At 47.0% G+C, this 144,179-nt stretch overlaps 4 protein-coding genes, 1 long non-coding RNA gene and 2 pseudogenes across 5 annotated transcripts; 5 read left to right on the forward strand and 2 right to left on the reverse strand.

Moving 5' to 3' along the window:
- Nucleotides 1-2,210: 2,210 nt before the first annotated feature.
- Nucleotides 2,211-4,583, forward strand: LOC142563149 (uncharacterized). Its single transcript, XM_075673695.1, has 2 exons — nucleotides 2,211-2,424; nucleotides 3,131-4,583. Exons 1-2 carry the CDS (start codon nucleotides 2,245-2,247, stop codon nucleotides 3,854-3,856), a joined length of 906 nt encoding a protein of 301 aa, XP_075529810.1. The 5' UTR covers nucleotides 2,211-2,244; the 3' UTR covers nucleotides 3,857-4,583.
- Nucleotides 4,584-6,159: 1,576 nt separating this feature from the next.
- Nucleotides 6,160-13,906, forward strand: LOC142563066 (uncharacterized). The gene is made up of 2 exons (XM_075673578.1): nucleotides 6,160-6,556; nucleotides 10,484-13,906. Exons 1-2 carry the CDS (start codon nucleotides 6,251-6,253, stop codon nucleotides 11,597-11,599), a joined length of 1,422 nt encoding a protein of 473 aa, XP_075529693.1. The 5' UTR covers nucleotides 6,160-6,250; the 3' UTR covers nucleotides 11,600-13,906.
- A 6,145-nt stretch (nucleotides 13,907-20,051) lies between these two features.
- LOC142563115 (uncharacterized) lies at nucleotides 20,052-27,583 on the reverse strand. Its single transcript, XM_075673650.1, has 3 exons — nucleotides 27,356-27,583; nucleotides 25,723-25,887; nucleotides 20,052-21,653 (listed from the first exon to the last, which is right to left on the reverse strand). Exons 1-3 carry the CDS (start codon nucleotides 27,438-27,440, stop codon nucleotides 20,359-20,361), a joined length of 1,545 nt encoding a protein of 514 aa, XP_075529765.1. The 5' UTR covers nucleotides 27,441-27,583; the 3' UTR covers nucleotides 20,052-20,358.
- A 10,005-nt stretch (nucleotides 27,584-37,588) lies between these two features.
- Nucleotides 37,589-105,979, forward strand: LOC142564503 (anoctamin-4-like). The gene is made up of 31 exons (XM_075675522.1): nucleotides 37,589-38,010; nucleotides 56,488-56,711; nucleotides 57,917-58,408; nucleotides 61,502-61,600; nucleotides 62,777-62,914; nucleotides 65,017-65,103; nucleotides 66,685-66,897; nucleotides 68,473-68,571; nucleotides 68,678-68,755; nucleotides 69,691-69,845; nucleotides 70,507-70,613; nucleotides 80,008-80,063; nucleotides 80,882-80,938; nucleotides 81,868-81,932; nucleotides 83,579-83,713; nucleotides 85,071-85,176; nucleotides 86,311-86,371; nucleotides 87,566-87,648; nucleotides 88,934-88,996; nucleotides 89,806-89,880; nucleotides 90,279-90,434; nucleotides 92,990-93,026; nucleotides 93,569-93,680; nucleotides 94,977-95,031; nucleotides 96,759-96,853; nucleotides 98,082-98,227; nucleotides 99,077-99,229; nucleotides 100,159-100,211; nucleotides 102,311-102,495; nucleotides 103,911-104,016; nucleotides 104,848-105,979. Exons 1-31 carry the CDS (start codon nucleotides 37,650-37,652, stop codon nucleotides 105,025-105,027), a joined length of 4,032 nt encoding a protein of 1,343 aa, XP_075531637.1. The 5' UTR covers nucleotides 37,589-37,649; the 3' UTR covers nucleotides 105,028-105,979.
- A 17,411-nt stretch (nucleotides 105,980-123,390) lies between these two features.
- LOC142564965 (uncharacterized) lies at nucleotides 123,391-127,062 on the forward strand (annotated as a pseudogene).
- LOC142564966 (uncharacterized) lies at nucleotides 126,773-128,532 on the reverse strand. The gene is made up of 2 exons (XR_012824719.1): nucleotides 128,376-128,532; nucleotides 126,773-127,879 (listed from the first exon to the last, which is right to left on the reverse strand). It is a non-coding gene; the product is annotated as an uncharacterized LOC142564966 (long non-coding RNA).
- Nucleotides 128,533-135,739: 7,207 nt separating this feature from the next.
- LOC142565058 (U2 spliceosomal RNA) lies at nucleotides 135,740-135,917 on the forward strand (annotated as a pseudogene).
- Nucleotides 135,918-144,179: the final 8,262 nt, after the last annotated feature.

Raw genomic sequence — 144,179 nt, forward strand, 5'->3', positions numbered from 1 at the left:
TCTTGTAGGGAAGCGGTTACATTATACACTTTCTAGCATACGCACTTATTACCATAGATATCGGTGTTGTACGAATGGTTATTGTTCATATCGCGTGACCTCGAACCCGAAATTCAGCCATTAAATGTATCCTCCAAAACGTCAAAGTTATGGCAATACCTAGGTCTCGTGGCTCAGCCGATATATATACATTGCGGAGTTTTCGATCTGCGCCTCTCGAACGTATGGGGCCAGGAACTCGGAAATACACATAGGGTGGAACTTTAAGGTAAGGTATGCGTCAAAGTACGAGAAATTACAGGTAAAGGGTTGCCTTTCATCCTGTCTCTTAATGCCCTGACTTTAAGATACGGACATACATCAGTGCGGATTAGCAATAATCTGCGCATGCGCGATGTTGTTGTTGAAAATATAGCATGGCTAACACAAGAACACCATGAAAGGTGCTCGGCCCCCCCCCCCCCCCCCCACTGGGGCTGAAAAAACACTAACAGCCTTTCTTGCGATATCATTCACATTGTCACTTGAGGAGCGTTCGCGCGGTCGTGCATGTCGTATTAGATTTGTAGCTCAGCGGTTTTGCGGGCCAGAGGGCCCAGAGGAAGAGCGGAGACGTGCATGCGCATGCGTGGTACGCTGGGGCGGCCAGCGTTCTTACGGAGCGGGCCGCTCGCTCGCTGATATCGTCCTCGGCGGAACGCGCGCAGCGGACCAGTGATTTTGCGAAACGAACATGGCGACCGCCCGCACACACAGCAGCATGTCGTCGACGTCATCTTCAAGCGCGGCGCTGGCTCGCATGCAGGCTAAAAAACCTCGGAGCTGTTTGCCCACTGAAGAGGACCACTGTATCCTGCTAGAGGGTTCAGCAGCGAGGCCGTTTGGCGACGATTTCGAGTGGATGAGCGCGATCGAGACCCTGAAGCGAGCGTAGTAATCTCGTCACAGTAACTCCAGCCTTGTCCAAAAGGTGGCGCAGCGAGGCTCTCTGCCTTAAAGCCCCTTGATAATTATCAAGGGACTTTACTCTGCCTCGACCGAGCGAGGGATCGCTGAGCTAAAGCTCTTCGTGCGGCACACCGCTGCCGTCTCCGCTCGCCCGCTGGCCCGTAGACCTGCTCAGCGATAACTCTTCAGTATCGACAGCACGTACGCGGACGGCGCGTGTAAGCTTAGAAGACTTCGAGAGTTGCGCTGTTCATTTGGCCATGATTTGGCTGCGGAAGCTACGAAGCCATGTAGACGCACCTTCACGCTGCACTCAGTCAGCTCTGACGGAACCAGGTCAGCGTTCTGGCTTCAGCTGCTGGCACGAGCGTTTTGCGAACGCGCGATAGCGTTCCTGCCGAGTAGCTTTGCACATGTCACACCATGGTGCACACACTGGTCTTAGTTGAAGGGATAGGAATCGTCAAACGCATTGGCAGGGCGCTGAGAAGCGTCGGTGGTTTTCCGTCGGTCTCGTCTAGTGCATGTACCATCGATGTGCGGCACCTGTAACACCGCTGGATGCTTCTCATACAACGGGCATATGGTAAGGCCGGGTATCAGCCAGAGCACTGGTCCTGTTTTCTTTTTTCGTGAAAAACTTGTCGTCAGTGCTATGCATTTGCGTGGACGTAATGACAACAAAGCTGAAAAAAATACAACGAGAAAATCGAAAAATAAGTTGCGCAAAGAACAGTTGCAGACACTCCATGTAGTTGAATATTTCGCCGTTTCTGTGCTTTGTTACCATTTCGTTTTGCCTTTTGGCTTTGTAATTACTTGAAGGCGCATGCTCACTGGTGTCGCATATTTAACCTTCTTCCTCTATTAAAGCCTCAGTCGGCGCCCTCTAATCTTGTTTGTATGTTAGCCGTGCTGAATATTATGTCATTTATCCGTACTAGGTAGGTCAATATACGGTATGACTTAAAGCCTGTCGCGATTTAAGTGTGGGAGGTGCAGTTCGAACACAGGTGACGCATCACGTAAGGAAGGTGCTTGGTATTCTGTTGCAGTAACAGGATGAGTGACATTGCAACAAAAGACATTCGACAGCGGTAGCTGATTAGCAGCAACGATTCGATTAGAAAGAGGCATGGGCTTAGCATGGGCTGGGAAGACGCCCGTTCACGGACGTCTGAAAATCTTCAGTGATAGACTGGAATAGGTAATGACGATGATGATGATTACGATCGTGTTGGTCTTATCTCTCTTTAGTTGCGTCGCATCGACTCCTTGTGGGTCGCAAAATGCTACATGGTTCCGTATGGCTTGGCCATCTCGTCGGAACATCGAAGAGCAAGGAGTTTAACCCATCTCTGGCTCGGCTTGCTTGACAACATGTCAGGTGGACAGGCAAAGGATCCAACGAGCCCGTTCATAGGAGTCGACGTTACGCTTGCTGCAAGAAAATTTTCGTTCGTCCAAACTTTGCAGGTAAGTGAGTATCTTTGGGAATATATATTGTTAACAATAAAGAAGCGCACGAGGTGTCCTACGTATTCAAGCCGCTGTGCCACCTTCGCGCTGTCTTCGCTATGACGTTCTGCGAACTACCTCTTTTAAGCATGCTAGGAAGTGAATTTGCACAAGTGCTATTTAATATTCGCACTGTCAGGTTAAGAGCGCTTGGGGGCGTCTGCGTGGCAGTCAATTCATGACTGAATCTGGCACATAAGTTTATCCCTGTGGCCACAGTATCAATTTCGTTCCAGTAGATATCGTCTCCATGCAATTCAAACAGCGTTAATGACAGTTCACTTAATCGCATGGTGAAACGTATATAAGAAGCTTCCTTCGATACTGGTAATATTATGAGTAAGGATTCCTAGAGAACTTGAAACATAACGTTCACTTTTCAATCGATCAGCAGCTTAAGATTCTGGTTAACATGATTTAAGCTGGCCAGGAAGGATTTCCTCAGGCTCTTCACATCATTGCTGAGGCAGTGTTACGAGTCTGCTAGAGAAGAATCCAATGGCAATGGCAACAATCTTCGTCCTTTTTGTAAACTTGGGACCTACCATTTTGTCCTTACTTAGACGATTAGTTACCTAATGCAAACAGTCATATACGGATAGAATCGTGTTGAATAGCCGCAGTGTAACACGAAAAATATAATGACACCCGGCCAATATTGCAGGTGGTTGTGCACTCTCTGGACGCGCTTGCCAAGATATCGGCGTTCCGTAACCTCAGCAGCCTCGCGGTGGAACTCAGTGCCGGCATAGCGTATAGTGACGTGGATTCGCAACTGCGGAATATGCTCGCAAGACTGCCGGGTCTCGAAGAGCTGGCTCTCGAAAGTTGCGGCGGTCTCCGACTCTCCACAATCTCGAGGCTGTGTCCCAAGCTCAAACTCATGAGTCTGGAAAGGTGCGTGGGATCGGCGGAAGACGATCCTGTCGACGGCGCCGCCTTCCCTAATCTCGGGCACGTCAATATGAGTATGAGCATCTTGAAGGTCGCATCGAGAGCATTCTTGTCTGCCACTCACGACACTCTGCGCACCGCGCGCTTCGGCCACGACGGCATGTGTTTGGAGTTCCTGCAATACTGCGTCCGCTACGGTCGGCACCAGCCATTTACGCTTCTCGAACACCTGACCTTGAACACGGAACTGTCGCTACGGGAGTTGGAAGTCTATCCGGAAGACTTGCACGATGTAATGAAGGCCCTGCCCGCTCTTCGACACCTAGAAACGGACAGCTACGACTTGCGACTGTTCACAGAGAACTACGGCGTTCCACGTGGTCGGGTGTCCCTGTCCTGGATTGGATGCGTTCACTGTGCCGTCCACAGACCATATTTAGCGTTCTCCGAGAAAATTGCGGCATTCGTCAAGGACAGTATGCTCCCTCGCGCATAGGGAATACTCCACAGTTGTGCGGCGGGCTGTTTTTGGTGTGTGAGCTTTTCGCAAACGGGTAAAGGACAGCGACAAGCTTCGAACGGCGCGATTCGGTGGTGACTCTATGTGTTAAGAGTTCCTGCAGTATTGTACGCAGCACGGCAGGCGCCTATCATTCCCTCGTCCCGAAGGACTGATCTTCGACCCAAAACCGTCTGCGTGCGTTGCAACTCAAGCCCCGGGGACCTGCACCACGTGCTAAAGGCATTGATCCTGCTTCGCTACCTGGAGACGGAGAGCTATGAGCCGCGGCTGTTCGTCGAGTACTGCGGTGCTCCTCGTGGTTGGCTTTCTTTGTCGTGGTGGGATGCGTCTACTCTGTGGTGCAGAAGCCACATCTTAGAAATATTCTCTAAATTGTTGGCATATTGGCGTCTGAGGACGATCACAGGAAGCAATGCTCCGTATTCGCCTGGTACTCAGTCTTCTGCGCGCGAGTTCTTTGCAAGCAAGCGTAGGACGAGCGTCGGCGGATGCAACTCTGGTGACGGGTCTCGTAAGCTTACCCGTTGAGGCTGAATGCCAAAGGGACGGCTCTCATAAAGCCCGTGCGTCCACGTTTCATCGTGCAGTAGCGTTCCTTTTCAGATAGTTATGTGTGACTGGCACAAACTGGACGTGCCTGCCCAACAAGTGGGTTCTGTTACGGTTCCCGCTAGTTTTAGCTCCAGAAACGTGTTTAACCGTGAAACAAGCGCCAGAGTTCCCTTCAGTAATTAATGTGCGCAACTCTGTCATCACCGCTATTTTGTTAGCGCCGCAACTACGTCACGCCACGAGGAAAATGGCGGAACGTCCATAACAGAGCGCAGTATTACAAGAATACTAGGCGTTAACTGCCCGTACGACGCGTAGCTCTTACACACTTTCTGGACCATGCGCAACACTTGAATGACGCGGTACACTTGTTTGATCGATGCTGCACGGCAAGAAGCCTAAGAATGTACGTCAGGGCGACCTCTCTGCATTTCTTATCATTAACATTTTCACGCTCTCTTGAGACGCCACAAAGTTGTCGCGTGAGTGACAGCACCTGAGTGGGTGCTCTTCGAAGAAAGCGGCGAGATAGTTCGCGCGGTCGCGTTCTGCGCTTTCTCTCGCGAAGACATCCGGACAGCCCTCGTGCAAATACCATACAACTCTCATATCATGCAAGTCTCTTGCATGATATGCAACTTTTTTGCAACTATTTCGCATATCATGCAACTTTTTCTGCATTACCGTCAAGCCTTACGTGCATTGGAAGCTAGCTTGTCTGAAACATCGGTTACCTAATTGTAAATGGTTGATGATTTCCAGGTGAGTGTAAGTGGTGCGTGTAGTCAATTACAGTTTATGTTACCCGCCGTGGTTGCTCAGGGGCTATGCTGTCGGGCTGCGAAGCACGAGGTCGCGGAAGCGAATCCAGGCCACGGCGGCCGCATGTCGATGGGGACGAAATGCGAAAACACCCGTGTACTTAGATTTAGGTGCACGTTAAACAACCCCAGGTGGTCCAAATTGCCGGAATCCCCCACTACGGCGTGCCTCATAATCAAATCATGGTTTTGGCACGTCAAACCACGTTAATTCAATAGCAGTTGATGCGTTCTAACTGTAATTCGCAATTTTTTTTATTAGATACCATAATATGAGGAATAGTTTTCGATTCTGTACGTGCTCGTGTGTGCGCGTACGTTCGTACACCTTCGCAAAATGCGCTGTTCCTCAACTACGTCTATTTTGCCGTTACCTCTTCATAGCTGCCGGAGATAGGGGAGAGGAACACCTTCATTTTTTCCTCATACAAGATGTTTGTTCAAACCTAACGAAGACTGCATCCTTTCATCACGCCTGAAGGGCGTCGAAAGGTTCGTTATTTCTGTTTTATCTAGAAGACCGGAACATACAAATGCATGCCTTAGTAGCCATATCTGCCCATCCGCCGCGCACTGCGCATTATGTTTGCTTTTCTCTAGGAAGCAAACACAGTATTATCGGGCGTCCTGATTAGCACTAGTGGCGAAGTTCTCCGCAGCAAACCTCATCTCGCTTCAAAGGGGGACCCTCTGATAAGGTAAGTTTACCACAGCGCAGATTGTAGCGCCATCACTGAATTGAATGAAGAACTATAATGCGCCACAGTCCGAGAAGACATCCTTCGCGTGCAGATACAAGTATTTTCCTGCTATAGAGGGCGCGAACATTGCTATTCCTTGAAAGTGAACTTCGAGCAATGCCAGCCTCCTAGTTGAAACAGGTGTTCGTGGCTGATGCGCTTAAGCAGACGACTGGACAGCCGTGGGCAGCTCGCGTACGAACGGCACTGCGGAGCCTGTGTTTAAAGCGCAGCGTGAAAAATCTTCGCGGAACATGGCGTCCACGTCTGGCTGTAGCGCCGGCCGCTACACGTACACGCTAAACGGCTTCGGCCGCGACTTGGACCGGCGTCCCATTGTCTTCCTCGAGCCGTTCTCGGCGTCGCGCGTGTGCAGCCTGTGTGCCGTGGTGCCGGAGCAGACGGCGCTGCTGCCGTGTCGGGACGTCGTCTGCCGAACGTGCTACGATAGATGCCGCGAGATGGACGTCGGCGCCTGCCCGCTCCACACTTCCATGCGGATCAACCCCGACGACATCGAGTGGAGGGTCCTCCCGCTTTCCGACGTGTCCAAGCGAAAGGTAGACCGTCAATCACGTTCAGACGTAAACTAACATAAATACCGAGTTGAATTTTTTCTGTGTAAACGAGGAGGCCTTGTACAACGGCTTGCGTTTTGGTCGTAGAAAGTATTATGAAAAAAAGTTTTCTTACCGCTGTGCTGTGCTTGCTCGTTTGCATTTTGTGGGCCTTATTGTTCAGTTTAAAGTTTGACACTGTTACGTGCCTGTTTTACAAAGAAAAAAAAAGCGAATCTGGATCGTCCTAGTGTGTGTGTTGCACCCTTGGGAAGTCGCAAAGTGTGTCTCAGCCACATTGTTTTGCACATCATTCAGCGCAGCGGGAGCATACAAATGCAATTTCTCTTTCTCTGTTTCTTTCATGCCAAATTCTAGTAACATTTGTGGACTACGCACGGTTACTGTTGTGCTGGAAGGACAGCCGCGCCAGATTTTCATCTGCCGGTGATAGTATCAGATTCGACGGTTGGAAAGATCTGGATTTACTTGGTTTCCGTACACAAGAACGTAACATTGCGTGGTGACTGGAAAAAAGAAGAAAAATCTTGGTTCTTCAAAATTCTGACTAAAGAACGACTTGGCTATGACATGTTCTCTTCTCTCTTCTACGCCGGGACCGTGAAGTGCGTGCACTTTTGGCCTCTTTAGTCCATTTTAGTTGACACCTTTCAGACTTTTTATGTTTAAATAATGTTTGTCATAAGACATGTAAGAGAGAGTTCATGCATGGTAACACAAACCGGCGCGATCATTATAAGCAGACGTTCTCATTGGGAGTGACGTCGCGCCCTAATATTGTGTGAATTTTGCACGAAGACCTTTATGCAAGGTGTCTCGAAAAGCAGGGTTAACATTTTATCTAATTATGAGAAGAAAAAGGATCACAGGGAGTCTTGAATTGATCAACTGTGGGCGAACAAGAGCAGCCGCAAACTGAGGCCAAAGGGACTTGGGAAAGCGTTGCCACGTCATCTGTGGTGTTGTCCCCGAGCATGCGTCTGCCAACTTAAAGGAAGTCACTCAGACTTGCTCACAAAATATATATTGAGTTAAGGCTCTGTCCGCCTCAGACTGGACCAAATTTTACCCAGTCCCACTCAGACTGCCGAGTTGATCCAAGTCTGAGTAAGTATGAGGTATTCAATTCATTAGGAAGTGTGTCGACCTATGTCCTCCAGAATTGTAGAATGCTTGAGCTGATATTCTAAACCATTCATTTTCTCTGCAATGTTGTCAAAATCATGGAATTGTATCAACTAGCGTCCAAATCATACAATTGTTTACATGTGATTCATTTTCGAAAGCAAGCTAAGCTGAATATGATAAGGCATAAGGACACTGAAAATAAAAGCAGGAAGTTTACCGAGAAATTCATTTACTATGCTGTCCGCAGTAATAATAGTTGATTTCTACTCTGGTGATCCAATTGGGAATTTATATTAAGGCTGCATGTTTGTAAACCGAGAGGGCAGAGAGCAGAAAAAACAGAATAGTTAGATACTACGTTACAAAAGTGTAAAAAAATCAAATTGCAAAAGTGAATGAAAACCAGCTCCGGAAGCAACGAAACGTGAGCAAAACGAAAAAAAAAAGTTAGGTGAACCGGAGAATCACACATATGCAGGCAACTGTTCCTGTAACTTCTGAAAGCTTTACCACGTCTATCTATCTCGCATCTGTCTACTCCCCGTCTATCACGCTTCTACACCGACTGAATTCAGGCCAAAAAGAGTCCGCTGCAGTTTTCTTTGCGAATCGCAGCGCAAGGGCTAAGGCACCGCACGCATGCTCCTGACTGCCGGCTCAACGTCTTTGTAAATATTTGCAGGACAGCGCGCGGGGGCATTGTGCGGCTCCGCCACTTTTCCTGCACTTCAAGTGCGCCCATCGGTCGAAGCCGCTGTGGCTCAAAACAAGATAAGGTCGGTGTCTATTCCTGAAAAGTGGAGACTTATGTGCAAAAGTCTCGTGTAGAAAGCACGCTATCGCGTAGAGAGCTCGCAGTGGTGCCTGATAAGCCCCCCCCCCCCCCCTTTCCGTTAAATCTTATTCTGACGATTCACCGCGGCGGATGTGCAAATATCAGTGTTCGGTATTTACAGCTTGAACCCTCCGCACTAGCTCAGTGCTTATGGCGTACTGCTGCCGAGCACGAGATAGCGGTTTGGACTCTAGACCGTAGTGGCCGCATTCCCAAAAGAGCAAGGGAGGGGGGGGGGTGAAATGCTCGCACCCTGTGCTATGGGTGCTCGTAAATTAACCTCTAGGTGATCAAAATGATCCTGGAACTCTCAGCACGTCGTGTTTCATAACGCTGAGAAGTTGTGGAAAAATTAGGTACCGTATTTTAAATTAATAATTTGCAAACCCAGCTGTGAGAGATGCTACAGCTGAACCGGTACCATGCTATGATACTTCTTCTGCTCGATTCTGTACCATTCTCATCATCCGCCATTCACGGCCGCCTGATACGGTGAAAACGTTGGTGAACCGCAGCTCAGCTCGCCGGCGAAGCGTGAGAAGGAAAGGCTTCGGAAGAGAATCGCTGCATTATTCCGGCCGGGAGTAGCTTTTTGTGATCGGACGAGAACGGCTTCATTCCGCATAGCATAGCCGATGGCGACAGGAACGGGGTGGCGCCTGCCAAATGATTCATGCGGTTTAACAAGCGCATACAAGTATAAGCATATAGCATACATATAGGCATACGAGTACAAAGTTCTCTTTCGAGGGTCAAGTACAATATGCACTGTCACAACTCCGCACAAGCGATTCATAGTAATCACCCTCATATTGTCCTACTCTACTCATAGTAAAGACAGTGTGCATGGGCGTGACTTGTATCACCGAACACTCGAACAAATAAACACAAGTGCAACAACCACACAGATAACTTTGAACAAGTGCACCACAGATGTTACCGAAGAATAAAACGGTGCGAAGCTGGGCACCGATAATAATCACAGGTTCGTTGTCGCAGCCTCTATGAGAAATGTTTAAGGATACATGATAATTAAGATTTTCTTACGCGGCGATCCCAGTGGGGCTTTCTGCGATCTCCAGTTGGCTTTGTCCTGCAGCAGCAGCAAAATAATATCTTATGCCGACACATTTCCTCTCGTCAGTTCATGAAATGCTCTGCACTCATCGACTTCGTTTCCGTTCCCGCAGCTCCCAACTCGTTAATCTAATGCGTGCATTCCGCTACCTTATCTGGCCAATCGGACTTCCTCTTATCAGCCAGCCGCGCTCGATCTCCATTTCGCAGTACACTTCGTTTTTCTTACTGGCACGCCTATCATTTTTTTCTTTCTGCCATCGTTGAACGGTCCTCGGTCCTCAGCTCGCCATCTAACACTTATCTTTGCTACCCGCGTAAGTCTGGTCCTATATTGGTGAGTTGTCGCAAAAGAATGGGGCACTGTTCTTTTCAATGTTTGCGAAGCAATTTTAAGGTCCTTTCATTTCGCTCTAATGTGGTGTCGAGGTGCCGGACCTGACTTCGTCATTTAAGCGCGACGCCACGACACAGCAAGATTGTTCTGACATCAATTAGCAATGAGGCTAAGTACGACGACGTTCAATACAGAAAGTAAACGCGTGCGGAGCGCCTTTCTTCTGCCTACTCTCGCGTGTGGCTGATGCAGCAACCGCAAGAATGAAGACAACCATATTGACGTATCATGAAGTATCCATCTCTGGGCACCGAAAAGAACTCTAATTCTTAAAAGCAAGTATTTCAAAAAATCAGTTAGGCTGCTGCATGACTTTCCAGAGTTTTATGTAATGCCCGTAGAGCTTTGTTTGATGAACAGTGGAGGGGGGCAATCAATTGAGTCAGATGTCCAGTGTAAGTACTCCTTTATTGTGCGGATAAGCAAACGAGGATTCCGGTATACATTCCTACCGTCAATTTCGTTCTTGCAGGCCTGGTGCTGGAACGCCAAGAACGGCTGCCCCGTGGTGACCGAGGCATGGGACATGGCCGAGCATTGCTACGGCGCCTGCCAGTACTACAACGTCGCCTGCACGCGGTGCCAGAAGAAAGTACTGCAGAAGGACGTCGTGCAACACTTGAGGGACGGCTGCAGTTCCAACATACTCCGGCAGACTCTGGACACCGCGCCAGAGGACGAGCCACACGACGACAGCTTCGAAGAAGCCCGTGGTGCATGGCTAAACGGGCACTGTGATGACGTCACTTCCGCCATGCCTGAGCTGCTGCAGACGCTCCGAAGGCTACTCAACGAGAACGCCTCGCTGCGAGACGAGATCCGCTCCGTTCAGGAACACGTGACTCACGAGCGCAAGCACTGCCAAGCGGTGCTCACGCAGTGCCTGGAAGGCGTGAAGCTGGAAACTCTGAGTGCCATGAAGGACCACGGGACCGAAGCGAACAATTGGCACAACGGCACCTACTGCCGCATCAGAGAGGACATGGCCAAAATGTCGCTGGACCTGGGGCAGCAGTTGGACTTAATTGCAAAAGAGAACGTTGAGTACCATGACCGGCTTCAAGAGCACGTGGCCATGGAGTCTGCGAGTTTATTGAAGGTTGCCACGAAGACTTTGGAATTCGCGTCGAGCGTTCCCAACATCCAGGAGTGGGTGGTGCGCGGATGGACCGCTCTTAAGGGCATGGCGACGGCGCATGGTAAGGCCTGGTGCTACAGCGAACCGCGGTACTTTCTGGGCTACCACCTGTTACCGGCACTCCTTGTCAGAAGAGACGGTGAGGACAAGGGGTTCAAAGTTCACGCGGGTCTTGAACTCGAGAAAGGAACCAACGACGCTCATCTCGAGTGGCCGTTTCTCAGGAGTTGCAGGATCACTTTTATCCATCCACGGGAAAAACTCCGTGCGCGTTACTTGACGCTGACGCCCGATCTGGAAGCGTTCGCCTCGAAGCTCGCCAGGCCTGACGCCGAGGAGCCCGCGGGACCGCTCTACTCGCTGGGGAACTTTTGCCGCGCGGATGATGTCGAAAACGAGGGCTATGTCAACGCAGACGAAATGCGCGTCCGGTTCGAGGTTATGTTCTGAGCGAAGGCGACTACGGACGGTCAGGAGAATGCAGTGCCACGAACGCATGCACGGCCCTGGGGCCGAACCTCGAAACATTTCAGGAACTGATTGTTTGTGTGCCGATGTGCGTAGTTGTCTGCAAGTGATAGCTCTTGAATCACTCGCTCGGTAATCTGCGGCTTGTATCAACTTGCGAAGGACAACTGGTGTAACCGTTCCGAACTTGTGACTGGTACTGGGACTCTTCATTGCGAGCGCTTAAGTCCGCTTCGACGAGAGAAGCGCGATTACTGGAGCGACGTTGCGCAATGATTTAAAATGGCCACGGGTTAAATCGTTTATCATTAATTCTGCAGTGCGCGTCGCTTCCCCACAAGGCTTGAGCTGTTACTAAAGCAAGCGCTTTGCAATTCGCAGACAAATTTTCTGATGATTAACTTGAATAACATTTTGCGCTTTGTCTAACGGTCCAACCATGACATAAAAAAACAAAAAAACGTTGTGGAGCCATTGTACCCTGTGAAGGTGGCTGACCAGCGAAGCTGCTTTGGTGGCATAAATTATGTTGCTATAGAGTTTTGTTGGTATGTAAATAGACATATAATTATGTATACGTAATTTTTCCGAAAAACAAGGAAATGTACAATCCTTTGTTTTCTCTTCTCTCTTTATTTTCTCGTGATATTGTCACGCAAATACATGCTGCTGGGCTAGTCGGTTCATATTGCTGAGTAGACCATACATATGATAGCTGTGCCGGAAACGAGGAAGTACGGAAGGGCACAAGGGGAGCGCCAACTTCCGACTGTTTAATCTATATTGCATAACATGCAATGTATACACGCAGGCGAATGTGCGACATGCAAAAACAGCTCAAGTCGCGAAACACACTAATCACATCCAGCCATCGAAAAAACCTTCGTTCTGCGTGCAAAAGTAAAACTGATGCGTCGCTAATACAAGACGAACCTCGCTCTTTAATATTAAACGCCTCTAACAGTTCACGTGCCGTGGTGTCCCTGCGTCTTTCAAGAATTCGTATCTGGTCCAGTCGTGGCTCACACTGATGTGAATTGCAATGCTTAGGCAAATGTGGTTCGTCTTTATCTTTCAGTGTCAGCTCATGTTCCCGCGCCCCCGGATTTACGCATCGCCCAGTTTGGCGGACATATGTCTTAACGCAAGACTGTGGAAACTCGTACTCCACTCTAGTAGCACATTTTGTGTACGGCTTGGCGTGTACTTTAAAACAGCTACGTTTCTTGCTCCCATTTCTATGTACATCCGCGTTTTGATTAAGGCACCACTGCGTAGCTTGAAGAGAAAGGTCTTTAGCCCAGTAGGCATTGGCATTATCTCTTGTTCAGAAAAAGTTTATTTCAACAAGGGATGATACGAACACTGACTCACAATCACATCACAATTCTACCAGGATGATAACATGCACAAAGTACGATACATTGTATACACGGTACTTTTTCAAAGTAGTGTTCGCTCCAAAGCAAGCAAGCACTTTAAAACGCTCGGTGCATGCAAGCCACCTCGTTTCTTTGTCTTCCTTCTCTGGGACAGTTCGTGCTCTGAGGCGCCGTGTTAGAGCGCACTATGTCCGGGACCGGAACCACTTTCCTCGGCATTTTCCTCGTAGCGCGGAACGTAGAAATCGCGCGATTTCGTAGCGACTTCTCTAGCATTTACTGGCCAGCGCACAAACGTGATCGTCGTTTTACATAGGCCGCACAAAATAACCGGACATACGTACTATGGCATAACAAGTAGTCGCTGATGTCACCATCTGTGTTTCTCTCGTCACTTCTGCATGAACCAACAATTGCCATGGCGTACGTTCGCGTCGAACGGCCGGCGTAGAAACCACGTCATTGTCTCCACGCAGTCATCATCAATGCGGTCGTCGTCGTCGTGCTGATGTCGTCACAGACAGGCACGCTCGCGAACCACGCACACAACTGCTCAATTTATACAGGCAGGTTGGTGAACCTGCTATCGCTTTGTGGAACCAGAAAAAAAAAATGCTAGACAGCCAAGTACCTCCAAAATGCTTCGCTTAATCTTGATTGCCACAGTGCTTGGGATGTGCTAAATGTCTGTGTTTTGTTGCGTTCGTTATTACGTTTTGTGCGGCTAGCTCCAGTCAGCGGCTGCGTGCAAGAAGTAAGATTGCAAGAAGACACTTTGGGACCTGAACTGTTACAAATTATCGGCTGTTGGCAATAAAAGTATCCTCTTGTTTCAAAGAAGCACTGTGTGTACTCTTCAGCTCAGTCTCTCGGTAAATGGAACTGGTGATAAACTGAACTTCCTTACTTGGTCACTTGAGTTCCGTTTAACGAAAGTCCGCTGTATCTTTTATATTATTTACTGTTTATGTGTCCTTATCACTGAGAAATTCTCCGTCTGACAGCTTCAAGCTTACCTTGCTTGATAGACTTTTCGCGCATTTATCTTGAGATAGTTCGAACATACCTTTTTACGTTATCTTATATTGGTCGATACACCGCAGTGGGTATGCGTCATTGTTTCTCAGGCCATCATCATCAGCAGCAGCGGCAATCCCCGACGAAGATCTGACAGTCTGTGAAACCAACCAACCTGTGATCTCAGCTTCTGGATCGAGGGATGCAGTTACGATCAACATTGTGAGAGTTTTGTACATGATATCGAAGCTCCTTTTGCGACGAGTGTCTTCAACATCATGGTTCCAACGGAATGGGTTGTAACATTTCTTCACCGTATTAAAAGCGAGCCTGTTGTGGTGCCGTAGCCGTCGAATTACCGCTGTCGTTGTGTGTGTTTGCGTTTTTTTTTGTCGTCACACGGAGGCTCGCGTAAGCCAAGCGATTTCTTGACTTTCACAGATACGTTTGTAGACCTTTAAGTCTCTGAAGAACGTTAACCGCTGTCGCATAGCCAGCTGCCTGCAAAACCCTTTGCATATCATTGATTTATGCATTGCATGGCTTCCGCATACCTATTGCTCTTCTTTTGCTTAAGGTATGCTTCCGAATGGCATCCTCTGAGCAACTCCTTGCACGTGTTGTCCCTATAGTCGCTTCGCCCTTGTTAGATTTTGGAGGACCTGAAAGAAATTCTGTGTGTTTGTGCACGATCACATCACTGTTAGAAGACGGCTTAAGTGAAACCAGTTTTTCTAAATAGTTAGCACATGTTCCCTTTGCATTTTCATTTCTGCGATTACAACAATTTGAACCTGTTCACTACGGAATTACTTATACGGCGTTTCATGGTGCAGAATTCTATTGGAATTCTCCACCATGAATTTACAAAGAAGAAAATTATTTTGAATGTCTACGGCGCGCCTCGGCCAATATTTCTCGCGGGCGCATGCCATACTTTAAAGGTAACCGCTACAGGTGCGCTTAACCTTGCGAAGAAATATTTCGCGCGAGTACCATCTTTTAAAGTTTTTAAGCTATCTATCGTCACACATGCCACCGCAATAGAAGAGTCATAGCTTGACAATTTTGAATCAAAAAAGAAACATGGACTGGATGTACAATTGACAGGCCCTCCAGAACCAGCAGCTTTGTGTAGTTCAGGAAAAGTAGGAATTAGGTGCGTTGTAGTAGCCTTCGATGAGAACAAATAAACTTGCATTCGAGCAATGAGACCTGTAACGAGCAACGAAATGGCAAATGACAAAAAGATGCCAACCTGCATTATGGAGCAACATACCATGAGTAGTTGACTTTGTAGTTGAAAATGAGGAGAAAGGATGGAGTTGGCCAGTCTGGCAACGCTGCTGATCAGATGATGTTAACGCTACCTATTTATTCCTGACCTCTGTCCTTTGTCCAATTCTTTCTCCATGTGCTACAGGCATTGACAGCAGGTTCAACAATTGTTGGTAGGCGTCTACAGCGCCTACTGCGTCCCTCAAGAACAATCCTTATTTTGGAGCGCCCCAAGAGATTTCCTTTTAGTTTCGCGTTCCCGCACCCAACATTAAGCAGGGAGCACGCGATGGTCTGACAGAGAGCAAGCACGGACTGTACCTGGCCATCCGCCTGGGCCGCGTTCGAGCATCTGAGCCTGAGTGCCTGCCATGAAAATGAAATCCAGAACCTTGCGACAACTTGAAGACTGGGCTGTATGGAGCGTAATTTCACGGTGAACTTCGCCCGGCAGGAATAGCCGCGCCGGCACGAAGCCGATTGTTCGCTGGCTTGGCTGCATGGAACGAAAGAAACGGGTTCACCGCTCCGCGTTCGCCTTCTCGCTGTTAGTGTTGCCAGACTTCGATTACTGCGGTTTTCGAACGCAATATATATATATATATATATATATATATATATATATATATATATATATATATATATATATATATATATATATATAATTTATTTATTAATAGATACTGTGATATTCAACAAGATCTTAGAGGCGTGGTACACGAGTAAGTTTACAAAACAAAATAAACACAAAAATAGGGAACTGCACTAAAAAATTTCTTCACACAAGCGCAAAAAACAGGTGCAAAAACAAGTGCTTCCACGTTACTTCAGCGATCTTTCCCAATCATACAGTCAAACAGTCATATTACTAACAATCTCAGCAAGTGCAAAAATTCTTTTTTTTTATTCAGGATATGTCTCGAAAAGTGATAATGAGTCCTGTGTTACAGTTTTATCGGCGAGATTATTCCAACCTACTAAAGTTCTAGGATAAAATTTATATTTGAAGCAGTTGACACGTGTTGTTGCCGCTCATCATTCTAGCGTTGAATTTCATTTCTCCTCTAGCGTCGTAATGGAGAGACCGCGTTGACAGGGGTATGAGCATTTGCTTAAGGGGGTATGAGCCATTCATTGTCCTACGTGACGGAGGCATTTAATAAGAGAAGTGATACGCGAATGTGTGTGCCTAAGTGCCTATATCGTCACGATGACCACATATCAGGAGAAGAAGTATGTCAGTACCTTCGTTCAAATATCTGGGTCACATTTCTGCCCTGCGCTAAATAGCTTCGCTGGTCATCCATTTTCACGGAATGCAATGGCTCATGAATTGCAGCGCACGAGGGACCGGCAGACGAAAGAGAACTACGCTCTCTAATCGGTTTAAATAATACGCTTCTTAAAAACAAGAAGCGTATTTTTACTCCTCCTCCTCTTCCCTCACGTGAAGGTTGATGCAACAGAATGCCGTGTGCAGTGACTGACACCCTCACATCCCTCCGGGACCTCGCGCGCGACGGAAGATGGCGCGCTTCCTACCCGCGCCTTCCCTCCTTTGCGCTCGCGAGACTGAGCCGTCATAGTCGGCTCACCCTCGCACGCTTTCACTTGCAGATACAGCATACGGTGCGCGATGACGATGCCATCGCCCTTGAAACATCCCGGCTATGACAGGAATGCGCCTGGAGTGTCCATATGATCGCGATCGCAATTAAAAGGGTAATTTCATCCGCAGCATTCAAGAGGATTCTAAGGTCCAGTGTTGGAGAGAAGCTCCTCCAACGGTGTTCAATTACATCTTGCGGGCAGCATGTTGGTCTGACTGACGCAGCACGTAAGGTAAAGGCTGCTACGCAGAAGAAACAGCACCACGTCAACTAACTGGCATCTCACGACAGGGGCGCAATGACGCCCGCCGCCAGCGGTGCTGCAGGTGCAAAGCCTCTATTTCGGACAAGAATACATGGAAGGAAGTCCGTCAGCTTTCATAGTTCCGTGCACGCTGTTGTCCGTTCCACCCGGACAGCCGCGTGCACCAGGTTTTGTGTGCACGCAGCTGTCGAGCGGTCCGTACCGCACGTAGGCGTTTATATAGAGTCTTTCGGCGGGCCAATCTCGAATGCTGGCTAATAATGTGGGCCGATCCCGAAGGTATCAATGTCATAACGCGGGCCGTTCCCGTGGCTGCGTGCATTCTAAAGATCTGGGCCACTCCCGAAAGTTGTGGAGTCTAAAAACGGGTCCTTTCCGTGGGCACGCGCAGTCGTCACGCGTCGGCGCTGCTTAGCGCCGTGGTGCGCATGACTCGAAGTCCGCCGTCAAGCGCTTTTAGCCGCCGTCGCAAAGCGGGATCTATCTTTGCGTCAGGAACACTTCCGATCCGCGTCGGAACCATAGAAAAGTACACTGAGTTTCCTGCAAGTCATATTTGGCGTCTTTTAATGCCGCAACTATAGTGCACGCCGGTGTAGCGCGGAAACAAGAATGCAAGTAGAGGCACAACCTCCTTGTTTGGCGTGTCGTAGGTGCGGAAACCGGAAGCAGCGGTCATCCACGTCAATATCTAATCAAAATTTTATACGGCGCACCGTGGTGGCATTCAGTGGCCGGAGCTCTGTGGGCACTGCTCCGCTGTAGCGTCCGCAACGAAAGCCGTTGGAGAAGGATCGGAAGCACTCAAGAGGAGATAAGGTGCGATCTCTGATTGCCGAAAACTCCGGTGTCACTGAGCGCATTGAAATACTCTTCGCTTCACATGTTTTCAAAAATAGTGTACTTTATTGCGAAACGCATTTCACGACTTCTATAAGAAGAGGCAGTTTCACTCGAAAGGCGAAGCATCGCTCGCAGTCGCAAATCAGTAGAGGGATATGCGAAGCAAGGTTAGTAGCTTTATCGGCCGGATAAACTTGGAAACAATCGCTTACTAACTAAACGAACAATCATGGTGGCAGCACACACAGACAAACATGAAAGCATTACACTCGATCAGCGCGGGCTATCTCTGCCGAAACGCTGGGGTCACGAAGCGCGGCGGAAGCAACGAGGGAGATGACCTTCGTGCATCTGTCGCTCCAACGCAAACTGAGCGGCGAGAACGCAGCACGACAATGTGTCAGGTCGACTTTAGCTAGAGGTTGAATCGCCTTTCTTTTTCAGTTGGCGCTGTGGTATCTTTCTTGAAAATTAGGACATTCGGGAAGTAAAGAGCGCCAGCTTGTATGGAATCAGCGAAATAAGTTCTCGCTATAATGAGCAGCTTGCGCATAAATTAGATAGATATGGGAAATTATTATAACGAGAGAATTAATCCATATTTCCGCGTAGTGTGTACCGTAGCCTGTACGCATCAATACACTGACAGCAGCAGGAGGAGGAAGGAATAAACTTTTATTGTACAACCAGCACTTTATGATGGCCGGGCCTAAGCCTCCCATGAAGGGACGACGAGGGCTTGCCTCGCCGCCGCCTCGCGGGCGTGCTGGGCCGCCCAGGTTTGGTGGTCGAGGGCGGAGCTCCGCAGAGCCTCATACAACCTCGACGAGAGAGTCGTGGTGTTATTCTGTGTGTACTGCGCTGGGCACTCCCACAGCATATGCGGAAGCGTAGCCGGGTGAATGCCACAGCACCGGCAGTTGGAGGTAGTGTAGGCGTCTGGAAATATAAGGTGGAGGCGGGCGGGTGAAGGGTACGTGTTTGTAGCAGACGCAGGGTGGTAGCCTGCGCCCGGCTGAACTTGGGGTGAGGCGGGGGAAGGTACGGCGACTGAAGTAAAATACCTTAACGAGATCGTTATAAGTTGTCAGATTGTCCCTGGTGTCCAACTCATCTGCAGTGACTCCGGCGCGGTTGACTAGGCCTCGCGTAATGGAGTGGGCGACCTCGTTGAGATTGGGGAGGTTTGGGTGGACGGGGCCCGCATGGGCCGGGATCCATGTTAGGGAGATTATGCTGTCTTTAAAGTGTGGTGCCTGGCAGAGGATGCGAAGAGCTTGGGGAGAAATACGGCCTTTGCTGAAGTTAGTGACGGCTGAGTGAGAGTCACACACGATGGTGTGACAGGTGGGATCTAATGTGGCCAGGGCAGCAGCATAGACAGTAGTTTTTTTCTTTGCATCAGGCTATTTACTGCTGTACCGCTGGTGAAATCACAGCAGCACATGTTAATGCTATCCGAGCCGCTGCAAAATAGCGTTGTACTGTAAAAACAACGAAATACCTAAAACAATTTAGAACCATCCTGTCTACCGCAAAGGAAAAGCGAGCATTCCAAGTGCCACTCGCTTTGCAGCCGTTGATATTGAGGTTTAAAAATACGACACGTGCCAAACGCCACGTTAATCTCTGATGTAGTTGCAGCTAGTGCGGATTCTTTCAAGAGCTAAGAGCAGACGCAAATGTTAGAAACACGCCCGCCGTCTTATGTACAAATATACCAGTGTTGTGCTCCCCTTGGAAGCACGAAGCATGCGTTAAACTAGGCCGTTTAGTTCCTCGGTTACTCTGCGCTGACGGCCTGTGGTTTATCCTCTTGGCTTCTCCGTTGTGTAACTTCGAGCGCGCAAACAGAGACGAAAAGAGAAAGCCGGGAGTCGATGCTATAACTATGCTTAGTGCTGGAGTATTCGAAAAACTTCTTGGGCACGAGATTCGTAAGACGGTGCGCTCTGTTTGCGAAGTCATTGTATGATTAATTGGAACACTGTTTGAAGGCCCCTAGACATTGACGTTCATGTGGAATACGTACGTACGTGATATTTATTGCTCCAATCTCATATGAAATGTAGGTGGTTAACTAGAGATCCGAATCACACCTCGTCATGCTTCCGGTCTGCCACGGACGTTTGGGCACCCTTTGTATTTTATTGTCCTATGGGTGATTCGGCGCATGAACTAAATGACTATTAGGCGATGTAACTAACCTATATCAGATTCATTGCATTTAGGTGACCAGAATTTTATGTTGACAAGGTGAAAACAGGAACCTAATCTTGTTTGTTCTATTTGTGTGCTTCTAGCGCGTGGCTGTCGTGTCAATCTCTTCAGCCAGACACTGTTGGTTTAAGCTATCAGCCTTCTTAGCGCCTTCGTTATCGTTTCGTCTTCAATACGCGTTGAAAGCTCCGCAAACGAAGAGTCAGCAGACACCAAAGCAAGAGTCCACAATTTGGAGACATTGGCATGGTGGCTGGAGCGCGCTAAATCGCAGCACTGTCTGTAGTGCTTGATGAAGGCCTGGGAACTGTCCACTAAGTACTGAGTGGCTCGTCCACAGTGTTTTTTCACTTGATGAACAGCCGGCTCACAGACAGTCCTGGAGCGAGCGATGTACTTAGTGACACCCTCGTCGCTCATGTAGACGGTGTGGTAGGCAAACAGCCGCGTCTGAAGGGGCAATAATTTGTAGCTGGAGTAACGCAAGTTTCGAGGATATTCAGCGCAATGAAACCTGCTAGGTAACACGAAGCTTCCAAAAGAAACCTTGCTTTTGCGCTGTGCATTCTGGACAAAGGCCGGGATACTGAAATTCGGCAGTGCAACGATCAGCTCGTCGATATCCACGTGGACGTAGTACTTCATTTTGGGCAGGGACCTGAAAATACAGTCGTACAGGGCGGGCATCTGGCCATGCGCGTGCACGTGTTCGTGTTCGGCAGCGGTGTCGACAATAAGCTTGAAAGGGACTAAAGTCAGGTCGACTCCCATGGATTGCATCCAGGCGACAAGGAGCTTCAAGTTGGAGTTCATATTGAGGTCGTAGAAGTAGAACGTTCTCGCCCCCGCAACCCTGTAATGTACAATGAATTCAACTATCTTCCAGAGGCTTACAGCACCGAAAAGCGGCCTAACACATACGGCGCAACACGTTTCTTTAGATTCCTTCGGTAGATAATGCACCTTCAGCCAGCGGAACGATGCGGCATTTGAAACTCTAGCCGCGATTGCAACCTGGATGTAGTCATCGGCTGGCCTTGTCCCGTTAGGTGGCCGGCACGTGATCAAGGCATTCTTGAAGCTCGGGTTAAAGTAGGTCCACATTATTCTAATGTGGGCTTTGTGTGTGATTGTCTCGTTCGAGGTCCGGATAATGCACTGCAGAGGTGGGTGTTGGATGGGAGTGCCGTTAGATTTCGGCTCATGGCTCCGCACGAGGCTGCTGACTATGATTTTGCGCCTCTTGTCGGTGGCGACGAAGGCGGAGAAGACGTGGATGTGTTCGGTGACGGCGTGCCACGACTCGTTCTCTGTCCTCGGAAGTACTTTTGCCGAAAGGCGGAGCGCATGCGCCAGCTTGTCGTCCCACAGTCTGAAATGGCGCTCCGCTGTAATGTCTTTCCCGGCTGGACAGGCTGTCCCTGCGAGTAATGAACAGCATAAAGTCAATTAGTAAGAATAGTCGTCTGAATCGGTGAGCTGTCATTGCAACTGCGTGCTTGCGATGCCTGTCTTACAAAGCGATATTCGCTGAAGACTACATGTCGCCAGCTTATACGGCGTCCATATGAATATTTAGATGACGCGCAATGATGAAAATGAAAAATTCAGATGTCACGTAATAAAGTTGAAAGTGGGGGAGGGGCTGAGGGTGCAGTCCAAGCAGTTCACTAAGTAAAACTGTGGGATGACTGCCAATAGGTAACTAGGACCATAAATTACTCGAATAGACAGTTTACCAAACTTGACAAATTGTCATTGCCTGCACTGGCTTTGTACTTTCGCTGAGTAGTGCCGAGTATGGATGCTGTTCATGCGATTGAAAAATAGGTGACCCTTGTTGGTCATGTAACTGTATCAATAAACGTTCATGAATAGTTGCAAAATGAACGAGGACATTCTAATGAATGCAGCCCGAGATAAGTCATCACTCATCACTTCATCTAGGAATATCGTGGACGACATAACTGTCAACGAGCAGAAGTAGATGTCATACCAAAAGCGTCAAATCAGCATCCTTTCCGGTGAATGTTGCGGCTGCCGTAGTGAGGTCGCCATTGAATCATTTAACTAGCAAACTGTACTGTGCGCCTCTAATTTTTCGAAGCGGTAAATTTCGTTGGCTCTTTTCCGGCATTTTCGTAAGCGTTGAGCGCAGCTCTTAGCCGCCCGCTCCTGCAGCTAGCGTCGGCGTTGTCCCTCGTAACCGAGCGAACGAACACAGCGAAGGATGAAAGCGAGCGCGGAGTGCGGTGCAAGAATAAATTCCGCAATAACGAAAGGCGCGCGAGGAGAAAATAGGAGGAGGAGGGTGCAGCGGAACGATGAGACGGAAAACAGGGCAGGAGAGTCTGGCGAAAGTGTGAGAAGGAAAGCGCAATGCGGCGCAAGACGGCTTTGCAGCGGCGAGGGCTACGAGATGGCGCCAGAGTAGCGCGCGTCGTCTGTGTGGAAACAAAGCGCTGCATGAGCGGAGGTCTGTCTGCGGCGGCTGCTGCGAATGGCGCCCACACGTCAACCACGCGCTGCCTCTCGTGATCTCCCATTAGCGAGTCCGTCGTGCCACACTTCGCTCCGTTTGGAACGTGCCGCACGAGACAGATTGTCCACGCCAGCCAATAACATCGCGAAATGAAAGCGCGTATACAGCGGCGCTCGACCTACGCATTAGGTAGTATCGTAATCGTCAGATAATTCTTTTAACCCTTTAAACTCCTTTCGCCAGCATCGCGTCACATGCAAGGCGTTGAAGTGGTTGCGCAATGTGAGGAGGGTACCGTGGAGGCGGAAATGAGGCACAGAATACAATGTAGTGGCAAAATAGGAGTAAGGAAAAAGCACAGCCGGAACTTAGAGGCATTACCAAGACAGAGCACGTGTGCGCCGCTGGGCTGGCGTCGACAGGGCGTAGTGCCGCGCACAATTGGCAAGTACAGTACAGGCACGGCTGGGATGGGACGGCAACACAAGCTGCAAGACCCTCACCTCCTTTCATTCACGCGTGCGCGTCCAAGTATGGCGTTTGAAAGATTCAGCTGAGGATCCGCGTCTGTCGCTCGCTAACACGCCGCATGCTTCCCAGATGTGCCGCGCGCTTGCATTTCCTTCGTCCTGATGTCGTCGGTATAAAAATGCGTTCTCAACACCTTTATACCCATGCCTAAATAAAACGAAAGAAAAGGAAGTTCATGCGGAAGCAGATCATCTTACTTATGCTGCCAAGATGGATGAGGCTAAGCACCGTTGGGGCAATCCGACAATGTACGCGTGGAATACCAGCAATATCTACGCCGTCGACATGAACGTCATCTCTGTGGTCACGCACCTTTTATTGAAGAGAATAAGCCTAGCAGGCCATGTCGCGCCAATATATATATATATATATATATATATATATATATATATATATATATATATATATATATATATATAGACGCACGAGCTACGCGGATGTTCGAGTAGCTTAATGAAAAAAGAGAGCGCTACGAAGACAAGGACGAAAGAACAACGAGTACGACAGACAAGCGCCTTGTCTGTCGTACTCGTTGTTCTTTCGTCCTTGTCTTCGTAGCGCTCTCTTTTTTCATTAAGTATGCTCAACCAACTCGCCCACATCAAGCTTCTGCTGGTTCGAGTAGCGCTCATTTTCAACTGACAGCTTCGGCGAGAAACGTGGCACGTATAAATAGAATGAAGCGTGTATGCTCGCCGCATTCACGTATCCTCTCATAAATTCAGTTTTTTTTCGATAGCGCGATTTATTGCTTTTGTACGCAAAGTTCACCAAACCCGGATGTGGGTTCGCCTTTAATAATCTCTGTAGTTAGTTGGTCCGGGCTCTTGTCGACAACCATTGTATTATGAAAAAAAATATATATATATATTTCACAGCCATTCACTTTGCAATGAAGGTCAAGAAACCCTGTATTTTTGATGTCAAAGTTGTAACAAAGTTCCCTGAGTCGGTCGGCAACGCATCTACCCATTTGACCCCAGTCACTTTGTCCGACACATAATGAAGAGTATGCGATAAATAACATGCTCCGCGCAGTCGAAAAAGTTGGTCCCGTGAACTATTTCTCGGAACTATGAATTACTGAAAAAGAGGGCACAGTGAAGGCGACACAGCCCCAGTAGCTCATCATGTGAAGGTCACAGTACCTTCACGTTAGAGCGCATGATTATTCATGGTAGTGTGCATAAGTGCGACTGGACGAGGACGAAGAAAGAAACAGATACACGGAAGCGCTGTGTCTGTGTATCTGTTTCTTTCTTCGTCCTCGTCCAGTCGTGCTTATACACACTACCATGGATTCTAACCAACTAGCGCGCCAACATGTTTTAACCAAGCATGATTATTATTATTTTCAAGTTGTGACAAACTCCGGGGAATCCCAGCATACTTTCGTTTTGCCGTGACAGCGGGTGGAGTGTCACGACGTTGCCCACATCTAACCAAGTTTATGCTCCTGACAGAATTATTGATCATAATTTTTTGTAGAATTGCCCTTTGGAAGCAAAATTCGCGAAACATGTGAGTCACAGCGCATATCTTCTATCCTAAATTTTTTGGCTGTTGTATGCGATTAGCCTTCTTTGGGAACTTCAAGCACTTTTCGGTACGCCCTTCCGTATCTCAGTATCTCCCGCCCGCTTGGGCCACTGCGTGTGGCCAAAAAGTACGTGCAGAGTAGACAACTTGAGCAATCGGGTGCATCAGAATGGAGAACTTGGGCTATTTGTTAGGGGTAACTGGGCGTATGACAACAGGTATGTAACATTCTCAAGAATTGGCATGGGCCGCTATGTAGACGCCCCGACAGACAAGCAGCACAAAATGCAAGAAGTAAAGAAGTCGACAACAGAAAATTGTTGAAGTCAGATGCAGAGAACTTAAAGGTAGGCATAAAAATAGACGAGCGTGCAGCAAGAACTAAAGTGAATCAATATGGAAACAGAGCGTGTATTGTGCGAGAAGCGTTGAACTGTACAGAAGTGAAGAAGCTGTCGGTAAAGCTGTCGGCTACATAGAGGTGAGGAATTTGGCAATACGTTGTGTGACGAAATCGCTTCAACGCTAACTGCATTGAAAAAAGGAAATTAATTTCGACATTAATCATTACATGGGTTCTCTCTAGACATCGGTTATCTCAGGTTCCACATGGGTGTGAAGGCTGCCGCAGAGCGTGTCGGATGACTCTAGGACCCATGTAGTCAACGTGAACATAAATATTCCCGTGGAGATCATTCGCGATAATCGTCTAAGTCAGTGATAGTTTTCTATAATTCCGCTGTAGTATGATGGCATTAAGCATTTAAAGAAACAAACCGCCCCACTAACGAGGCGAACGTTCAGAAACATATCGCTGACTTCGATAGTTATTTCTCAAAATATTTCTACCAGAATATTCTCCCGTTGATTTTTCGTGCTCAGAAATGCGTTTCAGCTGAATATCGATTAGGATTGAAGTTTCGTAGCCCTCCACGTACAGTTCAGGTCCGACAGATCTTCGGCAGGTGGCGTTGCAGGAGCAGATGATTCCGGAAATCCGTTAGGCGTCAGCGGTGTCACGAGGCGCTCCACGTTGTACGTGGTGTGCAACGTGGCTAGCAAGCCCGCAGCGCCAAAGAGGACCACTAGTATCAGCTGTCGCACTGCACCGTGAGTTAACAGAGTATTAGCACAAATTTTATAGATGCACGCACATGAGTCAATATTCATGGAGCATTAAAAAAGATAAGCGTTAAGGAAGGCTATTGAAGTTAAAAAATGCGGAATTCTAAGCTGTAGAAATGAGCAGCTGAGCTGGTGACGATGTCTTGTGACGCTCAGTTAAGTGCAACAATGGCGGAATGCCTTTCGCTAAGCCCATGCCGTGAAGGCGCCAATATTGGCTATTGGGCAGGAGTCGTTCGTATTTTTTATTTTCTTCGGCTGACTCACTCGCGGGACGAAATAAGGTTTCTATGATATTTCCCTTGAACAAAACATCAGAAAATGCCGCTATCAGCGCTCCTGCGCGTGGCTGTACTTTCGGAGTTCAGCTATTTTTGTATACTGCTATTATCGCACCAATTATAAATACAGCATTATAACAGAGCTCATGCATTACCTGAAATGTACAGTGCTCACGATCGAGAGCCTACGAGATTGGGACTGGATTTTTGTTTCTTCATAGTGCACATTCTGGTAAAACTATTACGTTCTTTTGATGCTGCGATCCCCACCGCAGGGGTACACCAGTGCATTTAGGTGTTAAAAAAGACTGTCTATGAAGTGCACTCGCTAGCACTTTTCGTCGGCAGTCATTTATTGAAATGCCAATCAGCTTCTACTTGGCGAGAATCATACCATCTACACATGTTTACACCTTCACGTGCGTGTAAATGGCGCTCGGTTGGCCTATATGGCTAATGTACTCATGTTTAAGGTGAACGATCGAATCGTTGGCGTGTACCAAAGATAGCATCGTGTTTGCCGAATTTTTCTAGCAAATAAAAACGATGATAGCGGCGACAGACGGCACAAAAAATTACAACTAATGATCTTTCGAAGCTGTCGCTGCCAATTCATTTTGTCGGATACTTCTGTGCGTATAAGACCGCCAGAATTATTACGCCGTTTTCAAACAAGTTTTTTCTCGTTGCACGTCTATAGTTAGAGCTCGTTGTCGCGTGTTATAAAATTTTCAAAGCCCTGAGGTTAGGGTTGCTACCCATAGAAGAAGCAAGCACCGTTAAGGGCGTAAGAGATTTTTAGAGTGTACTTATGTACTTAGACAAAACCACAAGTGGGTGGGCAAGGAAAGCTTCCCTTTAAACGAAAGCTTTACCATCTTCATTGCACAGGCCTAATGACATTGATTCTCCACGACAGTACTGCATTATATAAAAGAAGACAAGAAACCTTATCAATTAGTTGCACCACTGCTGACGACAACTTGCACCTACGTATGTCAACGTAACTGCGAACATGGAGAACGCCACTGTGAACGCGTTGCTGCCATCATGCGTTCTGCTTCTGTCGGTGCCTCCTAATACGTTTCCACGAACACGCTAGCCCAAGGGCCGCCCAAAAGGCCTACTTGATTAACCATAGGTTGGAATACGTATGAGCACTTACTATTCGGTAGGCAGATATGTCCGTGTAGCTTAGTAGCTGAGTCGAAGCCGAGGGCCGAGTCGGACGGCTTCCCCCCTGGGGTCATTCTGCGGCTCCGTTGATGTTGAAGACGCTCGTCGCAAAAGCAGCTTCGAAATCATGTGCAGAACGCGTACAATGTTGGTCGTAACTGCATCCCTCGATCCAGAACCAGAGATCACAGGTTGGTTGGTTTCACAGACCGTCAGATCTTCGTCGGGGAATGCCGCTGCTGCTGATGATGATGATGGCCTGATGAACTATGACGCCTACCCACTGCGGTGTATCGACCAATATAAGATCACGTAAAAAAAGTATGTTTGAAGCATCACAAAATAAATGCGCGAAAAGTCTATCAAGCAAGGTAAGACGTAGAATTTCGCGGTGATGAGAACATATAAACAGTAAAGAATAAAAAAGAAATAGCGGACTTTCGTTAAACGGAACTTAAGTGACCAAGTAAAGAAGTTCCGTTTATCGCCAGTTCCATCTACCGAGAGACTGAGCTGAAGAGTACACGCAGCGCTTCTTCGAAAGGGGCGGATACTTTATTGCCAACAGCCGATAATCTGTAACAGTTCAGGTCCCAAAGTGTCTTCTTGCAATCTTACTTATTGCACGCAGCCGCTGACTAGAGCTAGCCGCACAAAAGGTAATTACGAAATAAACAAAACACAGACGTTTAGCACATCCCAAACACTGTGGCAATCAAGGTTACGCGAATCATTTTGCAGGCACTTGGCTAGCTAGCATCTTTTTTTTGTTCCACAAATCGATAGCAGGTGTACCAACCTGTCTGTATAAATCGAGCAGTTGTGTGCGTGGGTCGCGAGCGTGCCTGTCTGTGACGACATCAGCACGACGACAACGATGACGACGACGACGACGACGACCGCGTTGATGATGACTGCGTGGAGACAATGGCATGGTTTCTACGCCGGCCGTTCGACGCGAACGTACGCCATGGCAATTGTTGGTTCATACAGAAGTGGCAGACGCGCTCAAACGAGAGAAACGCAGATGGTGACATCAGCGACTACTTGTTATGCCATAGTACGTATGTCCTGTTATTTTGTGCGGCCTATGTAAAACGGCGATCACGTTTGTGCGCTGGCCAGTAAATGCTAGAGAAGGAGCAACTTGGGTGATCGCTACGACATCGCGCGATTTCTACATTGCGCGCTAGGAGGAAAATGCCGAGGAAAGTGGTTCCGGTCCCGGACATAGTGCGCCCTAACACGCATGCACCGAGCGTTTTAAAGTGTTTGCTTGCTTTGGAGCGACAACTAGTTTGAAAAGTACCGTGTATACAATGCAGCGTACTTTATGCATGTTATCATCCTGGTAGAATTGTGCTGTGATTGTGATTCATTGTTCATATCATCCCTTGTTGAAATAAACTTTTTCTGAACAAGAGATAATGTGTGCGATGCCTATGCCTACTGGCCTAAAGACCTTCGTTTTCAAGCTTCGTAGCGGTACTTTAATCAAAATGCGGATGTACAGAGAGATGGGAGCAAGAAACGTAGCTGTTTTAAAGTACACGCCAAGCCGTACACAAAATGTGCTACTAGAGTGGTGTGTGAGTTTCCACAGTCTTGCGGTAAGACAAATGTCTGGCAAACTGGGCGATGTGTAAATGAGGGAGAGCAGGAACATGAGCTGACACTCAAATATAAAGACGGAGCACATTTGCCTAAGCACTGCATTTCACATCAGTGTGAGCCACGAGTGGACAAGATAAGAATTCTTGAAAGAATCAGGGACTTAACGGCACGTGAACTGTTAGAGGCATTTAATATTAAAGAGCGATGTTTGTTTTGTATTAGCGGCGCATCACTTTTAATTTTGCATGCAAAAAGAATGTTTTTTTTGGTAGCCGGATATGTCGCACATTCGCCTGTGTGCACACATTGCATGTTATACAATATAGATTAAACAGTCGAAAGTTGGCGCTCCCCTTGTTCCCTTCCGTACTTCCTTGTTTCCGCCAAAGTGATCGTACTTATGGTCTACCCAGCGATTTGAACCGTCTAGCCCAGCAACAGGTACTTCCGTGACAACATCACGAGAAGATAAAGAGAGCAGAGACAACAAAGGATTGTCTATTTCTTTGTTTTTCTGATAGATTACATATGCATAATTACATGTCTATTTACATACCAACACAACTCTGTAGCAACATAATTTATGCCACCAAAGCAGCTTCGCTGGTCAGCCACCTTCACAGGGTAGAATGGCTCCACAACTTTCTTTTATTTAATGGTTCCACCCTTAGACAAAGCACAAAATGTGGCTCAAGTTAATCATCAGAAGATTTGTCTGAGAATTGCAAAGCGCTTGCTTTAGTAACAGCTCAAGCCTGGTGAGGATGCAACGCGCGCTGTAGAATTAATGATACACGATTTAACCCATGGCCATATTAAATCGTTGCGCAACGTCGCTCCAATAACCGCGCATCTCTCGAAGCGGAATTAGTCGCTCGCAATTCAGAGTTCCAGGACCACTCACAAGTTCGGAACCACTACGCCATTTGTCCTTCGCGTGTCGATACAAGCCGCAGATTATTGAGCGAGTGATTCCAGAGCGATCACTTGCAGACAACTATTCACAGCGGCGCACAAAAAATCAGTTCCTGAAGCGTTACGAGCTTTGGCCTCAGGGCCGTGCATGGGTTCGTGGCACTGCATTCTCCTGACCGTCCGTAGTCGCCTTCGCTCAGAACATAACCTCCGGACGCGAATTTCGTCCGCTCTGACATAGCCCTCGTTTTCGAGATCATGCGGGCGGCAAAAGTTGCCCAGCGAGTAGACCGGTCCCGCGGTGGCCACCTCGGCGTCAGGCCTGGCGAGATTCGAGGCGAACGCTTCCAGATCGGGCGTCAGCGTCAAGCAACGCGCCCGAGGTTTCACCCGTGGATGGATAAAATTGATCCTTCAATTCCTGCGAAACGGCCTCTCGAGATGCGCGTCCTTCCTCTTGAGTTCTAGATCCGCGTGAACTTTCAACCCCCTGCATTCGCCGTCTTTGCTGAGCAGGAGTGCCGGGAACAGGTGGTAGCCAAGAAAGTACCGCGGTTCGCTGTGGTACCAGGCCTCACCATGCACGGTCGCCATGCCCTTAAGAGCGCCCCATCCGCGCACCACGCACTTCTGGAAGTTTTGAACGCTCGACGCGAATTTCAACGTCTTCGGGGCAACCTTCAATAAACTCGCAGACTCCACGGCCACGTGCACTTGAAGCCGGTCCTGGTACTCAACGTTACCTCTTGCAATGAACTCCTACTGCTGCCCCAGGTCCAGCGACATTTTGGCCATGTCCTCTCTGATGCGGTAGTAGGTGCGGTTGTGCCAATTGTTGGCTTCGGTCCCGTGGTCCTTCATGGCACTCAGAGTTTCCAGCTTCACGCCTTCGAGGCACTGAGTGAGCACCGCTTGGCAGTGCTTGCCCTCGTGACTCACGTGTTCCTGAACGGAGCGGATCTCGTCTCGCAGCGAGGCGGCCTTGTTGAGTAGCCTTCGGAGCATCCGCAGCAGCTCAGGCATGGCGGAAGTGACGTTATCACAGTTGCCGTTTAGCCAGGCACCACGGGCTTCTTCGAAGCTGTCGTCTGCGTCGTTGTGTGGCTCGTCGTCTGGCGCGGTGTCCAGAGTCTGCCGGAGTATGTTGGAACTGCAGCCGTCCCTCAAGTACTGCACGACGTCCTTCTGCAGTACTTTCTTCTGGCACCGCGTGCAGGTCACATTGTCGTACTGGCAGCTGCCGTAGCAGTGCTCGGCCTTGTCCCATGCCTCGGCCACCACGGGGCAGCCGTTCTTGGCGTTCCAGCACCGGGCCTGCAGGAAAGAAATTGACGGTAGGCATGTATACCGGAAGCTGCGTCTGCTTATCCGCACAATAAAGGAGTACTTACACTGGACATCTGACGCAATTTATTGTCCCCCTGCCCTCTTCATCAAACATTCAAGCTCTATGGGCATTGCATAAAACTCTGGAAGGTCATGCAGCAGCCTAACTGATTTTTTGAAATACTTGCTTTTAAGAATTAGAGTTCCTTTCGGTGCCCAGAGATGGATACTTCATGATACGTCAATATGGTTGGCTTCATTCTCGCGGTTACTACGTCAGCCACAAGCGAGAATAGGCAGAAGAAAGGCGCTCAGCACTCGTTTGCTTTATGTCTTCAACGTCGCCCTACTTAGCCTCATTGCTAGTTGACGTCAGAAAAATCTTCCTCTGTGTCGTGCCGTCACGCTTAAATGACGAATCAGGTCCGGCACTTCGATACCACCTTAGAGGGAAATTAAAATATGGTAATATTGCTTCGCAAACTTGGTGTTTTTTGCAAGCCTTCATTCTAAATACGAAGTTAATGTACGTTTCGTGGCTCCAATAGTCTGTACTGGTGCTCCTTCGCAGGTTTTTGTCGAAAGCCTGCAGAAGTACAGAAAAGGGGGCTCCTGTGCACATGGAAGAAACTGCCATGTCATGGATAGCAACTTGTTTTCTTTGAAAAGGGTCCCACTGTTTTGTGGCGACTCACGTATATAGGACCAGAACTACGCGGGTAGGAAGGATAGGTGTCAGATGGCGAGCTAAGGACCGTTCAGCGATGAGAGAAATAAAAAAATAGTAGGTGTGCCAGTAAGAGAAACGAAGTGCATGGCGAAGTGGAGATCGGGCGAGGCTGGCTGATAAGAAGAAGTTCGGTTAGCCAGGTGAGGTAGCGGAATACATGCATTGTAGGAAACGAAGTTCATGAGTGCTAGGCATTTTATGAACTGACGAGATGAAATAAGTGGGCATAAGATTTTATTTTGCTGCTGCAGGACGAACCCAACTTTAGGTTACAGAGAGCCCCGTTGCGGTCGCCGCGTAAGAAAAATCGTAATTATCACGTATCCTTAAACATTTCTCGTAGAGCCTGCGACAACGAACCTATGATTATTATAAGTGCAGAATTTTGCACCTTTTTATTCTTCGGTGACATCTGAGATGCACTCTTTCAAAGCTGTACAGTACACTACAGTACGGTACACTGTACACGCAAGTAGATAAAAAAACTTGGACGAAACCACGGCATGCGACTGGCTTGCACAGCCTTGCAAAGTCTTGCGCCAGTGCCACTGATTGATAGGGGTCGCCAAGGTATAACTAACAAATTGTGAAATAGAAAAAAATTTACATTTGTTCTCTTAGCACAGGAGAAATATTTGAAACTGAAAATTTACTCGTATGCCAGTATTCTGATTAAAAATTTTAGAGAATTTTTTTACACATAGGTTTTCTAGTTTCTGTACGCAATGCCTCATGACCTCGAGCGTACCGGAACCTTGGAGGAACGCTAACATAATCCTAATCCATAAGAAAGGGGACGCCAAAGACATGAAAAATTATAGACCGATCAGCTTACTGTCCGTTGCCTACAAAGTATTTACTAAGGTAATTGCAAATATAATCAGGAACACCTTAGACTTCTGTCAACCAAAGGACCAGGCAGGATTCCGTAAAGGCTACTCAACAATAGGCCATATTCACACTATCAATCAGGTGATAGAGAAATGTGCGGAATATAACCAACCCTTATATATAGCTTTCATTGATTACGAGAAAGCGTTTGATTCAGTCGAAACCTCAGCAGTCATGGAGGCATTGCGGAATCAGGGTGTAGATGAGCCATAGGTAAAAATACTGAAAGATATCTATAGCGGCTCCACAGCCACCGTAGTCCTCCATAAAGAAAGCAACAAAATCGCAATAAAGACAGGCGTCAGACAGGGAGATACGATCTCTCCAATGCTATTCACTGCGTGTTTACAGGAGGTATTCAGAGACCTGGAGTGGGAAGAATTGGGGATAAAAGTTAATGGAGAATACTTTACCAACTTACGATTCGCTGATGATGTTGCCTTGCTTAGTAACTCAGGAGACCAACTGCAATGCATTCTCACTGACCTGGAGAGGCAATGCAGAAGGGTGGGTCTGAAAATTATTCTGCAGAAAACTAAAGCAATGTTTAACAGTCTCGGTACAGAACAGCAGTTTACGATAGATAGCGAGGCACTGGAAGTGGTAAGAGAATAAATCTACTTAGCGCAGGTAGTGACCACGGATCCGGATCGTGAGACTGAAATAATCAGAAGAATAAGAATGGGCTGAAGTGCGTTTGGCAGGCATTCTCAAATAATGCACAGCAGGTTGCTACTATCCCTGAAGAGAAAAGTATATAACAGCTGTATCTTACCAGTGCTCACGTATGGGGCAGAAACCTGGAGGCTTACGAAAAGGGATCTGCTTAAATTGAGAGCGACGCAACGAGCTATGGAAACAAGAATGATGGGCGTAACGTTAACAGATAAGAAAAGAGCAGATTGGGTGAGGGAACAAACGCGGGTAAACGACATCTTAGTTGAAATCAAGAAAAAGAAATGGGCATGGGCCGGACATGTAATGAGGAGGGAAGATAACCGATGGTCATTAAGGGTTACGGACTGGATTCCAAGGGAAGGGAAACGTAGCAGGGGGCGGCAGAAAGTTAGGTGGCCGGATCAGATTAAGATGTTTGCAGGGACGACATGGCCACAATTTGTACATGACCGGGGTAGTTGGAGAAGTATGGGAGAGGCCTTTGCCCTGCAGTGGGCTTAACCAGGTTAGTGGTGATGATTTATAGTTTCAGTGTTCGTCCCCACCTCACCTAGTCGCGCTTCAGTCGTGCACCACAAACTGATATCATTGGCGGTAGGTATTGGCGCGCTTTTCGTTCCAAGCTTCACCACCTATTTAGATGGATCTTGGTCTTTATTTCAAGAATGGTGCATCTATACATGTGTGCTTGTGGTGCCATCTCTTCACGGAAACGTGAAGACACGTGTTGTCGACGTTCGACATCACAGCCATCAAGAAAGACCAGAATACCGCCCTTTCTATAAAAGAGAATACAAAGCAAATTTTGTTTTTCACGAGAAACGAAGCAATGAACAGTTTGTCTACTAAACAAAAGTATCCGTGCACTGAAGACGATAGGCTGTCATTTCAGAAAACTGCTTTCTATCTCAGAGAAAAGCTCATTCATGAAATAATAGATATCTATATAAGTGTATATATGGCCAAAGTTATCAATAAAAGTCAAGTGCACCCGCCTTTGTGGGAAAGACCTTAACTCTTGACTCATTTCCCATGTGCAGATGTGAGCACCCCCTTTTGTGTCTACTGCTGACAGCAGGCCGCAAGCACTCTGTGTTTGTTCTCAAACGTACGCTTGTCGCAAAATTTGAAATCGCGGCAGCTGTGATCACGCATTTTTGTTGCCAGGCGTTCGAATACCGTTTCTACAAACGTACGCGCTTCGCTTCCCGAATATGAAAAGAAAGGCCGCTAAAAATTATCAGAAGCTTCCTTTGTTTTAATACGACGTAACCACATTCCGCAATCTGTTTCTGTGTACCTTTGTAAAGGCAGAATATAGCATAACGCTTTTCTTTCCTTTAGTCGCGAATGTAGGCATCCTGCATACGTGACAAGCTAAGCACCCTACGCCCGCTGCACTTCTCGTCGACAGTGGCGAGACTGAAAATGGCGGCCGCCGTAGCAAGTGGCGCAGTTATCTTCACTTCAAGCGGAGGGTCCATGCATTGAGGCACCCAAAGAGGTTAAAAGAAATTACGGCTAAAACTGACTGCTTTCAATCATCGCTGTCAATGCGAATAGCATTTGCGTCATTCATTTGTAACGCATTCATAGGCATTTTACACATGGTTTACGCAATGGGTTATCACATTTATTTTCACATTATTCCCGTGTATCCTCCGCCGATCTACATATCATCATTCACTTCTTATTTTATTACTGCCTCTTCGATTTCCAACTTTTCCGATTCGGCCGCTACGTTCTCGCTGATGTGGCTGCGGCGGCAGTTGCTTGACTCCCCACCACCCCACTTCCCAACACGGTAAGTAACGGACGGTGCATACTGAAGTACGAAACGTACTTAGACGTTTTAAAGTCCTCAAGACCTCAACCAATGACTTGGCCAATGACGCATTCCTCTTTCTTCGTATGTATGAGGTGAGTGGTACGCATTTTCAAGCCGGTTGACTGTTCCGCGAAATGTGGGAACCACTGGCTTTCCGGTTTAGAGAAGTCAACGTTAATGTCACCCTACACTTAATTTTCATCGACGTCGTCTACTCCAGCGGACACGTCCTTGCGGCCTCGCCCCGGTAAGCGTAACAACGCCTCTGGAACTCTGCACGGTGACTCTTCCCGCTTCTACGCGGCGACAGCATGCTCTTCTGTCCTCGGTACAGAGATACGGCGAACGGCATCATTTTTTTCGAAAACTAGTCGAAAAGCCACCTACGCTGCCACAGAGACAACAAATGTCCGTTTTGTACAGTGATGTTCTCGTAGTGTCACAGCAAACCCAGTTTAAACAATGCCTCCGGTGACAGTAATGTTGATGGATGGTGGTATCAGACATGCCCCGAGCGCACCTGTGCCGACACCTTCTGCACAAACGCCGAGAAAAGGGTAGATAGGGCGTGACGGGGGGTGGCACCATAGGTTAGGTTGTCCACCGATCTGGAATCCGTCTCACCCGTTTTGCTGGCTAAAGATATGATATTCGCATTTAAAAGTGCTGGAGGGGAAATGGCGCCAGGAAACTTAAGCCGTATCGCGTGCCGCGCCACCATCTTGCCAGGGGCAGGAAGCCTCGCTCCCGTCGCAGCGCACTCCTTCTGTACAGGCGCCGACCGGGGGTTTCTTAAATCACATGCACGTCTTTCTCGCGTGAAAAAGAAAAAAAAAGAAACTGAATATGCAATGGCGAGTTCGCACTTTTCATGGAGGTTTCGCATGCTTTGTTTTGCCGGCGTCAAACCACATAGATTTCTTTATTCGCTACCTTTATTTGTTTGTATAGGTTTATGAAGCATACCGGGACACGTTTTTTGGGAGAAACGTGCTGTTCGTCGAAACAAGATGGAAGTAACAAGATGCCCACCGTTTGTCCCTTGCCAACCACGCTGAGACATTTTTTGGATCCCTGAGAGGATGAAGTTCGTTCAATAACCTCTTGGTGCGCTCACAGGAGCCTACTTTACGGCCTCCTACAAGAGTCTCTCTGTGCAGATGGAGGACAAATCCTCAGCATCTGGAAACCACTCGCAAGACTTCGGGTCGGCGATGGGCACTTGTGAAATTGTTCCTAAGGAGAATGGATCTGGAGTGGCCACAGTTACCAGAAAGTCATCAATACTGCAGTCAGAGGACCATCACTCCATTCACAGGGTTAGCTACCCAGAGAGCCTGTGAGATTGGATGGCTCCTTATATTGAAGGCTTCGTTGCCAGGAAAATTACGGTTAGAAACAAATGTGAACAGTCTAAAGCTTCATTATATATATATATATATATATATATATATATATATATATATATATATATATATATATATATATATATATATTCCTTTACCCGTTGGTAATGGCTATGCAGTACAAATATAAGTTTCATAGATGCGTTTACAAGCAATTTTACGCATTCTATCGAGCTGTAAGCATTTAAGCGGGCTCTCATTGCACCGTCTATGTTGTGCTGGGGCGCCAGCTTGGTGCTTACGTGCACAATGTACTGAATGTAGTACGTGTACAGCCTGTATAGTGCGCGTGCGCGGTGTGTGCCTCCTGCACTTCGGCGGTCGCGCAGTGTAGCATACTGCAGCCAGTGACAATGGTATTATCGAAGTCTAGAGTGGAACCGGTCCCCGAAATTAGCCGTGAAACCTTCGTCGACCATGCTGTCTTTTGGGGTGACTTCAGCAGTTTTCAGCCGCAGGGATGCTTTTTTTTTCGCACTTTACAATTTCGTTTGACACACATAAAAAGTACCTTGCTGAATTTCTAAAATTATCGCTTATTTATATTAGTTCACCTCTTTATGTTATATTATTTTATCTCAAAATTCTTAACAGGATTTTCTCCTCATTTGTAAAGTATATTTTTTTTTAAGCCCACGCTCTGCTGTGGAAATTTAGTTCTTGTTTTAATTCTAACAAACGCACTTGAAACAGCCTGGTTCTTGGTCAATCCCCCGTCGTGGATATGAGCCAATATCTGCAGGCGAGACAAGAGAAGAAGAAGAAGGAGAAGAAGAAGAAGCAAAAGGAGAGGTCACAAGCTAAAAGCGCGACGCCAGTGTTTTAGTTTCGCAAGCCTCACAAACGAGCCGACAACCTTGCGTCTACCGTCGCGCCGTCTCGAATAACTTCCGAGATGGCGGACAAACAGCCGCCAGGTCGCAAGGAACTGGAGGAACTTCTAGTCAAGGACCTCGATCGGCTCTCCACGTTGGGCACTCGGCTGGCATACAATGGGCGCGAGCTGGACGAATGGATCAAATGGGAGCAAAAGCGACACAAGCCCAGTGAAGCGCTCCTCACTGAACTCGAAGAGGCCAAGAAACGGGAAGCGGAAGCCGGCAGCAAGGATCCGCAGGCTTCGGGCGCGCACGAGAAACCCAAAGCCTCGCTCGAACCCTCCTTCAAGACAGCCTACAAGCAACTGCCGCTGTCTAAACCGTTGCCGGCGTCAACGAGCAAGAGGAAAGCCGAGAGACCAGCCAATCCACGGACAAGTAAGCCGCAATCTTTTACTGTGATTCTACATCGCGAATTCTTAAGCACCAAGCGCGTCCCCGACAGATCCCTTTAAAAGGCAATGTCGATTTTTTCAGTGTCATCTAGACGAGTAGTTGCCACATAATTCCTTGCTCGCACACCGGCTATTCGAGGACATTGTCGTTACTACGAGTTGGTGCATAAAAGAGTTAGTGCATAAAAAAATTGGTTGGTCCCTCTTTCAGAAGAATTGGTCGTAATTCTAAATGGGAAACCTTTATTCGAAGAAGCAGTGGCAGCTTTCTTGCACATTCACAAATACAAGGGCATAAATGTGCGCAGTTTTTGATGACAATTTTGCTCGAAGGGCGAAGCAATGACTGCATACCAAGCACGCGAGGCCTCTGCTTCCGCGCAGCGCAAACAGCACCCCGGAGGATACCAGGCGCCATAGCCACATCCGACGCGATGGTGATTGCCTATGTGGCGAAACTGCGTCGTTAGAGCTCCGGCAGCGTCGCGCGCTCGGGCCTATAGACGTGTTCAATGGTGAGCAGACGCGTGTTCAGCCAACACCCTCTAGAGAACTTAAGGCCTTCTGGCTGTACCCTCTCCCCTTGAGCTACGTCACGCAAAAGAGGCCCACATAGAAGTTCCGTGCAGCGTGCTACGAAGCTACGAACGGCGCACCTGTGTTGAAAATGAGATGCGGAAGATCGAGTGGGCGACGACGGCGATAACAATTCGATTAGTTCGGGGAACCCTGCCCCTCCTTGGATAGCTTCGCGATTAGAAAAGTCCTGGAATGCTGCGACATGCTTCCGAGCGCACTTTTTTTTCTGGACGTGAACCGTGCATGTAGTCTCATGCGCTTGTTCTGCGATTGAGGTTGCGTGTCCGGCAAGGTTTCATTGCCGCGGAATGTGGATTACGTTCATGCCAGGATATTCCCAAGAAGTGCTGCGTGCCCAATTGCTGGAGCAATTACAAATCGGACTCGAAAAATCATGCGTTCATGTTTCTGTAAGATAAATGACAGGATATTGGGTGCCAATGCTAAGGCAAAGAAGAGAAAAGCTGGAATTCCGCGGAATAAGGTAGCTGTTTCCTTGTAAATATTTGCACGAACGTTTTGTATATCATTAGAGGTGGTGTAAATGTGTGGACTGCGGTACTGTCTGTAATAATGCCTCGAAAGCGAAATTATTCGTTTAGAGCCTAACCTAGACTGGAATAAATACATGTGTCCCGAATGTGAAGAAGGGCACACCAGTGAAGTTGCCATGAAATATGTGTTATGGTGCAGTGCATTTTGTTGAACTTTGTGGTCGCATGAACGTCAAACTCTTTGACGCCGGCGATGAAGGCAAAGAAGCTACTCTGAAGAAGAGGGTGGTGCTGTGGCTTTTCAATACAAGCCATGCTCCATGTCATCATTTACCCGGAATTTGTTCTCAGTCCGAAGGTTGGACCATTTAATTTTTTTATGGGCGGGCTTTTTAATAATGCAGCGCGTAAATAGCTTAGCATAAGTAAGATAATCTTGGAATACCCTCTGTTCTCCGCGGGCCATCTGCTCAACCATACCTTAAAAAGAGCAATAACTGCGCTCTGTTTAACGTTGCCCAGAAGGGTGCGATCCCTTCATTCAACCCGTATCCCCGAGCACGCCGCCGGCCTCTTCTCCGTGACGTCACTGGCCGGGCGCTCAGGCCTTCTCTTGTCTAGGTGGTGTTGGTTCAGCAAGGGACGAGACCTTCTTTCTCGCGTTCTTCCCACCGCTGCGCGCATGCGTGAATTGCTCGACAGGTATCTTGGGACTTTCACTTCCCAAAATCATTTCTCTAGATATTACAGCACTACGGAGGAGATTGGGCTTTGCTCTGTTCGTCCCTAGCCGAGCTACACTATACGACAGCAGATATATATTTAGCAGTAAGCCTCCTGCCCGTTCGTTTATCGTCGTGCCGAGCCAAAGCATTGCTCTCGTGAGCGGGAGGTCCTCTGTTCGAATAGCATGTTCCAATAAACTTTTTTAGAATCTTTTTTGTGTGTTTCCGTATTATTATATCACTTCCCCCTTTGACTTCTGCAGTGTGTGTTCTTTTCCTATGCTTTACTACCGCACCTCACACGGAGGGTTCTTGTCAATGGAAGCGAAGGGTTCGAAGGCAACCGCAGACTAATTAATAATGACACGCTGTTACTTCGAGTTCGTTTTAGCGATAAAAAATAATCTTCAGGTTAAACTGACGTTTTTCTACATGGCTGGATGGTGTGTATACGCAAACCATGCGCACGTGCCTTGTGATCCTCGTGTTGCCGGCTTCAGCACCACTGGAAGAGTGCCGAAGACGCATTGCGACTGCGAAGCGGCAGACCTTATGTTACGTGCGCCGCAATGACTACGGAAAACCACTGACGCATAACCGTAAAGACTGTATCAGCTGGCATGATTTCGTTTTGAGGAAACTTTTGGTGGCCGTTAAACATAGCGAGGGGGGGGGGACGTGCAGCCCTGCGTGTCGTTATACTCGTAGTACTTAGGCAAAAGTACATTTAGAAGGAAGATTCTCCATCAAAAAGACGTTGTAATTCACTCTGGGAACGAGTGCGCGAATGCGTGGCATGGCTCTGCTGAAGGCGACCGTTCGAGTGAAAAGCCAGTGGCATCGGCGGGGCGGGCGCGTCCTTTCGTTCCGCCCTCTTTCTAGCTTCCTCGCCCAATCACCCACCCTTGCTGGGATGACCCCTCGCTCCCCGCTTCCGTGTCGCCGTACTCTGCGCCAACCGCCCAGCTTTCAGCTCCCACCGCCTCACAAAACAAGGTTGCCTCTAAGGAGGTTAAAAAGAAAACATCTGAAGGGGAGGGCCTCTTTGCCTACCGGCAGGGCTGGTGAAGCCGGCGGCTGCTGTCTTGGTTGGCGTAAGAAAAGACCGGCCAAGCACGTGTGCAGCGGCCATCGCCGTTTCTTGCGGTGGTTCCTACGGGCTATCGAGTGTAACGAGCAATTAAAACGAGAGCTGGGCCGGTATTCAAATTTTTTGAGCAATTGTAGAAATTTAGAAGAAAAACACCACATATACATATTGACACGTGTACATGTTTATCTTTCTCGGGTGACAACGTTTCACCGCTTAACAAATGTTATCACGCCGCGCAGGACGCGCCTGCATGTATAGGAAGTTTCTGGAATGTTATCGATGGTTCCATGCGCTGTCTGTCACCGAAACTTGTGTAATCTGATTGCATGTATGCGCGACGCGAACAGTGTAGAACTTTGTGGAAGAAACGCGAGTCCCAGAGATTAGTCTGGAACATTCGACGATTGATGTATAAAAGCCGACGCGCTTGACCCGTTGATCAGATTTTAACGATCGCCGACTGTGTTCGCCGTTGTCGCCGTTCTTTAAGTGTAGCCTGTGTCTGTGGGCACAGGTTCGCCCAATAAAGGTTAGTTTCCTCTTTCACAGTATAGCTACTGGGTTTTTCATACGTAACTCCACGTAACAATATATTCTCTGAGCAATGCTTGTCATTGAGCAATGGCAAAGTGTAAAAATTGCGCGTATTCACAAAAATAAATGCCAATAAAAAGCAATTCCTAAATACACATGCCGCACAACTATCGCATGGATGAGCTTTGCCATCAACCCCGAAACAGCGGTTTTATCGCTGCACAAGCATTTTACTGATTTTTGATGATCATTGTCCTGCAAAACTAAGGCCTTATATGCTTCTAGTGCTAACCCTGTTCCTTTCCTTCGTAATGTAATGAAATTTTTCCTTATCAGCGACATAAGCGATGTCGTTGCACAACTTAGACATGGTTGTCCAGTTCATCTTAGCCGATGAGGTGTTGGTGTAGCTGGGAAAACCAATTTTTACGCTCAAGCGTAACTGGTCAGTTTTTCAAATCGGCGGTGTTTGTCTGGGGCCGCGATGCAAGCGAGCGAGGAAGGAGCCCAGAGATGAAGTGAATCGCACGCCGAGGAAAGTACGATGGACTGATCTCAATGTGCGGCAAAATATCGCCACCTAGAGGGATGTGTAGGTAACGTTAAGCGAAGTGGGGATGGAGAAACGAGGCGAAGCGTTGCGGAAGAGGAAGATAGGCGGAAGCGCGCTGGGTTGACCTCCTCTGGCATGTTGCTGCAGGCTATCCTTGCGGTGCATACGTACTGGGTTTGTCTCGTGGTAACATGGACTTCGCGCGCCGTATGCTGTGTGTGCGAGTGAAACCGTCCGACGGTGATGCCGACGATGGCGGCTCAATCACGTGTGCGCAAGGGGACGAAGCGCGCTGCAATCCGTCGTGCACGTGGCGCAGTGGCACAGGGGGAGTGGAGGGAGGGTGGAAGAGCATTGTACTTCGGCCGCGCGGGCTTTAGCTTGAAAGCGATCTGCTTTGTGGGCACAGTCTAGGTAGGCCGACAGCTTGTAGCCTTCGTGCGCTGTGTTCTCACCGCTCAGTTAGAATTGAAGCGATAGACAGCACGAAGGTCACTTCGCTCGGTGCTGCTGCCGCTATTCCTCGCAACAGCGTTTTGAAACTGAGTGTCCGGGGTCATCGAGTGTGAAGTGTTCATGTTTGCCCGTGCGCGCTGACACCATACAATGTAATTTAATTAGTACGTGAATATTAAAGCGAGAGCCTTATGGCCGCGAAGTTGCGATTTCGCCGTGGCCGTGCTCCGAAGAAGCACATGACGTCACAACACGCGCCTTGCCGCGGATATTTCTCTCTCTTTCTCTCACTTCCTCGTCACTACTGCGAATGCGCCACTAGTAGCACCGAGCCGCAAGTGTTCCGCCGCAGCGCAACGCCGCGCTTTACCGCCGCCGCTGTTTGGTGTCACGACACACCGCGTTCCTCGTCGTTGCACTCGCCTCCACTCGCTTCGCCAGCGGCCTAGCATGCCTGATATATGTCGGAGGATTGAAAAGGAGGATGAAAAGGGAAGCGTAGCAGGGGGCGGCAGAAAGTTAGGTGGGCGGATGAGATTAAGAAGTTTGCAGGGACGGCATGGCCACAATTAGTACATGACCGGGGTTGTTGGAGAAGTATGGGAGAGGCCTTTGCCCTGCAGTGGGCGTAACCAGGCTGATGATGATGATGATGATGAAAAGGAGAGTTCGCGTGCGTCGCAACCACAGTGGAGGCGGCAGTATGGACGGCGACAATTCTGATAAGCATGAGGAGGCCTGGAATCGACATCGAAACGAGATGAAGAGGCAACGAATCGCCCAGGAAACAGACGAACAGCGCGCCGAATGACTGGCTAAACGTCGCAACATAGCTAGACAACCAGACTAACCTGGACTTGCAATCAAGGTTAATGAAGGCTAACCATGCTATGCCTTAGCTTTCGCTACGTATATCCTGGCATAGCCGAGCTAAGCCACTGTCAATTCTTTAGAATGGGGCGTTCTACTCTGGCAGCTGCTGCGTATGGCGCGGCCGCGCGAGCCCGCTCCTTAGTACGATCTGCAATCTACCGTATTTACTCGATTCTAAGCACTCCCCTTTTTTCACGATCGCGATGCCCAAATTGAGGGGAGATGCTTAGATTTGAAAAATCTAGAATGACCCCCCCTCCCTCTTTTCGCTGCGACATCACGACGAGACGGGTGCGAGAAATAATATTTTATTTTGCAAACATTCAAAAGAAAAATCGGTGCACACAGTAAAAGGGATGAGACGGATTCCAGATCGGTGGACAACCTAACCTACCGTGCGACTTGACTCCCTATCTGCCCTTTTCTCGGCGTTTGTGCAGAAGTTGTCGGCACAGTTGCGCTTGGGGCAGCATGGCTGATACCACCATCCATCATGGTTACGGTCACCGGATGCATTGTTTAAACTGGGTTTGCAGTGACACTACGGGAACAGCACGATATAAAGCGAACATTTACTGTCTCTGCGGCAGAGTAGGTTGCTTTTCGACTCGTTTTCGAAAAATTGATGCCGTTCGCCGTATCTCTGTACCGAGGACAGAAGAGCATGCTGTCGCCGCGTAGAAGCGGGAAGAGTCACCGTGCAGAGTTCCAGAGGCGTTGTTACGCTTACCGGGGCGAGGCCGCAAGGACGTGTCCGCTAGAGTAGACGACGTCGATGATACTTTAGGGTGACTTTAACGTTAACATCTTTAAACCGGAAAACCAGTGGTTCCCACATTTCGCGGAGCAGTCCACCGGCTTAAAACTTGGTACCGCTCACCTCATACCCACTAAGAGACAGGAATGCGTCATTGACCAAGTCTTTGGTCGAGGTCTTGAGGACTTGAAAACGTCCAAGTACGTTTCGTACTTCAGATTGCACCGTCCGTTACTTACTGTGCTGGAAAGTGGTGGGGAGTCCAGCAACAGCAGCGGCAACCCAATCAGCAGCAACGTAGCGGGTGAACCAGAAGTGTTTGTAATCTAAGAGGCAATAATAAAAGAAGAAGTGAATTGCGATATGTAGATACACAAAGGATACACGGGAATAATGTGAAAATAAATGTGATAACACATTGCGTAAAACGTGAGTAAAATACGTATGAATGTGTTACCAATGAATGACGCAAGTGCTATTCGCATTGACAGTGATGATTGAAAGCAGTCAGTTTTAACCGTAAAATTTTTTTCAACCCTGTTGGGTACCTCGATGCGCCGATCCTCCGCTTGGAGTGAAGATAACTGCGTCACCTGCTACGGCGGCCGCCATTTTCAGTCTCGATCGCTACTGTCGGCGAGAGGCGCAGCGGGCGCAGCATGCATAACTTGTAACTTGTCACGTATGCAGCATACCTAAATTCACGACTAAAGAAAAGAAAAGCGTTAGGCTGTATTTTGCCTTTGCAGAGGCACGAAGAAACAGATTGCAGAGTGTGGTTACGTCCTATTAAACTGAAGGAAGCTTCTGATAATTTTAGCGGGCTTTCTTTTCATTTTCGGCAAACGAAGCGGATACGTTTAAGCAAACGGTATTCGAATGAATGGCGACAACAATGCGTGATCCCAGCTGCCGAGCTGTCACGTTTTGCGACTAGCGTATGTCCTAGAAAAAGAAAAGAGAGCTTCTGAGCTGATGTCAACAGAAGACAGAAGAAGGGGGTGCTCACACCTGCACATGGGAAATGAGTCGAGCGTTAAGGTCTTTCCCACAAAGACGAGTGCACTTGACTTTTATTGATAACTTTCGCCATATATACACTTATACAGATATCTATTATTTCATTAATGTATTTTTCTCTGAGATAGAAAGCACTTTTCTAATGTCACCGGCTATGTTCTTCAGTGCACGGATACTTTTTTTAGTAGACAAGCTATGCATTGCTTCGTTTTTTGTGAAAAACAGAATTTGCTTTGTTTTCTTTTTTATAGAAAGGGCGCCGTTCTGGTCTTCCTTGATAGCTGTGATGTCGAACATAGACATCACAGTTCAGTGTGTTAACTTCAGCGTTTTATGAATTACGTTTCCGTCAAGAGATGGCGCCACCAGCGCACATGTATAGATGCGCGTCGATTCGGATAAAGACCAAGGTCCTTCTAAATAGGTCGCGAAGCTTGCAACCGAAAGCGTGCCAAAACCTATCGCCAATGATATCAGTTAGTGTTGCAAGATTGAATCGCGACTAGGGGAGGTGGGGACGACGACTGAAACTAGAAAACCTATGTGTAAAAAAATGCTCTAAAATGTGTAATCAGTATACTGGCATACGAGTAAATTTTCCGTTTCAGGTATTTTTCCTGCTCTAAAAGAACATATATTCATTTCTTTTCTATTTGACAATTTGTTACTTATATCTTGGTGACCCCTATGAACCAGTGATCCTGGCGCAAGACTTGGCAAGGCTGTGCAAGCCAGTCGCATGTGGCGGTTTCGTCACATGCGACTTTTTTTTTTCCTTGCGTGCTTGTTCAGAATTTGGCGTGCGCTTCACTTCAAATTTTGCGTGACATAGTGCACGGTATTCGTTGGGGAAAGGTGTGAGTGCAGGTTTTTTCTTATCGTTCAAGTTCACGCTGCGTCATCCGACGCGATGTGTCTCGTCGTTACGATAAATGCGGAACGCCCCGCGAAGAAACGTCTTGCTATGGACGACCGCACGCCAAGTTTCATCCTAGACGCCAGCGCTCGTTTCTCCCCTGGCGGAACGATTTCATCTCCAACGGGTGTAGGTTTCCGCCGCCGCTTCCCTTAGCGGTCGTGCCCGCGTTCAGTTCGCGCTGCGCGCGACACGTCTCTTGTTTGCGACGGCGCCTCTTCGGATGACCGGAAATTATTATTGCATTGTTTACTGTCACGACAGCAATGTAAACACGAAAGGGTTGATGCCACCAGTGAAATTCTGCCGATTCACAAGAAAATGGTACGAAAAAAGCAGACGACAGACATGGATTACTGCGGTGCGCCGAGTGAAGTAAACAACTGGCAAACGAAGCGAGCGCGTTCATTAATCACTCCTGAGTGTATGACGGTTTTTATATGTAACCCACATGAATTTAATAATTACTCGGTACATAATTCTTTTATTCATATAAAAACTTTGAGTTGTTCGACGAGCGCTTGTCCTGTCTTCTTTCTCGTGTTTCGTTTGTGTGTGCGCTGCCAAAAAATGGAAACCACTTCTGTTGTATGCGCTAGCAGTGGCCGAAGTTCACGCGTGCCGAGAAATTGAATACATGCACGATGCATTGAACATGACCGGAGTTCATTCCCGCTTCACCACTGCATCGCTCGATCGACTTACTGGACGATACACGCCCGCGTCTTGGTCGCGACGGCATTCCTGAAGCAGGAATGATTACTAATACTTTCAACTTCCGTCTCTTGGGCACTGTTAAAAAATGGCCAAGCTGTCTACATTGCTGCCTCTATTCCATATTGTAGGGGACATACTAGTTAAAGTTGTGTGCGCATGTCGTACTTGTGCTATGCAGCGATATATTTTTTATTTCCGCACAGTGTCGATGGAAGTCCGTTGTCGCCATCAGAGACAACACGGATTTGTAGCAAACATTGTGAGACACTGCAAAAATGACTTTAGCTCGTGTGTGCCGCATCGTATGTGCTGACGATTTTTCCAGCGGCACATACGATGTCGTTTACAATTACCTGCTCAGCGTCACTTACACGGTTAAACAGACGCTGCCCTTTTGCAGCCATAAAAATAATTGTCAATCGCACCGATCTTCTTAAAGGCAAATAGAAGCGTGTACAGTCTGTTTCACACTTAGGGGAAAACTCGGAACGTATTGCATCGCGATGCGGCAAGCAATGGAGTCGTGCGGTGGCAGCAGCTCGAGCAGGCGCAGACGCTCGAGGGGCGGAGTCGTGATCTGCGTCGTCTGCTACGGCGGCGCGCGCTGGCCGCATTGTCGGGAAGCGGGCTACTGTCAGGGGCAGTGCACCGATTTCATCGGTACTGCGGGAGCTGAGCTTATATTCTTTACTAAACGTTGTGCGAAGCCAAACTCCGAGCCTTCATTGGCGATAATGGAGTTCCACAAACTTCTTTTGACAGCATGCTTCGTTTGTTCTTTCGAAAGGCCGGGGTACTGAGCGCGTGCACGTATATTTCTTCACTCTGTGTGCTACCGTAATAAGCAGTGACAAGACGCACCAAGATGTGCGCGCAACGTGCTCAGTCTTTGACTCGAAAGCAAAACAAAGCCCTCAACAATGATAACTATGGGGGTCGAACACGATGAAACAAACGGATACGATTAAAGGAATGTTTTAGGTTAAGACAATGAGCCGGAAGTGATTTTTCTCGACAATCATTCACTACACCAGGCAGACCCTGCCCGTCGGCGGTGAATCGGACACGTCACGCTCGGAACCTTAGTTAGTATCTCGTCATGTCCCCAGCGGCAGCGATGACAGCGCTCATCCTGGAAGGCAGTGAAGTGTAGAATGACTTGATCAGGGATGTCTTCATTCGCAACACGTCTCAGTCGCTGACAATGGTGGATCGAAGCCTATCCTCGGGGGCGACTGATAGAGGGGATGTTGCGCCAATGATACTTTCAACGAGCCCCAGACATTTTAAATGATGTTGGCGCGCGGGGATTCAGGCGGCCACTACAAGAGAGTGACTGCGCGCTCTTCCGGCAGTTCTTGCACAACAGTAGCAGTGTGGATCGGCGACCTATCGCGTCAGAATATACAGTCGCCTTCCATAAACGGGCCGTCAAGAGTGTATGGAATCAGTACGTCGTCTATGACTGCCCTGCACCTTTCAGCGATGAACTTACCTTCGAGGCGTATCAGTGGGCGTCGCACAACGCTTAGTAAAGAATACCGGCTCATTTCACGCAGTAACCATGAGATCGGCGCCCTGCAACTGACAGTAGAACGCTTCCCGACAATGCGGCCAGCGCGCGCCGCCGTAGCAGACGACGCCGTTCAAGACCCCGCCCCTCGAGCAGCTGCGCGAGCTGCTGCCGCCGCCTGACTCAAGCGCTCGCCGCATCGCGATGCAACGCGCTCCGAGTTCACTAAATGTGAAACAGACTGTAAATCGCCCTTCGAATGAAATGTCCACACGCACACACGTAGGCACACACCGCGCGCGGCACGAAACGTGCCCAAACACGCGCAGTGCAGGAGGCAGTCAAGGCGGTGCGAACGAGAGATGGGAGAGGGGTACCACCCGCTATTAGAATTTTGCTTCGCATGCGGCGCTCTCAACGCCGGCGCAGCAGCGCCGCTCTCGGTGCCGTTCTTGTTTATGGTCGTTTACTCCCATAACACGGGCTCTGAGTGTTCGACGGGCAGCAAAAGTCGTAAGTCGAATGTTTTCTTAATGATAATGTGGGCTAATGCTGTCTTGTGTGATAATTGTTGGATATGAATAACTGGTGTCGCAAGGAATGACGAATGATTCTGTGAAAAGGATTCGCATAGGTTGCCATGCATTACGGCTGTGTTCTGGCCATAGTACTTTTGATCCATCGAAACATGTTTTGCTTGGTCAGTTATAGTGGTTGCGTTATTCTAGACTAATAAAAGCGAAGTTGACTTTGAAACTTCTTTCGCAGTGTCATTTGTTTCCACCCGATTCGCTCACCTTCCTGCGGAAGCTACTGGAGCAATTGCCGTCAATAACACCCTTACTACGTTCACATTAAGACATACGCCATTCCTAATAGTTAAAGGACACGCTGGAGTTTCAGCTAAGGCCAGTTGCAAGTCGCAAATAATTGCTGTCGTAGCGGCCGTAATGTCGGACGCTAAAGAAAAATCAAACATTCGCGCCAAGCAGCGTAAGATCTTGATGTCACTGCCATTTAACGTTGTAACATCACTTTCTTATTTTTCATTTTTGCTTGCTGTTAGCTGTCCCCACGATACGTAGATGGCGACGGTTATAACGAGCCCCATTTCCTTGGCATGTGGGCTTCTAAGGAAGCTTCGCTACCAGTTTACATATACCTTGTAAAGACGGTTATTGGTTGGGACGGTCTTGGTGTGAGCATGTACTAAGCGAGAAGAACTTTGAGACGAGGATGGCTACCGGGCTTAAGCCACCGCCACCGTTCGTGGCTACTCCATGTGCGCCTGTCTATTCCGTGGTCGCGTTGACTGAGGTCGTTCGAGAATTGTTTTCCCGCTAGCGGCTCCGATGATTTATGAACGGAACACCACCGAGCGCTTTTGATCCACTGCCTTGGATCTGAAGGCGAACGCGTCTTCGAAGCTCTTTCCTCGAGAACAACGAGCACGGCAACGGCTGAAGTTAACAGAGACAAGGGTGGCTGCACGAACGTATCCAAGGTCACAACCGCAGCGTTAGGCAGCCATTTCACTGCTGCCAGCAGCGCTCGCGTGGAATGGCACCGTTGTTGAGAGAGACGGCAACTTCCGGGTGAAGTGACAGCTGATTTTGTTGGCCGCTCTCCGAGAATCAGCGAAGTCCTGCAATTTCGCCGATCAAGCTGACGAGAAGTTAAGCGACGAGTTTATCACCGGCATCGCGTGTCCGCAGTTGCGTGAGAGACTCGCTTGAGGGCGACAAGTTGACGATTGAACAAGCAATCGAGATATCGTTGTTTCAGGAGCAAGTCGCCCACCAGTCCGCATCTCTTGGAAACTCAATGCGAAGCGTCACTTCGCAACAGCCAAGTGAGCGTGATGCACACAGACACGCCTCCCGCGAGAGTTATCGCGCATTCGCTCACGATAGAGGCGCTTCCCGATATGCACCGTCGCGTTCACGCTCTTTCCGGCCATCTTTAACGCCGATTGATACCGGCGTCGGCCCGCATTGCGGGAAACTTCCGGTCTGCGATAACTGTGGAGGAGCGTGTCGCGAACATGCTCGATGCCAGCACAGGGCCGTACCTGTTGCGGTTGCGGACGTTGGGCCACTTGCGCATTGTTTGTAGCTCAAGCCGTGGAGTCCCATCGCGAGTGCGGCAAGTCGTTTTAATTTTTTTTAATAATATATGGGGCTTTACGTGCCAAAACCACTTTCTGATTACGAGGCACGCCGTAGTGGAGGACTCCGGAAATTTTGAGCATCTGGAGTTCTTTAACTTGCATCTAAATCTAATTGCACGGGTGTTTTCGCATTTCGCCCCCATCGAAATGCGGCCGCGTGGCCGGGATTCGATCCCGCGACCTCGTGCTCACGGCAAGTCGTCCAAGAGGAACATGCATCAAATGTAATATATTTTTTTTATATTTTTGGGGTTTTACGTGCCAAAACCACTTTCTGATTATGAGGCACGCCGTAGTGGAGGACTCCGGAAATTTTGACCACCTGGGGTTCTTTAACGTGCACCTAAATCTAAGCACACGGGTGTTTTCGCATTTTCGCCCCCATCGAAATGCGGCCACTGTGGCCGGGATTCGATCCCGCGACCTCGTGCTCAGCAGCCCAACACCATAGCCACTGAGCAACATCAAATGTAATCACCGTCTTGACTATCGCTGCCAAAGCTACGGTGGCTCTGGTTGACCAAATCCTCCGCCCACCTACTCGGAGCCCAGGCGTCTGTATTGATGTGCAAGTCGCTGCTCTAACTTCGAGAGGCCACGAACCGACACCTAGCACAACGCTTCTCGTCGGTACCGGTTCTGCCGTGTCAATTTTCAGAGAACACTTCCGCAACATTTTTCAAGACGAAATGCGGCTCGGAAGTCCAGTGGGATGCTGCTTGAATTTTCAAGGCAGAAGGTCGCAGTCCTTGGCTGGCGTGCTCGCGTGATTTACAGCGCAGAGCCATCCCAGGGTACTTTCTATGTTACCCCGAAAGGAACGTCTCTGCTTGGGTTGGACGCTGTGCGAGCTCTCGAACTACAGTTCAACGGTGAAGAACTTCACTTCCTGCAGGCATACGGCCGCTGAAGCCAATTAACTCGCGTTTACTTTGATGCCGTGTGGTTCACCGACAACACCGAATACAAATGCCAAGTCTTTTTACGATCCCCCCCGAATGGGTCTGCCAGCTCTAATGAGCGCCATTTTTACCCAGTTCTCGCAAGGCCTCGGACTAGCAAGTGGATTTCTGTGCATCTAATTTTGGCCGCTTGACGCCTTATTCCAAATGCTATGCACTTCCCGAAGCGATATGATCTACCGAAAACAGCGCATCAAGCTGTGCCTGGGTGTCCGAAAGAGTTATTGTTGACAGATCGATTTCAGGCGTTAGCCCGAAACATGATATGTTGCCAAGGACTGGGCGAATGTGCTTCATGAATTATTTTTGCTCTATTTGATGAGTGTACGATGGCGATACAATCGCAACAATTTCTCCTAATTAACAACGGCGGAGTCGGTGCAATTCGTGTACCATACCGGCTAAGACCACAAGGTGCGAGGAACGTCACCAATGTTGACCGCACTGATAAAAAGGCTGCATACGAAACGTGGTTACTCTGAAAACAAAACGCAAGAGGAACTACTGGCTTAATGAAGAAGATTCGAACTTTACTAAAAACTGAGGAAGCGTGATATTGCGACCGCAGGACCAGCGAACATGCGGACCGCGAAAGAACGCTTTAGAAGACAAAAAAGCTTCAGAACTTAATAAGCATTGCTAATGGATATAAAACTACACTGCTGAAAGTGCGAATTTCTGTGGAGGAAAATTACCTATGTTAAACTGAGTGCCTACCTACTAAGGCAAGCCGAGTACAAAACAAAAACAAGGCTGGGAAAGTAAAAAAAAAAATGCGATCACGTCTGTACTGAAATACGTACTGCGTTCCTGTAAAAAATTGCGAAATGGAAAGCTTTTGTCCAGAAAATAAACTCTAGCATATAAAAATTGCATGATGTGGCCAAGCTAATTCGTGTGCGCTTGAAGCAACCTAGCGACTTCTGATATAAAAAAAAAGAAACGAAAACAAACTGAGCATTTCAGAAAACGTTCCTGAGTGGAAGTACAACTGTGCGGTTTCTCTCAAATTTGCAAGCACGAACTCAACGATTTCATTTCACGCATAGTCAAGGACGCACATGACATAGAACAATGTTGAATTTCAATGGCAGGTTGCAGTTGTATGTTTAACCATAGCGATCAACTCAACAATCTCCTTTTAGTGTAAAGCGACATCTCAAAATGCTGGATTGTACCGAGGGCACGCTGTCTAGTTGAGAGGACAAGTCAACACATGTGTTAATAAACGGGATCCGGAATAATCAAGGTGTCGGGGAGTGACGGTCTCTGCCAATCTTAGTGCAGCGTGTTTGCACTGCTTCACGGAATCAACTGTGCTCGGCCATTGATACCGGTCCACCATTAGAACACACGGCTAGCGCTTCCAGTCTGCAATACAATGGCCTGTACGAAAAGTAGCAGCCGTACTTGTTCATTCTGACGTGCTCCTAACTTGCCATTAGAAATCATGATATACGCTGCAAAACGGAAAATCAATCCCACCAAGGGCAAGAGGAAGAACATGAGAGGCCGAAGAAGGCGACAGCGATCGAAACGTGGTCCTCCGAGTCTATTATAATGGATCTCTTAAATGGCGGCCTCATGTTGAATATATATTGCTACAAAAGAAGCTCGCGCAATGAGTATTTGGGGCAAGTTGAGCAATCGAATATTAGGTATGTGAAGAGAATCCCTTTTGATGGTATACAAAATGCGCGTTGACGCGGTATTAGAAGTTGGCTGTGTTTTATTCTCCCGTGTGCAACCACACAAGATTCGGCCACTAGTGTGATCAGAAGGAGACGCACTACGACTGCGCTTAGGGCTTCCGGAATACGTTCCAAATGCAGTATTGCACCTGGAAGCGAGAATCCCACCCATTTTATGCTGATTTCAACTCCCGACCATTTAGACGTTCTCAAGAAAATATAAATTGCCATTAAGCCGTGCGCAAATAATATTTATTTCCGATAAACCATTGTTATTTCCCATTCATTGGCCCAGGTTTCATACACCACAGGTTATATTTTGTGCGACCATTGGTTGAGCCATTTTATGGACAAATTTGCTATGTGATTGCCAGTAATACGCATTCAAATTACCGGGAAGTTAGGTTCGATGACGTCTGCCCAAGCCACGCAAAACTACTTCCTTGCGGCATCTTAAACGGCATATTACAAGACCATTCAAGCACCCAAGCAGCAAGCATTATCATTGCGACAGATGCATCGCAGTGCGCGAAAAAAAAACTGGCACTGGAATATTTTCTCCTGCACTCGATTGGTCTTTTTTCGTTAAGGTTGCTTGACTGTGGTCTTGTTTTTCTGTCAGAGTTTATAGCAATGATTCTAGCCTTACGTAAATTAGTCCAACAGACTACAAGAGCTGCCATTATTACTGACTCACTATTTGTGGGCTCTTACCTTACCGCTACTAGCCATTCCCCCATGCTAAAACTATTTCACTTGCTAGTTCCTCCACATATGCACTGTGTTTATTTTATTTGAGCACTCGGTAATAAAGGTTTGGTTTTGTTAAGGAAACTGACGACTCACTAGCAAAGACATCACTTTTCTGCCTGGTTCTTGCCGTTCTACCAGTGACAGCACATATCACAGCGGCTAGATTTCGGATACAATCAATTATTAAAGCCTTATCAAAACCAGTTGTCACTTCTCCAGATTATAAGCACCTGGCATTTCCCTGGCGTAGTGAATCCTGTAACACAAAGATGCTTGAGGTCTCTCTCACAAAATTACGTTGCCACATTCTCTCCCTGAATTTCTACTTACACAAGTCGGGTTTGGTTCCCTCCTCTCTATGTTTCTTTTGTAATGAGGAAGAGATAATCCATTAGTTCCTTCTTTTTTATCGTAGTTTTTCTGCGGCAAAAAAAAGAATATTGGAAATACGTTTTCGAAGACCTGGCCTGGACTTAACAGAACCTGTTATTATTTGTTTTGGGGCCACTGCTTTGGATTCGGCCACAGGGACTCTTGCTCTACTGCTCAGAATTTCTTGCAGGATCCAACCGAATGCGCTGCTAAATTCTGTCTTTTCCTTTTTGCACTTTCAGCTGTTAATAATTCCATCGGGCTTTACTAAATTTATTGTAACAGATAATTCTACATTTACAGCGCTAAGCCCATAGATATTCGGAAATCCATTCATTATAAGTTGGAATAACTCATCTATGTTTTAGCCAATCTCCCATAGTGGGCAGGAGCTACATACGTGATAGGAAGAAGAAGAAGAAGACTGTAGCGGGCCGCGTTCTGACCCACCCGAGGCCGAACTATAAACGGATCGCACCTGACAAGGGGCAAAATTTGGCCACCTCCCGAAGCACAGTGAAGACGTATCACAGAACCGGGACGTCTGGTGACCTAGACGTGACATCGCTTACGGCGATGGACACCAGGAGAGGCCTCGTCAGAGCCGCCGCTTGGTCACCACTCACCTTGTGCTTTTTCATCACCGGAGCCGCGTTCGAAAGCCAATTATATCGCGTTACAACGAAGCGGACTCCACGGTACTTAGTTGGAATCGAGGTTCTTTCTTTATGGAGGCGGACAGCATCGAGAGTGACGACAAAGTTCCAGGGCCCGTTCAACAGATGTTCAAACTCCGCGCAAGTCCTGATACGCTTGTCAAGACCAGCGGCACGTTTTGGTTGGTGATGTTTCTTTCTTGGCTCTTGGTTATATGATTCTTGTGGAAGAGGTATCGGATTGCTCAAGCTCAAACCCAATCCAATATTCCGTTTTGGATATGCCGACTCTACTATGGCGTTAAGCTAGAAGCAACTGCACGAACGGATTCTAGAAACTTTGATTTACCTCTACAGGCTTTTACTACTTTCACGTTTGTCAACATTAGCATCCTACCAAATTCGTTCAAGTGTAGTTATATAGAATGCCACTGAGAAGTTTTATTCCACACGGAATGCATTAGTCTTTCATTGATTTTACCAGTCCAGGCAGTTATTCAAGTACAGGCACTGTAAATGTGGGATACTTTGTCATTTACACGAAAGGGAAAGATGGAAAGCATTGAGGACCAAATTATCCGTGTGCTCCTAGCAGTTAACTGTGCCGCACTGCGTCGGTTCTTAATCATGGGTTGTACACATGGCATTGTACACATGAAAATTCTCAGAATTTTTTTTTGCGCTCGAACATCATCACTGGCTCCTGCTGCGTTTATATCGTTGGCCTTTCTTAGGAAATCACTTGGCCTTTTGTATAGCTAGGTGCCTAAACCTTAAGCAAGAAGATGGTGTGTGATGATCCAATGATAATAATGTTGCTAAGGTTCAGCAGAACGGGAAAGGACACCGCGGTTAGGAGAGGCGGCACCTGGAAGCTGTCGGCAGCGCCGGCCTGTTACGAAGACGTGCTGAAGACCACTTTAACTTTCTTCGACACGGTCTCGTGTCAAATTGCATCTTTGCGAGGCAAGTAGTATCCGATGCGGGGCTTCACTTGCGGTGAAATTACTTTCTACGCTCGGTTTTATCCCAGGTATACCACTGAATTGCGTAATCATCGCCTTGGGAATGTCTTAGCAATCCAGTTAATGGTGCAAATCGCTCTGAAGCGTGATTAGTCTGCAGTGACGTTGCTGCTACACATTAAGCTTTGTCCCTTCATCTTTAGTGCCAAGGCATATTGTCTAGTTTTGCTCTCTCTTGAATGTGCGTTGTGCTTTCTCTCAGCGGGGCCGAACGTTTGGATGTCTATCTGATCACTCAGGTCTGTTATTATGGGACCCTGTCGACATTTAAATTAAGAACCTCCTCGGTGTCGCCTTAATGCCCGCTGGTCTGTTGTGAGGTATTGTTAGCCAGCCCTCAAAAAACGTTGGGGACAGCGGCAGCATGTGTGACTTGTGCTCATGCCCAGCAGTCGAGCGAGGAAGTGTCCTGTCGCTCGATGAAAATGCCAATGGTTCTATGGTCCTCATTATGTTTCCTTCAGAAATAAATCCGCAAATATATCGTGTGTGTAATATTTTGCCTATGTTCATTCATATATAAGAACAATCTCACGCTCACCTGCGCTAGTGACGTCATTGACATCATAAATAAGCTGGCCGCGTTCCATACACTTCGCAGAAAAACCTCCAGAGGAAGCTCACGATGGTGATGCTGAAGGTCCGCTTGCACCTGAGCCTAAGCCCAAGTATCCGCCAAGGATTTTAGGAAAGCATCTACCAAAGCCTTTACCAAAGCCTCTGTCCAAGCCTCAGCCAAAGCTTGTGCCCAAGCCTGTTTCCAAACCTGTTTCCAAGCCCGTGTCCAAGCAGGTGCCCAAGCCTGACGCCGTGAACAAGGAAAAGGTGAGAAATCACATTCTATTTATTGTTTCTCCGTATCATTGCATAAATAAAGGCTCGTCTGCAAAATTGTACGATAAATTTTTTTACAGGACACGCGAAGTAGGCACAGTCCAGCGCAAGAACAATAATACTTAAGGTGATGATGTGTGCGTGTCTTGCTAGAACTACGCTCTGCAACTTCGCATCGTAGGTCAAGAACTGCCAAACATGCGCACAACCGCTTATTATCGTCGTTAATTGTTCATCGGAGACAACTACAGGTCCATCCATGATAATGTACTACATCCCTAATGTGCATTTCGTAGCACAACAGGAGTACAATGCAGTAGCCCGGTAGCGTATCATGCGGTCATCTTCTTTATAAATCAAGAACTACGCTTCAGCGTAGTTTGTAAATACCCGCCGTGGTTGCTCAGTGGCTGTGGTGTTGGGCTGCTGAGCACGAGGTCGCGGGATCGAATCCCGGCCACGGCGGCCGCATTTCGATGGGGGCGAAATGCGAAAACACCCGTGTGCTTAGATTTAGGTGCACGTTAAGGAACCTCAGGTGGTCAAAATTTCCGGAGTCCTCCACTACGGCGTGCCTCATAATCAGAAAGTGGTTTTGGCACGTAAAACCCCAAATATTATTATTATTATTAGTTTGTAAATCTACTGGGACGAGTTCGCCTTACCTTACTGGAGTACACTGAGGGTCTTAATACGTTACGAGGCAAGACATTATTTCATAAACGCCTACACAACCTTTCAAACGACAGCGTGAAACGATAGATAGAGAAAGTGAGGGGCTCGATTGAATTTCGTAAGCGCGACCATTCGTGTGAAATGTTAGCTGTTTCACATGCCAACTGAGTAGTGCGTGCTTCTAGGCAACATCTTTTCCGAAACTCTGTGTACAAGAGTCGCCTAAGAAGGGATTGCCGAACTAAGGGTAGTATTTTGGTTCGTATTGGTCTAGCGATGACATTTCAAGCGTCTAGTCTGTCGTTGCGGAAGCTTTTCCGCCAAGTGTTCCCGATAAGTTAAGTTATACCATACAATGCGGCGTTTGCAAATATGTGAATGTATACAATAATTAACTTGCAAAAGCGGACAAGAGTCGCGTTATTGAATTCCATTCGTCTTCTATATTCGGATACCCTACAGTTTTTGCTCTTTTTTAACATTTGGCGCGAAACTAGTAATTATTGTAGTTACGTTCGCAGGTGTTACCGACCGTTCACAAAAAGCCACATAAACCTGCATCGGCAATCAAGAAGGAACTGGAGCAGGATGAAGAGAAAACAGAAAAAGAAAGCAAAACTCGCAAGGTCGTGGCTGGGGAGGCCAAGGTGGGCAAGGACATCCTGGATATGGACAAGGCGGGAAAAGAAAAACCCGACAAGGCGGCAGCCAACAAAGACATAGGAAAGCCCGCGAAATACCAAGCAATCACGGGTAAACTGAACTGGGGGAAAGTGACTCAGCAGAAAGCAAGCAAGGACAAAGTGGAGAAGGACATACCGGATGAACCTCCGGGAGATGAAGAGGCCGATGAAGTCGAGTTGCCTCAGGCGGAGATAGACGGCGAGCTCAAAGCTACTAAGAAAGACAAGGCAAAAGCCGAGCCCAAGAAAGAGGCAACTCAAGGCAAGAAAGTCAGGAAGGCCAAGGATGCCGAGGCGCGCTCGGAGACGAGCACGATGGCTATGCTCAAGGTGAGAAGCTGAGACACGTCCTTAAAGGTGCAGAGAAGTGATGTTTTCGAATTTTCTTTCTTGTACTAAGTAGTCATCGACCTGGAAACGAAAAAATACAACAAAACAAACACAGATAGCCTCACTGAGCCTTATATGTGCTGTAATAGCCTTCCTACGAACTCGTTTCGACAGGAGGTGTATATCTCATGACATCATGAGGTGGTCATTAAGTCATCATGAGGTGGTCAAATGGAGGTGGACTAAACATCGCCGCGTTTCGGCAGTTGTCCACTCGGTCATCTGCTATCCTGCCTTTCGTTGTGTGGTCCAACGTGCAAATTGCACGAAAAAGCATTTAATTTGCATTAAACATCACACTAGCCTTTGTTACGATAAAATAAATATTAAACCAGGCCAGAAGCAATAAGAAAACGCGGGGTGGTGACACCGCCCTCAAGTACTCGCGCCAGTATTTGACGTCATGAATTTTAGGCGGCGTGAGCTCAGGTTTAGCTCATTGCTTATCGGATCGCTAAGAAAGGACTCCACTGGATTCTAGACGATGAGGAAACTGAACATATATTGTTTCAGGATGATTTCAGGAGATAACCGATGTTATCTACCTTGACTTTGCAAAGGCGTTTGATCGTGTCGCCCATCTACGTCTTACTGCGAAACTTGCTTGTCTTAATCTCGACCCACTTGTATTGTCCTGAATTGGATGCTTTCTCACAAACAGCTCACAACACACTGTCATCGATAACGTCAAGTAGTCCAGTCTTGGCAGGTGTACTACAGGGCTCTGTGCTCGGGCCTCTTTTGTTTCTGATTTTTAGAAAAGTCTTCCCTAACAACATTCTTTCATCAATCCGGTTATTCGCTGATGACTGCGTCCTGCATCGGCGCATATCCTCGCATAATGATCAACTAATACTCCAGGAAGACCTAAGCAAAATAGCAAATTGGTGCTCTATTTGGCTCATGTCCCTCAACGTTTCCAAGTGCAAGTATATGTGTGTAACTCGCCAGCGGGACATCATTAACCACCAGTACTCTCTTAATTCCACAGCCCTGACTAAAGTTGACACTTACTGTTATCTAGGAATTACTATCGCTAATCAGCTTACGTGGTCTGCAAACATAACTCAACTTATAAACGACTGTTCTAAATCACTTGGTCTACTCAAAAGATCGATTTTTCTGTCTCCTGTTCCCGTACGCGAGCTCGCCTATAAAACGTTCATTCGGACTAAACTTGAGTATGCCTCTGCAGTTTGGAACCCTCACCTGTCTTATCTTATTAACTCGCCCGAAGCAGTGCAGAATCGCGCAGCGCGTTCTATCGCTTCAAACTGAGACTGTCATACAAGTATAAGCGGCATTAAATCATCCCTCAGCAGCCCTAGCCTAACACTTCGTCGGAAGATTTGACAACTTTCCCTTTTCCACAAACTATATTATAATTTCCCACATCTGAGGAACACTCTTTTACTTCCGCTCAACCGCTTTTCTAAGCGTCTCTTTAACAGCCTGAGTCTACAACGCCTTCATGGTTCCTCTAATGCCTTCAACAACTCTTTCTTACCTAGTGCTATTGAATTGTGGAACGCGCTACCCAGCAGCATAGTAAATGAAATAAATCCAGATATATTTTGCCATCTATTGTCATGTTTTTTAGACCCTTAACCTACCACTACTATGCTGTTACTCTAACGTCTAACTCTTTTTGTTTACTTCTGGTATATTGCGGTTATGTTGCCATTTCTACTGCCGGTTCGTAACTTACTTTGTTTTGTTTTTAATTTTTCTTGCCCACCTACTACTAGCATGTATACTAAGTTTTGTTTATCGTTGTACAAATGAGTTAACCATTGTATAATAATGACCATACTGTTTCTTAGTGCTTTTGTCCCCCCTTATGTAATACCCTTAAAGGGGTCCTTAAGGGACAATAAATGATGATGATGATGATTTATTGTGCGACAACGTCTAGAACACTGTGACGGGCTATAAGACCTATGATGTCTAAGTGACGTAGTGTCATTGAGCTTCCGGTACGAAATATTCAAGAAATTGGACATTAATTTTTTTTTCAGAGATAATTACTAATTAACATTTCTTCCGCCTAAGTTAACTAATGAAGATAGTTTCGAAAGAGGGTTTTACAAGTCTAAACAGATTTGTTCGCCTTGAATGTCAATTTAAAGCTTCAATGCTGGTTAAAGCGCGTACATAAAGTAATACTGCCTGCAGCGTGGGATTATTGACGCGGCCGCCTGTACAGCACTTACTTTCATGTGAGCTATCGTTCTTTTTCATGGGCCTCTGCTTTTGTTTGGTCTACTCGTTTCACTAAATTGCTTTTGCATCGTTCTCCAAACGGGCAATAGTCGACAAGAGCAAGACGCCTAAAGTGATCGCTGTGGTTAAGCAAGAAATGTCTCGGCGCACGCCGTTGCTCGTTTGTAACTGCTTCGCATAATACGGCCAACTTCAATGAGTGTAGTGTAAGCAAAAGAGGTGGTGTCCTAATCGGCGCCCCAGCGACGGTTCTCTTCAAATGAGAGAAACAAATCTCGAAGGCCATGCTTTGTACTGTCTGCGTGCGCCGGAAGCAATCGCAAGTCATGTACGCCAATATTTGGACAAGACTTCTTTCTGTTTTTAGCAATAGAGCTTCGTCCGTGCCGTCATGCCACATTTCTTCTATGCGCCCTGAAGGACTTGAAACATTTAAGTTTCTGCGGCGATCAGCTTCTGATTTGCCTCCTTTACTCGATTATTTTTTGTTACTTTTCCCAGAGTGCTTATAGCAAAAAACACAAAAACAATAACAGAAGGAAAAGGTATAATAGTTGGTGACAATCTATAACAACGTTGTTTACAAATACGGCGTTACGCAAATCAAATGCAATCTGTACACAGGAGCCGTGACGTAATGGCAAAGCCGAAGTTCTTTGAATATCGGCATCTGTGAGGAACTACGCTGTAGAGAGCTAAATCACACGGGGTAGGGGCGATGCGGTTCTGTGGGGTTCGGTTGTTACCGAAGGCGGCAACTGTGGCCAGGCAGTTATAAATTCCAATCTCGTTTTCTTCATTATGCTCCAGAAATTGGTCAGCAGGTCTCCAGTGAAGGCGAGAAAGTTGGAGGAAGGAAAAGCGACCGAAGAAGCTTCTGAGCACGCCTCAAGCAAGTCTGGAAGGGAGGTGTGTGTCTAACACGTCGTACTGAAATGAATGAATGAATGAATGAACAGGGAGGATTTATATGACATCATGAACGACATTTTCTTGTCCTCTCCATAACTTCCGCCATGCAGCTGGAGATAAGCGGATAGACATAAAGCGCAGCTTTTAACCGTGCCGGCTGTAGAACAATATAACGGCATCGATGACGTCCATGCATATCCTGTATGAATGAATTGCGTTAAGAGGAAGCTTTACCTCAGGAGATTATGCATAGAAACGAAGGAATCGTTTTTCTATAAATGCACTGCGTCAGTTTAGATAAAGTTCATTGGATATAAACTTCAGAATTTGTGTCTACCAACTGTAGGGAGCATATATTCGACGAAGGTCGTGTGAAAATGTATTTAATTTCGCAACTTCAAAAAACAAGCGTCAAATTCAGCCTCTAGCAAACCAATTAAAAGTGATGGCACAGTTCTGCAAACTGCCTCTATTGAGCCGTACAAACAGGACAAAAACGATGTGTTCCACTCAGCGAAGAAAATTAACAACATAATTTGTAAGTAGTACCTTTGCGACACTTTTGTGTAGAATAACAGCTTCACGTAAGGTGTGTGAGTGTACACGTTACTCTTGTTCGGTACAGATGCTGCAAGAGATGCATTACAGAACTGGGACGTACGTATTGATGCAGAGTTACGGATTTGCAAACTTTGGGCCTCGAGATCTTGTAACATGGTGATATTCAGCAATTTTCATAACAACTCGAAGTGCTATTTTCACATCCTTCATCGCGTAGTCAGTAGAGCGCCTTCATCTCACCTAAATGCAACATATTTCATTCATATTGGTCCAGTGGTTGTGTAGTTAGAGCATATCTGTGTCTTAAAGGTATTTCAATAGGTAAATGTGACTTTGTGCCGAGGTGAAGCTTGCTTTAAAAAAAGAATAAACTATGGGCAAGTTGTTCCTATCATATGATGAAGAGCGCCGCAAAAAAAAAGGGACACGATGCATAATGTGACAAATATCCTTTTCTTTGCGTAGAATTTATTGAACTGATAATTACATTGGTCAAAATGTGTAAGCCGTGCGGCTACCACTTGATGGTACATGCGGAAAGCTGCGCTTGTGTTTAGCGGTAAGCTTGTACTAACTACTTGACCTCGGCCTCTTATCGACTGGGCGACGCAGGAAGAGCCCAGAAAGCCACCACCGCCGAAGAGGCTACTACCGCCGAAGAAGCCTCCGGAGAAGAAGCCTCTAGAGAAGAAGCCGCCTGTGATTCCGTCTGCGAAGTCGAAAGAACGGGAGAAATCGCCAGCGCGTTCGGTGAGCAGGCCCACAAGGATATTCCTTGCGGCGTAGCCAGGCGCAGGGCCGAGGACAGGGCGAGGATGGGTCCGAAATTTTACGTCAGGAGTTATACGCGTGGACTCCAGGCCTTATGCGCATCAACATTATCATCATCACTATTATCATCAGCCAGATTTTATGTCCAGTGGAGGAGGAAGGCTTCTCCCGGCGATCTCCAATTACCCCTTTCTGGGGCTTCCAACCGATGCAGGTGTATGCCATTTCCTATTTTCATCAACTCATCCAATTTTCTGCCGTCTTCGACTGCGCTTCCGTTTCCTTTACACCCACTCTGTAACTATAACGATCCACCCGTTATTTATCCTACGCATTGCTTGGCCTGCCCGCCTCCATATTTTTCTCCTGGCGTCAACTAGCATATCGGCTGCGGCCTTTTGCTCTCGGATCCACACCGCTCTCTTCCCGTCTCGTAATGTTGCGCTTAAGATATTTCGTTCCGTCGCATCTGTATATAGCAGGTAAAAAGAGCAGACGGCAAAGTGTACCGAGGATGCTAATCTGAAAGTTGTCAAATGCCGGCATTCGGGCCTATTCGCCGTGTGTTCATCTCTCATGAGCCCACAGTCTCGCTACGGTTCTCTGATTGGCTCAAAACTCTTTCGCAGTTGAATTTCACAAAATGGCAGGATTTGAAAATGTCTAGACCAGGATCCCGAACGCCGATAAGAACGCATTACTGAGCGGATTGGCTTTTCATGGCTCTCTCTGGCATGGTTTGGGATCCAAGGACTGAAAGCGTTATATACCCAGATGCCTGCTCAGAGCAAGATGAACTGGGCACACTACTCTTCCTGATGCTTAATTGATGCCACTGGCTAGGCTGTCGTGCATAGACAACAGGCAACAAAGTACAACTCAGCCTATTAAGAAACCAAATTTGTTCTACGATCTTAAAAAAAAATAAATGAAAAGCTCGGTGCTCCGCTAGGTACACGATGACGACGACGATGATAATGATGATTATTTATAGCCATACTCTTGGAAACGTGGCGGTGACAAATAGTCACCTAACCTGCTTGAATTATACAGTTATGCTATACATGCTTTTCATTCTGCCATTTTGTATACGTCTCCTTAACATGTTTTCTCTTCCTCAAAGCTTCTCCGTCTACCTTGTGCCACTACCTATGCCTGTAACGGAGCTGGTGACACACAGGCACCGAACAATACGGGGAATTCTCTAGTGAGGTCATGGATGCCATACTGATGCCCTTATTCATAGCCTGTAAGACGTCGCTGGAGATTAGCTGGACATCAGGGGACCCGGATAACGCGCAGATATCCGCACTACTAGCTGCAATTAGGCCATGATAACCGGCGATGATATTAGCATATGCTCGTTGTACAGGGAGCAGCTTTAGAAGGGCATCTATGACATCATGGCCCGTTTTCACAAATGTCGCCGTCACATAATGCTGTTACGTTGTCACCTTAGTTCGCTCTGCGGATAATGAAAGAAAACATTCACTGTCAGTTTATATATTTAATATAGAAGCTTCAAACAGAAAGGTAGGTATTCAGAGTGGCATTCGCTGCTTAATATTTTGCTTTGTTTCAGTTAGTGATCAAACGATGTAAAGCATTGCAACGCCAGATTAATCATAAGCAAAGTATGCCTGGCACTGTTCGGTGCGAGGTATACCTTACTGGCTTCCCAAAACCAAACACTAAGCACAAACTGATGCATTAGAGCAAAGCGTTGGTTCCGGATAGTGCCTATCATTCATTAGATACCACACGACGTATCATCCTCTAGACAAGTCCTGTGGTGGTGAGGGATGCGCTGAACAGACAATCCACAAAGGACGCATTGTTGAAATAAGAAGGGCCACGTATTGGGAGTGCGCAACATGTGCCCCCTTGGTGAAGTTGAAATCGAAGGGATGTAAGTACTAAATACACAGAAGATGCTAAACGTAGATGCCCCGCAACTAATGGTTAGAGATAAGTGTAGATTGAAGATTTCACGCGATCCGACGAGCATGCATTGCATCTTTCTTTTTTTGAAAAATTAATTCATCGCAACTGATTTTCTCTTTTTTACGCCCTACATTCAGAGCATACGTGGGCAGGAGACCCGGTTCGCCGAGGAGACAAGCGTCAGGGAAGTGACCACAGCATCGGCTGGCGACGCATTACTGGAGGTAAGAGCGTTATTCGTGTTCCGAAAAAAATGTTAGATGGCTGGAGATCACGTTGTTGACGCCTCACTGTCGAAGGCGTCGAGAAATTCGAGCGTCGTCTCAGTGTAAGAATCGTTATAGAAATGAATTAAACCGGCCAGTAGCTAGACTGCAGAATTCACAAATGATACGTAGTTCACGTAGAGAACAACAACAGACTCGATAACAAAACAGTACATCTCACTTGTCCTTCATAGCATAAAAAGGCGTTTGAAATGGTACCCTAGGGAACCCACCTAAGTCCAGGGAATTCGAAGAGAGGAATTCACTTTGTGCTGAATCAGAAAGCGCCCTGCCAAACAAGCCGCAATGAGAGAGCACAGACTGCCACGAGCGACGGAAACCGATAAACGGCAGGGCGTCCCCATGACGCCCACGGAAGCGACCAGGCTGCAACGGCAACCTCAGGCTGTCGTGAACGGGCTTTAGGAAGACGTTTGACAGCCGCTGGAGATAAAGAATTGCCAAACATTTCACTGAGAACCTATTCGAGCTCCATGCAATGCGCGTGACCGCGTCTTGTCAGCACAAGCTGTCGCTAACAACGTTGGTCATCTCCGGTGGTTTCTGCACGAGCTGATTGTTTGGTCCACTGCCCTTTGGGTACAAATGAAGCGCAATACTGGCCACCCATGTAGCACTCAATTTCTTGAGCACAGTGCCCCCTATATTCCCTTTCTGATGCTCTTCCAGACAGAACAGCATTGAATTGTGTGTAATATATGAGATTTAGGCGCCTTGTGACTGTACCGGTTGCCTTTTCTTCTCCGTCGTGTTCTCTGGAGACGTTTGGCCCATCTCCCACTGTAAGACTATTACACCCTATAAAAGTTTTACAGTCTACTTTGTTCGTATATCTGTGTCACCTCCAACAATGATGGCCGTTATCGACTATGCGTGCATTTCCTGAACGCAGCGCACCCGGCACATTACTTTTGAGGAGTGCACCAGGCCTTTCAGTATGGCGTAGTGTTTCCTATAGAAAATGTAGTGAGCCCATAGGGTTGAACGAAGTACACTTGTAATTTGTGATCAACATTCTAGGACACAGACACAATAAACCTGCAATATTAACCTAGAAGTCTCACCTTTATCAGGGCTTCTCTATGTGACTAAAGCATATATATATATATATATATATATATATATATATATATATATAATGGCTGCCTCGTCAACTAATATAGATAAGGGGTTAGAATTGGGATATCTGATACAGGCAGTTCTTAAAAACTTGATGTGACTAATGAGAACGCCCCGAATATGGTGTACCATAAGGTGTCCGTAATTTATCAGGCCATGGTTCATTGTCTTCATTCATCTAGACATCATTACCGTCGATCTTGCCTCCCTCCGGAAGAAGTGATCGTGTAATACGATAACGATGGTTTCTTGCCACGCAAAGTGCGAAGGAGACAAATAATCCACAAGTTTACTTCTGCTTGGTTCACTTCCAACGTTCCCTGTCGCCCAGAAACACTCGTGTTCGCTCAAAACGTTTTCCACGGTCTGCCACCTCTGTTACTGCTTCGGCGCTTGCAGCCCTTTGCCAAAACCGAACGGGAGGAGGAGGAAGGCACTCCACCCGTGCTGACGGAGGAGCAGCGCACGCTGTTCTTCCACGACGGCCGACGGCGCATCGACATCGTGCTCGCCTACGAGGAGACGGGCGACAAGTTGCACGAACGCTACCGGCGCATCTTCCACGAGAACATCGTCGCCGAGGGCCTCGAGATAGAGATCGAGAACGCAGAGGTCAGTGGACAGGCGTGTAATCGACCCACCCCGTATTTTATTTTTGTTTTTTTTTGTTCGCTAGACAACAGCACAATCTTGTGGGAACCTTCAATAGGAGGCACACTAGAGGACCATGGCAGTGACAGTGCCATCAAGAAAGACGCTGAAGTGCGGCTCGGGACTCTAGCCGGGGCCAGAATGCCGGAGTTCCGACCCAGTTCTATCCCATGCACTTTATTTTAAAGATACCAAATATGGGAGATTTAATCGCCCCATAATGCTGGCTGTTACACGTGTACACGTAAAGATTACGATAAGGATATTACAATAATCATTCAATGAAGTCCCGATTATAGTTCCCAAGAAAGGGTTGTGAAGTCTTTCTGCAGGTGCATCCAAAAGTAATGCGCGAGACGCAATTTACAGAAAATACAAATGTGGTAAACAAACAATGCGAGGCAGAGAAACGAATATTGAGAAAGAAAACGAGGATGCGCGCGCGGAGGGAAGCTAAGCGTACAACATGATTATTTACACTTGTACAGAGCACAAGAAATTAACTCTGAAATATTTCAATACAGGTAGACGGCTTGCTACATAATTTTTGAAGTAAGAATAACAGTGATCTTAATAATTATTATAATAAATGTGTTACAATAAGAGGAAATGTCAGAAGCATGAAAAATATAACTGGGGTTAGCTAAAGACAGCAAACGCTCAAGATCCGCATACACATGATATACTTGTCTTGTATTTATATTATACGGTGTGTGCGAGCTATAAAAAAATGAGAGAATTGGTTTTGCGATCTATCTAATCTGATCTAATCTAATTATGAGGCACGCCATAGGAAGGGATTCCGGAAATTTCGACCACCTGGGGTTCCTTAACGTGCACCTAAATCTAAGTACACGGGTGTTTTCGCATTTCGCCCCCATCGAAATGCCGCCGCCGTGGCCTGGATTCGATCCCGAGACCTGGTGCTTAGCAGTCCAACACCATCGCCACTAAGCAACCGTGGCGGGTGTCCAAACAATCGAGCACCAAGATTTAAAAATATTCGAATGCCACGTAGCCGGATAGAACCAAGGTAATGTTCTTTGCCGCAGCGTGAAGGTACTCGAACAGTTTTTTCATTCCGCCTAATTAGATAATTAGTCCTAATTAACGATTGAACTACTCAAATTAAATTGGGCCAAAAGTGTCAATGAGAAAATTATAGAGGGACATGAAAAGCTCCTGGTACAGCTTTCCGTTGCTCAATAGGTGATACATAAAAGTGATTTTTTTTCCGAGTGCCAAAAAAGCCCGCGAATACACGCAAAGTCCCTCGAGAGGCCAGTCGCGCGCAATTTTGCGTGTATTCGCAATAGCCCCTTTCTAAATAGTTGTTCCAATCCTGAGCGTTCAGAACAAGGAAAAACAAAGCGCACAACAATTTCAGACACACAACAGTAGCGACCAGCACGAATTCATGCTAGCTTATCTGAGAGGTGAACTCAAGCCATGCTTCTGCGCCAGTTACTGAAACACCCAGAGCTTCTTACTCTTAACATTTGTCACCGTTGGCTGTTTTGCGCACTCTGGTTGCAGGACTCGTGGGACGGATACACGTACTTCGTGAAGGTGCACGCGCCGTGGGCCGTGCTTAGCAAGTACGCCGAGCAGCTGCACCTTCGAATGCCCGTCAAGGTTTGTGACGCTCAAAGAGAAAGGGCAAACCACGGGCCCCGTGCTCGCTTGCCAGGCTGTGAAACACATCATTCTTAACACGATTTCTTACACTTTTCTGACGCAGAAAAAAGGTCCAGCCATGGCGTTCCCCAAGATTAAGATCAAGCCTGGCGAGAAGCCTGTCTTTCCAGACATGAAAGCCGTGAGTCTTTGCCCATTATTGCATGACAATGCTCGTGTCAGTTTACGCGAATGCTGCTGCGGGAGGCAATAATAAGGATCCAAGACTAACACTGCCAATTGATACGAGCATAAAATTGCAACGCGTTCCGTCGTGTAACTAAATATCTCTCCTATTTCATTTTTTTCACGTTGCGATAATAATAACTGCCCCGATAGCGAAACCCTTGAAGTAAGAAAAATTTGAAAGTTGCCGGACGGAAGTGAACACGCTCATACGATAATTGTGATTTACCGTACTTGCGGTGCTGCAGTTACGGTCAGTCGTAGTGGCGGCGCCTTTTTCCAAGCCTGCGAGAATAGGCGTGAGATGACGGAGCCCCAGCCAGAATTATGATCCAAGGCATCAGTCAAAACAAGCCTGGCTTGCATTTGCAAAGAACGTTAGCCAAATACGGAATACCCACGAAGTTGTAAGCATCCGCTTTATAAGTAAATGCACTATCAAAGTGAACTGTGATGCATTTAGCGTTTACGATATCATCTACCATATCTTTGCTCTTATTAGTTATTTCTATGCCCCTATTTTGGCTAAGAGTGTTTCACCATATATCAGTCTCCTCCTCTTTTCTCACCAACTTCATTTCCTGCGTGCTGTTGTTGAGGTGCCCCAACTTCAAATGAGACAACAGATGATGCCCACATAGCACCCCTTGACCTCGATCAAAGTTACCGAAGCCAATTTCAAAGGCCGGAAGGTGCCGGAAAACTGTCAGGACCAACATGTTTGTACTAGCACCTATTAGGTGTTTTTTCCCTTCCAATATCCGTGTCTTGCCCTTCCCTTTGTCCCCATTTCTCTCTGACTCACTATGGTTAAGAGAACCGAACACAGTTGTGGCTATCAGTGCTTACTTTTCTAGCTGCCCTCCTTTCTCTTTCTAAATCGAATCATAGTTCGAGAGCGACTCCGTGGAGATCGAGGTGGTGGGCAAAGCGCCGAGCAAGAAGAAGCTGTCTCGGCTCAAGTCTCCCTTTCCCTACGACAAGAAGCTCATTCCCGACGAGAACGAATTCTACAATGCGGAATTCGTGCGGCAGCGAGAGCGCATGTGAGTGGGCGAGGGGCTTTGGATGTCCTGTCACCATCATCGGAGTATTTGAATTTATATTTTCTTCTGCTACAATTTATTGTTTGATTGCTTGTCCATGTACCGAACGTGCATAAGACAATACGATCTGCGATATACCGAAATACACCAGTGACCGACGGGTGATTGTAGTATAATGAATAAAGAATAAAGAAATATGAATGTGCGTTCATTTCCCATTTTTTCCTTGTACAAAATATCAGTTCAGTGTAGTGCAACCATAAATCATGCAGCTGCGCACATCGGAGCTAGCATCAGAAAAGTAGATTGTATTTCTCTTGTGATATGTGTGAGTGTGCCTTTACTAAACTTCGTCCGGTCATTCTGTGGCTGTTTACTAACTTTTCTAAAAACAACTGTTGCTGGAAGGACTCTCTGGCAGAGAGTTGGGAAATTTGGCAGCTACATATAATGCCTGGCGCTTCTCACTGCTCGGTTTATGATTTTATTTCTGTTGTTTGCCCCGATACACAGCGTAACAAAGTTTATTAGGGTGAATGAACCACAAGCTTCAAGGCGTAGGCGATTATTTTGCATATCATGGCAATGTCCACCAGCGCCAACAAAAGGCGCGGAAGTTAAAGCTGTTACAAAACAATTAGCTTTTTTGCGTTCTTCGCAGGTACCTGATTTCTAACAAGGACACCTTCTTCTCTCAAGCCATGCGCAGCCGCATGACGTGGGAGGTTCTCACTCGTGCCAAGTACGACGAGGCGGAGCACCAGAGAGGCGAGTCACTTAGGCCCACGATATTGTCGCGAAGAGAGTGTACCGCGGCCCTCTTTGCTGTCTTTCGGGGAATTTTGTGGGGTCCTTGACGCGGGGCAAACCTTTTTGCACAAATGACCTCGACGGCGCCGCGGACAGTGCTGCCGCGCGGCCGCCGCGCCTGACGTCACACCTGCACATGTCGCGTCGTCTTCCCACGCTCGGCTGTCAAAAGCCGATTAGGTATGGTCAGAGCGCTTTTGTGCACGGAGTGTTGACGCGACCATTTCTTGACCCCTTGAACTCTGCCGCTTATTGGATGATGTTGGCTTGCCTGATTGGTCGGAGTAACGAAGTAGCCCATTGGTGGAGAAAAGTGTCTCTTGGATGCTGGGGAAACTTATTTAAGGAATAGTTTGGGGTAGTTTAGAGCGAGCAAGTAGACAGCAGCAGACGGCGCATCTTCACCAGGTGCCGTGGATAGGTGCTGTGGTGGCGTGATTTGTGCGTTCGAGCTTCGGTGCTACGGATCCCCTCCACGTGGGGCCCCTCTCGGATGGTTGGATAGGATTACGGTGCGGATTCTTCTAGGCTCCAACCCGCTGTCTTCGATTCGGTGAGGTGTTCCGGTGGCGCTTTTTGTCCTTGGTTTTTTTCCAGTGTTTAGCTGAGAGTTTCTAGCTTCCTACCTTGTGTAGTGTTAGCTTAAACTTCGGCTAGGCGCGGGCGCCACGTGGTTTTTACCGCGATGGTGGCCCCTTCGCGGCTTCGGCCGCTTACGTTTTTCGGGCGAGTTCCGAAAGGCGCGTCCAATGTAGATGTTTGCAAGGCGCTCGTAAAGCGCTTTTCCTTGAACGACCTTAAGGCAGTGCAGGACTTTGGTGCAGGACGGTTTGAGATAACGTTTAAGAATAAGGCCGCGGTTGATCGCTTCTCAGCTGATCCCGCTTTGAAGGTTCGGGATGTGGAAGTTCGTTTTGAGTATAGAGGTGTGCGTGTGAAGTTGGTTAGGGTGTTTGGCTACCCCGCGGATCTTCCGGACCAGGCTCTCGTCTCCGAGCTAGAGGTCTTCGGAAAGGTTCACGGGATCTCCGAAGAATGCGTGCCCGGTTTCCCTGCCGTTGACACCGGAAACCGGCGCATTCGGATAGAGATGGCGCGGCCCGTTCCTAACCTTCTTCGTGTAGGTGAGCGTGTCGTTCAGTGTGAGTACGAGGGTGTAGTTAGATTGTGCCGTAGGTGTAACATGGCAGGACACCACGCCGCCGCGTGCGACGCGCCTCAGTGCGCGCGCTGCGGGCAGTTTGGCCACGCGTCCTGCGACGCGGCGTGCGTACGTTGCGGCGGCGACCATGCGGTTTCGGCGTGTAGTGTCCGCACCTACTCGTCAGTGACCGCGAGGCCAGAACAGCAGAAACCTGCCGTCGTGGAAGCGGTTACTTCGCCGGTAGCTGATACGGTTGCTGCCTTAGAGGAAGTAGAGAGCCAGGGCTCCTTGAGCGTGGTCGATGCCGCCGAGCGCGGCGGCGATTCCGTGGATGCTACCGAGGTCGTTCCCCCTTCCGTCACGGCAACTTGCGAGGGGGCAGCGAGCGAGGAGGCTGAAGCGGCGGTCGCTGTCGCCTCCGTGGCGGGTACGCCTCTCGCTACGCCGGTCGCTATCTCTGGCGCGTCCGAACCGCTGACTGGCGCGACTGACACTGCTCGTCGGTCGAACCATAAGCGTAAGAGCCGGCGCGCACACCGCGCTGGCTCCGCTGCCAGGGCGGCGGCCGCGGGGCTTGAGTCGAGCTCGGACGAAGGTGGCTCCCAGGGCTCGGAGACTGGCCCTCCAGAATTTAAGCGCAGTGCTGTTGAAACGTCCGATTCTGATACTGAGGTCCCATCGGACGCGGAGGGTTCTCCTCCTTGTCCCAATTGCGGATGGGGACATTGCGAATGCTCGTTGCTCTCAGACAGAACCTATGAGTCTACTGATGAGGGGTCCCCATCTTTGGAGACCCTCTCATAAGTAGTCTTTGCTTATTTGTCACTAGCGGCTAGTATTACCTAATACTAGCCTGCTCTTTATTAATTTTCCTAGCTCTTTTTGTCTTCCTTTGTTTCTACTAGCTCTTAGCTAATCTCTTTCTCCCTTAAAATGGCTTCTTCTCTCACCATAGCTACCTTTAACTGTCGTGGTTTGTCGCGTGCTTCTAAGCAGTTAGAGGTTATTAATTTGGCTAAATCCAAAAAGGTAGATATTCTTGTGCTTCAGGAAACTTTTATTCATAGGCTAGGCCAGATCAGCCACTTCGACCGGATTTTTCGCACTCGGTCTTTCTGGAGTTATGGCGCGACGGGCAGTCGAGGTACGGCCATCGTTTTGATGCCGAATTTCGACTGCCTTGTTATTCGCCATGCCAGGGATTCCGAGGGCCGCGTCTTGTCGGTGGACCTTGATTGTGGCATTCGAATTGTTAATGTTTATGCTCCAACCCGGTCTAAAGATCAGAGAGAGTTTTTCGCTACATTAGAACCCTACTTGGTAGGTCCCTCTCGGCTAATCCTTGTAGGCGACTTCAACTGTGTGTTCGAACAGGTTGATCGCATCCCGCATAGAGGGACTCCAAACCAGAAAGATAGACGTGCAAATGTTGTACTACGAGAGCTCGTCGACGGGCTGGGACTTGTCGATGCTTGGCGTGTGCTTTGCCCTGGTCAGTCAGGAATGACTTGGACAGGAAGAGGCATGCAGAGCCGCATCGATCGTTTTTACATCTCGTCGTCACTGGCTCCTAGTATGCATTCTTCTTGGTTAACTCCTTCTGCTCTTAGCGACCACAGCTTCCTAATTCTGCGGTTCGCCGATTCTAGCATAGTCCCGCAAGGGAAGAGACCGTGGCGTCTGAATCCACGTCTTCTAAAAGACAGGCAGGCAACCGCAGAGGTATCATCCATTCTTTTTCGATCGCTGCACAATAGAGCGAATCTAAGTGGTACAGAATGGGATGACGTGAAGGTCAGAGTGCGTGAGTGCTTCAGGTCTTGGGGCAAGCGTCGAGCGCGCGAGGAGCGTGAGGAGATTAAAATCGTCTCCGACGCGATCCTCCTGCTCTCGAGGCCACTGTCCGGCGGTCCTGGAGTTGCTTCGGCGCTGGCCTCACTCCGAAAGGAACTTCGGATTCTCCTGCAGCGACGCTGGGATGGCTTGAGGGCCACAACCCGAGCAGAGCTGTGGGAAATGGAAGCGTGGTGCAGCAGAAACGTCCTACGTAAACATCTCTCAAGGAAGAGCACAACTCTCTCTTCCCTAATAGATCCAAGCGATGGTAGCATAGTCGATTCACCAGATGGAGTTCTTGCACTGGCGAGGCAGTTTTACATGACCTTGTATGCCGAACCAGCTGCCACTCCAACTGCGTTTCCTTTTGCTTCGCCAGCTGAGCCGCCGCAAGTGTGCGACTCAGCCATAGATGAGGACGAGCTTTTTTCGGCATTGAAGTCTATGAAGCGTAATCGCAGTCCGGGATCCGATGGTCTGACAGTCGAATTTTATGTTAAATTTTGGACACTGTTAGGGAAGCCATTCACATCACTGGTGAACCGGCTACTCAGTGAAGGGACTTTGTCAGCGTCTCAACGAGAGGGGTTAATCACTCTCCTTTGTAAGGACGAGTCGAGGAGCTCCGATCTGAGAGCATGGCGTCCAATCACACTTCTGAACTGCGATTATAAGCTCATAGCAAAGTGCCTGTGTATGCGACTCACGCCAGTGCTCAGCACTGTTTTGGGTCCATACCAGGCATGTTGTGTCCAGGGGCGCTCTACTCAGCTTCACGGTATAGCACTAAGGGACCTTCTCCTGTGGGCAAATACCAGGAAACTTCCAGGTATTCTTTGCTCCTTCGATCAGGAGAAGGCTTTCGATATCATTAGCCATAGGTACCTTTTCCGTGTTTTGGAAGAGGCTGGTTTTAGTGTAGGTTTTAGACAGATGATCCAAGCTTTGTATTCTCGACCGACTTCTGCTGTTCTCATACGAGACCGCCTCTCGGAGGCGTTCATTGTGGGACGTGGTGTGCGACAGGGGGACCCGCTCTCACCTGCCCTCTACATACTCGCTTTTGAACCGCTTCTGCAGAGGTTGTCTTGTGACAGCAGAATTGGCAGGTTCCTACTTCCACCAGGTTCCCCCCCGGTTGCACTCTTTGCCTATGCAGACGACTTGTCCATTGTCGTCCCGGACGAAGCATCAGCTTGCGGCGTCCTGGAGGTCATGGACAGTTACTGCGGGGCGAGCGGTGCAAGGTTGAATAGGTCGAAAAGTGCAGCAATGTACTTGAACTCCACTCCTTCCAGTCCGCAGCCCGTTCATGGTCTCCCCGTGAAAACGCGGCTGCGGATTCTAGGCTTCCAGTTCGAACCAGATGGTCTCTCTCCCGAAAACTGGCAACAGGCTAAGGAGAAGCTTGAAGCCAGGGTTCAGGAATTCAGCGCGTTGTCATGCCCTTTGACTGCTCGAGCGACAATCCTTCGCTCACTTCTGTTTTCCTTTCTGACGTATGTGGCGTGTGTGTCTCCTATTCCAACCCGAACCAAGCTTATCTTGGAGAGGGTCTTGTTTCGCTTCCTCTGGAAGGGTACAACTGGTTGTGTAGCTAGGCGGGTGCTCAAGTTGCCCAGGGACAAGGGAGGACTCGGAATTCCCGACCTGGGCATCGTGGCTACTGCACTACACGTCAGGTGGACCCAGGTCGCTCTTAACTCGGATATGCTCCTAACTCGAAGCTTAACTTCCTTCTTTCTTAGCACCCGACTCCGCTTGTTCTCGCAGAGCACATTTTCCCACTGTGTTCCTCGTTCAGGTACCCCGTCCACCATTTATGCGGCGGCTGCCAACTCTTTGGTAAGCCTCCGCAAGGTTCACCCAGGCATCGACGTAGTTTCAGCTCCACTCCAAGAGTTAGTGGATATCCTCACCCCAGGACTCCCCCCACATTGCCAAAGGTACGACCTGTCGATTCACAGGCCAAACTGGAAGCTCATTACGGCCGGTTTCCTCGACGCCAGGCGAGCCACCTTTATGTACCGCCTGGCGCGAGGGTGCCTGCCGTTGAGCTACAGGCCCTTCACAGCCATCCCGGCTCGTGGAGTGTGTCCTTTCTGTGGCGCTCGTGAGGACTCAGTTCATATCTTTACGCAGTGTTTGCTTCCTGCAGCTCTTCTCCAAAGAGTTGCTAGTCTCTTTAGGCTCCCAGGCGTTCCTTATGAGACAGTCCGATTTTTGCACCCTTTGCCCAATCAGGCGATCAACCAGTTCGTGCTTCTCCTCGCCGAGTGCTCATACCAAGTTTGGCTGGCACGCTGCGATGCAATTTTCGGGGGTCGGGCACCGGGCCTTCACGAAGTGCTTGCGAAAGCACGGAAGGAGGTCTGGTTCCACCTCACCCGGGAGCGGCACCGCTTGGGCGAGAAGAAGTTTCTCGAAGTGTGGGCTCGTCCTGCCGTGATTTTTGACGAGTCAGGTGGAAAGCTATCCATTAAGTTATGATGCATGCTCCAAAGGTCGCACGACTCGGCCGTGTGCGCCAGCCGATCTACGGGGTTTTGTTTGGCTCAGTGGAACCCAGAGCTGGAACCGGTGGTGGTGCACCCTCAAGTGGTCGCGCTGCTCCGCGGACGGCTTTGGTGGTCTCCATGGATGTATGCCTTGACCTCTTTTGCGTCAGGGCAGTCCGAGGGTCAGTCAGGCTTGTGCCCTGCAAGACCGACATGGCTGTTTGTGTGTTGAGTGCAGTCCCTCAGTTGGACTGCACCACAACAGCCCCCTTGTCCGGGAAGGACCGTTGGCCCGAACCAAGTCCCCCCACCCAGTCAGCCCGGGTTGTGGGGGAGTACCGGGGTCAATGTATCGAATGAAGCTGGGTTGATGAGTACATGAAAGCTCTGGGACGCGGCGCCTCTGGTTGCCAAGTCCTCTTCCCATCTGACAACGGTACCAGGGGAGACCAGGCGGGTCAGGCAGGCCGACGACGACGGGTATGACATCGTTTTGCTTGTAGATATTTTGTACAGTTTAAACTTAAGGTAAATACCAAGAGAATAAATCTAGTTGTTCAAATGCTGCTCTCGTCGTCGTACCTGCGGATTTGGACTTTCCCCTGCCAGAGCTCATCCCCATTCTTCTTCCGTCTCCCTGGTGAGTTGATGCGTCAGATATCTCACGGCTGCGTCACTTCGCTACAAAGTGGTGGAGTGTGTTGGGTACCGAAGTCCACGCTCTAATATCATGGGCCATGGCAACAAACCCGAAGAACCTAGCTCTAACAGCTCGACTATGACCAAACCCCCTACTGTCCTCGCTACCATGTCCACCCCTCCAGCGGAACCTTTCATCGGACCGCCAGTATTTAAAGGCACACCAGAAGAGTCAATATCCGAGTGGCTGCTTTGCGACGAATACGTAGCCTCCCTCAACAACTGGGATGAAGGGACGAAAGTAAAATTTTTATATTTGGCATTAGAGGGCAATGCAAAAAAGTGGCACACAACGCAAATTTTAACGGGTGCCCCTAATACATGGAAAGAGTGGACGACGCTCTTAAAAACGTCTTTCACAAGTCGCCACTCAGTTGAGATCGCATATTTGCGGCTCCAAAACCGAACGCAGCTGCCATCAGAATCTCCCGAAGATTATTATTATGACGTTGTGCAGCTGTGCGCCAGAGCCAATCCATCTATGATGGAAGAGGAGCGGATGCGGCACCTCATGCGCGGATTGCGTCCGGACGTGCTGGAAAAAATTCTTATTGCATACCCGGACAGCTGCTCTGCTTTCCTCGAAATTTTACGCCGAATTGATTGGGCAGCTTTTTTGATAGTGCGTGCGTCGCAACCAGAAGCGACCGGCACCTATTTCTCTGCCGGCCAGCAGTCGTGCTACCCATTCGCCTCGGCACCTGCCGCCGCAGTGACACCCGCTGGAGCAACAGTGCAGCCGCCTCCAACATGTCTCGCCACTTGCGCTGCGGAAGAGCGTCACTGCCCGCGAGAGGCCACCGACCGCGACAGGGACTTGAGGACGATCGCGGACTCTATAGCCTCATTATTTGACAGCCTGAAAGGTATCGAACAAGATGTACGTCGTCCTCCAGTGCCCTGGCCAGCTATAAATACCCATGACGACGACGAGCGACCACGCTGCCAGCTATGCGACCGCATCGGCCACGTTGCGCCCCAGTGCCGGCAATGGCTCCAGGAAAACGGACCCCAGTGGAAGGAGCAGCGCTCTAACTTTGAGCAAGGCAACTCCCGCACGCTTCCCCGACTGCCGCATGATTCCGCGCCAGCAAGCGACAAAAATCCCTTACCGTTGCTCGTGCTGGATCATGTGGACATCGGCGAAAAGCAAAGAGAGGATTCCTGGATGCAAGAAATAATACAGCACCTAGAGCAGCCGAGTGCGCCCGTTGTCAGAAAAACGAAAAGAACGGCACGGAGCTTTCGGCTGGTCGACGGTGTATTGTACAGAAGAGCGAAAGGCTTTCAAGAAGATCGCGCAGCACTCGTTGTCCCCAAGTGTTTGAGATCGGAGGTTCTGAGGCCCTGCCATGACGACATCACGGCAGGCCACCTCGGTGTCAAGCGCACAAGGGAGAAAATTCGCAGCCGCTATTTCTGGCCAAAGATGTTTTGCCACGTCACCAAGTATGTCCTCTCCTGCTCTGACTGCCAGAAAGAGCCACTCGCCCCCAGGAAGCCAGCCAGTATCGCCCCCTTTGTGACCTTCAAAAATGAGCCGCTACTTCAGGTAGGCCAAGGAACTCAACGCGGAACCCAGGACGCCAAGAAAGCGGCCCACCAAACGGACCCTGCTCAGATTCCAGCCGACCAAACCGGCAAAAAACGCGACGCTTCTAATGTTGCGCGATTAGAATGGTGCCACGTCAGACAGTGCTCCGCTGATGACGACGCAGACGGTGAATGTAACAACGAACGTCCAAAGAAAAAGAAAATGTGTTGTGCTCCTCGCGTCGTACACCAATGTAGTTCGCGTGGTGACCGGAAGCACGCCCCGTGTGATCGTGTGTGTGAGACGTCAACTAGTGTTCAAGGACGACAAGACAGGAACCCGGACGGGACTGAACTTTACTCCAACTGGAGTAAGTGGAGGACATTTCATAGGGAGGCTGAACCTCGAACCATCGCTCTGTACGACACGGACACTGATGTGTATTGCGGCGCAAGCGAATAATCTTCAGTGTTAATTTTCTTGTATAGCGCGCGCGAATGAACTTTGATGTTTCTTTTCTTGTCAATTTTGTTTTCCATTTTGTTAAAACGAGTTTTGTTTTATGTGATGTTCAATTTTACTTATGGATACTTCAGTTTTTTATATGAATCCCTAATGTGCGCGTTTAACATCTTGAGCCATGTTTTATTTTGTAGTAATGATTTGTAACGAGTGGGACACTCTTTTTCGTAGGGGGGAGGTGTCGCGAAGAGAGTGTACCGCGGCCCTCTTTGCTGTCTTTCGGGGAATTTTGTGGGGTCCTTGACGCGGGGCAAACCTTTGTGCACAAATGACCTCGACGGCGCCGCGGACAGTGCTGCCGCGCGGCCGCCGCGCCTGACGTCACACCTGCACATGTCGCGTCGTCTTCCCACGCTCGGCTGTCAAAAGCCGATTAGGTATGGTCAGAGCGCTTTTGTGCACGGAGTGTTGACGCGACCATTTCTTGACCCCTTGAACTCTGCCGCTTATTGGATGATGTTGGCTTGCCTGATTGGGCGGAGTAACGAAGTAGCCCATTGGTGGAGAAAAGTGTCTCTTGGATGCTGGGGAAACTTATTTAAGGAATAGTTTGGGGTAGTTTAGAGCGAGCAAGTAGACAGCAGCAGACGGCGCATCTTCACCAGGGGAGACCAGGCGGGTCAGGCAGGCCGACGACGACGGGTATGACATCGTTTTGCTTGTAGATATTTTGTACAGTTTAAACTTAAGGTAAATACCAAGAGAATAAATCTAGTAGTTCAAATGCTGCTCTCGTCGTCGTACTTGCGGATTTGGACTTTCCCCTGCCTGAGCTCATCCCCATTCTTCTTCCGTCTCCCTGGTGAGTTGATGCGTCAGATATCTCACGGCTGCGTCACTTCGCTACAATATTTCAGACGAATTTGTGAAAGTGCCAGATCGCCCGGCATCATTTGTTTTACTGGAGCCGTTTTCTAACCAAAATGATCCACACGAGGTAACATAGCTCATTTTCGGGCGTCGGAAACAAGTTTACGGGAGAGTTAGTTTGCGAGAGCCTGACGATACCCAGAGCAAAGGCGAGAAAATGGCTACCTTGGAGTGCAGTGGCTCCAAAAAAAAAAAAAGACGCTCTTGAAAGATTTCCGAAGCGTTTACACAAGCTGCGATTCCTTCCAGGAATATACAACCTCCTGAGCATCGGGGCCTACCTAGGAGCTTACCCACTGCACGACGTGAGTTCGCTAATTCTCCATCAACCAACATTCCGGATTCAGCGGCTTCCTACCACGAACGACGCGAAAATTTGTGGGAGTAGCAATTAAATGATGGACTCGGCACTGGTGCACAAAAGTCAGTGGCTCTGTTCTTAGCTGGAATTGCTAGAGACATAAAGTGACACGATTGCCAAACTCAATTTGTTCCTCATAATACTACCTCGTGCTCTTCCATTTAAATTAACAGGGTGAAGTAGAACTGCATAGCTCGCGTATTGCACAGAAAGTATAATAGGCGGGTTATTGCAATGAGAAAAGGTAAATCAAGGAAAGGGAAGCTCAATCCCTCGAAGGGGCTGATTATGTACGGTCCTTTTCACTTTTCTGTTGTGTTCTGCCTTGTGTCACTGTCTTGCAGGGCCCCAGGCTTATGTCATGGCCGATATGGGCCACTGGTTACTGTGTATGATAAGAAAAGAGTATTAAGTGGTTGAACAAAATACTTACATCATGAGGCCCCAAGAAGGCTTCCGGTTACGAGGTATTTCATCGGATCAGTGGTGCCAAATGGGAATTGTTGCAAGAGACCTCGGTCACCAGTGCGCATGATGGCAACGGTGAAGAAAATTATCATCGTGATGATGATGGTAGGATTATCAGCGCACGGTGACTCTCGCTTCGCATCCTCAATTGCGCCCACGTCCAGTTTCCTTTTGGCCAGATTCTTTCTTTCTTTCTTTCTTTCTTTCTTTCTTTCTTTCTTTCTTTCTTTCTTTCTTTCTTTCTTTCTTTCTTTACTGCATTCAGTATCTCATTTTGTGTTTCCATTTCATTAGGGGCCTTTCGGCAAAGGACGTTACAATAGGGCCACGGAGACCTACTCGGAGCGCAGGGTACGTTTCACATCAACTGAAGCCGGCTAAATAAGTTTGTCGCTAAATAATGCACACACACACACACACGCACGCACTCTCTAGCAATTTGGGAAACCAACATGTGCACGTTAAAGAACCCCAGGTGGTCTAAATTTCTGGAGTCCCCCACTACGGCGTGCCTCATAATCCGAAAGTGGTTTTGGCACGTAAAACTCCATAATTTTTAAACCAACATACTGCCGATAGGATCTTTCGCACCAAAGAAGAAACTATTGTACATTATCATCATAAGTTTAGCATGGGAGGGAGTAAATAAATACTTGACGAATGAACGAGTGACTAAGAGATTCAACACGTGAGCGAATACACATTTGTGTCACTGATTGACTGAGTAAGCTAAGTTGAACATGAGTTAGTGAACAAAAGGTTCGCGAGTGAGAGAGTGAGCGAGCGAGTGAGCAAATGGTTCAAGAAGTGATAAATGTGTTAATAGGTGACTAGTAAGTGAGCGAGCTAGTGATAATCGGTAAATGAGTTAACTGCAGTTTGGCGTGGGAGTCAATGAACCAGTAACTGAGGATAGAGTGAAAGCAAACTGGCGAACGCCACAATCAGTTTACCATTGGGCGAGCAGAGGAGCGAGGTACTGCGTGAGCGAAGAAGTGAGTGACCAAATGCGAGAGCTGGTAACTTTTATGGGGATGGAGAAAGCGATTGGAGCGAGTAGGGGAAGTATATAGCGAGCACGCGAGTAAATGCTGTAAATAGACACTTGGCCTTGTGGAATGCTGTGCGTGGTCTGTCACGTGCCACATCCTTTTATTTTTCAAAATTTATTTCCTTTTGAAGACCGCTTTCTAGCTCCCTATGACGCAGTTCCAATTTCTCGGGGTCGTGAGAGAAGGTTAATTGTGCTAACAGCACCACTTCGTTCCCGTCATGCGCAGGTGCTGTACGCGGAGTGGGGCAGAGCCCGTTGCTGGTACAAAGAGCAGCCTCTCTTTCTCATCCGGTGAGGGTTACTTTGCAATGAGGGCTAAACATTAATGCATAAAGGTTGTACTGGAGTGCTCACGCACATCGTGGGGAGTAGGGGATCGCAAGCTTAGAAGGAAAACCTTGGCGGCGACAAAAAAAAGCGATGCAAAGCAAACCCATGTGCGCGTGTTTTTCCTGATAAAGTGCAGAGTACGAATTTATTTTATTTCATTTTTTTTTCGAAACTCGTTGTATTATTTTATTCTTCTTATTTGCTTTATGCAGTGTAAGATGTGTTGGCCAAATACCCCATATCGGGTGGACACCTTATTTCAAGAAAAAGAAACAAACCAAGCAACTTGAGCTAGGAGCAAGCGAGTCTTTCAGATGTCCGGAAGCTCGAGGAAAGTTTATGAAAAAAACAAACGTCTTATCCTCCGTAAATTAACATCAGGCTTCCAAGGAAGACTGTAGGGCCGGGTTTCTCAAAAAGAAGGTTTCGCAATAAAAAAAAATATTATCCTTCTTGTACACGAATAGAACCCGGTACCGACGCGTTTCTGGTGTGCTCGCTCTACCACTAGAACTAAGCAGGAGGCTGGCAGATTGCAGGGACAGGGCGAATGTATTCACAACTAAAACCGCAAGAGCACTCAGTATCGCAAATCAGTTCTTTGGAAAGCAGCAAGGTAAAGTAGCACGAAGCTACAAAAAAAAATCCGGAAAAAATGAACAGCAAGGGTTTGCTAGGTTCTCGTGGAAGGAAATTTCCTTATGTGAAACTGTGGTTGTTGTTGGCCAGTACGCACAGCTAAAATAAAAGAGTTTTAGCAAGTGCAGCCACGTTGAATATGAGCTACAAAACGGTGCCCGTGTTCAAAATGGCTCGAACACTGCACGCTGGTGCCACGGTACGAATAATTTGATAATTAAACGCTGTTACAATTATGCGTATTGATTACATGAACTTTTCTTTCTTATGTGGATACCAACGGTGCATCTTTGGGACCCGTTTGTGCGCGGGCACCATGTTGCAGCTCGTGTTGCTCACGACTGTATGTACAACCTAAAGCAGTTCACTAGATACCGTAACACCGGATACCCGGGCGGCAGCAGCAGCGGCGACGATAGCGACAACTTCCAGCGGTTTGCTGAACTGCGAAGAGTCGGAAACGCCGTTTCCTGCTGTTCTAGTGTAATGAAAAAAGGGCCTACCGTATATTCATAGTACGTTGATGCCGACACCTTTGCGCCAGCAGCCTAAGATGCATCCAAACAGTCACGGCAATAGCTTCATGTGCTTTAGTTGAAATCAATATCGCAAGATGGGGGGGGGGGGGGGGGTATGACTAGTTTTGCGATTGTAGTCTATGTGTAATCCGCAAGTTCTCTTGCGCATATAGACAATGTCAAGCTGTGAGATTTCAATCCGCGAATGCGGAGATACTGCAAGACAAAAACTGAAAAGAAAGATGCTGCTCTCATCTACGTATTTCCTGACAGTGTGATAAAAAAAATTTCAGGACAGTTACTAAACTGACCAATGAATGAAGTTGTATCAATGCTGCCAAACAGCACTTGCAATGACTTATCGTGCACACAAAATTTCACTGTTGATCTTTCTTGAAGACTACTTTCCCACAAAAACTCACGGGTAAACAAACATTTTGGTCTGAGCAGGCGCTACTTCGGCGAGAAAGTTGGCCTCTACTTCGCCTGGGTCGGCTTCTACACCACCATGCTCATCTTGCCTTCTTTCGTCGGGATCTTCACGTCACTCTACGGGATCGCGTACATGCTCACCAATAAACCCACGTGCGTAGAAGGACCTGCGGCGGGATCGATGCAATCAGCGAGCACAATTTTGATTGACTAGAATTCACACGGCTGACTACACAAACAGCTCGATATCTTGAATAATCAAGGCAATACTGGCACGTGCATTGCTCGGCGAGCTTTGTGCCTTTGTGGCAAAAAATATCAATGTCGAGGAAAATTTTCTATTTCTCGATTGAGTGTGCAAAAAAAAAGAAAAGTGAAATGAAGTTGCGCTTTCGCCGATAATACGAAGTGGCGACGTGATAGCTCAAGCTACATTATACGCGGCAGGCGTTGCACTCATTCGTCTTACGTGAGTTGGAGTAATCATTTACTCTTGTGACCGGGCAATCTGCTTTCGAGAAAAAGCAAGCTTTCTTCAATGACGATTGTTTGTCCAATTAGTCTCCGCTGGGGGAGGGGGGGAGGAGGACGTGTCAGGTGTTCTAACCTGCCTAATATTGAACTGCCTGGCAAGGCTACCATAGGGTCGTTCTTCCCAAAGTTTGAAGGACTAATTACACTTTTCTTGCCCTATCACTCCGCCTATATGGACGCTGCTTCCACCATTGTCAAACAGCTTCCACGGCTCGGCTGCAAATTTAGACATCTTTATTTAGCACATATCCAGTCTGAAGACCAAGCAGGGGGGGACATGCTTACGCGCCTAACGCGTCACATGCACTTGTAGTTATTCTAAAAAAATATTGTAATGCTGGGCAGCGTTGAAAACAGTTAAACTGATTCATAAAAAATTAAGCTGGCTGACCGACGGTTACATAGCCTCTAACAGCTAGAGCAGTAACTGGAGATTCGAGAGATCGATAGTAAGATGTCCTGTTTTCTCAATCGCTTGTGTACCATCTAAAGCGCTTTACTCTCATGTCATCACACAGCGGTCGCTAGGCTGCTGCATTTGCACAGAAATCCTACGCCCTTCTTACAACAAAGAAATTATAAAAAGATTTCGTTTACGTGATGGTGTTCGTGGTAGCTCTTCTCTTTAAGATCCGACCCCCGCGACAGAGCACTGCGGTCAAGTTACATTTTAAAACGTCCTCAGTTCTAGCAGCAGAAATACAAGGACTTGTGGTGTGAGCAAATGCTTATGCATGATTCTGAAAAGAGTTTTGTGCTTTTACGCGAAATCACGAACAATACAGTCAGCTGTCTTCTCAAGCCTGCTGCAGGCGTACCGCGTTCGTGCTTGTAAAGCTATGCAGGAACCTCATAGACGATGACGGACAGTGCAAATAGCCAACACTAACATAAGTCATACGCTTACAGATACGGACACCTCTTTTGCCAAAAGTGTCGTGCCCACCGGCGTTCCTGCGAACTTCTTGTCTTGCAGGGAGGAGGCGTGTGACCCCAACACCTTCGGGAACTTCACGCTGTGCCCAAGCTGCATGAAGCATTGTCCCTACGACATGCTGAAGAACAAATGCACCATCACGAGGGTACGCTGCACGTGCGACTCCTCTCAGAAAGGCCGGGCACGACAGCCTTTCGCGCAGTTGAAGTACCTCACGAAATTCCGATGTCCCTCGAAATTATCTCTTTTGTCCCATCGACTTTCTTTTGACTACTAGTGACAGGATGAATTTACGGCATATATATATATATATATATATATATATATATATATATATATATATATATATATATATATATATATATATATATATATATATATATATATATATATATATATATAATGTGTGTGTGTGTGTGTGTGTGTGTGTGTGTGTGTGTGTTTGTGTGTGTGTGTATGCAGGCAGGCTTCAATGCGTCTGAACGAAGAGTAAACTGCAAAGCATGATCAGCTCTTTGTAACTGTACGTACGTCAGGGCTAATAGGCCTCATTTAAGACATTGTCAGGCTGACTTTCCAAAAATCTCTTTATGGACTCAAATATGGCTGCCACTACATTGTAAAAGTGACGAATTTCGTGCAACCTTTATTGGAATCTTAGTCGTATCACGATAGTGAAAACTGCATGTGTGATAGCGGTGCCAGGTCTCTACAGGAGATTGTAAGGTATTCCACGGAAGGGCGACGTTCATAACACTATTTTTGCCGCAGACGGCACAAGTATTCAAATCCAGAGCGTGAGGTCTACGCGATGAATATCAAGTTTCAGGTAGGCGTTGTTTAGAGAAACGTGCATTATAACAACATGAGATGAAATTTACACCCTTTTGTCAACTGAACAAATGCGTTTTGAATCTACGTTTGCAATATTGATGCCATCTTCGGCAAAGCATGCATTTCATTCTGACACTTTCATTGCAGAATTATGTATGAAACTGTGGCAGCGTTCCACGCTTTGGAGTTTTACTGAGTTGTCGACAGTGGAAGTTATCGTGATACATCTCAAGTTTTTGTTGAAATATTTGTGACATCCCAGTGAAAATTACCAACACCCTGTTTCACATATATCTACCATTTGGAGACGATTTCGTCTGAAAGAGCTTGAGTTAAGTGGGTTAGAGGAATTTGTTGGGACGACAAAGAACTTCCCACTGCTGAGGACTAGCTAGCAAACCTACAGAATCCTAACTGCACTTCCTCTCATCTTTTCTCCACACAGATTGTGTCAATATTTGACAACTCGGGCACAGTCGGATTCTCGGTATTTATGTCACTATGGGGTGAGTGCAAGTCGTGTTCCATCTTAACGTTTGCAAGTTGCGTTCCATGTCGGTTTCTGGCAACCGTCAAATTCACTGCCACAAGTCATGCCGCATACTGATTTGTAGAAATATTGCTTCTACAGGGCAGACTCCTCTAGTCTATGACAAGTATTGTTCCGATAACTATTGAGCATATGAACCGAACAACAGGCCCCACCTATTGAAATGAGCGATATGCCCCGTATCTCTCATATTTGATAATCCCATAAGAAATATGGAAACATATTCCCTTTTATGGGATTCGATATGTTTAATAAGAATATCCGATATTGTGGTTATGGGTCTTATGATTTTTCAGTTTTTCTTATAGGGCCGGTGGAGAATAATTTAGACGCAACACAATGCAAGTGCCATGTAATCACTCCATAATCAGGACAACAGCTTGCGCTGTTTTCGGTGCTGAGAGAAATAATGCTTGAACCACATTTCCACTGTGAAAAGGTTAAAAAAAATCGCCGTATCCCGACGTGAACTCTGCCTGCTGTGGTTGCAGATTTTCCAAGTATTCCCACATATACCGGCACATGTCATTGTTCGCTGCAATGGATACGACGTGTTTTCTTTTTTTTTTTCAATTGAGCGTGAGGTCGCGATTGCGACTTCAGGCTCCCATGGCCGCAATCAGATAGGTAGGGAATGCAAAAAAAAGAGGAAAAGCTCATATACCACGCATTGTAAGCACGTAAAAGAACATCTCGTGGTCAAAGCTATTGCGCAGATCTCTGAAGCGGCTTCTCCGGTGGTCTCTGTGTGGCTAGACGAATCCCCGTACCCGACGTGCAATTGGGTCCGTTCATTTCAAAGCACCGTCTTAGCCTTAGAATTCCAGAGTACGCCTCGCATGGCTCTACTGCAGGGTGACATTATCCTGACGATGCATTCGTGTGCTTTACGTGCTAAAGACGCCATCTCATTGTTAGGCATGTCGTAGCGGGGGAGTCCGGGTTAGTTTTTACCACCTGGGTTTCTTTAACGCGTTCCCAGATTTAAGTACGCGACTGGTTTTGCATTTCGGCCCCATGGAAGTGCGACCGCCGTGTACGGGATCGATCTCAAGACTTCGAGAGCTTACGAGAGCAGTGCCGTAGTCAGTAGTAGCCTTTGTACTCTTCCATCTACTCTTCCATCTTGCCAATGCTCTCGTGCTTTCAGCTACCATATTCATCGAGTTCTGGAAGCGCCAACAGGTCGTCCTCGCTTGGGAGTGGAATCTGAGCAACGTCGACACCCTCACGGTGAGCCTTCGAAGGAACGATACATAGCTATGACATCACAGGTTAACTGCCGCCCATGTAGCCACTTCCCTTCAATCCCGGTCACTCCAGTGGCAGTTGGATTATTTCGTACCGAGTCGTAAAATGCTCTTAACGCTTCACGTTCTCGTCGTCTTTTCTTACGAGGCACTTCTGTGTTATGGCTAAGTTACTTAAATATGAGCTTTCTTTAATTATGCATGTATTATGCAACCCATTATGTTTTTGTTTGTTTTCAATGTCTTTTACAGGCTGCCTATTTTATGGTGATCGTGCCGTAACTGATTCCTGTACATATCGATTATTTGTTTGCACTAAGTCCCCCCTGACAATTTTTTAGTTTGTTTCTTCTTGGTGCTCCGCAAGATCCGTTGGCTCCAATATGTGCTCAGTCATCATGAGCCTCTGTCACGGCACGGTGCATAGATTTTATTAAAAGCACGGACATGCCGATGGGAAGTTGCATTGGAAAACTGACAGCTTTGCAACTGTATATCTACAGCGCCTACTGTCAGCCGTCCACTGTAAGTGAGCAGTGTGCCTTTACGATGCACCTTACGCATCATTACCGTTCAATCACCCAAGGATCATTCGAGTGTCTGCTTAGGTGCTGTGCACAATACCTGTCGTTTAGCCAACACCCGTGAGTTGCGAGGGGAAGTGTGCAGAGGAACTTGCAATCTCCAATGGAGGGAGCGTTAGCTCGCAGGAATACTAGGCCACTTCGCAGAACGTTTTTGTCCATCAGGCACGCTTATTGTGCGCTGACGTCTGTGACTGCGGCTGTCTCTGATCAGAGAGGGGCTGTATTAGAAAAACAGCACTGACTATGCATTTGAGAGACGCGCGCTAGCCACCGCACTACCCCTACGTTTGCGGCGTTCTACTCGTAATTGGAAATGCACCCGCAACTTAACTGACTGGGATCGATACTTGAGCTGTTGTTTCGCGCCATTGTAACTTTCACAAATGCACTAATTTTGACTGTGGCGTATTTGTTGGTCAAAAATAAAAGTGCGGAGTAGTTTCGTTTGCAATAATCCTCCCAATATACTAAATGTATCGGCGTCTCTCGTTTTACTATAACTAAATAAAGAAGGCATGTACTTCATGTTCATCTTGAAGTGCTTGACTGGTATGGGAGTTGCCGTCACGTATTTATTAGTGTCAGTGTATATCTGCTGGTCATTCAAGTTTGCACATCTCGACAATGATATGGATTTGTGCTTACTCATTGTTCGTTCACTTTTGTTTTTCTGCTGTGCAGGAGGTTGTGAATCCGGAATACGAGGCCAAGGCGCGGGTTTATAAGCTTAACCCTGTCACCCTCGTAAGCAAACACTAATTTCTGTTTGTTTTAAACTTTTTTAGACAAACACAAGTGCTAGTTCAACCTCCCGAGAGACACACATAAAAAAAGCGGTGCACCCGGAAACATCTTGAAAAACTTTTCATTTAAGAATAGTATCCCAAAGCAAAAGCAAATTCACTGCTTCCTCAAATATCCTGGTCCGATACTCCAAGGAACTGTTTCGTACATGGACACAGTAGTGATGCCTTACAAGTTGGTTAGGATTTTTGTTCTCTTGTTCGCTTATTTTTCATTTGTTCTTCGCACTTAGTTACATTTCAAAGAAGGTAGAACCGATAATCCACATCGGTGCCACATAAAACAATATACCGCTACTTGAAAGCTTGATTGCGAATCGCCATAAATGTCCGGAGAATCAATATTGATGAAAATATTGGTTCAGAGGGATGTCGAACTAAGAAAATTGGTAACTTAAATTCTCAGGGACACCAAATAAGGTCAATATAACATGTGAAGGAGGTACTTCGGTCACACCACGCGAAAGTACCCTCCGCACTTGCGCGGACGCTCGTGAGTATACATTCATGCAAAACGTGAGCCCTTCTGATAACTGATAGAATTAACCTCCCGTTGCTAAGGAATAGCCATAATTTACTGACTCAGTGCAGTCGTACGTAAACCTAGAAAAAGTTCCTTTGTGTACTAAACGTATTCTCATCCAAGATAATATTTCTTTCCGGAGTTTTAGATAAACTGTTCCGTCAAAAAGCTTTCGACTTCGCTGTTTTTCGCTACAATGTTGAATTTAACCGGACGTTCTCTTGCAGAGGTACGAGCCCCACGTGCCATTTTGGGAGAGGATCGGTCGGGTCGCCGCTGCCAATATTATTCTCCTGTTCATGGTGCGTCATTGCATTCTCCGCTTTCAGCTATTCAGCTATACTAAACGATAGCAGGCGATCCCCGAGCGCACGACTAAACTGCATACTCGAGATTCCGAAGTTTAGTGCCTGCACCCTGAAGTGCTGATGTTGTAGTTCGTGACTCCAACCATTCGTCGCTCTGCTCTGCCTTGTAATTATAGTGTCCGTCTCATCAACCAAACCATCTTAAGAGGCTTCATTACGGATGTCAGGCTCAAGGTATTGCATTTAAAACAGCGGTATTCACAGAGACAGTCTCTCATTAACGTTTAGGAGAGAGGGACGGGGGAGCTTTACAATCGCGCGACTCGCGTACACGCATGCGCGAACGTGGCGTCACAAAAACTGGACGGCTCGCGTGTGCTTTCTCGACGCAGCTCGTGCTGGTGCTGTGCACGGTGATGGGCGTGATCGGCTACCGCATCATCATGGTGACCTTACTGTCGAGCAAGTTCTCCCGGCTCGTGGCTCACGTCGGCACCACCGCGAGTGCGTCCATGATCAACCTGGGGGTCATTCTGGGCATGAACAGGGTGCGTGGGACTCTGCGCATGAAACAGCACGAAACCTAACCTAACCGAAGCTAACCTAACCGAACCGAACCTATTTAGTAAAGCAATGAAGGGGGCTAGTTCGTGAACGTTCAGCGAGTTCTGAGCGCAATATAACCATGAACCGAACCTAACCTAACCTAAAAAGTTTCCTGCTCAAATTCATTGGCGAGAACTGTGGCTGTGGCGATTGCTTTTCCACGTGGAAATGACGACGTTATTTATTAGCCTACGCACATCCATGCACTGGTCATCAATCTCTTGCTGGCTCGAACCGTCGTGAGTGCAGCTGCTGTGGACACATGTGCTAAATATACATCTAGTAATTGTTTAAAATGTGATCTGAGCAGCGTAGCTGACCAGGTACATCAACACCGTGTTCATAAGGGGCCGCTATTCTCGATTTAGCAATAGCGTTGATCTGCATACAACAAGTCAAACAAGCATTGTTCTTCAGAAGGGTGTGCGTTGCAGTGAGTTGGCACATCGTTAAAAAGTGAAAATTTCGCTAAACGGAATAGAAAAAGAGAACAGGACTTACGAGAGCTAACTTGCAACTAAAGGTTTAATCAAAGGCCTCTACCCACGAGCAACGATGACAATTTTCTCCGTTCTAGAAACTAGAGGGAGCCTCGAACCAAAAGGGAAATAAATAAATGCGCTTGACAGGCGTTCAGCCCCTCTTTACATGACAGTTGTAATTGACATAAACGCAATCGACGGGTTGCCTATACACAAAACACGAGATGTGACAGACGGTTTAGAACAATGTAATCACACAGGTATTTGATCGCATATATGCACTACACAATAAAACAGAAATGGAGACAATGCATTATATACAGAAAGTTACACACGAAGGAGTAAATCGCGCAGCCAGATTGGAACAAACATGTTTGCTTCGTCAACTTGCGGTCCCGAAGCGAAAGGCGCACGACTCGCGGGTCGGCGACGGTGTCGCAGATTTGCTTGGCCGGCGACCTCCTGTAGGCTAGCGAGGTACCGCTGCCGAATCGCTTCGGCAAGGGTGCGAGCGATTTGGTCCGGCTACGTAGTGTCTCGGGCAGCCAGCTGAGTTGCAACACACTCACCTTCAGGAATGCGAGCGGCAGAGTTGCCAGCGTGCGCCCCGAAAGTGCGAAGGCGTTCTGAATCACGTTGGCGAGTCTCTGGCCGGACCGGAGTGAGATTCGCTCGTGGCCGCCGTTGGCTTTCTGCGCCGCTTTATGCGCACTCCCGCGCTCTTTACTCGCTCGTGCAGTGTCCCGCTGTTTCCGTTTTTTTTTAATTCTAAAGATGAACCAACCAGCCCCTTTGAACACACTTGAATTAGTGAAGACAAGGCGCAGAAGACCAGGACTCAAGAAGAACACAAACGACAGGATCGGCGCCGATCCTGTGGTTTGTGTTCTCCTTGAGTCCTGGTCTTCTGCGCATTGCCTTTACTAATTCACGCATGAACCAACTAGCCCAAGCAAGAGTTTTACTTGAACACACTATTGGCCCAGCAGTTTTCTAAGTTGGTGCCATCGCAAGCGAAGCAGTATGCGGCGTGTAAGCACTGCCGGTTTAGTAAAACTGTAGTACAGTCGGTTTAGTAAAACTGTGGGAGAGTGCCGAATCATTTGGTATTCATAATTAGTGCATAAGATACATATTAATCCTATGCGTAAACTCATACTTGTGTAAGTCTGCGAAACGAGCCAATTGAAAGGGCTAGCTTACGTAAATGTGTTAGTTGTTGGTAAGTAGTATGTGTCACATATGTAACAGGTATTATTTCCGTGCTATTAAAGTCCCCAGTAAAGGTCTTATTCAACAATATAAGTACATTGCGGATCTTACATTGACATGTTGGCTCTAAAAAAAACTATTGGCGTTTCTTTTTATCTTATCTGCCGCTTCAGGAAAGTGAGAGTTGTGCATCAAATTAACAAAAAAAGATAACATATTTTAGCGAGTTCAATACCACGCATTCCTTGTTATTTGTGGTAATACCTGTTATCTCTTGGCAGCGCGTGCGGTTTAGTAATTCATTTACTTATCTCCGTATCGCGTCAGTTTGAGCAGCACGCCACATGCGCAAGAGTCACCCGTAACCACTAACAAGGTGTATAAAAGTTTCAGTGCCTATGGTGCTAAAGTGCGACGGTCAACGCGGCATTGAAATGACGTAAAATAAGCGGGGCAAGGATATTTTGCGAGAGAACGACGGAGTCGTTCTGGCTGGCTTTGCGCATGCGCTACAGTACACCGAGGTAGAGGGATTTAAATAAACTTTCAGTTGTCAGTTGGCGCCCGTTTGTTCTTTTATCTCAGTTCCGCGTGTCAAGTTGGATATTTCAACTTTTAAATTGTACATCAGCACAACGCTCATTTATTTAAACAATGAAAGAAACACACACGAACGCACACGCAAACGTCGAGGACACTGAGCAAAGCCTAACTCAATTGTGACCGGACAACAGCGAGCAGTTGCTTCTTTGGCACACGAAATTTTGATGAGACCCCACAAGAAATCACTTCTTCCTTTCCAGGTTTACGGCTGGGTCGCCACTCGTCTGACAGATTTGGGTGAGTCCGCAGGGCTGGTTGTCGCTATTCTGAGTGACCCCGCTAGTGTGCGCACAGTGGCAACGTTGAAAGTTCGTGCAAAGGCAGCCACGGAACTTAATTAGCACGCTTCTTTTGATGGATTGCTCATAAGACTATCAAGGGCCAGATAATGTGTTGAGCGGCTGAGTATAACACGATACTCAACAGTGAGCACAGTCTAGCGTTACGCACGCTGATATAATTGAGGTCCTTCCAAAGCTCACATGTTTCTGAGGCATTGACGGCCCCTTCCTGGTGACGTAAGAAGCTGTTTCGTTATTTCTAGTTTGCATCGTTATAGATCGCTTCTCTATTATGATTGCCTGGCAGTTATACAATGTCTACATGCCTACAATACCTGATACTCAGAGCAGGGTGTCTTTGTCTTTAGCAAGTTTTCATATAGTAGTAGTATAAGGTAATCATTCGCCGAAAAGTTGCGGGACTTGTAGATTTTGTAGGCTAACCAGCCTCCTTTCTTCTCCACTCTCTTAGGCCATTTGTTTCTTCTTACTTTCCAGAACGGCCTCGGACACAGCGCGATTACGAGTACAGCTTCGCATTCAAGATGTTCCTCTTCACGTTCCTCAACAACTACTCGTCCCTCATATACATCGCCTTCTTCAAAGGAAGGTCAGAGAACGTCGACACCGCCGTCTCATTGTAATTCAGCAATACCCCGTAGAATATATATATATATATATATATATATATATATATATATATATATATATATATATATATATATATATATATTCTACGGGGTATTGCTGAATTATATATATATATATATATATATATATATATATATATATATATATATATATATACACACCCTAGTGGTTCGCGGCAGACATCAGCGGACCTCACCGAATACTGTGGCTCTGAACTTAATTTACTGCCTGCTCGCACTGGAGGACCCCCTAATAATCTAAAGAATGACTTCACGTTGAATTCGTGTCCTAGAATACTGCCTCTTCGGAATTCCCATAAATTCGCGCACAGAAGCCATCGCTCTAGAGCTTGCGTGCGGAGAAAAAGCCCGCACGAATTCATCATAATCATCATTATCATCATCACCAGCATCATCAGACTCGTCCTCTGCATGACGAAGTCTATCTCCAATTCTCCAATCTCCAAGCTGTCTCCAATTACCCCTGTCTCGAGCCACGCGACACAATCCTTTGTCTGCATATTTGCGAATTTCTTCGCACCACCTATGTTAATCTGCGTTCATGAACTGCGCTTCCCTTCCCCTGCAACCATTCTGGAAGTTAATCGGACGATCGGTTATCCGCGGCAGTGTTTAGATCACCTGCCCAGCTCAGTTCCTTCCTCCGAATCTCAATGAGAATGTGGGCGACCCCGTTTGCTCTCTCATCTACACCGCTGTCTTCCTCAGCTACGCATATCATTTTTCTCTTTTAGCGGCTCTTGCACGCTTCTTAGCTTCTTATCAAGCTCCTTGGTTGTGGCATGAGTTAACAAGCAAGGAAGCTTCAAAATATCACAATGATTAGCGTACCTGTCGAGAACTTAAGGGCACATGGCGTCAGGTCACGAGAAATCGTAGCGCTACGGCGAGGTTGGAGATGAGGACGAGGAAGTTGCCATGTGACAACTATTGGGCGGTGATGTCATAGGTGACGTAATATAAAGAACGGACGCAGCGAGCTAATTTTGGAATTGCCCAGACAATATTAAATTTTCGTTTCTAAGTACGACCCTGAAGGATGTGGATACGCAAATCTTGAACCTGCGAGAATTGGTTTTTCCAGCAAGCTACACTTATTAATGTTGCACGGAAACTTGCTGCATTTTGCAGCTCTTACGAATTGTCTCTACAACGCGCACATGCATATTGCATCGCACGACCGTAAAATTTCGCCTCAACTTTGTAAACTGTTCTTTGTACGCTCGACGTTTCAGGTTCTCAGGCGATCCGGGACGTGAGGCGCATTGGGGAGACTACACTCTCGATAAGGTTAGTACTTCTTCACGTCGCTTAGCGTCTAACTTACTTTGGTACACCTTGTACGAGGTAGGAGGCTATAGGATCTTGTTAAAATTTGTTTTTCTTTAATATACGCTACATCACATCGCATCACTAGGTAATGAGACTAGCAGCAGTTAAAAAGAAAGAAGAAGCTGGCCCCTTGACTTTTCACCCGTATGATCGCTGTCTTTCACCGATGTATGCGCTCACTGGGCTGAACTTGTCACTTTCCGTACTTAGTGACGTGGAATCATTAAAATGTTTGCACAGCATAATTAACAAGTCCTATCATACTTCGAACAGAGCTTGCTTATGTTTATGTTTCGCGAAGGCCCCTTCGACGTGTAACTTCCAGGAGCTTAATCTTATCCCTTTTTATGCCCGTACAGATACTTCAAGAACGCATTCTTCGCCTCCACTATAGAGCTATGGAATTCCTTACCTGGCTGCTTTCTTTCGCTGCCGATAAGCGAATTCGAAAGGGCTCTTTTTTGAAAACTAGTTTGTGTAACTGCTTAGATTGCGCTTAGTGTAAGCTTTATGTAAGTGTATTTCACTGTTTCTCTGCTTTTAGTACGGAAGAAAAAGTTTATTTTTTTCCAGTGCTTTAACTGTCGTGCTAATATTTAGAGTTGGTACTGTTGTAATAATCATTGTATAATTCCTTTTATTTTTGGTTCACCACCGTATTAACCAACTCCTGCAATATCCCTCCTACTGGGCCGTACAAGGTATAAATAAATAAATAAATAAATAAATAAATAAATAAATAAATAAATAAATAAATAAATAAATAATGTAGATGGTGAAGTGGTGAGGTCATGTAAAATGATGCCACCCTAATCTACAAGAACAACCACAACACCCAAAGTCAGTAAGACGATCTCTATATCTGCCGCCATTATCATCCTTCTTAAGATTCTCATGGTTATTGTCACCATTACGTTTGAATCTTGCGCAGTCAACAAACGCCTCTTCCTGCAATCTCCACTTACCACTGTCTCGAGTCGTTCGAAATCATCCTATGTGCGTATAGGACGGTACAGCGTGGCATGGGGACATAAACAAGAATATGGGATCACTGTGCTCGGAGGTATCGTGGAAACAAGCGCATGTGCCTTAGGAACAGGCACTACTAGCTCTTCCCAGGAGAACTTCTGCATTCGCCGAGGTGGCCTTTTACATTTCAGAGTGACCTTTTCGTGGTAATTGCGACAAGAACTTTTTACACATCAGATGCAAGTCATACTGACAAAAAACTAAGGATGACATGTACAGATGCTGTGGTCGGCTGGCCAAAGCAAACACCACATGAAAAAAAAAAAGAAACACACACACACACACACGTTGATTTGTAATGTACTGTGGTGCTCTGGTTGTTTACTGAAGTATGCCTTAACGACATCGCTACCACGTTCCTGCTTTTCACGCTTCAGTAGCGTGTCTTTCTCGGTAAATTTATTTTTCAACTTTGTCATATTGCCATGCTTGTTCATATGTATTCTTTAGAGGTCCCGAAGCGAAGCCACTGAATGGTGGTTCCACTATGTATGGTTTGACACTTACGGAACAAACCTCGCAAAGCTTTGTTTGTCTTGGTTCAGAGCCTTGTAAAAGCTACTTTATAGATATATGCGTTAGTTATTCGTATTGCTGATGACTTCCGTATTATTTCGTGGTCTGACCGATACCCGACTTATCGGTCCACGCCACAGTGCGAAGGCGGTTGCCTATACGAAGTCTTCGTCCAGCTCGCTACCGTCATGTTGGGCCAGCAAGCAATTAGGACCGGGAACAGCATTGTGTTACCGTAAGTTCTACCACTTACGCTTTTCGTCATTCGTATCTTCTGCCTAATATGTTCCGTTCCTAAATATAAAGCAGCAACAAAGGAACAGATATCTTCGCTTTTAAATGCTATAGAATTTTTTGTAAGTATCACTACCAAGTTTTCCTAATCGGACCTGCATATCTGGCCTTAAAGCTTTGTCAGTGTAAAGTAAGAGCAGAGAATTCGGACACAAATCGAGAAGTTTACGTCTCTGATACAGGCGTTCCGCGGCTTCTTCACAACCACATCCTATTACCTAAAAAAAAAAAAAAAACATCATGACTTCACTTTCGTATCGAAAGGGTCGAAATGTGCTCTATATTGTTGCTGTCTCTGCCTTGAAATCATACGGGATACTACTGACCCATGAATACAGCGTGGGTTACACGCAGCGCGGAGGCGCTTTTACGCTTCTCAGCGCGTGAAATACACTTCAAATACGCTCCATGTGGTTATCACCAAAGAGGGAATTGTTAGCGGTACCGCTACTAACAATATTGAGGAAACGACCGTCAAATAGAGCAAGGCTCGTCTTTACTCGCGTTACAGACATAGCAGGGAACGTTGCAAGTGCCAGAGACACTTCTCACGGCTTGCATTCACGACCAAAATGGTATGGCGCCTCACATGAGAGAAATGTGTATGTGTGATTTAATTTGTTGTAACAGTAAATGTCATGTATTTAAATTGCAAGGAATCACGTAATTATTAAATCCAAGGTGTCGCACATCTGAACCTATATACCACCGATTGAGCGGAGTGACATGTCTCCTAGCGGCCACAGCGCATCGCTAACGTTCGCCATTAACACATAGCACGTCGCATGCTGGAAGCATAGAGAATCATGATTATTTCCAATCGGATATGCCTTAACAGGCTCACTGGCTATAATCCTTACTTCGCAATAATCACTGTCACGTAATGAGTTAGAGCTTAATAAATTAGCGACACTTGGCAATACGATCACGCAATTCTATTTATTGTGGTAGTCGTACACGTAACTTCGAGAAAACGTGTTTGGGAATTTGAATTGCGCTATCGGCTTCAAGCAATCGGCAAAATTTTCTACTTGAAGAACCACCCGGTGTAAGGACATCGGGAAGTCCTGGACACTCAATGACAATAACTTCACCCGTCCCACACGTGTACGAGCTTTCAGCAATGATTGCGACTCAGTGCAAACTTTCAAACCCGGCGTCTGACCCAGCATCGTGAAGGCGTGGTGGCGGCAGCGTCGTAGGCGACTCGGCAAGGAAGTCGCCGAGCAGAAATCCAAGCTCGCGCGCTGGGAGGAAGACTACAACCTCGAGGAGTGCCCCAAGCTCGCACCTTTCGACGAGTACCTGCAAATGAGTGAGTGCAGCGCGATTGAGAGGGCAGTGGAGTGGTAATACATGAACTACGTAATTTGCTTACGGACGTATTTGAGCACTGATCACCCAAGATACTTGACGTGAGTGATTAGTGCACACTAATAAGCGGACCGTGATTTGCTTACGTTCGACGTGGCGCGAGAGATGATGGGCTAAATCGGCACAATTTCTTGCATAAAAGCATCTTATTATCCAAAATAGGTAATTGTCGCGGGTTTAACGGTCAGCAACAACAAACGATGCCACGGGATACGCCGTATTCAGGGTCAAGGGATTCATTTCAGCCGGGTCGAGGCCTTTAGCGTGTGCCTACTTATAAACCCACCAGCTGTATTTGCATTTCGCACTATACAATCCAAATGTGGCCGTCAATACGCGATTCGAACCTGCGACCCCGTGCTCTGCAATCAGCAGCAGAACAGAACGCCACTGCCATGAATGAACCACCGTGGTGGTTTAGACATAGGCATATAAGCACGGACACCGATTTCACGGCGAACAAATCAAACTATACTCGTAACTGTGCAGGAGGAAAACTTAAGCGTGCAAGGCTATAAAATTACACGCTAGAAAAAGTCGTCCTACGCATAGAGCAGCTTGTAACATAACACAGGTAACATAACCGAGCGTTTAGCTTTCCTTCATGCTCCCAAACCTTTCGTCACATAGGTCAAACCTTCGGCGGGGGACTTTCAGGCAAACATCACTTACAGCTCATATATAGATATGCACTGTAAGTGATGTTTGCAATGGAATACCAACTAGCCCGTACCCAAACCCTGCCTTTCAAGCATCTCTTTATAACGAACATTTCGTTCTGTCGTCGCAGCGATCCAGTTCGGCTTCGTTACGCTGTTCGTGGCCGCGTTTCCCCTGGCGCCCCTGTTCGCACTCATCAACAATGTCTGCGAGATCAGGCTCGACGCGTACCGGTACAGCAAGCGGTTACGTCGGCCAGTCGCCGAGAGGGCGCCAAACATCGGTACGGAAATATTGTCTACGTTGCGGAAACTTCACCCGCACAAGTATTGATGCAGCTAATACAACAGAAGAAGATAACCTGCGCGGGGCTCTTGCTCATCTGTCGCCTATCACGAATGAAATTTTCTATGATTACGGATCTTGGAGGCAAGCAGGACATGCAACAGGATTCTGAAAAGAGGCGACATGAGCCTGCGTGAGCATTAAGCCTAACATGCTATCGCAAGCAAAAAAAAAAAAAGAAGGTGCTTTGACTAGAGTACTATCGCCGTCGGCTCAAAAATAAGCTTAATCCTCGTACACTTTCATTCGGGCAACGTTATTCATGTCAGGCAACGTTATTCGCTGCGAGACACGATTGAGTGAGTTCACAGAGACCCATCACGGCAAAAGAAGACCAGCGCAATGTCACACCAAACAAAGAAAACGTACCGGTGTGCATGTTTCTTTTCTTTACATTTGTGCTTTCTCTTGCGCGCATTTTTTCTCCTCTGTTTTCCTCTTAGAGATCTGTGTATTCCAATATTTATTGTATCGAGCTTTTGTTTGTACATAACTAGCAATAAAATATGTGATGCAAGCAAAGCTGAACTGTTACAAGTAAAGAATCTGTCGCTGATTGGGGTGCTTAGGACTAGCAGTTATTTAATGTTAAGGATGCTTATATTCAACACACCAGAATTGTTTCCTGAGGTATACATATTCTTTAAGCACTTAAAATGGTGAAGAAACAGCGTGAATACAGGAGAACACAAACACAGTAGCGCTGTGAGCTGTCTTACTTGTCGTACCGTGCTTGCGCTGTTTCTTTCGCCACGTGTATTCTTACAACAGCTTAAACTTCCGATGTTGTACAGTGTCTGATGCGTTTATATGTGGCGCTTACATTTCGCACGCTAACCTCTTGCGTTTGTTCCCTGCTTCTCGTAGGTGCGTGGCAAGCCATTCTGAGGCTCCTTGCCCGCTGTGCCGTCATTTGCAATGTGAGTTCCTGAAAAAAGAAAGAAAGCACTCGCGACACTACTAAGCGATATTATTACAATTGCGTTATTGGACCAGTCCACGGACGCGTTCGGTTACACTTCAGGCATCCTGACCTGTGTCGAAGTCGCATTAGAACGCTGGCGAGGACAGATATAGCGCGATGGTATCAAGATTGGCCTACCCCCCACGCAGCGTCCAGAATCAGCCTGCTTTCCTTTGCGTCGACGCCATTTACGAGGGCAGAGGTCGGTGTACTCTTTTAATGCTACGCACTGCGAAAGAAAGAAAGAAAGAAAGAAAGAAAGAAAGAAAGAAAGAAAGAAAGAAAGAAAGAAAGAAAGAAAGAAAGAAACAAAACATGCTCGTGTTTTACGTGCCAGAACCACGGTCTGATTACATGGCCCGCTGTACAGGACACTCCGGAATAATTGTGACCACCTGGGGTACGTTAACGTGCACCTAAATTTAGGTACACAACATTTTTGCAGATCGTCGTCGCGGAAATGCAGCTTTGAAGGCCCGGATCGACACCGCCACCTTGAGTTTATATAGCGCAACTTATATGGACACTAACTGCAAAACGGCTGGTAACGCATTAAAATATACGGTATTGTGTTTCAGGAAATGTTTCTCGGCAAAATCAGTTGCTAAGGAGGGTTTTCTGTTGAGCTTCGTCGAATTAGTCGACATGTACACTTCGGCTTCTGCTGAAGTACTGATTGGTTGGGCTGGATACCTGCGAGAAAGAAAAAAAAAATGCGTCCACAGCTAGTTTCCTTCTAGCTGGTTCAGCTCCAGCCAATCGTCCAATCATCGGCGGCCGGAAAGGACAGTCCACTAGGTGGCCACTTACACAATACTCCACCAGCAGGATCGAGAGCAAGTCGCGGCACATTATGTGCACATTATTGGTTCTAAATTACGCCCTCAATTATTTCTTCCTTTATTATTTACCAGCGAAAACCATGAGCTCTGTGATGTCTTGGGCTGTGTCTTCCTCACTTTCATATATTCATTTCTAGCGTAAAAGCGCATTTGACGTTGTATTCACAGTGACGCTAAAGATGGTAAAAAACTGGTTTGTAGTTTCTCGAGCTCTACTACCACACACGCTACCACTAGAAAAAGGTGGATGCTACAGCTCACGCGCTTATTGCGTAATAGATATGGAGCGCACGACGAGCGATGTAATGGAACATTGCAGGTTCATCGGTACGCGACAGAAAAAAAAAATAGCAGGACAGTTTTCGGAGCCATGCGGCGTAGCTAATAATCTTGTTCATAATTAAGAGGAACATGTTTCGCGCTTCCCATCACCAGCGACCAGTGGACACCATGAGGAGACGAACAAGAAGCTCGATTAGAAACACAATAATATACCAGCGGAGTCGCCTTGTGTATGTGGCGGAGAGACCTTTTCCTTACATCTTACATGGGCTACATCAACAGCATTGCTTTAAAAGGAAATCACAAATGGCAACAACTGCGACAGAATTACAAGGTGACAATCAAGGGTCTTGACCTTGACTACAACATAACGGTGATGAAGTTATATCCTAGTTCTACAATATTAGTGAAAAGGACTAGAATAAGGACTTCTGTTCACTGGATGGTACTTGGTTGGTAAAACACTGTCATTAGGAACTGTTTAAGTACATTGCATTATTTTGCACGAAGTGGCCTGTTGGAAAATGCATTGCTGGAAAATAATACTTCATATTACGTGCGATAGAGCACCTATAGCCGGGAAAGAAAGTTTCTAAAGATATACATCGCGAGCGATGAGGAATATATAATTAGGGATGCAATGGTAAACTGATGGAGTTGCCTTATTCATCTGAAAACTTTACCAAAAGTACAGCTAGACAGGCTATCCAATTCATGGTGCGTAGAAATAAGCTGTTGTCCTTTAGAGCAGCTAAATGCATGCCAAGGAATTTATATGAAGGTCTATATCTATATTGTGCTCTACGTCTATACGTTAAACTATGTTGCTGCAACTGCAATTCGTTGCATTTATGTTGCTGCAATTCGCAAGCACACGAACCTCCCTGAAACAATCCGTTTCGTACGCCCCGACCCACCTAACGCAAAACAGGCGTTCCTGATCGCCTTCACGAGCGAGTTCATCCCGCGACTGGTGTACCAGGTGCGTCACAGCAAGGGCCTCAGCCTGAGCGGCTACGTCAACTTCACGCTCGCCACGTTCGACACCAGCGACTTCGACGACGCCCACCGGCCAAACAAAAGCACGCTCAACGGGGAACTCGTGCGGGAGTGCAGGTGCGACACTTTTCCCTTGTCGTAACCGTTTTTGACGGTCTACGTGTTGTCCATATTGTCACGTTGTAGTGACGGTGGTGAACGAAACAATGTCAGAACTGGGAGTTACAAGATGTATATCTTCATTGGGCGAACTTGTGCTCAGCGAGACAAGCAACACTCGGGCACAACGATAGCGGCGAGCACAGTCGGCGATCGTTGAAAGTCATGCACAAACGCATCGGCGTTTGTGCATTAATTATTGAAAGTTCCAGAGTAATCGCTGGTGCCCGTGTGCCTATATATAGTCATATATTCTATATTAAGGGGAGGCTGCATAGATATGGTGTGATGAGGCGCGCGCACCACGGGCCACATCAATAATTTATTTGAATACTCTACATGCTGTGTGGTGTGTACATAGAGTTTGGTGCACCGATATGGGATGTATGCGGTTGTGGAAAACATTGATTGATTTGAGCCGTCTACATGCTACGTATTTAAGCGACCGTGATTCGATACAGAATACGGTATTATCAATGTCACCATTGGGCTTGTGCGAATGAGATTTCGAGTGCAAACACAATGGTCCTTGGTATTATTATTTGTGTATGAGTTCGAAATTCAGTATTTGGGGCTGTCGAATGCTCCTTTATGTTCAATTATACGGGATAGCACCATTTCTTGGAGCGTACAGCGAAAAAGGCAGATGCGGGCGTTAACTGTTCCGAATGATTCTGGTGTAACGGGGATCCGCGGTACGATAGTCGTACCTTGAGCTTTAAAGTCATATCCGGTATCGCATACGCAGAATGTTATCGCCTGGAGATAGGTGCACATTAAGAGGCGAATACGTTGTGCGAACAAACTACCTGCGCAGGGCGGCCATAAGATGCAGCAGCATTGTTTTGTTACCGACAGGTGGTTTTACTGCCTCAAATCACTCAGCGGTTACTGATATTGCTGGACATATATATGTATGCAGCGTCTATCGGTCACGTAGCAGTGATGCTGAGCAACGGAGGCTGATACAGGCCTCAGTCGTTGGAACCAAACACACCACTATGTTTACAATGAGCGCCTAGCTGCCTAACGTTTGCTCAATATATGCGTTCTTTGGTGCACCCGTGATTTACAAAGCCTGCGCAGTATAATCACATCGCGTAGAAGCAGGAATCTAAGCCCCCACATAAACTATAAATCCACGTTCCATAACCGTTCTAGCCATCATATAGCTAATTGATAGCATGCTTAGAGTTTGCCTACTACGCAGCTTTCTGTATACGAGTCAGTAGCTCTGAATTGCATTGGGGCGAAATACGGAATCAAGTCGTATCAAGATGAAGGTTTACAGGGGATGGTATTTGGAGTTTAACAAGCTATCGATGTCACTGCTAGACAATTTGGGTGTTGGTGCGAAATCCTTTGTTGTGCAGGTACGTGGGGTTTCGCGAACCATCGGGCACTGAGAACGAGTACCAGTTGTCCGGCACCTTCTGGGTCATCACCACTGCCCAGCTATGCTTCGTCGTTATCTTCGAGGTGAAATTCGCTCGCTCATTCCGTCTACGACTGTGCCACACCTCTATAGGATGTCCTGACACAACAGTTTGGGCCAAAGTGCGAAGCGCTTACTTAGATATAGCGAAGCTTCGAGACGAGATAATGCTCAGTGAGACTCGTTACTAGAGGTGGCTGAGAAAACTACGAGAAATGTAACAGTAAATATAGAGCGCATGTTTTGTCGTGCGAAGCAGCAAATACGATACCTTTAACTTGAGTGGTGGAAATCTTATAACGTGTAGCATGAATTGAAGCGCTGACAAAAGCGCGCATTCACGACAAGTTGCCTCTGCGTGCAACACGTCTAGGATGGCCAAAGAAAGGTCTTAACCCGAGTGCGAAGTAGTGACATCGACATGTAGTCAGACTTGTGATTAGCCGTAAACCCGCTAATCTAATTGAGGAACTTATATAATTTATAAAAGCGGCATATACAGCAAATTTCGTCTGACTGCGAACTACCCTCAAAAAAGAAAAAAAACTTGCAACCTAATTGAGGAGGAGATATAGCGAACGTTTCAACCGTGCTATTACGCGCATTGTGCCTTCGGCATATATCCGTCAGTCTCACAGTGTAACATAATGGGCCTGAAAGTAAAGGACACGCCCACACAAGGGAAACACATTAAATATATTGACAAACTAAAGGGCTAGCTAGCAGCCGCCAGGAGAGGCCTCTGTATTACGGCAAGGTAATCGCAATCACTGCATTTTTAGGCGACTGTGTTAATGCTGAAAACGCCCGGCGGGTGTTGTTTTCTCCGCATTCCCAAACATGCTGCGTCCTTCTTGTTATTTGCTTTCTCGCAGCATGTGGTGTTCTTCATCACTGGTGTCGTAGCTGGCATGATTCCGGCCATGCCCAAGTCGGTGGCCCAGCGAATGAAGAGAGAGCAGATTGTCGTTCAGGACCTCATCGCCAAGCTGCAAGACATCGATACGGCCGCCGCCGCTGCAATAGCCGATCGGGCACGCCTTATGTCGATGTGACAGTGCGGACGACTTCTTGTGTGTCCTGTGGTATCCCCTGTGCTCAACTTTTTTAAAACTCGTTATCGTGTGCCGTAGTCGTTAGCCACTGATTCGAGACCCTCGCATGACTTGTTGATCGTGTAAGAACTGTGATTTCCCTGTTTCCTTTCTTCTAATGTTATCATGCATACTAAGGTGGTCTCGCTGCGCCTCGAAGGTGTTATGACTTTTGCTAGTCAAAATGTTTTTTCTGACAAATGTGCTGGCAAGATATCAAGTAATTGTTAGTCCAAGAAGTTGGCATGTTCGCCCAGATTTCTAGCGGCACCGTAGCACCATTTTGTTGACACCCAATGCAGCAATAAGAGTTTTTTTTTGTTATTACTAAGACTGGGCCAACTGAACAAAGTGATTTAAGCGTTGATTAGTGATGCGTGCCACAACATTTGTAAACATGCCGCGCTTTATGTTTGACTTTAATCACTGACAACGGCATTGGAGGCCACCCGCAATAACTCGTTTCTACGGGTCTCAAATGCAGTGGGCGGCATGGTTTTGACAGTTGACGTTGTGTGTCACGTGGTCCCGTGTGAACCAACCACCGTGTCAACAACGAACCAGCGAGTCAAGTGCTCGCGGTGTCACATTTATTTTCTGACTTTCGCGCTCTTGCTGGTCGCGGCAGTGTTGAGGACTGACTGCGCAGGGCCCCCGGCTCCCCTTGACACTCCCTCACGCTGGGACTACAGTGTGTGACGGCGACAGTAGTACGTGCGACGCTGTCGTGTTCGTGCGCTTGATTATGCGATGTTTTATTGTTCAACGTTTCACTTCCTTTGGTGCAATCACGCCGACGTGATGTTTTGCAAATTGTGCATTTGTATCTGCTTACATTTCCTATTTGCGTAACTGATATTTGAAGATTGTTCTGCTATCGTCGTTAAATAAACGGCGCACAATTCTCTGCGCCTATGAGGTTCAAGGGCTTTGGCGTTTCCAAGGAAAAAAAGAAAAACTGAATTTCTTGTTTATCTGAGGATGTGTTGCGATTCTGATCAGCATCAGAGAAAGTATACGTAGTATTTAGTAGTAGTAGAAAGTATACGTAGTAGGGAGTTGGCCGACGTTGAAGGGGACTTAGAGAAATGAAGGTTTATTTACATTATGTACAGGAACAGAACAAAGCGAAATAGTGTTAAAAAGTCGTCATTGCGGCCGGCAGCAAACCGGACGCTGCGGCCCACGGCAAGAACGTCTCTCTCTCTCTCTCGATGTTTCTCTGGCTTATGACCCCTTCGGCCCGTCGGGGTCAAGTCACACTAATTTATTATTTATTTATTTTAGGTATACAATACTGCGGACAAGAAGTCCAAGCAGGCTGAGAAAAATACAAAAGATTATATACACAATGGGAGAACATAAAACAAGCGTGTAACACGTTTTTCACGCAAATTGTTTGGTCATAAGGCAGAAGATTAAGAAAAATTTTACCTGTATTACAATACAACTGTAATAAGTACACGAAATAACAAGATTATTTTCACAAATGGTTATTTGTGAAATTATTTCACTATTGTTTGATTGATTATTTCTCTATTGTTTGCGGAAGAAAAAGAATACCGAAAAGTGTGAGTCTGCGAAAATTGGTGTTAGAGAATGAGGGTAGTGGTGTCGAGTTGGTCTGCTTATCAAGGAGAATACGTGTTTTGCGGTGTCTAACGCTAGCCTATGATTAATTATGTTTGAAAGAAACTCTAGCCGAATTTTCTTTCTTCGAATTTGTAATAGTTATATGCCGTTTACGGTTAGTAGTGCAGTGGGGGGTCAGTAGCCCTACATTTACTGTAAATAAATCGTACTGCTTTTCTTTGAATTCTTTCTAGGTTCTTAATGTTAATTTCTGTGTGAGGCTCCCAGACTATGGAAGCATACTCAAGTTTTGGCCTAATTAAGGAAAAGTAAGAGAGTAGTTTAACACGAGGCTGAGCAGTCATGAGTTTGTGGCGCAGAAGGCATAGTTTCCGGAAAGCGGCAGAGCCGACGGTATTTATGTGAAGTTCCGTGGTAAGTCACTCGTTAATCTTAAGCCTAAATATTTATAGCAGGCTACTTTCAGTAAAGGTGCTGCAGCCAAATTGCGAATGTAGGCTAAAGGGAGATTTTTGCACGTTATGGGGATATAGACACACTTGGTTACATAAGAAGCATTCCCCATTGCTCACACCATGTCAACACATTGCCTAAGTTAGAGTTAAGGTAACATTGGTCGGTAAGGCAGGTAAATTCTCTAAACAAAACACATTCGAATTTGAACTGGTGTGTTAACCACATAGACAATATATATATATATATATATATATATATATATATATATATATATATATATATATAGCACAATATCACACAAAAAAGGCTCGCTGGCCCCTGAGCCGGTAGGTCGCAGGGCTTCCCCCCGTCAGGAGAAGCCACAAATTCGTACCCCGGCGGATTCCCCGCGGAAACCCATCGCCTCGCTGGAGGCGATAGATATAAGTAGTAGCCCGCCTCCGCAGCAGCGGCGGCGCAACTCCCTTGATTACAAAAAGGGAGGAAAAACTCCAATAACGGGCCCCCCAAAACCTGGAGCATAGGTTTTGAAATACATCCGTCAATGTTCTTAGATATGGCGTTCCTAATTCACTGGAACTGTCGAGGCATAATAAAAAACTACGGTGACATAAAAGATATTGTTGCTGTATATTCCCCGGTTGTTTTGTGCCTCCAGGAGACAAACTTGGGATCAAAACATAAAAATATTTTAAGTAAATATAAAGTATTTCGTCATGACCGAGAGCAAGCAAATAGGCTCTCTGGAGGTACTGTCATAGTTGTTCAATGTAGTGTGTCTACTCGTGAAGTGAAGCTTCAGACTACATTTGAAGCCGTTGCAGTATCTGTAGTGCACTTTAAAACAATTACTGTATGCTCCGTATATATCCAACCACACCTTACAGTAACACTCTATGACTTAGAAGACCTTTTAAAACAATTACCAGAGCCATATCTGTTAGTCGGCGATTTTAATGCTGACTCCAATTTGTGGGGAAGCGAACAAACGGACACTAGAGGCCGTATTTTAGACGATTTTGTTCTCTGCAATAATATATGCCTGCTCAACACGGGCAAACACAGATACTTCTCTCCAAGCTTCGGAGAATGGAGCTGCACAGATATGTCTCTTACACCGCCTTCTGTTTTTAATGCTTTTAAATGGGATGTCTTGCACAACCCGTATGGTAGCGATCATTTAGCTGTTCTTATCAACATAACATCATCTCCGCAAATCATTCCTACAAAACCACGACGTTGGAAGCTGCATTTGGCCGACTGGGCGCTGTTTCAAGAAAATGCCAGCTAAGAAAACATAGATCCACATAATTTAGGTATAGATGAACTTAATGAAATTGTCACAAACTGCATTATTTCTGCCGCGCTCCTGGCCATACCTCAATCTTCGGGAGTGGTGAAACGAAACCACAAAACCTGGTATACAAAAGAATGTAGATTAGCAAAAAAGAAATAGAACAAAGCATGGGCAAACTTTCGAAGTTATACCCCACGCAGAAAAATCTAAAACTTTAAAAAGGCGAGAGCACAAGCCCGATATATCCGCCGTAGAACCGAAATGACTTCGTGGCAAAATTACGCGACTCCCATAAATAGCTCAACCACATCTAAAGAAATGTGGGAGAAGGTACGAAAGCTAGATGGCAAATACTCCCCTTGCACACCTCCCCTTCTAACAGGCCCTGGTATACAGAGAAACATCGCAGAACAGGCAGACATTTTAGGTGGATATTTCTCGGCAGCTACCATCTCATCAAACTGCACAGAATCATTTCTTACGTACAAAAACACAGCCGAGAAACAAAGACTCCCTACAAGTGGATATACAAATGAACCATATAATTATTCACAGTTCAAGAAATCAACACAGTCTTGTCCGCTGGTAAACAGACTGCACCCGGCCCTGACGGAATACACTATCAAATGCTGTCCCACCTCTCTGAACCTGCCGTAGAGGCACTCTACGGCAGGTTTTTTAAAAAGTTTTTTAATAAGGTTTGGGTATTGGGTAAACTACCCGAAGCCTGGAAGAAGGCCATTATCGTTCCATTTTTAAAGCCCGAAAAATCACGAACCTCTCCCAGTAGTTACAGGCCTATAGCGCTCACCAGCTGCCTCGCAAGATCCTTTGAAAGTATCGTGAATATGAGATTAACCTTCGTGCTAGAAGCCCGTGAGCTTCTCGATGTCCATCAGTGCAGTTTCGAAAAGGCATGCTCCACAACAGACCACCTGGTTCGTCTTGAAAATACTGTCCGTGAAGCCTTTATACACAAACAACAATGTCTTGCTGTTCTTTTTTCGATTTAGAGAAAGCTTATGACACAACCTGGAGGTACGGAATTCCTCACGATTTGGCCAAACTTGGCATTCGTGGCAGGATGCTGAATTGGCTAAAGGACTTCCTGTCAAACCGTTCATTCCACGTACGCCTCGGTTCAACCCTGTCGAGAATTTTCATTCAAGAAAATGGAGTGCCCCAAGGGAGTGTTTTAAGCACGACCCTCTTTGTTGTTAAAATGAATTCAATCAGTAAAATAATTCCAAGGTGAATTATGTATTCAATCTATGTCGACGATCTTCAGATAGCTTGCACGTCCTCAAACATACCAACATGGGAAAGACAAGTGCAGTTAACAATAAATAAACTTTCAACGTGGGCTGACCGAAATGGTTTCCGGTTCTCCCCAGAGGAAACAGTGGCCATCCTTTTATCACTCAAACGTGGCCTACAGACAGATCCTAGACTACACCTGAACGAAGCGGAATCACCGGTAAAAAGTGAACACAAATTTCTGGGCATAACTTTTGACAGAAAACTGACCTTGCCACACATAAAGAACCTAAAGAAGAAAACCTCCCAATCATTAAACATATTAAGCGATTATGTTTAAGCGACACTTAAACATAAGGTTCAAGTGTCGCTTACGAGAATACGTTGTCTGATCTTATTCCAACTGTGACCTCTTCTTTTTTTCGTGCGCTGGGGCTAAATGCAAAGCCGATTGATTATGTAACGACGTAACCCAAATACTAGGCTTTGCCGGCTCTTCGAAGCCGAAGGCCGAATCCAAAGAGCATCATTCCACTGACAGCAGATCATAGACTGTTGATTTTCCCTTTGCATCAAGATATTCAATGTCTCTAATTGCAGCGTACGATTTGTTGCGTCCAAGCCATTGGAAATTCATATTTACTACAAAAGTTACACTCCGTAACTATACGGTCTGTGAGAAAGTGGGAACCGACCACTTAATATATCTCTCAATTTAAGCTTTCTGAAAGTAACAGTCACGGGCGGGCATTGACGCCTCCGAACGATAACGATAGGTAATAATAATATAATATTTGGGGTTTTACGTGCCAAAACCACTTTCTGATTATGAGGCATGCCGTAGTGGAGGACTCCGGAAATTTTGACCACCTGGGGTTCTTTAACGTGCACCTAAATCTATGCACACGGGTGTTTTCGCATTTCGCCCCCATCGAAATGCGGCCGCCGTGGCCGGGATTCGATCCCGGGACCTCGTGCTCAGCGGCAAGTGTCAAACGCCACGTTCGTCTTGTCACACAGGTGCCGCTGGAGCGGAGTATACTGCGACGGCTGAGGGAACATGCAAATGTCGGCAGCACGCTTGCCGTGTTTTGTGAAACGCTGTCATCGCAGTGCTGTGCTTGCAGGCACGGAGGACGCGTTCAACAAAGTCATTTGCCTCCGCAGTTACTGGCGCAGCGATTTCTGCTGGCGCGATAACTTCGCGCCAGCAGGGATTGACGTGCATGTCTTGCCGGTTTCGTTGTTTTCACTTTTGAGCTTTCAGCGTATGCACCATGTGGTTCTGCTCTCCGTGCCACCTGACGTGTTGTATTTCACGTGTTCTCTAACTGTAGGACAACGTAGGGGAAATTACTTGTGCCTTCACCCAAAACAGATCACGTTTTCCTGACGCGAGAACGGTGTAGTATACCTATTGCTATACGGTTTTACTAGGTAGTCGGACATATGAGATTTTTTTGAGATTCTACCTCCGTATCCTACTATTCGTATTTTTCTAAGTTTTGACATCGCGATTTGTAATCTTGATGTTCCCTTTTTTTTTGAAATACAGACACATGGCGAGTTTCTACAGGAATCTTTTGTGCTTGAAGGGGGTCTTAAGAACACGTGAGAGTTGTTCTTTAGCTATTGATTGTTTTCTCTGATAAACTTTGGTTGACAGTCGGTACCCTGCGGCGTAATATAATTTTTCTTAGTTCTTGTCTTGTCGCGCTGTTTCATTATATGAAACTTTTGAAGAAATTTTTACTTAACGCTGTGCGAGCAAGCCAATAATTTTTTTTTTTGGTTTTGTAATAGGCCTCTGAGATCAAGGTTTTATTCCAGTCGCTGTGTCTTGTCTAAACATAAGGTGTTATAAATACGTGCTCGCATTGTCCGTGTTCATTATTGCACTGAAATATGAAGATAAACGTAACGCTAAACAGCCCGCCTTCGCATTAGTTTATCTCCAGTTTATCGTCGCCTAGGTTGTAAACGACTTGTAACCTAAAAAAATTTTCTCTTTTTTTGGTCATTGGGGTCTCACAAAGGTCAAAGGAGATCGAAACGGGAGGTGATATAATTGGAAGGCGGGATGTTTATTGTTGATATAGATATTTCAGGCGCAAGGACGAACAGGAACAGTGCGCGTCCATATCGATTAGAACTGCATTCTTAGGCTGACACTGTGGTTTGAAAGCGAACATTCATCGCGGAGGCTTCTTGCAAAAGCGGCAGTGGTTCTTCTTGCGTCAGCGAAGCTTTATTTTCTTTCTTTTTGCTTGCTAACAGTCACAACACAGCTCTGCTTCGGATGCCAACATCTGGGTTTTTTGGTGTTTATTTGGTGTTTTTTTTTTCTATAGTAAGGTTGTCACTCTATGGAGGTTGTCACTCTAATTGTGAGTCTGCATTGCAGTGTTCTTCGTTCTTTCGTTTTTTCTTGTTCTGCCATTTGTTCCGTATTTGGACATTCAAATGAGTGAAACCTTCCTTACGACGACCTCGCACAGAGTCAGTGAGCTTCGCTGACACACGAAGAACCATTTGCGCGTTTGCAAGAGGCCTCCGCCGTCAGGGCGTGTTTTATTTTCAAACCGCTGTGTCAACCTTAGCATACGGTTCTAATAAATGTGGACGCGCATTGTTCCCGTTCTTCATAGCGTCTGAAATATCGAGATCAATTAACACTAAACACAGTCTACCTCCCGTTTTTATCTCCTTTGACCTTCGTGAGGCCCCGGCCAACTGCGAATAGACAATCGAGCAAGTGTTGTGTTTTTGCAATCTTTATGACGTCGAACGCCACGCTCGTCGGAGTGTGTTAAATCGATTAGACAACATACTATTTTCGGAGAGTGTGTTAAATCGATTTGACAACATACTATTTTCGGTGACTAAGATTCTGGGACGATGGCCCCGTGCGTCGCAGGCTTATAAGAAGACGCGGGCGTTGCCGCGGTTCATGAAATCGATTGGCCGCGGTGGCCGATTATAGGCGTGAAGTGATGGACAAGCGCTCGTGCTCACACTGAGGGTACCTTTCCTCCCTCTCCTGTCTTTCCTTTCATCCCTTAAACTGCTTTCCCCATGTAGAGTAGCAAACCGGAAGTGCGTCTGATTGACATCCTTACCTTTCCGTCCTTCTTTTCCTCCCCGTCCTTCTCTTCCTCGGATAAAAAAAAAGAAGCTTTTCTTGCCAGTACCGACAACATCTGGCTGATTTGAATGCGAACATCTAGATTTCTCTTGCATTCATTTGGTTGTTTTTTTTTTTTTAGAGTTATGCAGTTCTCCGAAGAGCACTAAGCTGATCGTCAGCGCATGCGTTCTTTTTTTTTCTTTTCCGCTTTACAATTCGTTTTTTATTTTGACTTTCAAGAGCCTGAAAGCTTCCTTGTGACAAGTTTCCATAATGTCAGCGAGCGTCGCATATGCAATAAGAACAATAGCATGTAACTTAACTTACGAGTCGCTCTCCGGCTTCGGTGTGTCAATTCTAGACACGTGGAATAAAATTTTATATTCAAGCGCTGTCATCTCGCCGATGCTGTTTAATCTCGTCTTGATGGGACTCCCCGAAAAATTAAATCACATAGAGTCCCTGAATCACACAATCTACGCGGACGATATTACTATCTGGACCTGTGATGGCAGCGACGGATCAATAGAACAACGACTCCAGACAGCAATTAACACAGTAGAGGAACACCTCATAGGAACAGGCCTCACATGCTCTGCAGAGAAATCTGAACTTCTATTGTACCGCCCCACACTTAGAGGCAGGCCTCCCAAAGGATACGACAGAAACAAGGCTCATGAGGAAATCAAGCTACACACCAAGAACGGGCGGAATATCCCAATAGTCAACCAGCTCAAAGTGCTGGGTCTGGTAATCGAGAACAAAGGCACAAATACGGAAACCGTAAAGAAGTTAGACACAAAGGTAACAAACACCATGAGATTAATCAAACGAATTACTAACAAGCACCAAGGTATGAAGGAAGAAAGTATCATACGGCTGATACAATCATTCGTAATCAGTCAGATCACATACATAGCAGCCTTCCACAATTGGTTTGCAGCTGAAAAGCGTAAAATTAACAACATGATAAAAAAGGCATACAAACTAGCGCTAGGGGTTCCCATCAGTACGAGCACGGATCTCTTGCTAAAGTTAGGACTCCACAACACACCTACGGGCGCGGTGGTCGGCCGTGCTGCTCAGCTCAGAACTCCAAGACCAACTTTGGGCCGTCCAGCGAGCCAAGGAAGCCGCACGGGAGCAGCAGCTCCCAGTGGCCATCTAGGCGGCCCCAGGCCCGGGCCTCCCAATCGCCGGATTCCAAATAAAGTTATCACACACACACACAAGGGCCCTCCCTTTCCTCGCGCAACCGAAAGCCTGTCGTTTGAAGTATATACAGGGTGCTCAAGCTAACACAAAATGATATAAGGCTGGGAGATAATGTTACGGTAACATATTCTTGGATTGTAGCGCGATGTGACACGAAGTGACGCGAAGTCCTGTCTGCTTCTAGTCTCTGTGTTTGTCACTTCGCGCTACAATCCAAGAATGTGCTCAAGCTAACTTGTGCCGAGTCTTAAAAAAAATCCACGTACGCGTATCGACAACGTAAATGCATTTGTGAAATGCATTTGTGATAAAGTGCACTTTCTAAAAAAATATTTTTAAGGGAAAAGTACGTAAATAACTTGATTTTGTTCACTGTACTCTAGAGAAACCCGAAGTATTTGTTAGTCTTAGCTTGGATAATTAATTAACAACGATTAACGAACTTCAAAAGTATTTCTCTAAATGCAAGATCTTCAATGCTTAACTTCTAGAGCCTATAAAGAATCATCCAACTGACTTCAGCAATATGCTAGCTTCTGCGACCTTTTCTCTGCGCTCCAAATAAAACGTGCGAGAACCAAAAAAAAAAAAAAGAAAAGTACCACGTGAGTAGATACTCTCACGCAGCGACATTACGGCCCTCGAAATTTCTGCCCCCGCATGATAAGTGTTGCACGCCAGTCGAACAGATTGGATCAACGGAACGAATAATTAGACGGCAGTTATTTCAGCTTAATTGGACATTTAGAAATGTAGAAATACGCAATTAAAAATTCATGACGGTTTCCTTCAGCTTCGTGAGGCGACTAGCACGCTAGGCGAAAGGAGGTGGAAAGGAGAACCAGATAATGCTTAAACACGTACGTCAGTAGGCGTGTTCGTATTCGGAAGGTCACAATAGCGTTATTATGAAACGAACGAAAACGGTAACACATTTTTGCAGAAAGACGTCGCCGTTGATGCAAATGAATGCGGCAACTGCCAGTGCGCGGCTATCGCTGAGATTGCAAAGGATCGAGCTGAACGCATGCGTGTGTGCCTTCAAGGAGAGCACAACGCCGTAGACTTCTACAAAACACTCCGAGCGATATTCCAACTTTCCAGTCGGTTTTTTTTTAGCGATCGAAAGACTCTGCACAACCCGCAACTGTATGAGAGATGAACGTTCCCTTCGGTGTGTACCGTTTCTTTTTTTCTTCTAATTGGTCAGAAGCCTGAATCGCTGTACCTTATATTTACAAACCGTGTAAAGTCGGCGGTATATGAAATCCTCGCTTCTTACATCGTATTTTTACATTGGCTCGGACAGCATAAATTAGGTTATGTTGTTAACTTACCAGCAGGCTTGGAGCGAATAACCTGATGCAAAAAGAAAGGTAGCGGCCTATGCTGCTGTCAGTGCAGCGATGCGCTGCGCTGGTACCTTGCGGAAATATGAATTATTTCACCTCATTAAAAATAATAATCCATGTCTACCTAATTTACTCGCCAGCTGCTCATTTAGCGAAATCTTATTTACTTCTTCCTACTACCTGTGCTTCTGTCTTTGCTATTTCTTACTTCTCAAGGAAAAATGCCATCGTTCAAAAATCTTAGGAGGTGTTACAACGTTTAGGTAAAGTCTATCACGGACGATGCCTTCCCGGCACTCTATCGCGTCACCCCTTGCGTGAGAGGAGTAGGAGTAGTGTCGGACTGCCTAATAAATGATCCCGGCACCTCTTTGTCGTGAAGTCGTGAAATGCATTTGTGATAAAGTGCACTTTGTAAAAAAAATATTTTTCAGGAAAAAGTACTCTAATGCGTTCGATGAAGGTGCATGCAGTTACCAACAAGCCGAGATAACCCTTTCTCTCCTTCTCGGTGTGTCCGCTTCTTCTTCAACGGCTTTCACTGCAGATGCTACAGCGGAGCCCACAACGCGCCGCCCACTGAATGTCACCATGGCGCGCATTATAAACTTCGGTTTGGATCTTCTCGTGAACGCCACTATTTCGGGTTTTGACGCCAACGACACGCCAAACTTAGGGTACTTCGATGCCCAGCGCCGCTTTCAGGGTGGGGACAGCCACGCTTTTCGGCGCCATCTTGGTTCTTTCCGATTCGGAGGCGCTGGGCGTGTGACGGCTGCAGATTAACCATCGGGCAGAAAGAAAGGGCGGGCAGGCGTGCTAAGGGCGATGCCACCGCGATTTAAATGCAGATTTTCTGTTTTACCATATAAGCAGTTTTCTTGCATAAATTGTTCGTTTCGAAAGAGGTTGTTCGACAATTTTCGCGAGTATCGCAACCTGAAGGTGGCATGATTTGTTAGCGAGCTTACCCCCTTCTTTATTTACTCATTCCGTTCGTAAACGTCCTACAAATATTATTAGAATTCCACACTTGGCTAAAATGTTCAGTTTGAAGCTCTTTCAATAGTAATTTTGTTCCTTGTGGTTTTCCTCCCGTCATATTTGTGAAAGTAGGAGAAAAATTAAGAGACGTCACGTGAGTAGGCCTCCAGCAGTTCAAGTGCCTGCTAAAAAGAAATACACCGAGAGTAGTTTTGAACAAACAATTTATTTACAAAAGTGAGCACTAAATAACTCACTTTGTAAGCTCTCAGCGAAGTTATCTAGCTAAAATGTGGTTGCCTTAGTACAGGCTCGTTCCTGCTACAGACTTGCTACCATAACACTCAGCTGGCTTTTCAGGAGTGTTAAGCCATCGCAGACGGATGCCCAGACGTGTGGACACAAATCGCTCAAGAAGTTTTCCAAAATCATCTTCCATCACATCAAAGGTCGTAGGCAGTTTCGGCTGACGTGGAGCCTTTCTATGGCTGGGCCGAGCTGCAAAAATTAAAAATAGTAATGATTATGAAAATACTACGAAAGTATTGGGATATGAAGTAAACTTGCCTGAAATGTACATATCAGGTATACAAACGGTGGCGTCCCCTAGTATTTTTCCGCCCACAAAGAGCATGTTATTTTTACAATGTACACACCAAGTTCCTTTCATACTGCTATGCACCAGTGGCTTGAGCAGGCTTATGCATTCACATACTAGGAAGAAGCATTTTCGTGCACAAGTACGTATCACATCTACATGAAGTTTCATAGCTTGAAGCACGCAATACCTTGTAGTGCATTCCACTTTGGCTCGACGACGTTTCCTACTGAGAAGGCTGACAACGTATAATATACATATCAGCATCTTTGTCTTATCATCTACATTTAAAATCAACCTAGCTTAAGCTTGGAAGCTTGTGCAGCCTTAGTATCTAATACACGAATTGATGGTGAAAAAATAGAGGACAGCACCTATGAAAAAAAAACGTTAGCTAACCAATTAGTAAAATCAATTAATACAATCAACAATGAATGCGCCACGAAAGCAGAAGGGACCCATAGAAATTTTTGAGGAACTGGACATGATGAATGTATGTCATGACTTGATAAAGAAGAACAAGAACCCTTGCTAACGTTTTGCAGTACTTTTGACATAAATGTTGAATATTGAGTTAATGATATAGAGTAAGCAAATATACGCTTCCATTGACCAAACCCGCGTGGAAGTTTTGTAAAAAGTATTTATATTAAGCAATGCATACAACACATGCACATTTCATGAGCGAAGCTTATGCGAGTGCAGTCTGCGGAAAATAAAAGCGATAAATTGAGCCATGAACCATGTACTGCATTGAATTGGTAGGAGAAGCAAGCAAAGAAAAAATACATGTGGCACATGACTGCACCTTTTAGAAGACTTTGCACAATGCCAAATATTTAAAAACGAAAACATCATACGCATGTTTACGTACGCCTGTAGTCGAGTAGGCAACGCATTCCCCTTGAGGGGGCGTCGTCCATCCTGACGATTTAATTCAAATTGATCCGGACCAAAGTGGAGCTGTAGTGAAAAAACTAGGGGCAGTATGTTATTGAAAGACGAACTGGCAAAGGAAATCGTGAGGCACTTTCCTCGCGTACACCCGAGTCGACAAATAAATAAATCCGTCATGCTTACAAAGAGATCATTACCCAAACTAAAAAAGGAAACGAGTTTACAAGCACCCGAACACTTCTCACTACAAAAAAAGGTCAATTCACACACGTCTAGAATAAACCTATACCGTTGCAACACGAAAAAAACGGCGATCACACCACATTGCAGTCTTATAATCACTACGTAAGGCACGCTAACATACACATGCAGCTTCTCTACTCAAATGAAAACGATTACAAAGGGCCATTATTCTTAACAAAATCATTACCTTCACCTCGCACATCTTCGTTATGTTCGTCAGTGCTCAGTTATCACGTTTTACTCGCGCTGCCCATTTCTTCCTTCGTTCAACGTTGCGGGGGAATCGAAATACCCGCTGCCCTTTTGCACTGGATTCAGTGCACACAGGGACTCAATAGCCCTTCACGTGCCGTGAACAAGCACGAACATCACAAGGGACTGCACAAAACACGAGCTCTCTCACCGCAACGCCACAAAGAAAGTAACGGGAGCGCGCGTCCGTTGAGCTCGACAGCCGGCGTGAAATAACCAACATGGCGCCGAAAAGCCAGAGCAGCAGCGCTGGGCGGTTCGAAAGCTGTCCCCGCTCTGAAAAGCGGCGCTGGCATCGAGGCACCCTAGCATACCCTAGCCAAACTAGAAGGGTGTCGCTGAACCAGTGTTGGCAAGTTTGGCTATATATAGCCAAATTGGGCTACAGAAAAAAAAATTGTGGCGTCGACTTGGGCGAGTTGACTATGTGGCTGTATTTGGGCTACTGCAAAATCTGCGGCTTGGCTTTGCTTGGGCTATGCGTGGCTACCTAACCCACGCTTTTGAGGTGGCTCTCATCGAGTAGAACCAAATCTCGAAGGCCATGTTTTAGATGGCTGAGGCGGAAGCGCGGATGCTTCCACAGTGCACTCTTGTCTGAGCCGTTGGCTTTGATCTTTGATTCACCTAAAGTTACACCGCGCTTCACTATGCTAACTTCTGCGCCAGAAACATCGTATCATCTTCGTCTAATCAGTTTCGGTCATCAGACACCCGATCACCGAGCATCGGAATAAACCTGGGCGTGAACGGTCTTTCACCAAAAATAACGTACAGCGCAAAGGACAAGGACAGCGATAGACGACATACACAGCGCTGTGTATGTCGTCTATCGCTGTCCTTGTCCTTTGCGCTGTACGTTATTTTTGATCATGAATTACCAACTAGCCCAAGCAACCACCCTAGGTCTTTCACCGTTCACTGTACTAACATGGCTATGCTAAGAAAGGGCGAGAAATAAGGGTCGGGCAATCATGGCGCTGGCATGAGAGGAGGGAAGCACGGATAGATGACACGCTCCATTGTGTTATGGCTATCATTCCTTTGTGTAGTATCGCACCAGGTACCACTTGCGACTCGCTTCACGTTTCTCACGGTAAGCTTTACTGCCATTTTCCTTTACCTGCGAGATTAATTTTAACGCGACAGTGTTGAAGGCCTCATGTTGCCGAAAATTCGACGTCAGCGCCCACTGACGGCGTCGCTGTGCGTATGAGAAAAATGATTCCGAACCACACAGGCATTCCGCCTGGCGCGTAGGCGTTACCGAATTAATTGAATTTCTCAATGTGAAATGCTCCAGAAAACTCGTAAATGTCGGCTTACACACCTACAGACGTGATAGCGTCGGATTCAAACACAAACCCCTTTTCTAGCTGCCGTTTGAGGTCTGTCTTATGGCGAATTCAGCAAATCGCACCGGTGCTCACCGGGTTGCCATGGGGCAACGATGATTGGATGAAACCGCGCATTGGGGCGCCTCGGTGTGCAGCGGTGCGACTTACCGAATTCGCTATTAGTCGGTGCGCTCGATTCCTTGCAGCACCATCCGGTTGATGCTCGCATCCGCGGCAGCGGTGGCGCCAGCCGTGCGAGGAAATGCAAAAAAAACCCAGTAAACTGGCCTTCGCGCACAGCGTTAGCCGTCAGCGTTTGCAGGTAAACATTAAGGTTGTATAAGGTACAGTTGCCAGGAAGCGCGAGCAGCAATCAGGGACCTTTGAATGATATCGCATTCCATTCTTGAAGGCGAAGCGTCCTCCAAGTTTCTTGTTCGCGCTTACATTCGAGATTCATTTAGATAGTTACGCCCTCTGCAGCGATTTGACAGAACCTGAGTTTCCGAGGCCAACCAATAAGTGCCCTGTGGGCAAGCATGATGTCGCTGTAGCTGATGTCAAGAGTCGACTGTCACGACATCGCGGACAGTTTGTTACGACGGGTTGCGTAAGAAGGGCTTGCCTAAGTCGACTGCGAACACGTATAAAGAAATAAGCATGCACAGAAAAATGGCTGTATTTGACTGAATTTTTTTTGCTCCTTCTTGTGTTTGGCTACACTTGGGCTGCAATTCCTCTAGCTTTAGGCTATGCCGCCTAGTTCGACCTGGCAATATATACCTGGCTATACCTGGCTATATATCGACTAACTTAAGCTGCCACAATGAACGAAATCGCGGATGCACAAAGTGTGGCCCTCCTGCCTTCTGTCAGCGATGCCATATTCGGTGAATGCTAAAACGCTGCAAATTTTAACATCACTTAAGAAACAGCAAGTAATCTAATAAAAAATGCAAGAACATAACTTTTTCGCATATTTCTAGCTCTCCTCAAGAAAGAGTCGGGTCAACGTCGCTATGAAGGGTAGCCGATTTTTAGAGGCGGGAGGCCACTGACGCCACGTGTTAGGCATTTGTGATGCTTTCTTCGGCATGAAATTTGGAGGATACATGTTTCATTGAACGAACTATGTTTGGAAGCAGAACTAAAATAAAGTGCTTTTTATGAGGTAAGTGACTAACCACTCCCCCTCAAGTATAAATTTAGGAATCAAGCTTTATTACTTTGGTTCAGCGATTGTCGCCATCTTCCTGCCTGCTCATTCACACTGGATATCACTGAAGCAGCTCGTGCTTCTGCGCCGTATGCCGGGCGGGCATTTCCATTTATATCTATATGCAAACACCTGTGCCTTTTCGCTGCTGCATAAATTATTAAAAAAATGAAGCTAAGTGCAGCTTAGGAACAGGCCGCGCGCGTGATGGTTGCATAACCTAGAACACTATATGATATTTCTCAGAACCATGTCAATCCTCCCTCAACACTCATCCACACGTGCACATTTTCTAGCGCTAGCATGGTGCCACGTGTTAACCTTTGCAACGCTGCCAAAGTAAGCGCTTCTGCATACCCTTGCAGCTCGTGGTTGCACTTTGCTCTCTCCAACCAACCCTCCCCGCCTTCTTTTTTTCTTGCTTCCCGTCTTTTTTTTTTTTTAACACTGCGTGCGCTCTTCACGACTCCGCGGCATCTAAAGGAAGGTTGGAAGGAAATTCCCGGTGGCGAGCACTGATCAACGGAGGTAAGCTCTCCCTTTCACCCCTATGGCCGATGCCAAGCAAGCCAGACACTAAGGCGCCGGTGGTGTTGCTAGAAGCAGGCGATATTGACTCTACGTGCAAAGTTGGATCGGTTGAACAAACTTCATTACTAGGTTAGTTGGTGTCAGATTTCTTAATGTATGGAATATGTTGAAGTGAAAAGCGTATAATGTCTGATTACAAGAACAGCACAAGCTAAGGCTATGCCTTGCCAGACTCCAATAAAGCGCCCACGTCGACAAGCGATCCGCAAGCGGCCATTAGTGAAACTAAATGTGACGCCCAAGTCGCGCATCTCCGCAGCGATGACATCGTTCGACCAAGCTGTATTAGTTAGAATATATTAAATGATGTGACGAGAGGCGGTAACGCGGTGCCACTGATCATGGTTTCCAAAAAAAGGTGGCTCGTTCTTCCTTGGAATGCGTTCCATGGTGAATAAGTGCGCAGATTGATTCACGGATGGTTCAAGAGGTGCAGTCAACATAGCACAAGCACCCATGTCATGCTCCGATGGTCTAGGTATAGACTTAATTGCTACGGCAAGCCTGGAATATATGCGCCCCTCATTCGCGTTGAAACTTTCGTTGTCCGAATACGTTGACTTGACAAAGCTGTGTTCAGAATGGCCCATGCAATGTTTGCGCGCCAACGGCCTTTCACTCTGCCGCCATTGTAATAGCCACAGTTGCAGGTTTATAATGTAGTATAACAGAATGCGTTCTATTTAAGCCAGAAAGCTACAGGATCTCATGAGCGAATTTTAATCAAATAGATTAATACCCCTTGAGCACACATTGTGCAGTGGTGAAGTACAGAAGGCAATGATTCTAAAAAAAAAAAATGTATCTAGAACCTTCTCCGATAGCATAGCTCTTGCTGTCCCTAAACAGATAGATTTACTATAAAATTTTCCATGTATGGCATAACACATTGATGATGTATTTCCGTGGTGTTAGTTTAATATTCACATATTATAGCGATAGCAATTATATGGACACTCCAGGCGCATTTCTGCTCTTGGCGTCGCCGTGGCCGTGGGGTTCCGTATAAAGTCCGAGAGCGATAAAATCGCCGCCACCCGCCGTGGTTGCTCAGTGGCTATGGTGTTAGGCTGCTGAGCACGAGGTCGCGGGATCGAATCCCGGCCACGGCGGCCGCATTTCGATGGGGGCGAAATGCGAAAACACCCGTGTACTTAGATTTAGGTGCACGTTAAAGAACCCCAGGTGGTCGAAATTTCCGGAGTCCCCCACTACGGCGTGCCTTATAATCAGGAAGTGATAAAACCCCATAATTTAATTTTTAAAATCGCCGCCGCACGCTGTACGCTGTATGAGCGAGTGAAAGCCTGCAAGGGTGCCCGAGTGAGGACGGCGGGACGGAAGCGCGCCCTCTCCTGTCGCGCGCGAGGCACGGGGGGTGATGCCGTGCTGCTGTCGTCCTCAGGGCGCGCCCTTTCACGCAAAAAAAAAGAAGCGCTTGAGCTAGCCGCATCGACCAAGCCGCACACAGCCGCTCCTACACAGGTTACGGGCATCCAACGTAGCCGATCCTACAGCGATGCCCTGCGTGGCCACAGCGACCAACCATCTGCAGCTGAGGCGCCTCACGGTTCAGAAACCGCACCGAGCAGCTACCCAAAAGACGCGCTCATAGCCGCACTCGCTGCGGCTCCCCACGCCTTGCTGGATGAATGCCACAACATCGACGGCAACGTGCGCCAAATGTGTGTCGCGGCTCTCGTCGCACAAGAAGCTTTGCTTCAACACAAGTAAGTGTGGCTTGAGTCCCACACGTGCCGAGGCCGTCGCCTGTGCAGATCGCCGAGAGCCAAGCCACCGTACGCGTCCGAGGCGTCTCGGTGCTGTTGGTGCTGTTGACTCCTTCCTTTCATTCCCCCTCCCTCTTGTGCAGCATGGTCCTCTACTGAGAGACAGTAGCCCCGTTTACATGAATACGACAGAAGCGTATCGTATTAACTTTCAAGCGTATCGCATCTCATGTAAACGATGTAATTCGCTAGGAAGACGTATCGCATTCAATACGCCAAACAGGGGTAGTTTGAGATGGAGAATGCGCATTTCAGCGGCGCATGTAAACAGAAGCGTATCGCATCAGGAATTATGGGAAAGCATTCGCTGCGGGATTACAACCGGCCAACCAACCAGCGCCGCGGCCGCTGCCGCACTGCGAGACATCAAAGCAAAATGGCGGCTGAAGGAGCAGGTGCGTCGCACGGTCTTGTTGCTCGCGAGGAAGCGTCAACTCGCGTTTCCTTTACACGCGAGGAAACATCATCCTTTTTAGCTATAGTTAGTGAGATGAATATAAGTTAATTGTTGGATTCCCGGCGTCAGCGAAATCAGGCACACTTTCAAAAAATACAAGCCGAGATGGCCGCGCTCGGCTACCATTGGTCTTGGCAGCAACTGCGGACTCACTGGAAGAACCTGAAGTCCAGATACAATAAGGTATGTTTCCAATTTTAGTTGTTCCCCTTCTCGGCCTGTGCCATAGTGTTGGTTGCTTAGAACACCTTTCTCTTTCTTTTGACATGCCCTAGGAGCTGCTAGAGCAAAGCAAGAGCGGCGCGGGAAAATCCACTTGGCAGTGGTTTTCTGAAATGAATGCTCTACTCGCACATCGTCCTATGAGCCAAGCGCTGCATTACGGTATCGACAGTAACGAGCCGGATGAAAGTGAAGACTCCCGAGCCGGTAAGCGAATACAGCATAACACTCGCGTACTTTGCGGACTGCGCAAAAGCAACGACGTATATGGGTACGAAGCGAGTAAAACTTCGCGTGAACGTTGCGTACAAACGGCAGCTCGCAGCTGTGAAGAGGCGCGGCCAGAAGGTGCGAGAACACAAACCGCAGGGGGCAAGCGTTATGTAGACAAGCTTCCCGCGAATAAGATTAAGAACTGCGATTGCAACCGAAGATATCGATATCCCTATGTGTACCGCTCGATGCTGTCCGCTGCAGATCCCACTGCGGTGGGCATCTGGTGAATTCACGAACTTCTTTTCCTATCGTTGTAGGCTCGCGTTTAGGAGTATGGTCTTTACAAAAGAATATGTGGTCATTTGCATGCCTGGCGTTTGTCACTTTGTTGGAAAACCCTAGCTCTGTTTGCGCCAGTGAAATAAAATGTGCCACTGCGGACATGTTCACCATAACTGGAGACGCAAGCACATTGAATGTAATGGTGCCTTTGCAGGTAATACCTAATATGTATTTGTTCCGCCTTCTTTTTGTAATTAAACGTGAAAACTAGCAGAAGACTCTGCGCAATGTGCACTTACTTATAAGGCTGTTCGTATTTATTTTATTCGCAGACACGTGTGCAAGTGAAGCTGATGACGTCGAAACGCTCCGAAGTACACAGTCCTGTAAGTCACTGGTTCCTTTCTGTCTAATCACATACGCCCGTTAAGAAACCTTTGAAATTATGGGGTTTTACGTGCCAAAGCACTTTCTGATTATGAGGCACACCGTAGTGGCGGACACCGAAAATTTCGACGTGGGGTTCTTAACGAGGACCTAAATCTAAGTACACAGGTGTTCTTGCATTTTGCCCCCATCGAAATGCGGCCGCCATGGCCGGGATACGATCCCGCGACCTTGTGCTTAGCAGCCCAACACCGTAGCCACTAAGCAACCACGGCGGGTTTTAAGAAACCTTTTTCGTGCTCACCTGGCCAAGAAATGAAGAACGCTGGAAACATTCTGTGAACGTTAACTTGGGCAATGCGACTGTGCTGTGCATAAAAAACGTTTGCTAAGAAATATATACAATTTTGGGTAAATTAGCACTACAATCCGAGGTCACAAGATCTGCGATGCTGAAATTGCAGAATATTAGGGAAAACCAAAGTGCTCCTTTTCTTCGCAAGCAAGTCTTAAAATTTGCATGACGTGACAAAGCGAAAAGAACAAAAGGTTCTGTACTGGAATAGGTTTCTTATGACAAAGTTAAACTATTCAACTGCTTGTGTTTGCGTGCAGCCCCAGAAGCCAGCTGTTCACAGCCACCAAGGAAGCGCTCCAGATACAGCAAGCACTCGGAGCTGCGTGAACTGTTCGCTGATCAGCAAAGCAGAAGTGCTGAGCTCTTAAGACAGCACACAGACATGATATTTCAACAGCAGCGGCAGCTTTTACAGGAGGAGCGGAATAACATGAATCAACTCATGGCAAACATTACAACTTCCTTCCTTCAAGGCACTCAAGCCCTTTTGTCACAAGTGTTCAGCCAACAGATGCAAATGACAGGCCACCAGCCAGCAGTGTTCAGCTTTCCTGCACAAGGACCTTTTGTCACAACGGGGGTGGCCTCCAACATCACAAGCTTCCAACCATGTCACCCGTCAAACTCGACGCAAGACATGCCAGCGCAACCGAACTTTTCTGGCTCAACCACATCGAGGTCGCCTCACTCATAAGCGACTCATATAAGTGTGTTTCATTGAGTGCTATAAACAGCTGGTGCTGTCTGATGTTCCTTTAAAAAATTGCTCACAGGCACTGTAGCACTCTAGTCACTTACGTTGTTTTTTCTGTGGGTCTGTGGTGCTGTCTCACTCACATTTTGTTTTGCTCGACCCTTACTAACTTTTTTTTTCGCGTTTTATCTTAGAGATCTGTGGTGTCTAGCCATTGGTTATTTTTTGCTCTGGGTCGGCTCATTTGTAGGTGGCTCATATTCAGTGTGCTATGCTAAGTGCTGGAAACAGCTGGTGCTGTCCGACATTCTTTGTACTCTAGTCACTCTTGCTATTTTTCGCTGTAGGTCATTTTATTGCATTGCCTGCATTTCTTACTATTTCATCAGATATGAAAAGGTGGGTTGTCTAGCCCGTCTGGTTATTTTTTGCTGCCTGCCAGTCAGTTTATGTGGTACCTACATTTTTTGTATTTTATCTATTTTATCGCAGGTAAGAGAGCTGTGTTGTCTACTCACTCCTTTGTTTTGCTGGACCAAATACATTGCCTGCATTTTTTTTGGTACTATCTCAGATAACAAAAGCTATGTTGTCTAGCCTCTGGTGACATTTTGCCTACATGCAGTGCCTATATTTTTTGTATTTTGTGATAGAGCTGTGGTGGCTAGCCACAGGTTTTTTTCTGTGTGACACTGTCAAGTGCCTACATCATTTATGACTTTTATGACTCCTATTATAGTCAAGAGAACCTGTGATGTCTAGCCAGTCTGGCAATTTTTTGTTGTGAAGGACACTTTATACAGTGCCTGTATATTTTCTGTACATTTTATCACGGATAAAAGGTGCTGTGGTGCCTAGTCACTCTAGGTATTTTTGCAGCGGGTCGCACTCAATTGTGGCCACATTTTATTGTGGATGTCCTCTCACAGTTAAGCAAAATTTATTTTTTGTCACGTGTAACAAACATGTTTACCAATTGTAGTACACAAAGACAGTGTTTCCACTACTCCTGCATTTACTGTTTAAATTTTTTATATATATTACATGAAAGTATTGGCCACTTCCATTGCTTAATGAGAAGCAATGCTGCCTTGTTACTGTTGTGTACAAATTGTAAGCTGAATTTAGCAGACAAGATGGTGCTTCCAGTTCTTAATAAACATTTTATTTTCACACTTTGTTGCATTTTATCTGGGATATGTTGAAGGTGGAATGAACACCTTGAGCTTAGGAACTTCTGTTCCTCACAACCACCTTATAATTTGAACACATAACATGTGATCTCCAAACAGGTTGCAAGTTTATGAATGAGTAACTGCTTCTCACTTTTATAGGCGTATTGCAGTTCGTCATCTAAGACAGGGCCAGTGTACTTCTGCTTCGGTACATGTTAAAAATGTGTTAACAATTACCATGTTAACTTCGTGACCTTTATTAACGTTCTACCATGAAGCAGAGCGCAAAGGAAATTCTTCTGCCATGTACTGCTTCAAAAAGTCTCTCATAGCATAGACGGCATTCCGGTCCTGAGGACTGTTAGACGGCTGCACATAGATGTTTTGCTCCGTATCTTGAACAGCTGACAGCCACGCATCTGCGATGCTTTCCCGCCTTTGTTCACAGAAATTTTGCAGTATACACGTTGCTTCTATTACCGTTGGCATAAACTTATAGCTGGTATCTGCGCGTTTTAAAAGTATGCGCCATCGTCCCTTTAGCCGCCCAAATGCGTGCTCCACTACATTGCGCCCTGAACTATGGTAAACGTTAAATGACTCCTGTTCCTTAGAGAGTGCCCCTGTATAGCCTTTTAAAATCCATGGCAAACATGGGTACGCAGGGTCGCCAAGCAGCATAAATGGTATCTGGAAGCCGCGCAAGGTTCTTTCTCCCTGTGGCAGCAAGTCGTTGCTCCTCCGGTACAAGTTGGACAGCTTGAGCACTGTGGCATCATGTGCTGATCCAGGCACGTTGCAAGTGATGCTGCGAAACCTGAAAAATTAGGCATCATTTAGATCATGCTTTTTTTTGCAGAGGAGGTTTTAAGATATGCCAGGCTTTGTGCTGTTATCTAATCTCACTAACATGGGGAAGTGTTCAGCTATGCATGAGAAAAAGTAAGGCAAGAATGCACCATATGAAAGACGCAACAGTTGCACAACTTTGTACAGAAATCACTGAGTAAATAACGCACTTAGTGTAGCAGGAGTCCTTAGCTGTAAATTAACTGAAGATGCAAGTCCTGGTCATCCACAGCAGCTTTCATGGTATAAAAGCATATTTATAGTAAACAATGTAGTCAAGCCCTTTCTTCAGAACATGGGTGCAGTGACTTGCACACAAATGTGAGCTAAATGGCATCTTGCTGCAATACTCTTAGCATTTTATGTTGGCTTTGAGCTGAACTATGAATAACTACAGCACTGGAAACCTATATTTTGTTGTCTAGGTGTCTTAGGTTTAGAAAGCATAGCTAAAACACACTTACAGGCCTCTGTCATCCACTACGGCTTGTACATTGTACGATGTCCAGCCCTTCCTGTTTACGAAGTCTCTGTAGCCTTTCTTCGGGGCAGTTATTGGAATGTGAGTCCCATCAATCGCCCCGAAAACTTGAGGCAAGTGGCACCTGAGCTCAAAGTTTCTGGCTATTGTTGTGGCTTCTTGTGCTGATGGTAGCATTATGAATGTCTTCAAGTAATACTTGGTAAGTGCACGACAGAACATGTAAAAGCACTTTTTTACAGTACTTTTGTGCACGCCAAATTGGTTTGCAACATTCCTGTACTCGCAGCAACTAGCTAGCTTGTACAATGCAATGGCCACTCTCTTTTCCAGGGGCAAGGGAGCTCTCACCCAGCCAGATTTGGGTGACATATAATCTCCCATGAGAGAGACAAGCTCATAAAATGAAGCCCGGCTCATGCGGAAATTTTCCCTCCAGTCGCTGTCCGTGAATTCTTCTAAGACGATGCGACACCACCATACATCACATCTTGTTTTTGCCCAGAAAGACCGCTTGCGCCGCTCTTTTGATAAACGATCTGTAAAATAATGCACGAATAAATTAGCGGGAACACTGCAAGCATTTCTACATATTTCTACCTAAAACATGCAGTATTCTCCACAGGGAACTACAGTGGATTGTTACTTCATATTCAATTTTTTGTTAACCACAGCCACAGCTTGTGGGACATATAAAAGCGCGCACAGAAAGCTAACGTTTCCTTACAATTTCTTAGTAGTGAAACGTGTTAACGAAACATCATGTCCTACAAAATGCGGCTAGTACTTGGCAAAGAAAATAATGCCATGTTGCAATAAATGCGGTTCACATAGATGGAGGAGCAATGCCAGTAGATTATTAACAAAACTGCGGTTTTCACAGCACCGTAGACGTGTGACAAAGTTTTTTTTTTTAACAATATAACGCTCGCTTTCTTTTCAGTGCATCAAATCGATCATGGTACGTGCAGATTACAAAAGAATCATATTTCCAACTCATGATGTTATAAGTCGTTTCTTTTCTTTTTTTAAAGAACACGCAATTCGCGTAAACAAGGGTGGGCCACATAATTAGGACGTTTTTCTTACCTTGCATCAGCGCCAATCCGCTGAGAGTCGACGCCGTTGTGGCACTGGCGCCAAGTTGCAAAGCTTGAGTGTGCAGCAGCCGTATTTGTCGGCAACGCTCTTGGTAGCGGATAAGTGCTAATGCAAACCAAACTACATGCAAATTCATCCACGCAGACAAGAGAAGCAGGACGTGCAGATGCAGAGACGCACTGAAGCACATAGCTCACTCGGTGCGTATGGTATCGCTTTCGGATTGTTCGCGCGGGACAGCGGAAGCATGCTTACCGGAAGTAGTGGGGCTCATTTTCAAATGTGACACTAGACGGCGCTAGCTTGCCAGCCAGAGAGATGCGCATACATGTAAACGGAGGTGCATCAGCGGAATGCGATACGGCAAGATAATACGATACGCTTCTACCGTATTCATGTAAACGCGGCTAGTTACTGCGCTGCAGTTTACCCCAATTTTTCCTCCACAAAAATCTCCTTCGGCGAGAAAGGAGGGAGGGGGCATTATTCTCCGAGGGCAGCTGCTTACTGCGAGGCCGTGCGGGCAGCGTTTCTTGAAAGCGATATACGGCGTGGCCAAAGTGCGCGCCCGCGCGGCCCTCATCTTCAAAGCGATCTGCGGTTTTCGCAGAGTGCGCGTAGTGCGGGTGGCTTCGTATGCGCTGCGTGTTCGAGGTTCCGTTTGCTCTCAAGCGAGAGATGCACGAAGGTCAATTCGCTTGCTGCTTTTGCCGTCATTCCACGCTCCAGATTCTTGACAGCGAGTTTCACCGGTCATTGAGCGAGATGTGTTCATGTTTAGCTGTGCGCACGTGACGCCATGGTTGTTAACTTAGTCAGTAAGTGAATGTCTACAAATTTATACAGCTGATAAAATTACTATCCTTACTTCGTATAGCTATCTAATAACTTGCAATCGCAATCGATGCGTAGCCTTTCGAGCGAAACTGCGACCTTCCTTTCATTCTGCGATATTTCATTTCATTCTCTTTTCATTCCCTCCTCCCGAAAGAGTAGGTAAGCGTTGTGCCCCTCTCGGTGGCAGTTGTCAGCTTCCTCTCTCCCTGTTTTCTTTGTGTGCTTGTATGTTTCGATATCCAATAATAATAATAATTCCGTGGCAGTCAAAGAAACGCGATGAATTTGCTCTAGCAATTCATCTTTTGGTTTGGGTCTTCTCTCTTTTTAGATCTACTCCTTGCTCTTCGACTTCAGCTCGTTCTTGTATTTGTAAATATATGTTGTATTGCCGGAGATGACCTTCTGCAAGAATTTAGCGATGTGCCTTGAGGATTTTAAATGATGCTACATTATTTTTATCACAAAGTTTGCTCAGGAGTCGACAGTTTATATGTCCTCTCAACGGAAGCTTGTGCCTTTTCCAACGTTTGGTATATTTCTGCACAATTCTTACCTAGTTTCACAAGTCATTTGGTCTTGATCGCTCGCTCCTTCTGTCCGTCGATCTTTATTTCGGTGAAAACTAAAAATTGGTTGAACGAAAATGTTGCTAGCGAACGAAGGATTAAGGACTGGAGGCAATTTACAAAGTATTTTTACAAAGTGTAATGCGGCGCTGGCCAATTCAGCTGACAGCTCGAGAGCCAGAGAGCGCTCGTCGGCTTCGTCGGGGCACCCACGTGCATCGTCCACAAGAAACACGCGATATGCATGTACCATTCCCCCACGGCGCAAGCACCATCCCGGTGCGTCTAAATATCGGTGATAATGGGAGAGTGGTTTTGGTATGAGGCGTGTGACATGCACAGCGTCAGTGGAATTCGGGGCAGATGAGGCACTGTTACTGACTGGGGCGATTTCGCACGTAAGTGGAGCCACGGCACGCAGCACTCAATATGGGCCTGTGTACCGAGACAGGAGTTTTTGTGACAGGCCAGCGTGACCAGAAGGGGACCAAAGGAGTGCCAGAGATCGAGGCGAAAAGTGGACATCTCTGTGTTGACGATCGTACAAACGCCGTTGCTTCTCATGCGAGGTGAGGAGGCGAGTGCGGGAAATTTCGCGTGCTTAGGCTGCCCGGGTGACGGCGTCAAGTGCATACTCGCTGGTCTCTGCTGCGGCGGATGGAAGGGATGCATCTAGTGCCAATGCGGGCTCTCGGCCGAACAACAGAAAGAACGGGGAATAACCGACAGTGTCGTGACGCGAAGAATAATGTGCAAAGGTGACTTAGGGTAGGGTAAGGTCCCAATCAGTATGGTCGGACGAGACATACTTTGCAAGCATGTCAGTTAGGGTACGATTCGGACGCTCTGTGAGACCATTAGTTTGTGGATGGTAAGACGTAGCTTGTGCTTCGTTGAACAGGACTGTAGGATGTCGGCGATGACTCTAGTAAGAAATGTCCGACCATGGTCAGTGAGCAGTTGGTCTGGAGTGCCATGCTGCAGAATCATGTCGCGTGACACAAAACCGCTGACATCTGTGGCGAAGCTCGTTGGAAGAGCTCTGGTGATGGGGTAGCGCGTGGAGTAATCTGTCGCCACAGCTTCCTTCTTGTTGCCAGATATGGACAGAGGAAAAAAGCCAAGTAAATGCAAACCAACGCGAAAGAACGGCTCCGAAGGAATGTCGAGTGGTTGAAGGCACCCGACAGGGAGCGTCGCCTGTGTTTTTTGGCGCTGGCATTTCCCACATGCCGCAACGTATTTCCGGATGGAGCGGACAAGGCCTGGCCAAAAGAAGCGTCGCTGAATGCGGTCGTAGGCGCGGGAGACGCCAAGGTGACCTGCCGTTGGTAAATCGTGAAGTTCTTGGAGAACAGCTGACCGGAGGTGCTTAGGAATGATGAAGAGTAATGACGAGGGCACCCGCGTGCATTTCCACAAGAAACACGCAATATGTATGTATTAATATGATGGTATAAAATTCTGCCTTGTCATGCAAGTCTGGCCCACGCTAGAAGTCAACCGACTTTTTTCGAGCGGTCAGACCGTCACCCCTGCATCCTCTTCAATTTTTGCTGACCCGCTTCATGAATTTTCAGGACAGACCTCTTACATATGCAAAACTGTTGTAATGATTTTGAGAAGGCGTATCTGCAGAAAATAATATGCTAACCGGCAAAGAGAACTCACTACAGTCACCGCTGGCTCCTGATGGGTACTATAAAATGCAAGATCTCACTCGTAGTTTTTACACGTGAACCTCCAGAATTGAAAAAAAAATCATGAGCCATTCCACTCCGTGAAGCTGATTGACCACCGAAGCTGTTTAGGACACGACATGGAGGTGGCACATAATTTTGAATAAAGGTACGGACTCATTTATTGTATTGATGCGTGGTCAGTAGTTCACTCACAAGTGCAACCACATTCTTTGATAATGTCAAATCGATGACCGTTGGTAGCTGGGTGGTCGGTTGGACCGGATCGGTGTGGCATCGCAAGGGATATGTCTACAGCACAGAACGCGTAAACCACTCTCTTTTTGTTACCGACACATCCACATTGAAATCGCCGACAACGAAAACAGGGGTAGTGTTATCGCAGCTAGTTCACGCAACGTGAGTAGCCATGAACCTAAGGGACTATGAGTCCTTGCATTTTTTGTTTGCTTACCGAGGTATGAGCCATTGTCCACGGGGGTATGAGCCATTGACCAGGACCGTTTTCGACACGTTGTTCTGTGTGTTGTATGCGTGATTAGAAAGAACTTAAGCACTCTTTGCTTCACTTTGCTGAGTGCTTGTAGCCGCGGCCTTCCTGGGCTAGGAGCCATTGCATTTTTTCTTTGCTTACGGGAGCATGAATGATTGTGGGGGTATGGGTCATTGAGGATGATAGTTTTTGTTCACGGGGAAGGAAAATGCGTGGAACCCTATCCACGTACAGCTTCTCTGTAAAAAGATCTCACATCTCATGGCTGTATACCTTTCAGACATACCTTTCAGACTATGTTGCAGCCTCGCCATAAAACAAGTAAATATAAAACCACGTGAAAGCATTTGGCGTGATAAGTACAGCGGTTACCTAACTACACTGAACGGCTATCAAATTTTCTCGGAAAGCATGGATTTGTGGTACAAATCGTGGCCTTTCGAACTTATGACAGGGCGAATCTAAATTAATTGCGCTGTTGTTTGGGTGTTTGTTTCCTTGGTGTCTTACTTTTTTCGGCGCTTGCTGCCGCTGCTGCCATTAGGTTATTTTATTTCCTGTTTCAGTGTCCCGCGTTCGTGTGAACTGACTGCATGCTATGTTGAAAAAGGCATCATACAGCGGTCGGCTTCCCGTAAAATCAGAAATAAACTAGGCTTGGTCAAATAAATTTGAGTAAGGCTGTAAGAGGTCGTTTTCAAAGATGTCAAATATTTCTCAGTTTGAACCGTTATGAGAAATTCGAACCTGTAGGGACAGTTTCAAACCAGTACGAGCCGTTTTATTTGATGCACTCTGCGATCCATAGCCCCTGCATGGCTATACAGCCCATTAAGTTGGTATGTGCGTGCTTGTGAAGAAGAGGTCTTGTTTGTTAACTGCCCATATATATGGCGTACGTGGAATTGGATATCTACCTTTTTTGGTCAAAAAACAGTCATATTGCGCCTCTACAGGACTGTAGGCGGTCGCGAAAGGTATCAAATGTATATTTCAACGGGAGTAGAAGTTAAAATAAGCCGCATAATAGGAAAAATTAATGGTAGGGGAATAATTAGCATAAATGTAGTCGAAAACCACCACATTGTACTATACACTGCACAATCTCCGGGATCAGCATAACTGGTGCATCGGCGAAAAAGACAAGGAAAGGAAAACCGTGTCAATGAAAACTGATGACAAATAGGACAACGTCGACGTACATGCGCGTAAAATGAATTGAATAAGAAGACTTAACCTGAATAAAATACGTAGAAGGTCCACAACGTATGACAGGAATAAAATACTGCAAATAACGGAAAAATATTATGCAACTCTGCAGCATTGCAACATACATAATGCCGAAATTTCAGTGCTCACAAACACTTACACCATGTACGTCGACATTGCCTCTTTCCTGGTCGATTGTTGTTTACACACCTCTATTTCCTGCTATACTCCCTCCTCTTTACCGTCACTGTCTCTGAGAAGCGCTGCTTGGCAATTGATATCTGGCCCTAGATTCACCGCGCCACCTCGGAGGTGTAGATAATGTGGGCATTAAATATGCAAAGCAGAAAGAGACAGACGGACGGACGGACGGACGGACGGACAGACGGACAGACGGACAGACGGACAGACGGACGGACAGACGGACAGACAGACAGACAGACAGACGGACGGACGGACGGACGGACGGACGGACGGACGGGCGGGCGGGCGGGCGGACAAATGTACGAGAGGAAGCGATCTTGTGAAGGGTGATTGATCTCCTTGCAAGTCCTTGTTTTTTTCTCGTGGCGGGTGACGTGACTGCGGACAGCTAGGGCCCACGGCGTGCTTACTTGTGGACGCCGCTCACCATGCGTGAATACGTCGCTTTCTATTTCTAATTTGATCAATGCATTTTATTATATTACGGTTGAAAGTAGCGCTGCTATGAACTACACGCTTTTCGGTTGTTTCGGAGCGCAAACACAAAAAGGCGCCCAACGAATGCACCTTGCCGCCGGCGGGGCGCTATTTGGATACTATACAATTGATGTCTTCTTTTTTGTTGGGGCGAGGGAAAAGGAGAAAAAATTCAGTGCCATTTCTCTCTATGAAGGCGGATGACCAGCAAAGCTGTGTGCGTGGACCCCTTAATGGCGAACTGTCCATGGCCGTGCGTCAAACGCCGCGTGCACATAAATAGAAGGCGAGGCGTGACTAGTCGCTCCTCCCCGATGTTGAGCCTCGGAACATTATGAGGCACCGGGGGCCATACATATTCTTGCTTTGTGGCAAAACGCGGCACGACACCTTTCGCTAACGAATCCCGGCATGTACAAAAGACGCGCACATCACCGCACTCAGAGGAGCGCACACTGCTTCACCGTAGCCAAGGTGATCGTGCGTTGGTCGACGTACCGCAGTGTAGTAATGGTTGTGATGTTACTAGAAAATTACAAGCGGTCACACACAACACAGCCCAAACGAAATTGGTTCCCCACAAGCTACCTCGGAAACGTGGCCGTTGCTCCGGTGAAACGTTCAAAGTTTGCGGGATCTGGGCTGTCCTGGCGGGCAGCACGCTTACTGGCCCGCCACCACGGGAGAGCGGAAGGAAAGAAAAGGAGATAGCAAGCGCTTGGAACGCCGACAAAGGGAGGGAGGTGCGAACGTAGACATGGCCGACGAGGGTCAAAGTGTAGTATCTGTTCTTATCAGCTTAATAGCTGATACGGGTTGTACTTGGGCCCAAGATTTTAAACTTATTTTTGAATATTGGCGGAGTGCTCAAAGCCTGCTTCACCTCTACCGCGGGTCGGCAGGGTATAGCACTATATTCAATCGGCCCACATTCTCGTCCTACACGGCTTGATAGACGCACGCAATTTTTTTTCAGAACATAGCCATATACAGATTCGCTGTCAAAAAGGCAATCTTTATGCGGTCTCGTATAAAATGTTTTTCACCTTATCATAGCGCTGCGAATGCATGGTGGGTATGAAGGTCTCATGGGTGATACTCAGGTTGTGCTATTCACTCGTACTGCAGTACGACATCTGCCATGGTTGCCCAGTGCGGTGTGGAAATCCTCGATGCGGCAGGCCCGGACAGTAGTCCTCATCTGCTGCAGTGGTGCCATGCTGTTCCTGACATACAATCACTTCTCTGCGGCATGGCTGGGGGCGACAGAGTGTAGTTCGGTCCTCTGGAAAACTGAATCACCTCCTCCAACACCTGCACCGGCCAACACGATCGTGGACATGAATTGCGCGTACAGAGTTTTGCGAAACCTGCATAATCGCCCAATCGATTTCAGGGAGGTGTTCACTTGTACAGTGCACAGCGATGCAAACGCAATCATCGGTCACCAGGAGGGCCGGCGCTGATTCCTTCATTGACACTCGGGACACCGAATTGATGCATTGCAGGATACGATGAAAGCAAGGGCCTCTGTGAAGCATTGGGACTCCATGGGGGCCCACGCTATAAGCCCCGGTAGCCATGTGGACCGATTATTGTGTTTGAATAGCTGAGCACGTACGTTCAATACCGCCACGTTGGATGAATGCGTGATGAAATAATTGCTGAAAGATGGATTGGCAAATCTTGCTTCACCGCCAGTTCGTTTGTTTGGGCAATGAGCCAGTCCACGTGACATCCGGGCTCCTCCACCAAACTGGGTCACGTGCACATCTGTAGTCCCGGCCAACGCGTGCTAGCTAATGCGCGTCATGTGTCTTTCTTTATCGCATTTTCGAAATGCATTTTCCTCTGCAAAAATCAGTCACGTGGTCAATTATTCTAGAAATACTGAATGATTTCTACACTTGTAGACTTCACGCGTATAAGATCTCTGTGTGAGCTTCACCTTTGAGCACCAAATGTATGGATTTAAAGTGACAAAAAGCAAACGAGATGCGCAAGGAAGCGCTGACAAGTACACTCATATAAAACGCCGAACACATCTCTGTAAGAGCACGTCTCCCTAGCCAAGTATACAGCAGTAAACGAGTCATGACGCACTAGCTGACTGTAGTGCGGACGCGCCGTTTGGTTCTTACCAAACTTTTAATATATGTTGTCGCGAGAGTAGCTGCCTGTGCAGCCTATCGTGGGTGGTAAAGCAGCACTTGACTCTAAGCGCTGCAACGTGCGAAAATATTGTCTCACCATAGCCGCGGATGTCGCAGGCAGGGTAGCGCAGCATTATAATAAGAAGATGGGCTATTAGGTGCGACACTGCACCCAAAATGGCCTAGCAGAAACGCCGCAACAAAGATGAAGACATATTAGCTTCAACACGCATTTAGTTTACAGCGCAGACGTCGAATGGCTCTCACCAGAGTCCTAATATTGTTTGTCTCTAGAGTAGCTTGTGCGTTTACTTCCACGCACTGCAAGTGAGAAAATGATGTCTCACAATACTCGCACATGTCACAGGCATCAAAGTGAGCCACTGAAATAAAAATACGCTGCACCCATACGGCCTAGCAGAAAGGCCACAGCAAAGCCAGAAGGTATATAGCTTCAGTACGCATTTTCTTTAGACCAACCAACAACGGCGCAGTGTTTCTTATGCCTGGGTTATCTATAGCACGATGCGGCTAACAAATTGACCTTTATTATATCTGCATTCCTGAGTGGAGGTTGTTTTACTGCTCGCAGGGACTACCTGTCCAAGCAAGAACGAACTCCAATCCGCGCGCCACTTCAGGCTCTGGGATGAAAGGCTTGCCCAAGCACTGCGCATTTCGGCTCAAAAGCCTCCACGAACCGAACGAGAGTCATGGCATGCTGTCACAGACAATATCCACGTTTTCTCCGCTTTTCTCGTCACCACAGAAAACCGCGCGATCGACGTCGCGAGCCTTGTGCGAAACCACGAGCCGACGATAGATGCCACTCCGATCCGGCACCCCCCTCTTGTGTGCATAATTCGAAGCCGTAACGGGACAATAACGCGTGAAGCCCGTATCCGACTGGTCTTTACCTGGCTTAATCCGAGCTTCAAAAACGCCTTGATCCTGTGTCCGCCGCCCAACGGAACGATTCCTGCAGATGAAGACATCCGAGTGGCAGTCGCGGTTCGAGGTTATGGCGAGGGTTCTTTGAAATGGCTCCAGCTGCATCGCCCACCAGAAAGAGTCGAAGAGACTTGTTGCGCCGTATGCGTCAGGCCATCCTTCGGATCTTCCATTAGCCTCTGGAAGATAATCGAATTCATCACACACTACAAACTTATGGGAGCGAGAAGATTCTACTTTTACGACCTCGACATGCCCACTGATGTGAAGCTCCTTCTGGCCAGGCTGCAGTCCACAGGAGTGGACCTTACTCTTGTCCCGTTCAAGCTCATTGTCGACACTGCCGACGTCTACGCGCACGAACAGATGCCGGGTCTCTACGACTGCATCTTCCGGTCAATGTTTAGGACCGAGTACTACATCCACGTTGACATTGATGAGCTGCTGGTTCCGCTGCAGGATTCCAACATCCCGGCTCTGGTCCACAAGGCGGCACAAAATAGTAATGGTTTTATAGGAAGCCTAGTGGTATCTAGCCGGTACCACTGTGCGGAATACCCCGTAAACTTGCAATACTCTCAACACGAGTATCTGCCCCTTCAGACAAGACTGTTGCCCTACCAATCTATGGATCTGTATGAGGGGGGCTTCAGCAAATACATCGCTCGCTCCAAAACTGTCTGCGCGGCAGGTGTACATGGTGTAAGGCTTCACTGTGCAGGATACAGATCGGTCAATCTGCAAAGTTCGGTAGCTTTCATTAACCATTACAGACGCTGCTGTGAGTTCCCACCAGAAAGCGCTGCGTACGAGTCGAACCTGCCTCTGCGAAACATTAGTCAGCTTGGTGTTCACTACTCGTTCATGGAGCTTTCAGCGCGTATTGAAAGTGATCGGCTTGTGAGGTCGTTAAAGAATATACTACATTAGAGTACACATAGGTCGCTAAACTTACGAGTCCACTCATTGAGACTCTAATGCATCGGTGAGTATGAGTCTGAGTGAGCTCCTGCGCGTCCCAGTTGGTGTATGTGTGTTCTAGTACGTCCTAATCACGTGTTATTCAAAGTCTCTTCGTGCCCAAGAGACAGCCTGCAAGGATTAGTATGATTCCGAATGAATCTGTCATTGTGCACCTACAAGCTGTGTCCGTTGGAACCTGTGAGTCTGCTAGGTCACGTGATCAAGTTGTTAGTGTCCATTATAGCGAACATTATACACTAGTAATAGATCATGTAAGTATAACTCGGTACAGTAAATATTACATGCACTTGAGCAGGTGCTGGCTGTTCACTATATCACCTCTGCATCACTGAAACATCATAGGATCCTTAAAGTACTGAACACCCGTTTAAGCCAATCGAGACACGAACGAACGAGCACGACCTGAAAGGAGAGATCGCAACCGGCCGATTTCTATACCTTAGGTACACGTCTATATCACAGCCCAGCGCTACGATTACCGTATTCGGATCACTTTCTACCTTAGTGTGTTTTCATGCTACGAATCTGAATCAAATGAGTAGTGGCCCTCAGTTGCAGCTTCTGATTTTGTGAATTTGTAAGCTTTATGGTTGCATTAAAATGCATCTCTGTTTTTTTGTTTACTGCCTCTGGCAACCATCGGTTGTCATGACAAGCCAAGATGCAACATCAGTTTGGAATTTTATTGGCTTTATGCAATTGGACAAAGTCACGTTAGTCTAGCTCGTTGCATTACCTCCATTACCATTCACTTTCTCTGCCGTTCCTTCCAGTAAGCTCCAGCACGAATTTGGTGTAGGCATTCGTGGTTGTTTCTGGCTTATCGCCCCCCTACCCAAACGTCGCTTCACGCAGCTGGAGGCTGCGGCGTATCACTGAAACTCCCAGGTGGCACTGCGAGCCTACTCTCACTCCCTCTCTCTGTTCAACGGGAGCCGCAGACTCACTGTGTTGTTGAAAGCTACATCTAATAATGAATCAAAATTTAATGTCCGTGTCGAGTGCAACTTCCAGATATAAACATGTAAAGCGATATCTCTTTAGTTTCTTTGCAACATCAGGTGATTACTATTATAGCGAGCACGCAGAAACGACACACCGTTTTAAATAAGTGATGCAAAATATTTGTTAAGAACGTCAACCAGGAAACCACATGTATTTTGACTGCGAAATCAGTCTTTACTGCAGTGGTACTTAAGAATAAAGATTTCACTTGTGTGCTTTCAACGTTATTAGGATTTCTTCAATCCGTCTCACAGCTGAATGAGACGGCGTCTTTGCTATTTAAAGCCATTATGGATTTGCACATAATGAAGTAGATGTAAAAGACATCATCGTGAAACTCAATGTTCAGGGCTGCTCCCAGACTGGAATGCTTCCTCGTCGGCTCCACAAGTGGGAAACACATTTCTCCACTGAGGTTCCTAACACGCGATGAGAACGGCTCCCTGACTGTGGGCCGATTATCAAAAAGGATGGCAAATGACACATCGTTTAAAGTTGCGCAACGAGGATGCTTAGGATTCTAGTTTACTTTCAGATAATATGTGAAGCTGGAATATGACCTCTGTAGACGGGGTGACCGGTCGTTTGATTCTACATAGAGGCTTTCTACAGGGCTTGTCCTGAAAGCACCGGTCGCTATGCGGATACCTAGATAGTACACAGGGTCTGGTATTTTTGCATGATTCGCGTTGCAGAGTGATAAATTATAGCACCATACCCAAGGCGAGAGAAGACAAGGCTCCTGTACAAGTTGAGGAGGTATTTTCGATCACTACCCCATATTATGCGCGACATAACTTTTAAAAGGTTCATCGTCTTCGGACATTTTGCCTTCACATATTTAAGTTGGGGGAGTAAGGTAAGCTTACAGTATAGAATTATTCCCAGAAGGGGGGGGGGGGGTGTTCACTGCGCACAGATAGTTTCTTTCCAATGATAGTGAGATTTGGCACTGGTGCCACGCCTCTTTTCTTTGAAAAGACTCTACACGTACTTGTCTAGGCGTTTATTTTACACCCATTTACTGCCGTCCATTTAGACAACTTGTTTAATTAAAGCTGCACCTGTCGTTCGCAGATAGCAATATTACTTGATTTCGAATCTATCTGCGTATCATCAACATACACAGGATAAGACATGGTACGTAGAATGACTGTATACAACGAGTTCATTTTTACAACAAAGAGCACAACTAAGCACACACCTTTGCGGCACGCCAGTCTCATGGATGAATGTCCTAGATAAAACATTGCCCACTCGTACACTAAACGTGTGGTTAGGCACGAAGCTTTCGTCTATGCTTAGCCAATTTCCACGGTTACCCTTAGCGGAAAGAACTCGCGCAATCCCGAAGCGCCGTGTCTTGTCGTACGCTTTCTCTAAATCTAGAAATACCGAAAGTAAAAACTGCCTATGTATAAGCGCATCTCTGACGTTTGCCTCTATGCGAACGAGGTGGCAGTGTGGAGCTGCCCTTTGAGGAGCCACATTGGAAGGCGTCTAGTATTTTGCTATATTCTAGAAAACAGATTAAGCCCCGGTTTAGTGTTTTTTTCTCATGCAGTTGCTCAAACAAATGTCGGCAGTGACAGCTTCGCTGTCACCACCATGCAGTGATTTTTGTGGAATGTGACATGTCGTTCGTCGAAATGCGTAAACGTGCTCCTGAGATGCACATTCGAATGCACTTCTTTGAACTTCGGACAAAGTACTACTGCCCGGAGTTTCATGCCGACGCATCAACGTCACAAGACGGCGCGTCTTATGGAGAAGTTGGTCCGTCCTTTTCGGAGTCTGGTATTCTGCGTGCGGAAACAAGCATCTTTATGGCTGAATACTACGCATAGTTATCGTCTGTGAAACGCATCAAACAATGAAAACTATGAAAGGCAATTATATTGTAATGAAATGGGAATGGGAAGAATGAAATGAAAATTACGATTAACAATGAAATCGGTTTGATTCACATTGAGTTTCTCTGTCGCGATGCATACAGCCATGTGTCAGTGTCCAAGCGCAGAAGCCTCGAAAGACAGAAGCAACGGACGGTTCAATCGCAGGCCGAGCTGTCCCATTTGCAATGTCCGTTTATTGCGATGGCAGTTATACGGACACTCCAATCACATTTGTGCCGTCGGCTTCTCTGTTAGGTGCCGCATAAAGACCAACGGCAATAAAGCTGACGCCGCGAGTAAATGTAACTGTATGTGCGAGTGAAAGAGTGCGAGGGGAGGCGACGATTGCGGCTCAATCGCCCCCGCGTGAAAAGGAACGAAAGGGGAGATGAAGCGGGGGAGGGAGCCAGCGAGAAAGCGGGAAGAAGGGTGGGAGGGGTGCCATTGTTCTACTCCGGCTGCAACTGCGCATGTGGCGGCTGCGTGCGGTAGACGTTACGTTGAAGCGATAGACGGCATAGATATGTAGGTAGCACGAAGGTCACTTCGCTCGCTGCTGTAGCTGTGCTTCCTCACGCAAGCGTTTCGACAGCGAGTGCCCGCGGTCATCGAGTGTCCGCGATCATCGAGGGCGATGTGTTCAGGTTTGCTGTGCGCGCTCACATCGTGCTTGTTAATTTGGTTAGCAAAATAAAATAAAAATAAATGATGTGGTCTTACGGGCCAAAACCATGATCTGATTATGAGGCACGCCGTAGTGGGACCTCCGGAAATTAGGAGTACGTAAGGGTTCCTTAACGTGCACCGAAATCTAAGAACACAGGTGTTTTCACATGTCGCCCCCATGGAAATGCGGCCGCGGTCGCCGAGATAATTTAGTTAGCAGACAATTGTTTAGAAGTTTACACGTCCGCTAAATGTACTATCATTACTTCGTATGGCTGTCAGAAAATTGACTATCGCAATCGATGCTTCGCCTTGGCCAAACTACGAATTTTTTCTCAGGGAGGAGAAATACTGAGAGTACAGTAAGTAACGTCTCATTGCTTTTAATATGCTGCAGAAATGGCACAAAATGAAAACTGCCAAGATAGATTGCTGCATGTGTATGCTGAGGGGTGGGAATCGACATCGCAGTCTTGTTCGTGTCCCTTCTGGCAGTCCTGCCTTGCAAAATTTCCTCCTCCAAGGGAACTGTAAGTGCTGCACTTCCGTGGATGACGTCAGATTTGATCTTGACATCGAAAGTGTGTATGTCTTCGTTATTTCGCGTCTAAATGGTTATTATGCCTCTTCTGTACGCTAATTGAACAGCTTCCTAGTTGCAGACTCACAGCATCAGACGCTCCGCGGTTTCTCGTCTTTATCTTCACATGTTTCAGAATGCAGCTCTTAAGCACCCGCTCCTACGGCGAGCGTGGGCGTCAGTGTCGGCGTAGCCGAGCGCAACAACAGAACATCAAAGTATGAAAGAGCGAGCGCGCAGCGGCAGATGAATAAAGACGGGAGCTGCGAACGGCAAACACCAATGACAGCGGCCCCTTCACTGACGTGCGCTCGGGAAACTGGATTCATGTGGACCCGCCCGACCGCTCGATGGGTACTCTTATCTTGTTTCAGCCGGACTGCTAGTTTCCTACTCTCGTCTACTCCCTTGAGCTCTCGCTTGCGCTGGTTCCGTTTGCTTGGTTTGGTCTCGTTCACTGTAGTTTAGATTGTCATGGTTTACGACTGTTTTGTGATCTCACTGTGTGTGCGACGTGAATTGTGAAGTACTTTCTGGAAGCGAAGCGGCACCAGTGATTACACTGGAACTTTGGAGCAGTCATGTGTAAAAGCCGGCGCGCTTGCCCGCAGGTCAGATTTTCGACGATTTCCACCACTGCCACAAGGCTCCATCAAATACTTTGCCTCAATATATCGCGAAACGAAAACACGCACAGAGTTGCGTTCACATTTCGCATTAGGAAGCTTCGTAATGACCGGTGAATTTTTCTTCTCTCGTTTACTGTTTTTTTTATCGCACGTTAGTGCCCTTGTCGTCTTTCGTTTGCGACTACGGCACGCCCACCTCGCGACCAGTTCCCATATAGTTAGTATTCGATTTGAAGAAGAAGATGCAGTGACAGCGTGCAGTTCGAGTTCAAGAATTTGTCGCTAGTGTATCACAGGAATCTACATCTACAGATTTGTCGCCGAGGGTTCTTCC

This window comes from Dermacentor variabilis, chromosome 11 (genome assembly GCF_050947875.1).
Source record: "Dermacentor variabilis isolate Ectoservices chromosome 11, ASM5094787v1, whole genome shotgun sequence".
NCBI classification, from domain to species: Eukaryota; Metazoa; Arthropoda; class Arachnida; order Ixodida; family Ixodidae; genus Dermacentor; species Dermacentor variabilis.

What these genes read in the sequence shown, in the direction of transcription:
- LOC142563149 (XM_075673695.1), top strand. Translation starts at nt 2,245, where the DNA reads ATGGTTCCGTATGGCTTGGCCATCTCGTCGGAACATCGAAGAGCAAGG. An exon ending in CGTTCGTCCAAACTTTGCAG is followed by an intron (nt 2,425 to 3,130) that starts GTAAGTGAGTAT and finishes CCAATATTGCAG; the next exon opens with GTGGTTGTGCACTCTCTGGA.
- LOC142563066 (XM_075673578.1), top strand. Translation starts at nt 6,251, where the DNA reads ATGGCGTCCACGTCTGGCTGTAGCGCCGGCCGCTACACGTACACGCTA. An exon ending in CCGACGTGTCCAAGCGAAAG is followed by an intron (nt 6,557 to 10,483) that starts GTAGACCGTCAA and finishes TCGTTCTTGCAG; the next exon opens with GCCTGGTGCTGGAACGCCAA.
- LOC142563115 (XM_075673650.1), bottom strand. Translation starts at nt 27,440, where the DNA reads ATGACCCCAGGGGGGAAGCCGTCCGACTCGGCCCTCGGCTTCGACTCA. An exon ending in ACATATCTGCCTACCGAATA is followed by an intron (nt 25,888 to 27,355) that starts GTAAGTGCTCAT and finishes CTCACGGTGCAG; the next exon opens with TGCGACAGCTGATACTAGTG. An exon ending in AGATCTGTCGGACCTGAACT is followed by an intron (nt 21,654 to 25,722) that starts GTACGTGGAGGG and finishes CATTACTCGCAG; the next exon opens with GGACAGCCTGTCCAGCCGGG.
- LOC142564503 (XM_075675522.1), top strand. Translation starts at nt 37,650, where the DNA reads ATGGCGGACAAACAGCCGCCAGGTCGCAAGGAACTGGAGGAACTTCTA. An exon ending in GCACGATGGCTATGCTCAAG is followed by an intron (nt 58,409 to 61,501) that starts GTGAGAAGCTGA and finishes ATTATGCTCCAG; the next exon opens with AAATTGGTCAGCAGGTCTCC. An exon ending in TCTTTCCAGACATGAAAGCC is followed by an intron (nt 68,756 to 69,690) that starts GTGAGTCTTTGC and finishes ATCGAATCATAG; the next exon opens with TTCGAGAGCGACTCCGTGGA.